This window comes from Tenrec ecaudatus, chromosome 7 (assembly GCF_050624435.1).
Source record: "Tenrec ecaudatus isolate mTenEca1 chromosome 7, mTenEca1.hap1, whole genome shotgun sequence".
NCBI classification, from domain to species: Eukaryota; Metazoa; Chordata; class Mammalia; order Afrosoricida; family Tenrecidae; genus Tenrec; species Tenrec ecaudatus.
Window position 1 is genome coordinate 88,032,405 of NC_134536.1, and position 144,179 is coordinate 88,176,583.

Sequence of the window (144,179 nt, forward strand, 5' to 3'; positions counted from 1 at the left end):
TAATCTCACACACTTTCATAGGTATCAGCCAATTTTGCTTGTGATAGCAAAAGTGTACTTTTCAAGATTTTAAGAAAACTCTGGAAATTACACAAAATTTTATAATTCTACAAAGATTAAGACTTTTCTTTTAAAAATTTAATGTCATATAGTTTGAATTTAAAAGTCCTAGTGATGCAATCACTATGAATCAGAAACTGCTTGATAGCAATGACTTTTGATTTTTTTCTTTTTTGCAGTGGTGCAATGGGTTAAACATTGGGCTGTAACTAACGGTCAGTGGTTTGAAGGCCCCAGCACTCAACAGGAGAAAGACGGGGCTACCTGCTTCCGTCAAGTTTGCAGTCATAGAAACCTACAGGAGCAGTTTTACTCTATCCTGTGTTAGATGGAGATGAATCAGAATCATCTTCGTGGCAGTGAATTCCTTTGGGGTTTTGGGTAAAAGAACTGTAAACACATAATTGTTCTCTGCTTAGAAGAATGAAGTCAGCTTCTCCGGAGAACTTGGACACAGCATCACTGGAAGCTCCCAAACCTCCCCCATGTACACATGCAGGTTACACAGTGTCAACTGCATATGTTGGATGACTTTTGAAGCTAATTAGCCTTTGCTCCTGTTGGGTAATACTGCTTTTTAAATTCAACTGATTTTTCTTTAATTCAACTGATTCAAGAAATGAATGACTTTAACCAAGTAATGATGGTTATGTGCAAGATCCTACAAAGGGTACTCCTGTCTTCCATCACTTTATACAGCACCCTTCTTTTAGGACACTTTGGAATGGGGGTGGAATAAGGAGAAAAGACAAGAGCTTCTTTTAAGTTCAAGTGCCTCCAAGTTTTACTAACTAGGGTTCAAAGAACATGTCTAGGGAAAGAAAGATTTTGTATATTTATATGTGCATATTTCCCAGGAAGAAATTGTATGTTTAATTAGAGTCCCAAAAGAGATTCATAATCTCCAAACTGTTTATAATAGAATTAGAAATTTACATATTATGCATAAGCAAGATAGATTATTGGTGCTTACTCGTTAATCTATAGTGAACAATTTCTTCTTTTTTTCACATCAAAAATTCTGCTTCTTGGTATGGCAGGTATCTATCTCTCTCCCACATCAACACTTTTTTAGAGAATCAAAGTCTCGTTTCAAATTTACCATTCATAGGTTCAGAGTACCTGGTAAGTAAGGTAAACACAAACCTTCTTGTGCTTACTTACAAGTCTATAGTAAAAAAATGTGAAACTTTTCGCTACAGATCAGTAACTAAGCACAAATAGGCTTCTTTTACCTGACATATTGAGAATTCATTTCTGCCAACAATTGTTATTTAACCATTGCTCTAGAGATCCAAATGTGGTCTAATTAGTGAATTTCAAGTCCATAAGGTGTGGTTCTATTTAAGGAAGACTATTATATATAAAAAAAAATACAAGCACAAGCTTGTGACATATGCTTGATCTCAGGAGTGATGGGCTCACCTGCATGCAAGTGACACATATTTCCGTTTCTGAAGATATGAATAATAAAGATATATTAGTTCCATTGTTCCTTGACTTAGCAAAGGAAAGACATCATAGACATGGCCTGGCACCAAAGGGTTCACCAAAAGATTACCTTCTAAGAATTATGACACAACGCTGAGATGCACCAGAGCAATTCCGCTGACTCAATACTTCAAATAGGTAGAAAAGATTTTCTGATTGTCCTTTCCACATGCAATTCTTGGGTTGTTTAAAGAGTTTTGGAAGAAAAAAAAAAGAAAAAAATTTTAAAAAGAAAAAAAAGAGTTTTGGAGGGTGAGATAGTTAAGGTTTATTGTGCCAACCTGGCCAATAAACACATGTGGGATTAATTGAAGGGCAGAGAAATAAATGGCTCGGTGTTCTCAGAGAAATAAATGGCTTTCTAGTTCTCTGGTTTCTTTCTCTCTGATGGTCAGACCTATGTACAGCTGCCTTAGCCAGTTCCCTGCTCCAGCTGGCAAGGCTCACTTCCTGCAAGACATCCCTAAGGAGAAACCACATGGACCTACCCCATGCAGCCCTGAGTGCTGGAGCAGCCACATGGAGGCCCCTGTCAGTGCTGAGATACTTACATGCTCACTGATTTGGCTTTCCTCCTGCAGTTGGTGTCATTGCATGTGTTTTTGTGAGATTGAGGAGGACTTTGTAGATCAGTGTAGGACATATGGTTTAATGTTGGACTTATGGACTTGGGACAGCACTGGGTTGGAATGCTTTCTTAACATACACTTACCCTTTATATAAGACTCTCTCTTATACATATATGAGTTTCTGTGGATTTGTTTCCCTAGTTTACCCAGACTAACCCAGGGGACTTAATGAAGTCATTACTGTGTCATTAGCTGAAAAAGTTGAAGGTGCTAAAGAAATACTCATAATTGCTTCATCAGTCAGAATGTAAATAACTGAGTTTGTGTTGTTAAGAACAAGGCATAAATCCCAGCTGAGTCTCTTTCTACTTGTGTGAACCTGGTCTACATTAAATGTCAGTTCCTTTCTTCAAAATGAGGTTTCTCTGGTGCTACTCTTAGAAGATGGCCCAAATATGCAAATAAGAATACATTTCATTATTGCCCTTCACATAAATTTAATCTTTGCATTGTAGCCAGAAATAGGGAACTCTAATGAGAGATCAAGAAATTGGAAAAGTCCCCTGAATCTGTAGGTTCCATGTGACTGTCCATCAATAAACAATAGAAGCTAGTAGTACTATTGTTTACAGACATTTATGAGTTACATCAAATAAGGAGGGGTTCAATAAGAATTAACTCTCTTTCATAATGTAAATATAATAAATATGTATTTATATAGCATATAAATATATCTATAAGCATTTTACATCATAATACATGGTTTATAATATATTACTTAGTATGTATAATATGTGATATACAATATTTTATAATATTTATGAGTATGTCATTATGTATTTTATATAGATGCATAATTTTCTTATTAGATATATATAATAAATATATGAATATATTTTATTTTTAAGTTCCATACTAATGAATGCATGAACAGAAACAGTATGAGTTTACGTTAATGTTATGAAGTCAGAATGGTTTGTCTAATGGAGATCCAGGTGAGGAATAGGTGAGAAGTTGACTCTCTTCAGTCTCATCTAAGCACATGTGTGTTCAAGTAAAGCTTTTCTCTTACATAGAATCCCTGGTGTTTTAGTGGGTTACCATTTGGGCTACTAACTGTAAAGTCAGCAGTTTCAAAACCAGCAGCTTCTCTACAAGAAAAGGTTAAGGCTTGCTACTCTAGTAATGATTTCTGGTCTCAGAAACTGAGAATGACAGCTCAGCTATGTCCTATAGGGACTGTATGAGTTGAAATTGAATCTATAGCAGTAGATTTAGTTCTTTGGTTTGGCGTGTCTCTCTTAAACAAACACACATGTGCACACACAAAATATTCAGGTCTCATCTTTTGTTTTCAGGGGTCTAAAATGCCATGGGGTATTAAAGAACAATTCTCTCACACAAGATTCATCCACCCCCAAATTATTTTTTGAGCTTCTATTGTATCCCAGCACTATTCTAACTATTTGAGGTACATCTGGGAATTAAGCAGATCTCTCTACATTTGTGGAGCTTGAATTCTGGCAGAGGTAGACATGCATCTGACAACATACCTGTTTGCTTTCTTGGCACTGACAGGTAGAGTCTCCAGACGATCACTGTGTGGCCCACGAGCTGATGTTAGAGAGAAGGACGCATCTGATGCAGACAGAGCTCACGTCCAGATCCTGGTATTGCTCCTGCCTGCACTCCCGCTATGCTGATTCAGACCCTGGTCTTGGCACTCAGAAAAATTTTCCATGGGAAGAAGCTTTGGATTCTTTCCCACAAGAATTTTTTCTCCTATCAATTTCTATACAAGAAGGTCTCACCTTTTTTCTCTTGGCGTGGCTTTTTAAAATTCAAGAGGCAAAATACTGTCTCAGTTTCAGGGTTTTGTTTTCTTTACTGGGTTACTCCATCGTCGGGAGAGTGCTGCACGTTGCAATGAACGAAGGTAAGAAGAGCCATAGCATCAAATATATGCCAAGAACAAACAAAATATCACCTCGATTAGTATTTCTAAAGACCACATTTGCTGCACCTAAACCATTTGTTCAACAAATATTTATCTGCAAACTTTCACCCAATTCACAATAAAAAATTTAAAAGAGCTGGGAGGTTGAGAGAAGTATCTATTGAATATTTCAACAAGCCACAAAATCTGTTAAGTACTAAAGAGTTGGCTATGAATAGAGCTTAGTCTTTAAGCTATCCAGGATCATGCTGACTAATGGAACAGGAATCCAGGGACAATAAATTATGGCAATAGGAACAGGGATTGCAAAATTGAAACACACATAAACAAATTACCCTCATGAGGACAAATTACAATAAGATACACTCATGACCAGTTCTTTCTTTCTTTCCTTCTCTTTCTCTCTTTCTTTCTATTTTAATTACAGGAAGCTGCTAGTGCTGGTCATATGGTCATATGGGTGAAGAGAAAATGAAGAGGCACTCCTAACCAAAAGAGAGAAACACTAGATTCTCAGAGTTGTGTCTGTGACATGAGCAAAGCCTCATTATGGTTTAAATGGAGATTAAAAAAAAATTTAGTGAAACTCTTTCAACAAGTACTTGTCCTATGTGAAGTTCCCTCCTAAAGTGAGGAAGAAATCTAATGGGAGTTGGAAAGCCAGTTAATATTTGGTGAGAAAATACAAAACGCAGGATAAAAATGTCACATGAACATCAGCAGCCTGCTCTGCTCTTCGGAAGCTGAGTCATCATTCTCTCAAAGATCAAGGTTCTAAGTATATACAATTCACCACACATGTTTCTAAATGATGACTTCCCAAGGACACGTGTTGAGTCCAGGAGTCCTTTTCTTTTCCAGCTCTCTGAACAGCAGGTGATAACCCAAAAGTGGGGATCACATCATTGCTCTGGCTCATGCCATTTTTTTTTTTTGCCATTTTTATACTCATATTCTCTACCCAGGAATGCCAGCTTCTTGCCTCAGAGGCCTTCTGAGCAATCCAAAATTCTTTCTTTGGTAGTGCATTTTCCCAAAGTATAATCTTTAAATATGAAAATATTATCAAATGACTTCTTTAGAAGGTTGGTTTATCTGCCCCATAATGCTGCCTTCTGTTCCTAGCAATTCAGGAGTGGTTGTGTGATGCTGCAGCTCTCCACCTTTCAGCATGACTGGTTCTACCATAAGATACCCTGGTGGCATTGCTGGGTAAGTATTGGGCTGTTAACTGCAAGGTCAGTGGTTCAAAGCCAGCAGGTGCCCCCAAAGAGAAACATAAGTCTATTTGCTTCCGTAAATATTTATAGCCTGAGAAACTACCTATAGGGTCCCTGTGAGTTGGCAGTGATGGAAGGACAAGAGGTACAGAGCAGTTTTATCTATCAAACATAACAACAATTATGAGGCTAGTGCAGGATTGGGCATTGTTTCATTCTGTACTGTATATGGTTGCTATCAGTCAGAACTGTCTCCACAGAATCTAACAGCACTCCTTCTTAGCGCTTGACAACTCACACCATAAATAGGGTTTCTCATTCTATGGTGAAGGGAGGAATAGTGCAAAAGAAATATTCGGAATTTAAAAGGAAAGGGACTTCTTCCTGGATTTGAACTAAAAATCCACCCGGTTGCACAGCATGAATGATCTCTCAGGATCTAGGGCCTCACTGGCTCATCATTGTCCCCTACTGAAGTGGCTACATCAAGAAACATGCAGCCTTGTAAAATGCATTACTGAAGAGAAGATAGGGAAGCATTTAAGTCAGTCTGAGAGGACTAGTAAAAGACAGCCAAAGAGATTATTTTTGAGCTGAGTTTTGAGAAAAGGGGTGTATATTCACTGAGAGAAATTGAGACAATATTGATAGTCTGAGCATAAATGTAACCACGATTACTGTAAGAATTCAGTGAGAATTCTGATTTCAAACAAGACACGTGCATTTTACAAAATTGCTATAACTGTGCAGAAGTTTAAATGCCATATTTGTGTCACTTTAAGCACATGTATTGGGAATCCTACATGAGGCCAGTGAGGGGTTACCAAGAAGACAAAAGTCAAGAGTCTTCACCCTTACCTCACCAGGTATAATTTACTTGTTCATGTTAAGATTACACACAAAAAAAAACTATAGGAAAATTACAAAAAGAGTTTTATTATTTTCAAAAGGTGGGGGGCTTAAAATACATAGCAATGGAAAATTCACCATTGGTCTATTTTTAAAAACAGCACAGTGGTAAGTCATGGAGAAACTGGCTTCGAGATTATTCTACTAAACTTTAGGGATGCTTATCTCTGTGCACTGACCTTACTTTGAAGTACCACCATTTTTTGTCTTCCCAGACCTACTCTGTGCAAAAATAAAATTCTTGGACCCAGATGAAAACCTTTAGAGCATGAAGGAGAGAAAAGGAGATCGCTGGAAACTGTAAGACTAACTTGTGTAGGAGAGGGTAGCATTTGGCAGGTTTTCCCAGCTCTATTTCTTCTAACAACAGTAACAGCTGATTGCCCAAATTTTATATTTCTTCTGCTGCTGTCACTTCCTGTTTGGTTTAAATTTTAGGTATAGTGCCAGCCAAAGACCCTACCCTAGTTTAGGCTATATTTGGCACTGTTACAGTGGCTCTGTGGACTATACATAACTGTGATTGTGACCCCCCGAAATGATTTAAACAAAGTTAGCGTGAACTATTACTCTGAAGGCTAAAGTGCATCGGACCCCAGCCATGGTGATTTCGCTTGTCTCATACGCATACAAGAGGTGGAAATTGAACAAGAAAGACTAAAAGAGAACCAATACACTTGACTCGTGGTGCTGGTGAAGAATATTGAAAGTATCATGAGCTGGCAAAAGAACAAATACATCTATCTTGAAGTACAGCCAGAATACTCCTTGGAAACAAGGAGAGTAAGACTTCATCTCACTTACTTTGGACACATTACCAGGAGAGACGTATCTCTAGAGAAGGACATCATGTTTGGTGAAGCACAGAGGCAGCAAGGAAGAAGAAGACCTTCAACAAAGGGATTGACACAGTGACTGCAATGATGGTCTCAAAAATAACAACGGTGAAAGGGCACAGGACTTGGCAGTGTTTATTATACATAGGGACACTGTGAATTGGAACCAACACAATGGCACCTTGTAACAACAAAGGGAACTGATGAAATAATACGATAAAAGACTTGAATGGAAAATGTCAAGGGCAGCTCCACAAGAAAAAGAATGATAATTAACTGTGCAAAGAACTGGCATAAGAACACCAAAATGGGAGAACATACTCAGCATTTTTCAAACTAAACAAACTAAAGAAAAAACTCAAGCTTCAGGTTGAAATATTGAAGGATTCTATGAAGAAAATATTGATTGGTGCAGGAAGCACCAAAAGACGGAGGAATAAAAATACAGAATGACTGTATCAAAAAGAATTGGTTGACATTCAAACATTCCATAGGTAGCATAGAATCAAGAATCATTAATACTGGAGGAAGAAGCTCAAACTGCATTAAAGGAACTAAGGAAATACATGACTCAAGGAATTGATGGAATGCTAATTAAGATGCTTCCACAAATGCATGCAACACTGGAAGCAATCACTAGTCTAGCCTAAGAAATTTGAATGACAACTACCTGACCAACCCCTTGGAAGAGATCCCTTTACAAACTCAATCCAAAGATAGGTGATCCGATGGAATGCAGAAAATATCAAACAATAACATTAATATTACATGCATGTAAATTTTTCTAAAAATAATATTCAAAATTATTTGCCATATATATTAGCAGGGAAAATGCCAGAAATTCAAACAAGACTCAGAGAAGATGGAATGAGTGCTACTGCTAATTTCACGTGGCTCTCCATGAGGAAGAAAAAATAAAGAAGAATTATGATTTGAATTATTATTTTGGTGAAGAATACTGAATATATCATGGATGGTCAGAAGGATTAAATAATCAGAGTTGGAAGAACATTCATTATCACTTCACCTCCTCTAAAGGGACTTATCTCTGGAAAATGATATCATGCTTGGTAAAATAAATAGCTAAAAGAAAAAAAGGAAGGCTCTCAATAAGATGGACTGACTTTGTAGCTGCAACAATAGTTCAAACATAGTAAGGTTTGTGAGGATGGTGGGGACTAGTCAGCATTTTGTCCTGTTATCCATGAAGTCGTTATGAGTTGAATCAAACTTAACAGGATGCAACAACAGATTGCTTAAATGTCTCATTATGAAGTTATGTTCTCACCTCATAAGATGCTTCTTGGTTTTAAAAATATGCATAACTTAGTAGCATCCTTTTTACTCTTAAAATATGCCCAATTAGTGTCATTTCCTAAGTAATAAATTACTTGGGAGTTTTTATATAAACAGATCCTTCTAAAATCCTGAGAGAAACTATTTGTCAATGATAATACTGAAAAATTATATGGCTTTTCTTTCAACATTCCAAAATAATTGCAGGCCATAGGACTTGATCTGGTATAATAAGCTTGTTTACTTTCAGGAATATTAATCAAAATGTTTCCAAATGTCATGCTTAGCAAGTAAATATCAATGCATATAAGGCAATAAATATCTCTTTCAGCTTGTTGAATGTGATTATTTTGTAGTAATGTTAATGCTGGATGTAAAAGCTAATGATATATGTTATGGATTCTGGGAATCAGGACTTTAGTTCAATACAGTTATTCTACGGTTGAGAAATTCAGAAAGAATTTGCAATTCTCCCATTCTCAGAAGAATTTTCTGGCGGCACTTAGACTCAGAATGAGTCAAACCTTGTCAGAGCTGTAACTGGGCAAAGAATATGAGGGTGGAACCCCCCCAAAACTGGATATTTTTCAAAGCTATGTATTTTTTTTTACAAAACAACTTTATCACCTTCAAAGTACTCTCCATTACACTTAATGCATTTGTCAAATCTGCAATTCCATTCTTGGAAACATTTTTCAAACTCATGTTTGGATGGATGGCAGCACCTCCCTCTTTTTTCTTCACCTCTTCTGTGTCGTCATATTGCCGTCCTTTCGTGTCCCTCTTCATGTGTGGAAACAAGAAGAAGTCGTACAGAGTAAGGTCAGGTGAGTCTGTGTGGGGCAGGAAAGGCATGATAATTTTTGCCAAAAACTGGCACACTGAGATGGCTGAATAAGCAGGTGCATTTTTGTGGTGGCAAAAATCAGGCTTTTTTTGTTGCACAATGTTATACTATCTTTTCAAAAGCCCTAAATAAAAAGCTTGATTAACAGTCTTATCTGCTGGAACAAACTCCAAATGCATTACAAGTCGACATTTTCATCTCTTTGGGAAGTTGATAGATGCCCAGAATGAGGTTTGTCATCAGTCAAAATTTCCCTTTTTTTGAAATGAGAAAATCACTCATACACTTGAGTTTTCCCATAGCACTGTCCCTGTAAGCTGTGTTCAACATCACAACAGATTCTGTGGCATTTTTCCTGAGCATGAAACAAAATTTCACAGCCACGCACTGTTCTCTTAAATTAATCATCACAAAAATACAAGGTTCAAATGAAACTGCTTTTACAAAAAATTCCATTGTGACCAAGGAGAACCTTCCCAGACTAGGCCACTGGATCCACTAACTCAAAGCCAGTTGCTGGATGCTCGCCTAGTGGGAAAAACGTGAGCTATGAAAGCTCTACTCCACACAGCACAATTCCAAGTTGGGGGGTGCTGTCCCCTCATATAAGCCTTAGCAGAGCAATAAGAATTCAAGAGGGCACATAAGTATTCAGATTATTTTATTCTTCTGTGTGTATATTTATTCTTCTAGATTTCCCTAGTTATGGACAATGAGATATTTCTTAACTTCCTGTTGGGTGAGAAAAACAAACCCCGATTTTTAAAATTCCTTTTAATAGAGCATTCTCTCAGTTGTAGATGAGAGCCTATATTTCTGTGTGTATATCCTTATTTGTATGCATATATTGTATAATCTAATACAGACTCTCTAAAAAGAACTGAAAAATGTGTTTAACAAGTTCTTATAAGCTAATTTTTATTAGCTTGAATTATAAACCCTAGATTATAAATTGGCACACATGAAAGTGTTAGCTGAACCTAAACAACTATCACAAAATGTTGAAAAGCTCACACATTTTAAGAGGTGATAATTCAATCATTCAACAAATACATGCATTTATCTAGTGCACTCTAGCTGGAGAAGCCGTATGAGGCACCCCAGAGAGACGGCCATCAACAAGTCAGATGAATTTCTTCACTAATGGAGCTTACCTACTGGTGAGATGGTTAATAAATTCACAAATATCATCTATCCGTGTGAGGAACCCTGGTGATTTAGTAGTTATTCACTGGGCTGTGATCTGCATGGTCCACAGTAGAAAACCACCAGCAGTCCTGCAGGAGAAAGACTGGGCTTTCTACTCCTGTAAACAGTTACAGTCTCAGAAACCCACGATAGTTTCACTATGATTCAATATTGACTCGATGGCAGTGAGTTTATTTTTTTTAATATCCATGATGTTATATATTGGCTTGAATATCCCTAAAAGATATGTTGAAGTCCTAAACTTAGTACTTTTTAACATGATTTTGTTTGGAAATAAGGTTTTTAAGATAAAGCAAAGTGAGACCTCATCACATTCAAGTGATTTCCTAGGAAAGAAGAGAACAAACCAGAGTCAGAGGGATAGTGTGCGTGTGATGGCAGAGCAAATGCAGCTGCAAGCCAAGAACACCAGAGTTCATCAGGAGTCCCTGAGAGCAGGAGAGAGGCATGGAACTGTTTCTCTCCCAGAGCTCTCAGGAAAAATCACCATCGTCAAATTGGATTGGATTTCTATTTGGGTCACTCTGATCTGGATTTCTAATCCTCATAACTCTAATACAATACATGTTTGTTCTTATGAGCCACCCTGTTTGTGGTATTTGTTATAGCGGTTCTAGGAAACTAAGACACTGATATAATTGCTCAGTTAATATGAGGTTATATTACAGTATTATGGTCCAATAGTATCCTTTTTATTGCCTTAGAAAAATTTGAGCTACAAGGTTTATAATATAGGTTCAGACTTTTCTGATAAACAAGACAACCATAAACAACAGCCTTGAGTACTCAGATATTATAACCACGATTACTGAAACTTAACCCCAAAATGTAGTAGTATAGTCTCCTTATTTTTAAAAAAAATTGTAAAAGAAATGCAGAGATACAACAGAAGATGGTCATGTGAAGAGATCAGTGCTAGACTACTACAAACCGAGGATAAATAGATTCCAGAAGAAGCTGGAGTAAAATAAACTCGGAATGAATGAGAGTCCTTGGACAGAGCATGAAAATGCAAATTATATGAACTCATTTCTACCCTCCAGAACCTGAAGAAAATAAATTTCTGTTGTTTGAAGCAGCCAGGACGTGGTAATTTAAATATAAACCAGTCCAGTTGCTGTGGATTCAAATGTGATGCATGATGCCTCCATATGTGTCAGAGTAAAACCAGGTTGTTCAATGCCTCTTTTTAGTAGTGGATCGCCAGGCCTTTCTTCAAACATTCAACATTTTGGTCAGCAGTTGAGCATATTAACATTTGTAAATTTAATTAGATTGTTGTTAATAACAAGGTGAAAAATCAAAGCACTCCAGTTACTCCACATTCATTGAAGGTACTCAGTCGGGCTGAGACTTAGGGATGAAAAAAAAACAACAACAACATAGTAGGGTGTCAATCAATTGAAAAGGCTGCTATTTCCAAGAATAGCAATCACCAACCAAACCAAATCACTTTTTCTAAGGTGTGTTAGTCTGGGTCTACTACAGAAACAAATCCAGAGGAAGTCATATGAGTGTAAGAAAGAGTTTTATATAAAAGAGCTATTGTACATTAAGAAAACATGCCAGCTCAGTGCAGGTTAAGTCCATAAATCTGATATTAGCCCATTTGTCCATTACAAGTCTATAACTTATTCTTCAGACTTATGCTGCACATGCAATGAGGCTGAATGCAGGAAGATCCCAGGCTGGTGGGTGAAAAGTCTTATGGATCCAATGGTGGTAGAAGCATTTCCAGGGCTCTGGCTGGCATCAGCGTGGCTCCATGTGGCTTGTCAGCTGGAATGTGAAGCAGAGAGAGAGTGTGTCTCAGGGAAGAGGAGAGGAAATTTCCAGTATCTAATGAGAAGGCCACATCCACAAGGAGGCATCATGCTGTGACCTGACAGGCTAGACTCCACCCCTTCACTCTTAATATTCTCAAGTTGACGTGAGATTATGTAACTACCACGCAAGGTAATTTGGCATACAAGAACGGAACACTACCACACCATTAGAAGTCCTGGTGTAGAGGGTGCATGTAAGTCTTCTAGCCACCAGTCAGCAGTTCAATCCCATCAGCCACTCATTGGGGAAAAAATGAGATTTCCTGCTCCCATAAAGATGTACTGTTTCAGAAACCCGCAGGAGCAATTCTCCTCAGTCCTGTTGGGTCACCAGAAGTCATAATTGACTTGACAACTGTGGGTATGAATTTACCACACCACTGAACTGAATAAACCCAAATATGTCTTTCACAATAATGTTTAGCAAGCTGAAGAGGATAGAACCCTGAAAAGTTTTCTAATTGGAACTGAAAACAAAGATAAAGAAAAACTAAAATCGGCTAGATTCTCAAGATTTCTATTTAGATGCTAAGAGACGTAAGAAAACAGGTGGAAGTCAGCTACCTTCATCAACCAAGTATGGCAGTAGCATTTTTAAAGGAAGAAATAAGTTCACAACGTACACTTAAAGCAAAATTCTAAGAGAATTTCACTTTTAACCAAGGAAAGGGAGCTTAGAAGCAATAAGCAAATGAGATGTCACATCAAAGTGATTCTACTTAACACAGAGGTGAAAGGACCCTTGAAACACTGGCACGTAGTTCTCCGTTATATCAGTGAGGAAAGAGAAGTACAGAAAAGGTATGACTTGTCCAGACACACTGCCAATTAGGAAAAGCCTGAAATCCCATTCCTAGGATTTCCAATCTGGGGCTCTCCCCTTTCACAATACAACGTTTCTTGGCAAACGTCCATTGATAATATAACCCAGTAGTCTTTGGTTTTATTAGAGAATTTGGAGTAGATATATTACCTTTTCTGAGTTGTAAAACGCAGATATTTTAGGTATTTGACTTGAATGGGATAATTTTCCAGAACTAGCAATTAATAAAAGTTGATTTACTAAGGACTGGAATCTTTGTGGTCCTGTGGTGTTTGGGCTGCTAACCGAAAGGTCAACAACAGCTCATACCCAGCAACCACGCTGCAGGAGGAAGATGCTGCTCTCTGCTCTTGTGAAGATATTTGTAGGGGGCCCTGATGGTGTAATGGGATACCAACACGTCAGTAGTTCAAACCTACCAGCTGCTCAATGGGAGAAAGATGAGGTTTCTGTTCCTGCACAGATTTATAGGCTTGCAAACCAAACGGGCCGTGTTCTGGTTTTTTGTAATACAGGTTTCTATGGGTCAGGATTAACTCCACAGCAGTGGAATTTGAAGGTTATATTGCTTAGCATTTTTATAAAAATGTCCACTCTCAGAAGAAAGTGCAGGTAGTTCAATGAACAGCTACCAGACACAGATCCTCTGGTGAGGATCATTTAAGGGCAAAGCAGAGTCTGTGCTCTTAGACTAAAAGCGTGGGACAAAGGACTGTGGAAAAACATTTCAGCTCTTTACAAAGATGGCAGGGAAGATAGAGAAGGAAGCCCCGCCCCTCCAGAGCGGAAGCCAAAGCAAAGGTGTTAAAGGCCAAGAAGGCCGTGCTGCAAGGCATCCATAACTAAAAAAAATAATAATAATATCTGCACCTCGCCCACCTTCCCACAGCCCTAAACCCTGAGGCTAAGAAGGCAGCCCAAATACCCTTGGTAGAGCGCTCCCAGGAGAAATCAGTTGAACCACTAGGCTGTCATCAAGTTCCCCTTGACCATGGAGTCCACCATGAAGATCAAAGATAACCTCACACTGTGTTCATAGTGGATGTCAAGGCTAACAAGCACCAGATCAAACAGGCTGTGAAAAAGCTCTATGATATTGATGTAGCCAAGGTCAACCCCTTAATCAGGCCTGGTGGCTAGAAAAAGGCATATGCTCTATTGGCTCGACTATGATGCTTTAGGATGCCAACAAAATCAGACTCATCTAAACTGAGTCCAAGTGACTGATGCTAAATATAAGCTTTTTCAATACATAAAAAATTAAGCAAAAAGCAAAAATTTCAAAGCCAGTGTACATATATCATATTTTAATTTTCAAAGTTTAGTGACCTATAAGGTGGTATGAAGTATGATCCTCCATCCACCATCCCCAAAGCAGGCAAGCTTTTTCTGTAGGACATTTAGTAAATATTTTAGGGTTTATGAGCCAGATTACCTTTGCTGCAGCTACTCGACTTTATGATGATAGTGTTAAAATATCCATAGACAAAACCCAGATGAATGGTTTTGGCAGTGTTCCCATAGTAACTTATTCACAAAAGCAGATGGTGGGTCAAATTTGGCCCATCGTTATAGTTTGCTCACCCCTGTGTTACTGAGTTTAAGAAAAGTCTTACTGATGTTTTTTTTAGTAAGACTTTCCATCTTAATTCTTTCTCGTCGGGGCCCAGAAGTATTTAGATTTTCCCTCCTGATAAGCCCTTGAAATTTATATTTTCTTCATTCTCTTGATTCTTCCTTTGAGAACTGAACAAATTTTGCACTTGCTTTATTTTTTTTATTATTTTATTGGGGGCTCGTACAATTCTTATCACAATCCATACATACATCCATTGTGTTAAGAACATATGTACTTTTGTTGCCAGCATCATTCTCAAAACATTTGCCTTCTACTTGAGCCCTTAATATCTGCAGCTCATTTTCCCCCTCCCTCCCCACTGCCCCCTACCTCATGAATCTTTCATCATTCATAAATTAATATTATTTTGTCATAGATTACACTGTCTGACATCTCCCCCCACCTCATTCTCTGCTGTCGCTCCCTCCCCCAGGGAGGAGGCTATACATAGATTCCTGTAATCAGTTCCCCCTTTCTACCCCACATTCTCTCCACCCTCCAGGCATTGCCACTCTCACCACTAGTTCTGGAGGAGTCATCTTTCCTGGATTCCCTGTGTTTCCAGTTGCTATCTGTGCCTATGTACATCCTCTGGTCTAGCCAGATTTGTGAGGTAGAATTGGGATTATGATAGTTGTAGGGGGGTGCGGGGAGGAAGTATTTAAGAACAAGAGGAAAGTTATGTTTCATCGTTGCTACCCTGCACCCTGCCTGGTTCATCTCCTCTCCACAACCTTTCAGTAAGGGGTGTCCAGTTGACTACCATTGGGCTTTAAGTCTCCACTCTGCACTCACCCACATTTTCAATGACATAACAGGCTGGTGTTTCTTCCATGTGGCTTCTGAACTAGATAGCCACTTGTTTATCTTCGAACCTTTAAGACCCCAGACCCTATATGTTTTGATAGCTGGGCACCATCAGCTTTTTCACCACATTTGCTTATGCACATGTTTGTCTTCATTGATCATATCAGGGAGGTGGGCACCCATTGATATGATTTTTAGTTCTTTGATGTCTGATAACTGGTCCCTTCTGCACCTTGTGGTCAGAGAGGCTGGTGTGCTTCTTCCATGCGTGCTTTGATGCTTCTCAGCTAGACAGTCACTTGTTTATCCTCAAGGCTTTAAGACTGCAGATGCTATATCTTTTGATAGCCGGGCACCATCAGCTTTCTTCACCACATTTGCTTCTACACACATTTTTCTTCAGCAATCATGTAGGGAAGGTGTGCATCCTGGAATGCCAATTTAATAGAACAAAGTGTTCTTGCATTGAGTAAGTGCTTGAGTGGAGGCCCAATGTCCATCTGCCACCTTAGTACTAAACCTTTAAATATATGCACATAGATCTGTTTCTCTACACTTAAATAAATATATTTATATATGTACATTCCAGTCTTTAGACAGGGCTGTGGGAACACCCCAGTGCCCCCCTCCAAGCCCCTGCTGCAGTGCTATATACCGCACAAGGCAAGTACACCAGCAAACTCCAGCACCCAAGTGACCCCTGGCCACGGGCGCAATCTTGCTTTTGAAGTAATCCCACACAGCATCTGTGGAATCTTACATCAAATGGGTGCACCACTACGTTACCTTGAGTAAGAGTTGAAACTCCTCCAGCCTCACGGACAGGTGATCAATCTCAGTTATCTCCTTACCTACTACTCTATTTTTTCTCTCTTTATTCACTAGCCCTTCTAACTTCCCCACTGCACTGAGTACTCAGTCTCAACGAGCTCAGGTTTGTGTTGGGGTTTTATTTTCTCTCTTTCTTCTTTTTCCCTTCTTTTTTCCCTCTTTTTCCTCTTCTCTCCCACTCTGTCCTATCATATGCCACTACTGGATTCCAGGTCACTACTCTCCACTTAAGGCAAATGAACCCAAATAGCAGGAGGAACTCCAGCCTGCCCTCCGTGGGAGTGCTCTACACCACACAAGGCAGCTGGGACAAACACCTACACTGCGCTGCGCTGCTGAAGAAACCCCTGTCAGACCTCTAAGGCAATCTCGTCAACTAGGGCAATTCTGCCCAGCACCACTGAGTTCCGGCATTAAAGGGCACACCAACCTGCCATTGTGGGGCAGGGTCTAAACCCCTCGGGCCCCACAGTCAAGCAATCAGGGATCAGCTATCTCTTTATTCTTTATTTCCTCCTTCTCTCTCTCCTCCCTCTTTACCATCACAGCCAATCGTAGTGAACTCAGTTGGGTTTATTTCCTTCTTTCCCTTTATTCTCTTTTTCTTTCTTTCCTCTTTCTGTCTTTGTTCTCTTCGCCTCTCTCTCTGCTTGTATGATTCTCTCTGCTCCCTCTCATAACTTTCACATGCCACTGCTGGTTCCCAGACCCTTACACTCAGCCTAGGGCAACCCTGTCCTCCCAGTGGGCAGCCTGACCCCTCAGACAGTGCTGCACACAGGACGAGTCAGTGCTACACACAGCACAGCACAGGGGCAGCTATCTCTTTAACTATTTTTAAAATTCTCTCTCCTTCTCCTTCCTTTTCTCTTTTTTCTTTCATTGTGCTCTTGTGACGAGTTTTCTTCGTTTCTCCTCCCCTTCAAGCTCTTCTCTATTTCCTACCACCGCCTCAACAGATTTAGTTCTCCTTTTTAGTCCTTTTCTTTTCCTTCATTCCCTTTTTTTTTTTTTTTTACTGTTTTCACCTTTGTTTACTCTGTCCATTTTAGTTGTGCGTGGGTGAGTGGGTGTCAGTTTGCTTGGCATTATTGCCCCAGTCTGTGTCTTCCTCTTTCTCTTTTTCTTCTCCTTTCACTCTCTTTCCTGTCACAAGACACTAGCCGCCTCCAGGCCACTCCGCTCTGCATAGGGCAACTCTGAAGGCCCAACTGGGGGAGTTCTACCCGCATTTATTGGTTTGGCAAGCAGCTGGGGAATTCACACTGGTCCTCTCCCACACACCAAGCAGCAGGGGGTTCTCCCCTAAAAAAGTGGGGGCATCCCCAGCCTAAATCCTGAGACCCTACAAGTGACTGGGGGAAACACCTGACCACCACTTGTGGGACTCCACGCTACTGCGGGAACATCCACCCAACCTCCAATCTCTGTCTGTGATAATTCCCCTGCCAGCTACAGAGCTCTATACCAAGGAGGGTATACCCACATGCCCCCCTCAGCACTACAGCTGCAGAGAAAAACACCACAGGACAGCCGAGGTGCTCCAAGAACTGTGAAGCCTACTTAGAGATAGGCCAGAGAAGCAATGCCATCATGGGCCCACAACAACCCGACCAGTGTCACATGAGAGGAATACACAACACACATTCCAAGTAATAGAATTCTGGACAGCTAGGATAAGAGTGAAGCCACAGGAAGATTTAGCGATAGCCTGACCCCCGAAGTGCTCATACAAATCCCCCAAGAGAGAGTCCAGGGATCTTTGACTCAGGAAGATGGCTCCAGGCTCCTCTAAAACAACACGTAAACAGCAACCAGTTCTAACAGTTTCAATGAAAAAGCTCTTGCTTTATTATGATTCTTTTCTAAAAACAACCGAAAATATATGTTATAGTTATAGTGACCATCCTTTACACTAGTGCTATATGATTCACATATATGTTGTGGTAGTTAGGGATTATGCCAACTAGACACTCCTCACTAGTGATAGAGCCAAACCTGTCAATGAAGTCGCAGCCTGATACCTATATGCAAATTATATGTATTTTTGAGGTCTATTTTAAAAATATAGGCCTTGATACTGTAATGGGAACACCAACAAGCCAAGGTGAATGCATATTTTTTTCTTTAAAAAAAGAAAAATATTTGAAAATGGGTCAATTATTATTAAGGACACTTTCACTTGGTTCTCCAGTGTGATGAATCTCTATTCATTCTTGTGCTTCTATGTATCTAGTGGTGAGTCATTTGCTAATTATTTTTTATAATATTACTTAGAACTCTGAGAAGCAGTTATGGCATGACGAATTATGGCTACCAAAGCTTCTGGAAAATAAAAAGAGATTGCTGCCATGTTTGTTGCCAACTAAAAAATAAAACAAACATAAAGATGGAAGCAAACATATTGAGACATATTCTCTTTTCATCATGAATTCAAACCAAAACAAAATAGTTTGGCCCAAATTTTTTAGGGGGCATGCTGACATTTCACATTCCCAGTTCAGCAATTTAGAAAAAATGTATATACTTGGTTCTGATGAAAGCCAGCTCACTTATTTTGGAGGAAGAAACTGAATTGACTCAACAGCAGTGAATGACCACATTAATATTTGGATTCTGTTCAAGATTCTGTTAATTAGCATGGTTCATTACAATTTAATGTTTGATTCAATTCCCTATTTTTCAAATGTTCATTTTATCAATCATGGTTCAAAGAAGAAAAACAGTATTGACCATTGCCAGAGGGAAAATAGTGTCATCTAGATAATGGCTTTTTAAGAAATCATAATCTCATTAGGGAGCAAATTAAGTATAGCCTTTTTTTTGGTAACATTATTGAGAGTACATAAAGCTGCCTGCTTTCAACAAGAACCACTTAGAATAATCACCAGACATCCCTTCAATTAAATATTGGTCCTAATCTTCTTCTTCCAAAACAACTAAATGAAAAATAACTAAACCTCTTCAGAAAATCAGACACTAGAAAATTCTTGCTCTTTGCTCCTTTTTATGAAATAAGATTGTGCATTGTAATATTATATATAAATTTTTAGACATAGTAATACACAAGTGATTTGACAAATTGTGGAAGTTATAAACAATATCATTAGTATCACAAAAAGTTAAAAAAAATTTTAAGGTAATCAAAAGATGGTTGCAACAGAACAAAGGGAACCACCAGAAATCTGAGCTGGATTCAGAATAGAACACAGAATGGGGGTTATCACTGCTGGGGTCAGATAGCTTCGGGCTGAAAGCGAAAAATACAAGGAAGGTGTTTACCTGTGTTTCAATGACTATGTAAGAGCAACCAACTATGTAGATCATAACAAATACTGTATAACATTTGGAAGAATGGGATTCTAGAACACTCACTGTGCTTATGTGGAACACCTACACATAGACAAAGAGGCAGTCCTTGGAAAAGTGTAAGAGACTCCTGTGTGGTGAAAGTCAAGAAAAATGTGCACCAGGGCTATCTCCTTTCACCATACTTCTTCAATCTACATGCCGAACAATTCAAGAAGCTGGACACTAGGAAGTAGAGCATAGCATCCATGTAGGAGACAGACTGCTGTATGCCGACGATATCCTTGTGTGCTGAAAGGTAAGAGGACGTGAAGCACTTACTGATGAAGATAAAATACCCTAACTTTCAGTATGGATTACACCTCAACATAAAGAAAAAAATCTATCTCCTCGGAGTTAAGTTAATAAGCAACATGATAAATGGAGAAAATACTGGAATTGTCAAAGGTTTCACTTTATTAGGATTCAAAATCAATGTCCATGGAAGCAACAGTCAGAAAGAAAACCAAATGACATATTACATGGGGCAATTGTGCTGCAGGAGACTTCTATTTTTAAGGGGTAAGAAGCAAAGCTGTCACTAACATGCACCTGGCCCAACTCACCTCATATCTAGGTGAAGCCCGGATACTACTAGATAAGAGAAACCACAGAAAAATTAAGGCATCTATGACACAGAATATTGAATAAACCATTGAATTCCAAAAGAACAAATCTGTTTTGGAAAAAGTAAAGCCAGAATGTTCCTTAGGAGGAAGATTTGCGAGACTTCCCCTCACAGACATGGATACTTTATCAGGACATTTTTTGTCTCATAGAGTGTCAATGAAAGGAAGACCCTTGATGAGATGGATGACACAAGGGTTACAGCCCTGGGCTCAATCAAACAGTGGTTAGGAGTGTAGTGAAGAAATAGGCAGTGTTTAATGCAATGGTACAACCAGTTGCCATGTATCAGAATTGGCATGACAGTGCCTAGCAACAAACAACAGAAATGTCACCAGAAATATATTCAATTTACACATTTCTAGCAATATCCTATTGATAACACCATATATATTTTCTACCAGAATAGACACTTTCTCTATGACTCTCCTAGCTTCCTTCTGTGCCCTCACAAAAATTGCCTTGGAAGTTCATAATTCTACCAACAATCTTTTTGGAGCAATCTAGTCTGTATGTGCTATCGCCGAGTTGATCCTGACTCCTTTCAGGCAGAGACCTGCCACAGTGCATTTCTGGGATTCCTGTAACTCTTCACAGGAGCACAAAGCCTCATCTTGCTCCCCTGGGGAAGCTGGTGTTTTCCAGTTGCTGACATTGTGGTTAGCAACACAACACGTGACCACGGAGCCACACGTGTTCCTCTCTTGCACACCTTGCACCTCTGCCAGCCTCCACCCACTACCCAATTCCAAAGCTGCTTCCACATTTCACTCCTCCTCCAGGGACTCTTTCAGTTCAAGTACTGTCATAGGTGTCTAATTTTCATGGAATAGAAACTCACAAGTGGGTGACTTTAACAACAGAATTTTACTCTCACATTCTAGGAAGCTAGAAGTCTGAACTCAGGCCACCAGCTCTGGCTTCTCCCTGGCTCCTTGGAGAGCACCACGTGGGTTGGCGTCAATCTTCTTTAATGGCTGCTTCCTAGCCTGCTCCTTTTTACCTCAAAAGATATCAACTAAGAATGTGTCCTGTACTCTAACATGACAAAGACACCCCACACCAAATGTGACTATCACGATTATTAACCACACCATGTTTTAGGAAACTCCTCGGGCGTTCTAGACTTGAACTTCCACACTCTATTCTATTGCACAGAGTAAGGCTAAAAAGATATGGTAAGTAACTGCTGCTTGCCCTATCCACTGGACGCCATCTCCTCGAACACACCGTGTGTTGCCGAGAGAACTACTCATAGCACTCCCTTGGTAGTGATCTCAACAGAGCACATTAGCATGACTTTTAGATACTGTATATGCTCTTGTATAAGCTGAGTTTTTCAGCACAAAAAATGTGCTGCAAAACTGTGGTTCGGCTTATACACAGGTCAGTGGTACCCCAGCGAGGTGTAACATCTCCCTGGGGCCACCAGAGATAACGGAACAAGCACCTGTTATCTCGTGGGTGATTGCCATTTCTCCGCTGTTCATTCAAAACCCCACTGACACTGCAGGGCTTTGAACGGTTGTTTACTCACATCTAACCAATCAGAGCCGTCCTATGAGGTGCACGGCTCCAATTTGTAGAAGCACCCAGAGTGATTCACTTACACCGGCAGCTGAACTGGTAAGGATGTGTCTGTGGCTGCGGAATTGGGGAACAAACAATGAATGTGGGTGGCAGAGAGGGAGCATTAGAATTAGTTACTATGATGTATATACAAATATTATTTAAAGCTATTTAACTGTGGATGTGTATGCTATGTATATATTATCTCAAGAAATTTTAGTAGTAAAATAAAAAAGAAAGGAAATACACTTGACCTATGGTTTCCATAGGTGAAGGGGGGAGAATATTTGCTTATGAGGCATTCAGTTTATGTTAATGGTGGTAAAATAATTTGGAAAAGGAAATCAATAATGGCTGTACAAGAAACTCTATGGAGGCAGTTGTACTTCTATAGGGCAATTCTATTCTGTCCTATAGGGTAGTTTCATTCTGTCCTATACTGTCCTTTGGGGTGGTTCTGTTCAGTCCTAAAGGATTATATCAGTCAGAATAAATTCAACAGCATTGGATAAAGACGTTGGATGGAGCAAGTGGTTTACACTTGGCTACCACCTGAAATGTTGGTGATTCAAATGCACTTACCGTATATACTCGAACATAAGCCCACCCGAGTATAAGCTGAGGTACCTAATTATTACCTGGGAAACCAGAAAAACCGATTGACTAGAGTATAAGCCTAGGGTGGAAAATGCAGAAGCTATTGGTGAGTTTCAATAATCAAAACAAATGAAAATAAAATTACTAAAATTTGAGACAACAGGGGGGTAATGTATTTAAATATTTATTTTAAATAAAAACATAATAAAAGGACAAGTCATTTAACTTAAGTAAACCAGCACAGTAAGTGGAAAATAGGTTAAACAAAACAATAAGGTACCAACAATGATACCTTAAGAGTACTATTCCCTGAGCTCAATCAGCAACCAAGCTAAAATGTAAAGAGTTAAAATTCTTCTAAACTGGGTTCCTCATCATCATCCTTATCCCCATGCAGAGCTTCAGCTGGTGTGAGGTCATCATAGACGCTGTCCTCACTGAGATCGCCATCATCACCATCACTGCTGTCATTTTCATACAAAGCGCAGTCTTCACTGCCATCCACAGCATTACTAATACTACATTTCTGGAAGGCACATCACACCATGGCTTCTGGAATGTCTTCTCATGCATCTCAAACCCACTTTGCTATTAACTCTATGTCAGGCTTCATGAGATTTCCTCCTTTTGTTAGTCAGGCTTGACCAGATGACATCCATTCATGCCACATCCTTTGCACACAGTCTTTAAAAAGGCTTATTCAAAGATACATCCAGAGGCTGCAGTACAGAGGTAAGCACACCTGGAATAACGGCTAAAGTAACTTTACTAGATTTTGCCAATTTTTTTATGTCAACTGATAGGTGGGTTCTGAACATATCCCAGACAAGTAACGATGACTTTTTTTTTAAGGCTGCTCCCGCTCGTCGGTTCCAAATTTCTTCCAGCCATTTTTTTGTTCCGTCTTCATCCATCCAGGCTTTAACATGTGCACACACAGTAATTCTTGGTGGGAAATTGATCTTTTTAGGCAAGGTCTTTCTTTTAAAAATAATGACAGGATGCAGCTTAGTTCCATTAAGCAAACATGATAGAACAACTGTAAAGTGTTCTTTTTTATTTCCTGTGGTTTGGAGAAAAATGTTTTTTTCGCCTGAACTTGCCACAGTTCTGTTGCTTGGAAAATCAAAAGTCATGGCAGTTTCATCCACATTCCCAATATCTGACAAGTCATAATTATAAATCCTTCTTTGTTTTATAATAAATGACTGGAATGACATATGGTAATTTTTTCCTTCAAGGTCTTGTGGCAATTTCTGGGAAATCTTTGTTCTTTGTCTCAAACATACCAGTAGGCCAAACCTATTCATGAAGTGTGTACACCATCCTGCTGATGCAGCAAATTTTTCATTGCCTGGTGCTTTATATTTGTCATCCTTAGCCATTTGTAGAGCACGTATGTGGATTCCCAGGCATGTTATGCAGTAACCATTTTGATGACACTCCATAACTCATTTATGTAATTCACTCTCTAGAGCCCCATAAAACGACACTAAACCACGACGAGCTGTTTTAGCTTTTGGAATTTGTTCCAAACCAGCCTTAATTTTCTGCCACTCCCTCACTTGCTTTCCGTCAACACAGAATTCCCTTGCAATACTGTTATTTCTCTCTTCTGCTCTTGACACAACCTTCATTTTGAAACCAGCCTCATATGACCGGTGTTTTTGTTTTGGTTCAAGAGTATCCATTTCTAATAGGATAAAAAAACAAGACTTTGAAAAAGAACTTTCATGGTAATGCCCCACTCCCCCGCGACGTGTTAGCTGGGAGGATGGGTGGCGGTGGGGGGGGACGGGGGGGGGAGTCCATGCAGGCAGGCGATGCAGGATATTAATTAACACAAAGACCAGAGAGGAGAGACAGAGCGCAGTCGCAGACACATCCTTACCAGTTTAGCTGGCAACATAAGTGAATCACTACAGGTGCTTCTGCGAATTGGAGCCGTCCACGTCATAGGACGGCTCTGATTGGTTAGATGTGAGTAAACAAACACTCAAAGCCCTGCAGTGTCAGCCGGGCTTTGAATGAGCAGAGGAGAAACAGCAATCACCCCTGAGATAAAGGGCGCTTATCCAGTTATCTCGGCGGGGGGGAGGAGGCAGTGAGGTGTTACAACTCACTGGGATATCACAGACCTGTGTATAAGCAGAACCCCAGCTTTTCAGCACATTTTTCACCAGTATATAGGGTAGATACTTTGGAATTGTTGGGGTAGATCAATCCCTGGAGAAGGACATCATGATTGGCAAAGTAGAGGGGCAGCAAAAAACAGGAGGCCCTCAAGGAGATGGATTGACACAGTGGCTGGAACAATGCACTCGAGTATAAGGACAATTGTGAGGTTGGTGCAGGATTGGACAGTGTTTTGTTCTGTTGTGCAGAAGGTTGCTATGGGTCAGAATGGACTGGATGGTACCTATCAACATAACAAACACATTACTGAATGTAGTATATATTACTAACAATTAAAAGTACAAAAATGTTAAGATATTTTAAATTTAAAAATGGAAGTACAACAATAAACAACCAACAAAAACCAAAATAATAAATGATCATAATTCAATCCATAGTAACTCAAATATGTCATCAATTGAGACTACTGGTACTGACTGCTGAACTGACTCTCCAAACTAAAAATGCTAAACCAATGCTATCCAACGGGAGCATTATGCACGCTACAAATGTGAGTTACTGGTGTCCGTTTCAACTTTCTAGTTGCTACCTTTGATAAAAGTATATAGAACCACGGAAATAAATTGTAATAATAGCTTTTCCTAACCCAGTATTTCCAAAATATTATCATTTTAAATGTGTCATCAATATGAAAATTATTCATTATTAATTTTATGCTGCTTTCCATCGAATATGTACCTTACATTTGCAACACATATTAATGTGGACCAGCTACATTCGTAGTTTCTGTGGTAGTTACATAATTTCAGGTCAACCTAATATGTAAAATATGGTTGGAGTCTAGCCTGTCAATCAGGTCACTCATTGTGGACATGGCCCTCTCATAAGAAGGGTCCTGAGGAACTTCCCCTCCTCTCCATCTCTGACTTCACCTTTTTGCTGGAAGGCCACGCTAAGTCCTGCCAGAGCCCTGGAGAGGTGTCTACCATCATGGGATCTACATGACTTTACACCCACCGACCTGTGATCTTCCTGCATTTTACATCATTGCCTTGACTGTGTGTCTGAAGAATGCTTTATCGATGAGCACTGGATATGTGGACTTTAGCTGGACGGAGCTGGGATACCTTATTGATACATAATTACTTCTTGATAAAAGCTCTTTCTTATACATGTATGAGTGTCACTGAATTTGTTTCTCTAGTCAGCCTGGCTTAACACATTATGGTACCTTGGGGGTGGAGTACTAGTGAAATAAATCAGAGTGGATGCTGGTCTGACCTCTACTTTATGATATTTTTTTATTTCTTGGCTAGCCAGAGGCAGTTAGGGACACACTGTTTACTCAATTGTTTTCTGAAAAGGATGTGAGAAGCAAAGGTTTTGATTATTTAAAATTGTCTTTGGTTATGCCTGTCTGAAATGGTGAAAAAAATGTAATAAATATAAATTTTGAGCTCAGGGGGAAAAAATCACCACCTTGAACTTCTCTGAGACCATGCTGCTTATGAGGCCAATGGCTGACCTAAGTCTGACCCTGGCTCGATGCAGTCGGAGACCTCAGGCTATATTGCATATGAGTGGGATAGTTTAGGTAGGAAAGGATTGAATTTGACTGTTTTAAGAATATGTTTAGGATCTGGCTGTACTAGGATTATACCGATATTTTCTATCTATTGCTATTGATTTAAGAAATGATTATTGGGAAGTATGAATAGAGAGTTTGTAATCCCTCTGCCTTCAGTCATTAAATTGGATATGTTAACGGGTTAGAAGAAAATTCCTGCAAAGAAGACTCTGAAAGTGGAGCCCCACTCAGAGCCTTGGGTGGTCAGTACATTTGCATTTGAAGAGACTTGCTGAAAGAGCTGTTGGCAGACTGAAGAAGAAAAAAGAAGCCATTTGGTCTTTTTGAATTTTGAAATAGTTTACATCTGAAGCTGGAAAAATCTGGAGCCATGAAGGAGCTCTCCACCATAGGACTGAAAGTTAAAGGTAGCCTGAAATGCTCAAGAAGTGACCACCTGGATCCACTTATTGAGTGGAAGTGGGAGAAATGCAGCAATCTAGAGACAGGTGGAGTCTGGCCACTGACACCCATAAACCTGGTTCACAGGGAGCAATGGAGACCATAAGAGTGGGTTTGCTGGTCTGAAGTTTAAAGAACTATGTGAAGCCTGAGCCTATAGCATAAACTAGGAGAAGGGGGATAGGGTTCTTGCAAATTTGCGAAGGGACCCACAGTTGAAAGGCAAGGCAGCCAGTGGCCCACATTGAGTTGACCAGAACCCAACCATGTGAAGATAAGATTTTTGAGCCTGTGAATTGATGCCTATTTCTGCTGACTTTATGGGCAGTCTGTCCTTATTTGACTTTGCTTATAGATTTGGACTCACATGTTTCCAAGCAGAATGAAGATTCTCCATATTAAAGAACATGGTTTTCTCAGAACATTAGGTTGATATAAATAGACAGTAAAGTTGATAAGCAAAATGGGAGAATAAGGGGGAGAATAAAGGCATGAAGTGGCTGGCTTTAAACTTTCATAAGTAGGGGAATATGTTCATAGGATTATGGTGTAGGTGTTCACATAACCGCAATTGTTGGGCATAGAATCTTTTTGTTTGTTTACTTATAGAATATTATGTTTAAATGAAGCTGGCACATGTTCTACTTATTTTAGTTTTATTCTGTTAGGCACAAATAGGATTTTACGATTATCCTTATTTCAAAAAATATGTATGGCTAAAGAGCTGTGTACAGGTGTCAAGTTGACAAAGGGTGCTCTGTGGTAATTACATAATTTCATGTCAACTTGATATATAAAAGTTTAAGGGTAGAGTCTAGCCTGTCAATCAGGTCACAGCTTGATGGTGACTCCTTATGGGCATGGTTCCCTCATAAGGAGGCTCCAGGGACCGCACCACCACCCACCCACCCCCACCCTCTCTCTGACTTCACCTTTTTGCTGGTGGGCCACTCTTAGACCTGCCAGAGCCCGGGAGATGCATCCACCATCATGGGATCCACAAGACTTTATACCCACCAGCCTGTGATCTTGCATTCTGCATTCTTGCATATGGCTGCATGAGTCTGAAGAGGAACTGATGGACTAGTGTTGGATGTATGGACTTGAGCTGGACTGAGCTGGGATATTTTATTGATGCATAATTACTTCTTAACATTAAGCTTTTCCTTAAACATATATGAATTTGTTTCTCCAGACATCCCAGCTGAATGCGGTATCCATATGTGGTTAAAGAAACAAAAAATAAATAATGCCATATGTGGCTAAATAAAGACCAAACCATCACATCATAGCAGCCTTTTATGTAGGGTTTCTGAGGCAGTGATCTTTACAGGAGCAATTAACCTCCTCTTTATCCCACGGAGAAACTTGTGGGTTCAAACTGCTGACCTTGTAGTTGTCAGTCCAAAGCTTAACTAATTATGCCACTAGCATTTCTTATGTAGGTAGAGGCTGCCATTCGGACAGTACAGTACAAGACAAATACTACAACAAAGCTGCAGTTTCTTAAGCAAAATGACCTTTGGCACTCTCTCTGTGGAAGGAAAATCAAACTCTTTACTGTACGGGTTCTGAGATTTAATGGCATTTCCTTTTCCTTTCCTGTAATCAAAGGACTCTCAGAGCAGGCAGTTTCACGGGGTTCTATTTTTGGACTCCTGGACATTTCAAAGTTTCAGCATTGAACGTGGAGGAACATTTGCTTACTCAGGACTGCCTGGATTTCCCTCAGCTCATTTCACCTTGTGTTAGTCTGGGTAGACTATGGAAACAAATTCATAGACATTCATGTGTATAGGAAAGAACTTTATATACCAGAGCAATTGAATATTGAGAAAACATCCCAGCCCAGTCCAGATCAAGTCCTTAAGTCTTAGCCCATATGTCTGATACCAACCTACAAAGTCATCTTCAGACTCGTGAAACACGTGCAGTAACACCGAATGCAGGAAATCGCAAGCCAGTGGGTAGGAAATCTTGTGAATCCAGTGGCATTAGCTCCCAGGGCTCTGGCTGCATCAGGGTAGCTCCATGTGGCTTCTCAGTAAGCATGTCTCACAGCACCTCCAAATGAGGTCATCAAGCTGTGACCTGACTGACACCCCTTCACAAGTCTCAAATTGACAACAGATGATGTAACCACCACACACCTCGATTACAAATCCAACAGCTATCCACAGGGCAGAGAGTTAACTGTGTCTGTTGTTCAATCTGTGATGGCACAAAGCTTGCTTCTCCAATTAGTCCTATCTTCCACTGTTAGCTAACTTACTGTGTTAGAAAGGGTTCTCTAGAGAGACAAAACCAGATTGCTAGTAATTTTATATATATTTATAAAGATTCATACATATATAACACAAGAAATGAACTGCTAAATTATATACAGATAGGTAGATATATAATATAAGAAATGAACAGTTAAATTATAAAGCAGTACAAATGGCTCAGTGCAATTCACTCCCGTGAGAGAGTTGTGAGACACTGGCAGTCCTTCAAGTCTTGAGGGCCGCCAGTTAGTCCTCTGTAGAGAGAGCTAGGCTATATAAGCATAGGAAGCAAACAGCAAGGCAGGTCACCAACTGTTAGCCAGGTCACTAACCATCAGTCCCCAGCTCCAGAGATGTACATTCCAATTGTGTGGTCTTAAAGGGACCTCAACTTACAGAGACACAGTCTACAGACTAGGCGTCCCACAGGTAGTGTAGCCTGCAAATTGAGGCACAGAACAAGCAAGGCAGCCGCACACTGGTCTGATGATCAAAGAGCGAGAGACAAGAAAGGCGAGGCTCACCGAGCCATTTATCTCTCCTCCCTTCAATTAATCCCACTTGTGTTTGTCAGCCAGGCTGGTACAATAAACTAACTATTTCACTTACTAATAAAAGCTGTATGTATTATATGTTCAACATGCAAGTTTTAATTTGCTAAGTCATCACTCTAAGATTTAATTAATGATATTATTAGCCTTATTTGATAGATAAGCAAAACAGCACTTTGCTTAGGCACAAAGATTGGGGGTGAAAAACACTGTCATCAAATTGATTTCTATTCAGACTCATCTGTCTCCAAAGGAACAGTCAGTAAGTTTGAACCACCACTAAATTTCGGTTAGCAAGCCAATGCTTAACCTAAAATACCACTAGAAGCAGGGATTCAAGTCCAGATGATCAGATTCAAGAACATTGTATTCTACACATTGTCTTTTGGATTATTCTGTTTGCTGCATGATCCACATCTTGTCCTAATTTTCTGGCCTCAGTTAACTTGGACTCAGACTGGAAAGGCCACTTACCATCAAGCCACCCTCCTCTATGTGGCTTTACACCAACCTTCTAGGAGGTATTGCCCTTTTCACTGCCTAAATCAGGATCTCCCAACATCTGCAGGACTCAGTTCTCACTGGCTCTAAACCCAGTGATGGTTCTCCCTGAAGCATCCATCTACTCATTTTAAAAAGCCAGAATACCTCCAGACAGAGTGCACTGGGATATGGATTGCTTCTGATATAATTGGGGTAAAAGTTAACACCTTACCATTTATTTTTTCCTTTAATTCATTCTCTACTTGTTCTAGTTTTTTATTAGTCTGCTATCTTTTGAATTGAGGTTCTTCTGGGTTTTATTGAGTTGCAATTGCTGGGATTTGTTGTTGTTGTGTCTTTTGTTTTTGTTCTTAACAATTTTATTGGTACTCCATCAGCATACCATACAATTCACTAATTCAATCATATCAGGAAGAGTTGTACAATGTTTATCAATTTTAGAACATTGTTCTCATTGTAATTTTTTCAATTTTGTCAAAAATATACACAACACAACATTCTCCAATTCAACAACTCTACATGTATAATTCAGGGCCATTGATTATACTCTTCGTCTTGTATAACCATTATAAATATCTCTCTCCAAATTGTTCCACAACTATTAAAACAAACTCGATGCCGCCTATGCAAAAACTCTTGTTTTTTGTTTTTTCACTTGGATGGATTGCTTTATATGAAACGCAGGATAGGTAAATCTAAAAAGCCAGCAATTATATTAATAGTCTCTTAGGGTTGTGACAGGGGAGGGAGCTGGGAATTAAACCATGAATGTGAGAAAGAAGAAAATGTTCTAAGATCAGGGTGATGAATGGACAACTCCCTTGAATATTCTTAATAATTTGATTGTATGATAGGTGAATTAGATGTCAATGAAACTATTGAAATAGTTTGGGTAGGTCTTGTCTTTCATTCTTGTATTTTCAATGACTTTTCCTTTTCTTCATATATGATGTCTTTGATGTCAGTCAGTACCTCATCTGGTGTTCAGTCATTAATGTCCAATGTGCCAATCTATTTTAGATGGTCTCTAAATTCAGATAGGAAGTACTCAGACTTGTACTTTGATTTTCATGGACATGTTTTATTATTGTTATTTAATCATTTTATTGGGGACTTGTACAGCTCTTATCACAATCCATACACACATCCATTATGTCAAACACATTTGTAGATATGTTGCCACCATCATTTTCAAAACATTTTATTTCTACTTGAGCCCTGATATCAGCTCATTTCCCCCCTCCCTGTCCTCCCTACCTCATGAATCCCTGATAATTCATAATTTTTTCTTGTCTTACACTGATTGATGTCTCCCTTTACCCATATTTCTGTTGTCTTTCCCCCTGGGAAAGGGTTATATGTAGATCCTTGTGATCGGTTCCCCCTTTCTACCCCACCTTCCCCTTACTCTCCTGGTATGGATACTCTCATTATTGGCCCTGAGGGGTTTATCTGTCCCAGATTCTCTGTGTTTCCAGCTCTTATCTGTACCAGAGTACATGCTCCAGTCTAGCCAGATTTCTAGGGTGGAATTGGGGTCATGATAATGAGGTGGAGGAAGCATTAAAGAATTAGAGGAAAGTCGTATGTTTCAGCAGTGCTATACTGCACCCTGGCTGGCTCCTCTCTTCCTTGTGACCCTTCTGCAAGAGGATGTATGGACAAGCTTTAATTTACTTCAGCTTCAACTTGAACTTACATATGAGCAATTGATGATTTGTTTCAGTCAGCCACTAGCCTTGTTCTAAATAATGATATTGAGCTTCTCAATTGTTTCTTTCCATATATGTAATCGATTTAATTTCTGTGTATACCATCTGGTAAATTCCTCATGCATAATTGCTAGGGGGTGGGGTTCCCCAACGCTTTAAAGGGTCCTCAGGAATGACTTTGCAATTATAGAAAGTAAAAAAGACAGACAGACAATGGGGCACAGGGGCCCCTCATCCATGTCAGGACAGAGAGTGAATGTATTTTCCAATGAGTATATACTGTGGCCTACAGGTCATTCCTAAGGCATGCACATCATACAGCTAACATGTACAAAATCAATGAGTAATAGCATAAGTGGGTAACATAATAAACAAGCAATGAGGTGAGTCACCATCTTGACCTAATGCTAGTTACCCCTAAAGCCCTCCCCAGGGTTAGTAATCTCTGATCAGTATCAGCAAGAGATGTCAAAACTTCATTTGCTACATTTTACGATGAGTTGGCCATAGAACCTGATTTCTCAAATCTATAGATAACCCTCGGACATAGTGGAATAGCCAGACAGACATTATTCACCAAATGTGGTACCTCCTTTAGGACTACTCCTTAATGGGGGCTGTTGCAGGGGGCATATTATTCAGCCTGGAGAATGTGTATTTGAAAATATATCTATCTCAGAACAATGGGGATCTTTCTCAAAATAGGGCTAAATGTCCAAGTCCGTGCTTGTAAGCATAGAAATAAGGTCAAATATTTTCTACCAAGTCCTCAGTTTACCACACATAATTACCATTGATGTTGGAAAATGGTATTTACATTGAATAAGTAAGGGGGCTTGCAAATTCTATCTCACATTCTCCAGCATATTTTAGAACTATTGATCCATCTTTGTTTCTAATATTTGTGTTCCAAAAGCCAAATTCCCCAACACCAAGTCAACTCTGACTCATACCAAGCTTCTAGGATAGGGCAGAACTGCTGTATGGGTTCCTGAGACTGGAAACCTTCCGGGAGCACAAAGCCTTATCTTTCTCTCTCAGAAAGGCTGGTGGTTTCAAACTGCGGCCCTTTTCATTGGCAGCCCGGCAGGTGTGCCTCTATGCCACCAAGCCTCCTTTGTAGTCCAATCACCAGTAATTACCAATAAATCTTGATGACATTGTTGGTCAATGTCAGACTGCAAAAATTGGCAAAACATGTTTTTTATTTATTCATCTTTGAAATAATTTTGAATAATCATGGTATTAACTGCTCTTCTTTGTAAGTGTGTGGATCATGTTCTATCACTAACAGCATTAACTTTGGGATAGGTCTGGAAATATTCTTTTTGGTGATGAATGACATGCCAGTCATTCATGGCATATTCGTAATTCCATCTCTCTGATTTAAACAGTTCATTTCAGCTGACTAGTGGCTATGATATCAATCTTTATGTGCTCCATTTCATTCTAATGACTTCCAATTTTTCTAGGTTCATACTTTGTAGATTGCATGTTTTGATTATTAATGGATCTGTGAAGCTCTTTCTTATTGTGAGTCATGCCCCATCAGGAAATGAATATCCAGAAAGCTCAACTCCATCTATCTCTTGAGATCAGCTCTACTTTGGGGAGGTGGAGCTTTCCTGTACATATTTTGAGTCCCTTCAAACTTGAGGTACTCTCAATACCTGGCACTATAAAAGGTGGTGTCCACTGCTATGCATAAAGTTTTCTGTGGCCTTTTTATTGTGAATTGGGTGAAGGTTTACAGAATAGAGCTTCAGTTTCACAGTCAACAATTCATACACATTTTGTTTCATCTCACTGATTGCAACCCCCTCCATATAGGATCACTCATGCCACTTCTTCCTGGGTTGTCTGTTTTCATTTCTCCTTATTTCCTAACCATTCTGAATCTTGTCTATGGGCAAATGATGCCCTTTTGATCTCAAAATGGTTGATTTTTCTAACATGTGAATACCTCACTACCATTATCACTCCCCTTATAGACCTGTCTGCTGTTTGGCTTTGTCAAGATCACCATTATAAAACATAATTTCTAATCAGAAACACAATGTCAATGAGAAGAATAAGATGTGCTTGGTATTTCCAGAAGTCTTCTCTCCTGCCCCACTGAACCGCTGGAAACGTTTCCTGATGTGATGAGAACGTTGACTCAAATGCAGGATTTAGGCTTTCTACATCATATTGCTAGCTTTCACGTTGACCTATTCAATATATTTTTAAGCCAGTGACTACAAAATCATGATATGTTCTGTAAATCTGGATAATTTATAATGGGATGTATAACCTTGACTTCTCAATATTTCAACAAGCAGATGAAAAGGGTATGTTTTCCTTACTTGATAATCTCTAAGACTGGAACTCCCTAGGGTCTCTCTCAGAAGAGGTAGCAGACTTTGACTTGTTCACATATGGCTTTATCATGAGAAATATATGCAAAGCAGAAGGAATGATGCATATTAGGCTGAGAGTACTGATGATAAGAAAAAACATGCTTAGGGAGCTGGATATTTGGAATTGTTTCATAATAACTCTAACATGAAGCATTTACAAGCAAACTCTGAACTCTAAAATCAATGACAGGATTGAAGTGAATAGGAAAATTACTTTATTAAAATCTTAAAATATTACCTTTTTGAAATAACTTCATTTTTAATGAGTTCTATACATGTATGTGTTTATATCAGTCAGAGTTCACTCACAGATTATCGAATCTATGTAGACAGTTCAAGCAGGAGGGATTTAGAATAAGGTGTGAAATCATTTACAAATTGCTGGAGCGTCTGGCTCCAGAACTCTGTTAAAGTTGCCATCATCACAAAACATTGTCATCAAAAGAGATATTGCTACTAGCTACTGAACTCGATGTGCCCACTAGGAAGCATAGCAGCACAATAGATGCCCACACCTTGATTCTGATACTATAAACCAAAAAAACTCATTGCCATCAAGTCAACACTGATTCACCGTAGAACTGTCTCTGTGGGTTTCTGAGACCGTAACTTTTTACAGGCGTAGAAAGCCCCATCTTCCTTCTGTGGAGCAGCTGGTAGTTTCAAACTGCTGACCTTGTGATTAGCAGCCCAACGCATAGCCACTATACCACCAGGGCTCCTTGGTGAAGTGACATCATTTATTATGACTCTTCTATCTATTGTCTTTGTAAATCCCACAAATAACTAGGTTGCTCATCCAAATAAGATGCAAAAGACTCTAACTTGGATATTGATCAGTTTTGTCACCTCGTTGAATATAAAAGTGAGTCATCTCAGATGCAAGAAGAAAAAGTCCCATGGACATCAAGAAAGATAAAAAATGGGTGCACAAGCAAATGTGGTGAAGAAAACTGATGGTGCTGGGCTATTAAAAGATATAGTGTCTGGGGTCTTTAAAAGCTTGAAGTGAAATAAGCAGTCATCTAGCAGAGGAGCAACAATCCCACATGGAAGAGGCACACTAGCCTGTGCGGTCATGAGGTGTTGACAGGATCATGTAACAGGTATCAGAAGACCACAAACAAACAAACATATTGTTGAGAACAATGGTGGGAAACAAACATTGAGAACAAGGGGGCAAGGGGTGTCAGAGCAGAAACCGCAAACCCATCTGTAGACAATGGGACATCCCCTCACAGAATTGTCGCAGGGAAGGGATGAGTCAACCGGGGTTCAGTAAGGCACCAATGAAACACAATATTCCTCTGGTTCCTTGAGGCTTCCTCACTTTCCACTATCATGACCCCAGTCCTGCCTTTCACTGCTGGCTAGTCCAGAGGATATACACAGGTACAGATAAGAGCTTAGGACCCACGGAATCCAGGTCAGATAACCCCTCAGGAACAGAAATGGGAGTAGCAATACCAGGAGGGGGAGGTGTGGAGAGGACGGGGGAAGAAACCACAGGGGAAGGGAAATTAATAATAATTTATAATTTATCACGGATTCATGAGGGTGGGATGGGGGAAGGGAGGGCAAAAAGGGGAACTGATACCAAGGGTTCAAATAGAATATAAATGTTTAGAAAATAATGATGGCAACATATGTACAAATATACTTGATACAATTGATGTAGGGATTGTTATAAGAGTTGTAAGAGTCTCCAATAAAATTATCTTAACGAAGAAAGAATGAAAGAAAGAAAGAAAGGTCTTCAGCAGACCATAGGTGAGTGGTGTAGGCAGCTGAGACACTGGGGGCCGCAGCACCAAGACCATGAGACAGAGCCGAGGAGTCATTCCAAGATCATAAGATAGGGCAGAGGAGCAGTGCTGAGACTGTGAGGCAGAGCAGTAGGTAGTCTTCCTAATCCAAGAACCCATCCATCCAAGAGGACAAGGACGAGATAGAGGTATGCCTATCAGCGTGGCTGAGACAAGGCATTGTGGACAAAAGAACTTTATTCTTACAATTTTGTAGCTTAGTAGCTTCCCTAACAAACCACACAATCGTGAGTACGGTCTCTGAGTTTTGTGTCATCATTGCAATGATTTTTGACCCACCTGAGAAGCAGAATATTGTACGGGGACAGTTGGCATCCGATTAGGATAAAGAATGATGGAGGGTACAGGCATGGCTGGCCTCTACTTCATAAGACCCACCCTTGGGCAGATATGGAGTTTTATTCTCCTTCTTTGTGTAGCCAGGGGAGGTCAGGCATGGCCCCCAGGTGATTTTATCAGATACCCACACAGGCTAGTGACTAGAGACTAGGACCTCACAACTATGCTTCTGAAACAACTGAATTACCAGAGATAGAACTTCAATCTTACTTCTACTTTCAAACCTTCATCTGATCATCCAAATCAAAATCTTGGGTCTCCTTGCCATTCTACTCACCTGCCCACCAGTCAAAATCTTGGAGTCTCTACCCATAGCCAATCCTCTACATAAGCTGCCTGTATCCCAACTGTGGAACAGTACTTCAAGAGTCTGGGTTTGAGGTACTTACATCATTGCTATTTTTAAGAGCTGCGTTGTCATTCCTATTTTTAGTGACTGTGTGTCACAGAATGAAACATTGCCTGGTCCTGCCCCATCTTCACAATCACTATTATGTTTGAGCACATGGCACCAGTTACTGCATTAATTCATCTCACCAACAATCTTCTTTACCAAGTCGGATGTTCTTCTCCAGGGAATGATTCCTCCTGCTAACATGTTCAACGTTTGTCAAGTGGTCTTGTCATCCTGCTTCTCAGGAGCATTATGACTCTACTTTTTCCAAGCCAGATTTGTTTGTTCTCTGGGGGTCTGTAGTTTATGTAAAGTACCTTATGGTTCCCAGGCTCTGAAATTCAGGAAACACACTAGAAGGGGAGTGGGGTGGATAATAAGCATGCATTTTCTGTTTATAAAGAATTCATTTAGTCTCAAATCTAGAAAGGGCCTTACACATCACCAATCCATTTCCTTTGTTGGTAATTTATAAACTGAGAACTAGCAATGCCCAATGGTTTAATGATTGCATAGTTAATTACTAGCTAAGCCAAAAAGAGAAATCCCATTATGAATTGCTACTCAGTCCTCTCTTCATCCCTGTAGCTCAGGGTTCCTCAAGAAATAACAAGTAAAGAGTGTGACTATAATCTTACAATATTGACTTGACAATCCATTTTCTACACCTAGGCAAATGATATGGTTGATGCATAAAGTGCAAAAAGTGAGACAGATGAGATAACTTTTTCAGGATTTATATGGGATCTTAAACATTTGACATATTTATTGAATGCTTTCTGTATGTTGGGCATTTTATTAATGTGGGTGAAGTTTTAAATCCAGCTTTTCTGGAGCTATGAAATAGTCTTTGAACCCGAAATAATCTCTGAACCTAAACCTTCTAGGTACAACTCTTCTCCTTTAAGTTATCTTTAAATCAAGCAATAGTTGAGCTCAATTGATAAAGAACTTTTGCCAGGATGGCCACCCCAAGACTGTGGAAATGGCTGTCACTGGACCTTGGGAGGGACCCCTGCTTTAGTGACTGCCTAGTGAAAAGGAGCCGTATCCACCATATATTTAGTACCTAGTACCTTAGTGTTCCCCTTGCATTAATAAGCCTAGTTTTAATCTGATGGGTAAGGATCTCCACTTGTAAGAAATGATAAGGGAAAATTTTCCCTAGCATCAACCCCCATGCTTAGTGTAAACGGAGCTCAATCAATTAAGAAATCAATCTGTACAAAGGAACAACTCATGGATTGAAGTTCGCAGTTAGGCTATCCTTGCATAAACCCCTCATATCAACAATACCTTAAATTCTGTATCATTAAATGAATTATTGATGCAATTGGCTTTTACCCCAGAGGAGGGATTGACAATTTTTTGTTTCTTTGTTGTTGTTTTTTTCTGCCTTTTGTTTATTTTTTTCTCTTGTTGTTTGTTTTTATCATAATATGACCACCAAAGTAAACCAGAGTCTTTCATAATCCATGGACAAGCAGATAGTTCTGAGCTCCCCCTTAATTCTATCCCCAGTCCAAGAACAGTAAATTCTTATATCATGGCCCTGTCGATACTTGCCTTCATGAAGAGATCCTGGAGATAAGGGTGCTACAGCAAAGTATTGTGAAGAGAGCAGATGATGCCCAGCTATCATTTGGAATAGTGTCTGGGGTCTTAAACGCCAAACAAGCAGCCATTTAAATGAGGTGATAACCAAGTCCAAAAGGAAGGAGCATAGCAGCCTTGGTGATCCAAAGATGATGATAACAAAATACAAATATAATGAAGGGACAGGCATCAGAGATGAAATTGTGAACACCCAATTTGTAGAGCCAAAATCAATCTGCAGAATATCTAGTCAGATGAAACCTCTGGAATATCCCCTCTAGCCACAGGTAAAGAACTCAAACAGCCTTACTATCAGACAGGGATGATTATTAATTTGATTATGCTGGATCAAACCACAATATAGTATAATACTTGATCAGTTGACCTCCCTTTTGACCCAACCTGAATTTTCTCTCTTTCTTGTTCGTTCCATGAAAGACATTTCTTCTCTGGCTTTTTAAATAGATATGGTAGTCATATGTAGATGCTGTTTTTGTTTTTTATTGTTTCTGTTGAGTTGATGCACTGATTTATCGGGGACATGTGGGTAGGGTGAGGGAGTAGGGAGACATTTGCCACAAACATTGGATTCTTTTAAAGAATTATTCATGTGAAGTGAGTTTCAACCACACTGATTCCAAAGGTCAAACTAGAAGATATGTTTTTAGTTTAATAAGTAATCATTTGAATTTTTCTTCCAAGAAAATCTTGTGTTGCAATCTTGTAATACCAGTCAATGCATCAACAGACACTTGGGCCAAACCAGTGTGTGAAAGAGAGTACAAGTATATCCATGAATACACACATAGGTTTGACAGAAAATATTTGTACAATGTATCAACCTTTGCTACAAGTGTATACACCAATGTGGTGGAGTATGCATGAGGAAAGTTATGAAAAGTTCCTAGGACCATGGTCTCAGAGATACTAAGTTCAATTGGCATTACACAGTACACACACACACACACACACACACACTTCTCTATATCTTACTTTAGTGAATAGCAACTGGACCGTTAAAAGCTAGCGAGCAACCAAATATTGGCCTCACCCTTTCCAGAGGAAAGGAAAATATTTTAAAATTTGAAGATGAACAGAAGCAATGCAATGAACTGGTGGAGCATATGAACATCAATCTCCAGGACCTTCAAACCAGAAAAAGCAGATGATTCCTAGCCACCATTAACTGCAGATTGCTCTGAGATGGGTTACATTAGAAAGTCCTGAATACAGTAGGAGAAAAATGTGAGACAAAACCCAAATTCACAAAAAAGACCAGACTTATTCTGGAGTTCCATCCGTTATATAGAGACTAGTGTAACCCTAGAGAGTAACTTAGTCATCCTCCTGGTCTGGAACTGAATTCACCCCAGTGGCTCAACTTTCAGCCAAATGATAGAAAATTCTATAAGGGTAACAATAACACCAGTAACAATAACACTAATAATTTGAGATAAAAAAGAGTAGCACTTACCCAAGGACTAAGTTCATCCGGTTATGAAAGAAAGATTAATTAAAACAGGAAACACAGGGAAGAAATGGGAAACGTTATCTTATATTGTGGTGATTGCAATCAATGACCTGAAACATTTTGTGTATGAATTGTTAAGTGGAAAACTGATCTTCTCTATGGACCTTCACCCAATTCACAATAAAAAGATGTGTTAAAAAGAAAGAAAAATTTGAATACACTATTCTGGTTCTGTATGCATAGCAATGTATGATGGCAAATGAGTGATATTTCTTTTTTTTAAGTATTTTTATTGGGGGCTCTTACATCTCTTATCACAATCCATACATTCCTCCAGTGCCTCAAGCACATTTGCACATGTGCCGCCATCATCATTTCAAAGAATTCTCTTCTCACTTGAATCCCTGATATCAGCTCCCCATTTCTTCCCCATCTCTCCCTCACCTGCCCTCCCTCACGAACTCTTGATAAGTTATAGATTATTATTTACATATCTTACATCATCCTCCATTGCCCCTCACCCATGTTTCTATTATTCGTCCCCCTGGGAGGGAGTTCTAGAGTGACCCTTGTGATTGATCCTCCCTTTCTCCCCACACCCTCCTCTAATCCTTCTGGGATCTCTACTCTCCTTGTTGGCCCTGAGGGGTTGATCTCTCCTGGATTCCCTGTGTTGCGGGCTCCTATCTGTAGCAGTGTGCATGCTCTGGTCTAATCTGATTTCTAAGGTAGAACTGAGTTCATGAGAGTGGGGTGAAGGAAGCACCAAAGAACTAGAGGAAAGTTGTATGTTTTGTTGGTGCTATACTGCACACTGACTGGCTAAATTAGTGGTATTTCTACAAAGTCATAGCAAGTTTTATTAAAATAAAATATGAGAATGTGAAACTATTGTTCATTGACATATCGCTTATTAAGGATCTATTATTCATCTAGGCCTATACACTTCTCCAGATCCTGTTTCTCTTTTTAAGCCTTCCCCCAAAATTCTATACTCTTCAGCTCACATCATATCAAAACAATGCAAATCATATTCTTTTTTAATGTTCTTTGAGCCTTGGGAATAAAACACATTCTAAGGGACACAGATAAAGAGTCTGCAGAAAATTTCCCATAGGACAACTTTTCCTGCTCTCAGAGAATGAGTAGGTGCATTGTCAGGATGGGGGGAAAAGTCCTCAGCACAAATTTCCTGACCTTTTCTCACCCATAAAATGTTCATTTTTCTTAAAGCACCTTTATAAGAAGCTTCTGTGGGAAATAAATCTGTCAAATTACACCTTAGTCTTCCCAAAAGACAATCTCTATCACCTTTGGAACTGACCTCTCTGCCTTGAATCCGCCTGGCATTGAACCCTTCACTTGAAGGTGATGAAACTAAGACGGATTTCTGAGAGAACAGAGCGGCAGTCATCCATGGACCACAGAAAGCGAGCTCAAATATATTTTTGAATAAACTCAAGTGGTATGAGCTGGAACGTTAGTAGCAATATTATGTTATTTATCTCCAAATAACTATAAGCAATCAGCTAGAGTTTGAGTGAGAAGTATCTCTTCTCTGAAACATTTTTAACTCCCTGGCCAGAAATGGTGCCCCAAATTACAAATCATAGATTTAAATAAACTTCAATCTCTTTCTGTTATGACTTAATATCATTTTTGTTTTAGCACTGCCTAGTGGAGGTGTGGTGGTGAGCAAAACCAATGTCATCCTCTCCTCTCTGACAATTAGTCATCTAGTAATAAAATTGGCATCTACACAATTGGCAGCAACAAAAGACCGTGACTACAATGAAAGACAGACTACAGGGAACTATCAAGAACTAAAGCATGAGCATTCATCTAGCCTGTGTTTGGGGATCTGGCAGTATTTTGTTTCATTAGATATAAGGGGTTGCCCTGCATTGGAACCCACTAAATTCCAAATAACAACCAGGGCCAGATTTGGGGGAGCCCTTCTGGGGAGAGAATCCATTTTGCTGAGATCTGCAGGCTGAGGAGAAGTTAGCAAGGTGAAAAGAGTTAGTCCGTCGTGAAAGCTTAAGAAATGCCATCTTTCAGCTCCTTAAGGAGAAGAAAGCACACTTAGGAACTAAGAGAAGCTCAGTACAGCTGAATCATAAAGCACAAAAGAGAGAATGGCAAGGGGGGCCATCGAAAGAGTCGCCAGGAATCAGGTGAAGATAGTTTTAAATCACGTGGGAAAAAATTGGCTTTATCCTAAGGCAATGTTTCTCCAATTCTAGTCATTCAAGTTCCCTATTAACAATTTTGCTTTGTCTCTATATATCACCTTTGTTATTTAGTCACTTAATACTTATCTCCAAATGAATTCATTTTAAATAAATTCCAAGGCAAGGATGCTGTTGGGTGCTATCAAATTGGTTCCAACCCATAGCAGCACTATGAACAGCAGACGGCAACACCGCCCAGCCCTGCACCATCCTCACGATTGTTCCTGTGCTTGAGCCCACTATTGCAGCCACTGTTCAATCCATCTCCGTGAGCACCTTCTTCTTTTTCACCGCCCCTCTACTTGACGAAGCACGATGTCCTTCTCTAGGGACTGGTCTCTCCTGACAACATGTCCAAAGTACATAAGACAGAGTCCCTTCATCGTTGCCTCTAAGAAGCACATTGGCCATACTTCTTCCAAGACACATTTGTTTGTCTTTTTGTAGTTTCAGAATTCTTAGCCAGAACCACGATTCAAGCACATAGATTCTTCTTCAGTCTTCTTTATTCAATGACCAACTTTCATGTACATAGGAGACAATTAAAAATAGCAGCTGTCTAAAAAGGGGATAAAAATGAATGAAAGGTCACTGGATAATCAGATATTTGCTAAAAATCACCCAAGAAGCTGAATTTTCAATGGGTAATTGGAAATTGACTTAAACATGAATTCTTTTGGAGTCTTGTATTACTGATAGGGTGAGAACTTGAAGAATCAATCTGCTATTGTTTTATGGTGGAAGTATAATGTAGGTAGGACTATATTTTCTTCAGATGTAACAGCTAGAAAATCCTCCGTAGCTGAGACCCGAGCTAAATGCCTCTGTCTTGTCTCACAGAGGATCCTGTGGTAGTATCCACACCTGAATTCTCACCAATGACCCCATTCTAATCTGAGTGCTATGATTCTCTCAATTTAATGGAGACCCAATAAAATGATTTTTTTTAAAGGAAGAAAGAGGACTATTTTTAGATAATTTTGACTTGTGGGTATGTTATTAAGCTAGTGCATTACCTTCTCAGAAAGTAATACACTGAACTAAATCAATTTCCTGAGGTACTTTGGAGATTTAACTATGATCATAGAATTATACAATGAAATCAAAAGTTCCCTGTGGATCATCTATTGATGAAAATGCTTACAGTCTTACTCTAATTTGCTTACATTTAAATCTTTGATAGATTGTTTTAATAACCAATGTATAGGCCACACCATAGTTATTTAAGATGAATACAACAAAGAAAACAAAGCAAGAAATGTAAAGCTTTGTTTATTTGTGTGTGGGGGGAATATCAGAAAGTAAAAGGGAAGAGAATTAATAGTTGAGTGTCTCCCATGTTCTGAGATTTTTTTTAAACAATTTATTAGGGGCTCATACAACTCTTATCATAGTCCATACATAGACATACATCAGTTGCATAAAGCACATCTGTACGTTCTTTGCCCTAATCATTGTTCTGAGATTTTAAGAAATACCACCTCTGTGAACTTTACAAGAAGTCCTTATTTGTTCCTAGATTAAGTTCCCTCGAAAAAAGAGCTTTAAGCAAAGTTTAAAAATTAATTATTTTGAAGAAAGGCAATTTCAGGCCAGTAAAGATGAGTAAAGAGGGCAGTGAGGCAAAAATATCAGAAGCAATGCAAGTTTATAATGAATTGATTTGAATTAATTGTTCAAACAATTGTTTTTCCATGTACTGGGATGATGAAATTATTTTCCTACTTTAATCTGCGTAGGTAATAAAATATATTGGATCAACCTTGAATTCTTGGAATAAACCTGTATTGAACAAAGTGTATTGCATTTACATATGCATTGTTGGATTCAATTTGGCAATTTTATATATATCTATATATGCATATATATTTATGTCTGTTTTCTTGGGGTTTTTGGTTTTGGTTTGTATCAAGAAAATAGTAGCCTATGTGGTAGTCAGGGTGGACTAGAGAAACAAATGCAGGAAGACTCCTATGTGTGTAAGAAAGAGCTTTATATACAAGAGGAATTGGATATTGAGAAAACATCCCAGCCCAGTCCAGATCAAGTCCATAAGTCCGATATTAGTCCATATGTCTAATACCAATCTATAAATTCCTCTTCAGACTCACACAACACATGCAATGACACCGAATTCAGGAGGGTCACAGACCAGTGGGTGGAAAATCGTGTGGATCCAGTGGCAGTGGAAGCATCTCAGCCCTGCCAAGGATCTCCATGTGGCTGCATCAGCATTAACTGCACCAGGCTAATGGTCAGCAATGTCTCTCAAGGAGTGAGCGTGTGTCTTACCTCCAGTGAGATACTTATCTCCTGAATAAAATCTCTGAGTAAAACAAATGCTTAAGTGCTTGGATACTAAGCACCAGATTAGAGACCAGAGTCTACCCAGAGGGACCTCAGAAGAAAGGCTTCTCTGCTTCCAAAAGATCGCAGGTGCTGGAAACTCTGTAGAGCTCAGGTCTGCTCTGAAACGCATCAAGTTGCTGCGAGACAGAATCAGGATTCTGACATACAACAATATTATTAGCTGCATACCCGGATACCCAAAGTAAAAACTATATTCTCCAGCCTTTCTTATAATTCTATTGCCATGTGACTCTTAGGGGAGAACCCCCTTAATTCTCTCCATCTTTTCTCCTTCTGGCTGGAATACAATGTGGCTGTAAGCCTTTTAAAAAGGTACTGGTCGGGATCTACATATAACCTCCTCTATGGGGGATGGGTAACGGAAAAGTGGGTGAAGGGAGACACTAGGCAGTGTAAGATAAGATAAAATAATAATTTATAAGTTATTAAGGGTTCATGAGGGAGGAGGAGGGGGGAGTGGGGAAGGAGGGGGAGGGAAAAAATGAAAATAAGGAGCTGATTCCTGGAACCCAGGCAGAAGGCGAATTTTGGGGAATGATGAGGGCAATGAATTGTGCTTTGCACAATTGATATATTTAAGGATTGTGGTAAGAATTGTATGAGCCCCAATAAAATGATTTATTTTAAAAAGGTACTGGTTTAGGGATGATAGAGCAACAAGATAAAAGAGTCTAGGATTCTGATTACTCCTGTTTTAGCCATACCAACCAAACGAAACTAACGGCCATCAAGTTGATATTGACCCATAACTACCTTATAGGACATGGCATAACTGCCCGTGTGAGTTTCAAAAACTTTAGCTCTTTTGGGGAGTAGAAAACCCTGTCTTTCTCCCCAACAGCAGCTAGTGGTTTTTAGCGGTAACCTTGCACTTAGCAGCCCAAAGGATAGCCACTATACCACCAGGGCTCTTGTTATACACACAAGTAGCTTAAAAAGTAGATCTGTTACATCCATTCTGGCCATGTTACACCATTTGAAATCCCCTCATAAAACCTAATTTTAAGCCATTGTTATTTTGGTTCCTACTGCACATTAAACTTAAATACTAACCAATGTGGTAAATAGTTCCTCCTTTTAATTACTCTCTGAAAGAGAGTGTGGACGGTTGGCATTATCTGCTCCTTTAGTTTTATAGCACTTGTCTGTAAAATCATCCAGACCAGATGCTCTTTCTAGAGATGAATTTTAGCTACTGGATCATTTTATATAATGCTTATTCTTTTATGTCTTTTTGAGTCCTTTTTGGTCATTTATCTTTTCTGTGTTTGCCCATTTTTTACTTAAGCATTCTAAGATAAAATCTAAGACTGCCGTTGAAGCTGGGAAACAGTGCATTTCAGAGATCTGGAAGAAGGCTGCGGAATAAAGAAAACAATCTCCACGGCAGAGCACCAACTGCTGGCCTCAGCCTGGGTCAGTATTTGAAAGCACGAAGTGGCTATTTCACACCATGTCTCCTACAATGCTTGCTTCTTCCTCCAGCTTTGGGTCATTAGCCCACTTCAAGCATCCAGAGATCTATTTGGGAGTAACTCTCACCACAAAATAACGGTGCTCAATTTTGGCTGTACATTAGAACCATGTGGGAAAAGTCTATCTGACCATACCCCAGACCAAGTGTAGTGAAAGTTGAAAGCTACTAACCTATATGTTAATATTTATATATCTCTTGTAAAACTTTACTTTCTTTCCAATAGATGGGATTGTTTAAGTCTTCTTTGTTTACCTTTTGCAGTTTCTCCCCAGCCACTGGAATAATAAAATAGCATCATGTGTCACATACTTTTCACTCACAATTAGGCCAACCCTGCATGTCATTCTAAGTCTGCCTAAAACTGAAAGCGGTGACATTATAGGCAAATTTATTCCAAAATAAAAGCAAGACATAATTGGTTTTTTTATTGTGTTACAGCTGGAAGGCTACAGCCCAATTACTCCTTTACTGAAAAATCTCCCATGAGAAATATTTTGCAGTCTTTCCTTCTTGGTGCTACAAGTAAAAATCTAATTTAATTCCCTCTTTAAAAAAATATACCTCAACATCCACCCGTGGTTGTGTGATTATGCGGCTCCCACATCTTATTTTAAGTTAGTGCCAGCTATACTTCACAATCACCGATTAAGCTTTTCAAAGCTTCTGATATCTGAGCTCCATCCCACATTTTCTGGTTTAATAAAACCAAGCTCATTGCCCTCTAGTCCACTCTGACTCGCAGCAGCCCTGCAGGACAGAGTAGAACTGCCCCTGCGTGTTTCCAAGGCTGTAACTGCTCATGCCACGAGGCTTATGGCAAGAGAAAGCCTCACTTTCTCCCGCAGAGCATTCGTGAGTCCAAACTGCTGACCTTGGGATAGCAGCTCAATGTGTGACCACTAAGCTGTTCGAGGTATTTCATAAGTGACTCTTGGTCTCAGAGATTCAAGGTGAACCTACAATGGAGTCCGGGCTTCTAGTATCGTCCATAAAGTTCTGTCACTTGGGTGTGTAGAATGTAGGCTGTGGTATTATTCCTTCCTGCTGGTTTTGATTTTATTATTCAGAATCTTTGCATTGCCCAGGCTGGTGTCCCATATGGACTTAGCTGGATTCTCACTTAGATTGCTTCTTGTTTTGAGACTAAATCTTGTGTTCAGTGATTGTATTGGGAAGGTGAGCACACAATGGTATGATTTTTTTTTTCTTTGATGCCTGATACCTGATCCCTTGGACACCTCGTGATCGCACAGGCTGGTGTGCTTCTTCCATGTGGGTGTTGTTGCTTCTGAGCTATACGGCCGCTTGTTTACCTTCAAGTCAGTCCTCTTTCAATAGAACATAACACTAATTTTACTAAGCACTTTAATGTTTCTTTAATTTTTTTATATCACAAAATGTGTTTCTACACTCAATTGCCCCCAATGGTTTGATAATTATAGTTTAAAGAAAAGTGCTTTCATTCATTTTCTCCCTAAAATTCTATAATTCCCAAACATTTGTTATTATCACATCTTGCTCATTTGATTTAATAATAATTTGCCCCTTTCCCCAATTTTTGAGCTAAAATAACTTTTCAAAATATGTTTCCTGTGAACATCTTTGAATGAATTAACAAATGTTTTAAAACTAGGATTGGAAATCATACTCATAGTTCTAAATTTAACCCAATCCCTAGTTTTTTTCCCCACATCAACCCATATTTTTCCTCAGATTAAAAGAATAATATCTATTTGTAATTTAATAGTCAAGTTCTAATTTTTACTATTCTTTGATTATTCAGTTATGGCAAGTAAAAGGAAATAGAGGAAAGAACTAGGTGACAAAGGGTATTTATAGAGGTCTAAATACTGGAATGTACATATGTAAATATATTTATATGAGTGTGGGGAAACAGATCTATGTGCATATATTTTTAGGTTTAGTATTAAGGCAGCAGATGGACATTGGGCCTCCATTCAAGCACTTACTCAATGCAAGAACACTTTGTTCTATTAAATTGGCATTCCAGGATGCACACCTTCCTGACACAATTGCTGAAGAAAAATGTGTGCATAAGCAAATGTGGTGAAGAAAGCTTATGGTGCCCAACTATCAAAAGATAAAGCATCTGGAGTCTTAAAGGCTTGAAGATAAACAAGAGGTCATCTAGCTGAGAAGCATCAAAGCCCGCATGGAAAAAGCACACCAGCCTGTCTGACCATGAGGTGTAGAAGGGATGTTATCAGACATCAAAGAACTAAAAACCATATCAATGGATGCCCACCTTCCTGACACGACCACTGAAGACAAACGTGTGCATAAGCAAATGTGGTGAAGAAAGCTAGTGGTGCCCAGCCATCAAAAGATATAGCATCTGGGGTCTTAAAGGCTCAACGATAAACAAGTAGCCATCTAGATCAAAAGCAACAAAGCCCACATGGAAGAAACACACCAGTCTGTGTGACCATGAGCTGTCGAAGGGATCAGGTATCAAGCATCAAGGAACAAATAAGCACATCATTGAAAACGTGGGTGAGTGCAGAGTGGAGACTCAAAGCCCAATGGTAGTTAACTGGACACCCTTACCGAAGGGTTGTGGGGCAGGAGATGAACCAGGCTGGGTGCAGGGTAGTAACAATGACACATATAACTTTCCTCTAGTTCTTAAATACTTCCTTCCCGCCCTCCACTATCATGATCCCAATTCTACCTTACAAATCTCGCTAGACCAGAGGATGTACATAGGCACAGATAGCAACTGGAAACACAGGGAATCCAGGACAGATGACTCCTCCAGAACCAGTGGTGAGAGTGGCAATGCCTGGAGGGTAGAGAGAATGTGGGGTAGAAAGAGGGAGCTGATTACAAGAATCTACTTATAGCCTCCTCCCTAGGGGAGGGACAACAGAGAACAAGGTGGGTGGGGGGACGTTGGACAGTGTAATCTATGACAAAATAATAATAATTTATGAATGATGAAGGATTCATGAGGTAGGGGGAGTGGGGAGGGAGGGCGAAAATGAGCAGCAGATATTAAGGGCTCAAGTAGAAGGCAAATGTTTTGAGAATGATGATGGCAACAAATGTGCATACGTTCTTGACACAATGGATGTATGTATGGATTGTAATAAGAATTGTATGCGCCCCCAATAAAATGATTTAAAAATTCATTTTATGTTAAAATTTTAGATTTATTATGTAGCCAGCCCAGCTGTCCCTGAGTCCACTCAGATTCATGGTGACACTTTGTTCCAGAAAGGCACATGGGGTTTACAGAGGCTGACTTTCATGGAAGTAGATCTCCAGGACTTTTGATTAGGTGCCTTTGGGTGGACTTGAATTTCCAACTTCTAGGTTAGCAGCTGAATGTACTAATTATTTATACCACTCAGAGATCTCCTTTCTGTCACTTTCCTATTTCTACAAACCCAAATCAAACACACTACAATTAAATCTGTTCAAATGCACAGCGAGTTATGTGTACTAGAGGACTTAATTTAAGAATAAATCAAGAGATGTTCAGGTGTATGATGCATGAACTCTGACCTTTAGTCTTTTGCAAAGTAGTCATGGCAAGACAAGCAAGAAAGACCTTGGAACATTCATTGGAGAATCTAAATTTTTAAAAAATTGGATATTAGTGTTAATGTTAGAGTTCACATTCTTCAGAGTTTGGGCTTTTATTTTTAACAAGTGATCACAGGGTAACTCAGAGGGAGTCCTCTGTACTTAGTGTCTGAGGCTTGTTGTACCAAGCAGTGTCTTGGCAGGGATCTCAGTCTTCAGATGTATGAGAGTCAGACAGACTTTTTAAACTGAGATATAATTCACATATCCTACACTTTCATAGTTCAGCTGTATTTTTTAAAAGCAGTATGTGCATAACCACAATCAATTCTACTGTATCCTGCCCCTCCTCTATTCAATATCCCCAATTCCTTTCAAGCCCACCCCCTCACCATCCATTGAAGCTATTACATCAATTATTTTCTATACACCTGCCCCTTCTGCCTCATAAACTGTGAAACATAAAAACAAACAAACCACTCCAAAATAGTGAATATATTTTAAAAAGAGAAATGCCACCAGTAATATTAAAATAAACCAGAAAAAAAAACCTCTATGGAGAAAAAAAGCAAGTAATATTTAAAACTAGAACAAATTCAGAATGGGTCAAAAGGGAGCTCAAATGACCAAGTATACTATACTGTAATTCCGTCCACCATTATCAAGTTTACAACAGTCTCTGAGCGGAAGATTATCCGCATCGCTTGATGTGGTCAGAGGGGATCCACAAGGCACTCGATTCATGTAAGAACCCTGCAGATGGGTTTTCGGCTCCCACTGCCATCCACAGCCTTCTGAAAATTGGGTGTTCACAATTTCAGCTCTGATACATTTAGCCCATGTTTTTTATTTGTCCTCTTTGGATAACACAGGCTGGTGTGCTTCTTCCATATGGGCTTTGTTGACATCTCACTTAGATGGCTGCTTGTTTGAATAAAAGCCTTTTCAGACTGGGCACATCTGCTTTCTTCAATGCACTTTGCTTTAGCACACATATATTAAGTGATCTCTTCATGATGGTGAGTATGAAACAGGGCCATGCCATAAGAATTAAATGTTCTTGGATAGGAGCTAGAATGTACTGGGAGCCCATAATCCATTCACTTGTCCATGGGTTACATATGTCTAACTCTGGGTCCCTTTAGACAGAGGTTTAGAGATACCATTTATTTCTGTCTTCTCTGAAAATGAGCAGGAATCTATGGTTTTACATGAGTATGTCGTATATGCTGCCACATTCAAGTATAATTAGTATTGTTTACTGACAGTAAATAAATATTGACATAGTTATATTTTGTTAACTTATATTCTACTGTCACTTAGGGAATTGTCTATATTCTTATTTACTATACTTTTCAAGACTAAGTTAATTGAAAATTATGGAAATTGTTTAGTGGCATGCTTATATTTGTTAATTTATAGACTTGATTAGTGTTAAATTCCATTATCATATAAAGCAGCACATAGCCTGATGTAAAGAATTTATTTGTGACCTACCTCATCTACTTATATTATATTATTTTTAACATTAGAACACACTTCTAACAACTTATAGTTAAAATTTAAAGGCTATTATAGAACTGGAAACACGGGGAATTCAGGGTGGATGATCCCTTCAGGATCAGTGGTGCAAGTGGTGATACCGGGAGGGTAGAGGGAAGGTGAGGTGGAAAGGGGGGACTGATGAAAAGGATCTACATATAACTCCCTCTCTGGGGGATAGACAACAGAAAAGTAGGTGAAGGGAGACATCGGACAGGGTAAGATATGACAAAATAATAATTTATAAGTTTATCAAGGGTTCATGAGTAAGGGAGTAATGGGGAGGGAGGAGAAAATTGAGGAGCTGATGCCAAGCGCTTAGGTGGAGAGCAAATGTTTTGAGAATTATGAGGGCAATGAGTGAACAAATATGTTTTACACAATTGATGTATGTATGGATTGTGATACGAGTGGTATGAGACCCTAAAAAATGATTTTAAAAAAGAAAAAGAAATATGTTTCTATTTCTAAATTCATCAATTTTCTTTTTCTAACTTCACATTATAAATGACATACAAAGATGCTTAACAGAATGATAAAAACCTCAAACTACTGTGAGAGCATTATAGAAGCATATATAAGTGTCTTACAGGTGTGTGCTTTAAGAACATTACAGGATTAAATTAGCATTGAGAGCATACATCACAGGCCCTATGTAAATGATGTGGGCTATAAAAATTAAAGAATAAGCAAGATGTGCTCTTAAAATAGTGCCCGGTCTGTAATCAATAGTTTTGGTCCTTTAATAGTTATATAGACACAGAATACAAGAACCATACCAGTGTAATTACAGATGGATAACAGCTTACTTATCCACTGCTCCTAGAAATAGCACAATCTGGGGCTTTGAAGAAGATAAATGCATTTCCTCACAGTCTAGGAGGCTGTAAGTCCACCCACAGAGAAAGGCAATGTCTGTCTGCTCTGGGGATGACCCTTGGCCTAACTTCGGTAGCCATTGCTGTCTTGATTCTTGGTGATCTTCACGCAGCATCTATTCTTAACTGGCTGTGCTGGCACCACTGTCTCCTTGGCTCGCTCTTTGGTAAAGCCAGAAGTGCTTAGTCTAGTCTACACCCCACACTGACATTGCTACCAGCAAAGAAACCCTGTTCCCAACTGAGATTAGATCCATTGGTTGGGGCTCAGAACCCAACACCACTGTTGGGGCACACAATTCAATCCATAGCGATGGCTCTGTGAGATATCGGAAGAATAAATGTGCTGCACCTCCCCTATTGTAATAATGTTTTGAGGGAGGGGGGCAACAAGAGGGCCTGCATTTCCGGGTCACTGAAACCAAGTGCATTTGAAAGATTCTAAGATTGATTTTTCACAGTAGGATCCTTGTTCCAAATGTCCCTCTCCTGTCTCTTTTTTTCTCACAGATTATATTTACACGAGCTGAGTGTAAACCCTGCACACCTTTGTTAATTTATAGACTCCCTCTCGTTCATTGAGTGGGAGTTACCAAAAATGTGGACAGAACAGCCATATTGAGCAACTCCCCTTCATCATAATATGTTCAGACACCTAATGTGAAGCCAACTCAGACAACCAAGGTTCCGCTGCCATCCATCCAGATCCCACCCATCTTGTTACCTATGTGCCTTCCTGGCACATGTATGTCTCCAGTGCCTCCCCTTCCTATTGCATGTATATCCCTAGCTCATCCCACTCCTGGTACGTGTATGCCTCTTGTACAACCCCTGCCCTTTATGTATGTGTTTCCCGTGGCTTGATGCCCAAGATTATATAAACTTGTGAGAATACATTGCGCTCTCTCTGCCTGGAGCTGGTTCCTGAAGCTGTCACGGAGGTGAGCCCTTGCATGCTTTATCTTGTCTGGTGTCGCTTTAATTTACCCCTCAATTACACAACTGCCTCTTGAGCCCATTTGGTTGTGGGTAGGCTGGTCCCCCACAATATTCCTCGTTCTTTAGCTGATGACTGGCAGGTAAAAGTATATGGAAGTTCTGTTCTTCTTTCTTAGAAATAAGACAAACTCTGGGTTGAAACTTAGCACACGCATTTTCCTAGAGAATCAGATGGAAGCTGAAACTGTGAGAATTAGCTTAAAATCAAACCATCTCCAGATACTCTTTTTCTTCGCTGTTCTGCTTCTCCACCCCTTTACAAGTTTCTCCAGGGAACAGAAGCTCAGCAAATCAGGTGCACAAGAATCTCCATTTTAGGACCCAAAATAAACAAATGCAGTGCCATTGAGTCAACTGACTTTAGGACCTACTTCTGTGAAATCCAACGTTATACAATCTTTTCTCAAGTGGAATAAGATAATGTGATTTAAATATGCTCATCACTGGTACAGTAGTTATAACTCGTGACTATTAATGGAAAGTCGGGTGGTTTGAACCCACCAGTCACTCCATGAGAAAAATAAATGACAATCTACTATCATAAAGATTTGTGTGTTTGACTGGGTTGACTGGAGAAACAAATCCAGGGACTCTCATATATGTGTAATAAATAGTTTTATATCAAGAAGTAAGATCACAGGTCAGTGGATGCAAAGTCTTGTAGATTCAATGGTGGTAGATGAAACTCCAGGATTCTGGCTACCATGAGTGTGGTTCAAAGTGGCTCGTCAACAGGAAGGTGAAGCAGAGAGAGAGAGTAACCCACCCCCAGAGAGTCATTTATCTTGGTCAACCCTCCAATCAAGGTAATCTGATGGACAGGCTAAACTCCACCCACTTGTTGTTAATGGAGCCATGTTGGCACAAAAAAACCAACTATCACAATTTGAAACTGTGGAAATCTTATGAGGCAGTTCTTCTCTGGCCTACAGGGTCATTGTGAGTCAGAATTCATTTCACAGAAGTGGGTTTTCTTTTGAATCATTGTCATAGCTAATTTTCAATCAAGAACACATTCATCAAATGCATTTTAAGTGTCTATTTTTTAATGTCTCTGTAACTTTAAGAAATAAAGTACACCTGATTCAAGTCCATGTGAAAGAGAATGAATAAGGAAAACCACAGGAGAATTAGCACATTTGAATTATGGTGTTGGCAAAGAATAGCTAATGTATCATAGATTTGCAAAAAAATTTTTTTTAAAACATGTTCTTTAATAAGTTGTCTGCCTATCTCTCCTACTTGGGCATGTTATCAGAAGGAACCAGTCCCTGAAGAAGGATGTCATGTTTGGTAAAGTACAGGTAAACCAAAAAGAGCAAGCTCTCAATGACGTGAATTAACACAGTGCTGAGACAATGGATTCAACTATAACAACAACTATGAAGATGGCACAGGACCAAGTAGTGTATCGTTCTGTTGTACTTAGGGTTGCTATGAGTTGGATACAATTCGACAACAGGTAGCAACATCTGTACAACCACACATACACATTTGATCTTGGCAACATTCAGTATATATATTTTTTGCCTTTAGAGCTTAATTTTTGTGATTATGAAGTGACTATCCAGCTTATGGAAACATGGTCATGTGTAACTGGTCTACTGAATAGCTGAATTGGATGAAATATCATGAGGAAATGACTCTCATCAGTATTTGTAAGCACCCCTGTGGAATCATCGTCCCTACCCATGAATAACATCTCAGGAAGATCCCACAGGTCTTTAGAAAATCTTTGATGTAACAACAAACTCATTTTTAGATATCAGAGAGTCAAGTCCACTCCAAATCAGCATTTCAGTTTCACATCAAATTCAAAGTTTCTCCCTTGCCTCTCCCTAAATCCTGAACCTACCTGGAGTATCTGTAGTGAGGAAGAATGTATGGCCTATTCTTTCCCTGTGACTCCTAACCCATTCACATCTCCTCCCTTTAGTCTACTACTTCTGTCTCCCCAACAGAGTTTAGAGAAAATGGAAGGAGAATTGGAGATGAAAGAGCAAAGTCTTATGTGGCTGGTGCTGTTGTGATCTGGCCATGAATGCCCTTTCTTATGAAAGGGAGCCCAGAGCTAGCTCTTTCTCATGGTCTTCCTATACATTCCTACAGATGTCTGTGAAAGAAACACTGCACGTTTCTTTCAAGAATTATCTACAGAGTATGAAACTTATAACAGCAACTCAAAATATTGGTTATCAAAATTATGAGGCAGCAAGTTCTGGTAATGCAGCAAGGGGAGGGAGGAGTTCTCAGAAAAGCAGGGTAAGAATGGTCACAGAACTTGAAGAATGTAATCCATGTCACTGAATTGTATGCAGAAACCATTGAAGCATTATATAACCTGCTGAATATATTCTCAACAACAAAATTAAATAAAATATTAAAGAAAATAAACCGTATATTTGCCCCATTCTCAGATTTATGCAGTGTACTCAAATCACTTACCTCTCCTCTATCCCCTCCCACACCCTTCACCCCTACTATCCTGACAGAACATCCGAATACTCTTTCAACAAGGAGTCCCCTCACTTTTTGAGGGTAAGATTTTTTCAGGATAATTCAGGTTTATCTGCCTTCCAAGGTATCTACTTGGCCAACAGGAACAAATATAAAATGTGGTAAGAGAAATGGCCCTCCAGCATTTCTTTGACATTGCACGATCCTCTCACTTGCCTCCAGCTTTCAAATCCGCCTTATAGGAAATGTTCACCCCCAATATCTAGGGTGCTTTTTTTCCTCTCTCACTCAAGACTCTTCACAAATCGTGATGGTAGATGTGGGTACAGGGAAAGACCCAACACTATCCACTCCGATCAGTTCCCTTTCCAGATTCCTCATCCATAAATCTCCCCTTTTTTTAGTTTTCTAGAGTTGGCTGGTAGGAAATTTCAATACAAGGACTTATTTGGCCATGATGGAAATGTGTTTAACTAACATATTCAACTTATGTCAGAACCACCTTTTGGCCTAACCATTGAATGGAATCCCACAGTAAATCAGAGAATATATGTTTTTACATGCAGAAAATCAATGAATAGAAATGTCACACAAGAACACAAAATTACCTCACTTCACTTCCCAAACCCTATTTGAATAACAGTAAAATTTTAATGAAAATGCATCAAATCCAAAACAATTTGTGTGATTAATAAGACACTGATTCAGAAAAAAATAATCTTAGAACAGTAAGAGCAGATGCTATTTTAGCAACTGAAAAACTCAAGCAGGTAAAATGACATCTCAGAATCGCCACAAGGAAGGCTGCAGCAGTATTGTGTCATTTGGGAGGTCTAAAACAACAGAAATGCATTCATTCACCATTCTGGAAGCTAGAAGACCAAAACAAGTTATCAGCAGAGTCATGCTTTCTCCTAAGGCTCTAGGAATATCCATCCTCTGCTCTTCCAACTTCTGGTTGCAACAGGCATGCCACTGTTTGTGACAACATAATTCTAATGTCTTTCTCCTTAGGACCATTTTCCCTCTGTCTATCTGCTTTTGAGTCTTTTCTCCTCTTTTGATGGCATCGGTCATATTGAATTAGAGTCCACTCTATTACAGTATGAACTCATGTTAACTGACTGCATCTGCAAAGACTCTTTACCAACATAAAGTCAGATTCAAAGGCACAAAGTCACAGGATGTAATTTGGAGGATAAAATTCAACCCATCATATTATGCTATCATGGGAAAGTAATTAAGTGGGCTCGATTCTTGTCCTTCTAACAAGGGCAATAAGTAGCATATGTGCATGACTTATCCAGTCATGAGTGATTTTTTTTTACACCATGGAAGCTCTAAAACCAGAAGGAAGAAAAAGCATTTGTCGTTAGTGGATAGGACTTGGGTAATGAATGGAGCAAGAGGGTTGAAACACCTCATAAAATCAAAAACGTCCAAACCAAACTCACTGCCGTCAAGTCAACTCTGACTTACAGTGACCTTATTTGTGAGTGTAGAATTGCCCCTGTGGGTTTTCCACACTGTTAACTCTTTACAGGCATAGAAAGCCTCGATTTTTCTGACTAGTGGTTTTGAACTGATGACCCTGCTAGAATCCTCATGTAATCTCTGTGACACCAGGGCCCAGAACTAAGTATTTCTTAAATTAAAATATTCAACTTAAAAATAAATAAATAATGCAAAAAGCTACAACTTAAAATATTCAGACTTTATGATGAAATTGATAGCATAAGGAATGCACATTTAAATATAGTAATTTAAGGTTTTTAAACTTTACAAGTTTTTTAAACTAAAAATAGCTGTAGAAACTATTGACTAAACACATTATTTGTAGTAAAGAACTAGTTGATTTTTAAATCCAGAGAGAGAGAGATTATTTAAAATTATAGTAATAATCACTTCTGAGGAGGGGGACTAACAGTAGGGGTGTGAATAGGGGAGAACTTTACTTTTCCCATAATACTATGCTGTTTGAATTTGCTGTCGTGTGAAGGCAGTGGTTTTATTTTTAAAAGGTAATGTACCCATCCTTAACAAAGATCATGCAGTATTAAACTGAAAATAACATTGTAGTTAGTCTACTTATGGATTGGGAGCCTTTACATGACATTTCCCTATTTCCCAATGGATTTCCTGTTGCTTGGATCCACAATTCAATGCTTATGGAAGCAATAGTTAAGACATCAAAAGACAACTTGCATTAGGTAAATCAGCTACATAAGACGTCTTTAGAGTATTGAAAAGCAAGGATGTTTATTTGTGCCTGAGCCATAGTAAGGCATGCACATAAGAACTCACAATGTTTATTTAAACTAGAGAATCCGAATGAACAATTACAATTATAATGTTAATTCAATAGTTGGAGTTGAAATATTTAAGCTTCTGGCTTTTATCTTTAACAAGAAGTCTCAGGGAAAAGGTTTAAGCACGGGAGGGGGGGGGACTTGGCAAAAGTGCTTGGTAGATATGATCCAAGATCTGTATCAGTGACAGAATCTCAGTACTCTCCCTGCCTGCTCTCAGTGAGTAAGCAGAAATTTTGCATTTACATGTGTATTTGTCACCTTGCCTCAATATGGCAAGAACCAGTGCGATGTCAAAGACGAGTATGTTATGTCTTTTCTCCAGAGTTATAGAATTGCCTATTAATGCATATTTCTTTTAAGGTTCAGATTAGGGAGGCTGTTTACATTTATGTTTCCTTGTGCCACAGTATACCAAAGGGAATGTGAAAGGTTGTTTAAGTTCATTTTATGTATTCCGCAGCTTTTTATGTTTTCATGTCTAAATTCAGAAATTTTCTGAATAACTTTATCATGACTTACAGGCCACACATGATTTATAGCTAATATTTCTAAGTCCTTATTATATGTGTATATTCATATATATTTTGAAAGTATAATACTGTTTAATTCTGTTTGGAGTTAAGAGCATTATATAAACATATAAAAGACCTATGAAGTAATGCACTTCTTAAATTCTAGCAAATATATTTACTGGTCTTATACCAGAGGGTTTCTATAATTTTTCTTTCTTTCTTCTCTAAAGAAATAACCCATGTGGCATTCACTGAAGATAGTAGTATCCTTAGAAGTCTGGGGTTTCCAATTCTACCTTGCGGACCTGGTTATACCAGAGGATGTACAGCGGTGCAGTGGGGATCTGGAGGCACAGGGAATCTAGGACAGACGAACCCCTCAACACCAGCGGTGGGAGTGGCGACACCAGGAGGGAAGGGGATGTAGAAAGGGAGAACCGATCTCGGAGATCTATGTGTAACCTCCTCTCTGGGAGATGGGCAATGGGGAGGCGGGTGAGGGGAGATGCCGGGGAGTGTAAGATAAGATATAATAATTATTTATAAACTATCAAGGGACCAGGGGTGGGATCAGGAAGGGAGGGGGATGGGGGAAACCGAGCTGATTCCAGGAACCCAAGTGGAAGGTGAATTATGAGAATGACGAGTGCAACGAATGTATAAGGTTGCTTTGCTCAATTGATGTATGTACAGACTGTGATAAGAGCCTTATGAGCCCCAATAAAAAGATTTAAAAAAAAAGAAGTCTGGGGTTTTAATCAACTAAACTGTCTCCTTGCAAGATTTCATCAGTCACCCCAGTTTTCACCACAGGAAGACTCACAAAATAGCTTTGTAGAGGAAAATGTAAATACTAGTCAAGAAAAAGTTTGAGTAATGAGATATATGTACTCTTAAATTTTTTTAAAAAAGGAATTATATCACTCCTTGGGAAGAGAGGACCAACAAGAAAAGGAGACAATGATGTGACAAACGATGAAGTTACCTTTGATGGAGTCTTCCTGTGGCTGTTTGTATTTGAAGTAAAAAAAAAAAAAAGCAACTGAGCACTAAGAGGGAGTAATGATGGGAACTTAATGTGTGAGCTTTATTAAGGAGTTAATATTTATAGGTAGCATCATTCACCTATGAAGAGCGACTTCTGCCTGGGTGGAAATTGGATGAACTCAGCATCACAAGACAGCCTATAAGCACATGTGCCAGACTTCACAAGAGCACTGTTCAACAGATACCCTGTGTGGATCTGAAGCACAATGGAAGTAGGGAACTGATCAGAATCTGTGGAAGCTGAATTCACTCCCTTTGGATTTGATTAACCCTGGAGGTTATATGTGACTCTTAGTTTGTGTAACCATTGACTAAAGATTACCTATGGAATAGGAGGCATGTTTGTGACTACCAACCTCCATATTTGTCCAAAAAAATCGAAAGGTCTAACAATACAGGATCCTAGATTATGTTTAATGTCCTTGGTTTGGGTAAAATCATCAAAAAGCCTAGATGATTTAACCAATGTCACATGCTAGTTAATGATAACTAATCAGAATTCCAGAGACAGTAGTAGTTTAGAGGTAGAATTCTCAATTTCAATATGGAAAACCTGAATTTGATTTTTGCCCATTCCACCTCCTACACAACACCTACCATGGGCCGGTGAAGGCTTGCAGGGTTTCTTTAGCAGACTAGAAAGGAAAGCCTGATGATCTATTTCTCAAAATCAGCCCATAAAAACACTGTCATAGTCTGATCATATGTCATTTTGGTCATGATATTGTCTCTTTCTAAATCACAGGGCCCCATCATACCATGGACACAAGATCAGACAGTGCTTTGTTCCATCTGACATGGCATCATCAGGAGTTGGTAACTTATTCCAGGCAAGGCAACAACAAAAACCACAAAAATTCCATTTTTACTGACTCAACACTCAATAGATTTTCTACTTTACCACTTGGTTTCCTTTAAAAGAGAGAATTTGCACAGTAATATACTAACACTGACTCTTACAAAGTGCTTTCTATATGCTAATATTAAGAAACGATCGCTTCAGCCCCATTGCCCAAGTCTTTTCACATGATTTAATGGAAGAAAACACATTTTAATGTCAATCACTTAAAAACTAAAATAGGCACATTCACAGAATACAGAACCAAAGAAGAAAGTGACTATTGGCCCCACACCTATTCCAGCTATGTCTCCATCATTAGCAGAAGACTGACAAAGTCTGGTCATGTGTCTATTTGGGTCATGATATTAATGTTTCATTCTAGATTATGAATAATAAAATCATTTTCAGTTTTTAATCCTGAAAAAATTGAGTGGTACTCATACTCAGAGCCTCGTTCCAGCAGACATGATATGATGACATGCAATAGTACTAATGTGTGTCAGGATCCCCAATTTATAAAGTAGACCATCTAACGTGCATTCATCAAAACAGAACTAGTTAAGAAAAAACAAAAAACTGGTTTCCATGATCCTCAAACTCAATTCCCTTAAAGAAAAGAGTCATTCTTATTGATTTCTTTTTTCTTTAAAATTTACCATTTTTCTATGTACTATTGTTTCCACTGCAAAAGCATGCAATTTTAGTAATGCAGAATATTATTGTCCTGAGTTTTATTAAATGATATAAAGTTGAATCATAAATGCACTTTCAATCTAAACCCCAAACATTAGTAATTGGATTTTGACAAGTGGAAAAGAGACAAAGGATTTTTCTTTCTAGACCTAATTGTGTAAATATTTTGTGCTTGTTCTCAGAATCACCAGTAAGTGACAGACAATAAGAATTTTAATGAGAATCATCAAATCATGGGTCTATTAAATGTCACCTTACTTTCAGTAGCACTGAAAAATGAGAAGGGAATTCAGGATTAGAAAAATAGCTGGTACCACACGGGGGCGAAACACTAAGGGTGTGCAACAGAGCAGCAAGCGGAGCAAAGCAATGAAGTCCCTGGGGAATTCCAAAAATAGACATTGGGGACCAGAAAACACTCCTAAAGATTAACAAACAAACCTAGTACTATTTTTATGCTTTTCTCTATTTTTTGTCATTGTTTCTTGTTGTTGTTTTCTTTTCTTTTGCTGTTGTTGTTTTAGCTCTGTCTTGCTTTTATGCTTATTACTATCTCTGGATGTCTATCTAGATAAAATAGGTGGGATAAACAATTCGGGGGAGAAAACAACGGGACCAATGGTTGGGGAGGGTGGGGCATGGGGGAGGAGGAGGTAGGGGAAAGAAAGGAGAGTGTCAACAAATCCAGGGACAATGGAACAACAAGTGATCTAAAATCAATGGCAAGGAGAGCATGGGATGCCTGATGGGGCTTGATCAAGGGCAATGTAGCCAAGAGCAATCAATGAAACCAAATGAAGGCCAAAAATGATAGTGGGGCGAGAGGAAAGTAAAATGAAATAGAGGAAAGAACTAGGAGGGAAAGGACCTTTATAGAGGTATAAATACAGGCATGTACATATGTAAATATAATTATAAATAACAATAGGGAAATAGATCTAAGTGCATATATTTCTTAGTTTAGTATTAAGGCAGCAGACAGACATTGGGCCTCCACAAAAGTACTCCCACAACACAAGAACACTTTGTTCTAATAATCCAACATTCTGTGATGCTCACCTTGGCTGACACGAGCAATGAAGACAAAATGGATGCATAAGTAACTGTGATGAAGAAAGCTTATGGTGTCTCACTATCCAAAGAGATAGCACCTGACGTCTTAAAGATTTGAAGGTAAACAAGCAGCCATCTGGCTGAGAAACAACAGAGCTCACATGGAAGAAGCACACAAGCCTGTGTGATCATGAGGTGTTGATGGGATCCAGTATCAGGTACCAAAGACCCAGAAAAAAAATCATATTGATGTGAATGAAGGGGAGTGCGGAGTGGAGACCCAAAGACCATCTGTAGGCAATTAGACATCCCTTACAGAAGGGTCACAAGGAAGAGACAAGCCAGTCAGGATGCCGTATAGCACTGATGAAACACCAAACTTTCCTCTAGTTCTTTAATGTTTCCTCCCCCCGCTCCCCTCACTATCATGACCTCAATTCTACCTTACAAATCCAGCTAGACCAAAGCATGTACACTGGTACAGATAAGAGCTCGCAACACAGGGAATCCAGGATAGATAAACCCCTCAGAGTCAACAATGAGAGCAAAGATACCAGGAGGGGAAGGGGAAGGTAGGGGGCATAAAGGGAGAATTGATCACAAGAATCAACATATAACCTCCTCCCAAGGAGCTGAACAACAGAAAAGTGGGTGAAGGGTAACAGGAATAATGTAAGATATGAAAATAATAATCCTTAGCTTATCAAGGGTTCATGAGGGGGGCAGGTGGTGGAGGGAGGGGGAAAATGAGGAGCTGTTATCAAGGGCTCAAGTAGAAAAAAGACGCTTTGAAACTGATGATGGAAGCATGTGTACAAATGTGCTTAACACAACAAGTGATTGTGTGGATTGTGATAAAAGATGCAAGTGCCCCCAATAAAAGTCCTGAATTTAAAAAATGAGAGAATACATTTTAAAAAATACCTGATGGGAGCTTAGGGCATAACACAAGTAACAGCGTACCACTTCCTGGTTGTTTGCCAATTTTTCTCTTTACCTTATAGGTTTATTTACTTAAGTAAGAAATGCAAGGGAATACAAATGTAGTATGTAGTCAAAAGTATAATGAGTTTTATGAAATGGATAAATATTACAAGCATAGTTCCATCTAATTTTTACACCTCTGGATGGACTGAACATTACTATCATTGGTTAGCATATGCTGTTGTACAGATAAACAGTAAAAAAGAGTAAGGAATGTAAAAAGAGTTATAGTCTGGGAAACCCACAGGGGCAGTGCTACCCTGCCCTACAGGATTGTGAGTTGGAATCAACTCGATAGCAGCGACTTTAATTTTTGGTTTTCTGTTCAAATAAAATTTCAAAAGTGATCAATCAATTCTTACACTTCAATTTTTGTGTTTAAAAAAGTATTATAATAAAGTTTTTCTTTCCACCAGAGTGGCTGGTGTTTTTGAATGGTTGACCTAGTTTTTAAACGACCAATGGGAAACCCAGCCATCAGGGCTCCCAGTAGCAACAATAACTGCTAGTATTTCATTGATGTGACATACAAGAAGGTGCTTCAAAGAATTCATAGAGAAATTCCATGTTCTACAAACATTTTAAAGCACCTTCATATATACTTCAAAGGTTGTGTTTAGTCCTTTTACATCCAACAATTAAAATTAAGAGTATCACACATTCTTGTGGGAAAAAATAAAAATAAGTGGTTGTGTTTTAATGGAGAGAGAGTAAAAGAGAAGGAAGGAAAGAAGGAACAAATAAAAACTTCATGTTTTCAGTAGATAACTGACCATAGTACTAAATTTTCAAATACAGTAATATTAGCCATATAAAGAAGCCTTTATGGTAGTACACATGAGGTGTTGGGCTGATGATCACTGTGATTTAGGTCCAAACGCATGAGCCAGTTCCATGGAAGGAAGATGACAGGCACCATTCTCTGGAAACAAAATACATTGTGTGTGGAACTAAAATTCCTACCTTAGTGTCTTGTTTGTTTCTTTGTTATACTGAATGCAACTAAATCAAAGGTGACTTAAACAGCACCTGACCCATTAAGAGTATTCATACATACACACATACATGTATATATATATATATATATACACACACACATATATATATATTTATATATATAGAGAGAGAGACTGAGTGACCAATGGTTTTTGAAAAGTAAACATATTATTTGTGCTGATTTCCATATGATGATTTTTTTTTAGTGTTGATGTGTGGTATTGATATAATGGCTTTTCAACTCTTTGTCAGGGGGTTAAACTCAATTATAAACATGGACCATTTAGTGCAACAGGCAAGATTCACGCGACCACATCACATTTACAAATGTTGTTAAATTTATATTTTGAAGTGAGGTTCAGGAATATGGATAGGATCATTAAAACACTATATAATTGCTTTTTTAAAAACATTGATTTTATTTAATGTATTTATAAAACTATTCTTTTTTTATCTGAAACTTGCCAGTGCTTAATTCCTACTAGTTTCCACTTATCTCTTATGTTGTGACCAGAAAATATAACAAAGTAACTAATAAAAAACAAAATGTTGGTCAGTTGACAAACGTGATGCACAATCGTCATGGCTTCTCTCTAAAATGTTAACTAGCGCTGCCGCTAGGTATGATTCATGACAGCACAACCCAGAGTGCTCTTTTTAACCTTTTCGCTATTAGGATCTGTGTACATTACGTGACACTGAGAGTGGCAGACATATCGCTTCCAAACATCCGGAACTGACATGTCCACAGGCCCCCAGGAAAGGCACTGGGCCACATGTACACTTGTCTTCAGTAACTAAAGAGTTAATGAGGGAATTGTATGTACGGTATTGCCTCTATCTCCCCTAAGCGCTATTTTCTTCTTAACAATTTTTTCTATTTTCATTTTATTTCAGAGCATCGCGGGCCACAAAAAAATTACCTCTGGGCTTGCATGCGGCCTGCGGGCCACCAGTTTGACACCCCTGGTCTACAGAAATCAAGGTATTGAGTAAGTTATTGGTATTTATCCGATAAGATAAACCAGTTTATTCAAAGATTCCGTAGAAGAATCCTGGTCGAAACAGGAGAAATGCAGAGCTGAATCGCAATGTTTCATGGACTATAGATTTCTGGAGCTAAACAAGATAAATTAATTCTGAAACTGTTTCTGTGAGAGAATTTTTATACATAAAACCAAAGATATCCCCGGAAATCTTAAGATTTACCAATAGCTTAGCTTGACTTGTATAGAATGTCTGCCTTATGCATTGTGCTCCTTCACGATCCAGTTACATGAGATCTGACAATACCAACTGGGAAGTGTACATAGAAATTTTAGGGTAGTGCGTTTATGTTAATGAGTAGGAACCATTCAGAAAAGAAGGATGAAAATGGTTGAACCCCTCAAAGAATGCCATCCATGTCCCTGGTTCGTACATGTGGACACCACTGAAGTGCTGTGCACTTCACTACACATATTATTAAACAAAGTCAGTCAAATGAAAAATAATTAATATTTTCAAGTTATCTCTGTGTGTTCAGTGATTTTTTATTAAACAAACCTCTAAAATGCTAAATTTTAAAATATGTATAAATTAAAACATGCATTAATCTATTTTTGTGGAACATGTTTTCATAGATAAGGCAAAGAATATTTGAAAGAACACTTAGATTTTTAAATTCTATTTATCATCCACAAAGCAATCCTCATAAACAACATCTTGTACTAACACAAGGTCAAAAAAGACAGTGCCATAATTAGTTTTTAGTGCCTTGTGATTAGACCGGTTTCTAATGGTTACTTTTTTAATTTGAAAAGGGTAAACACGGACCTCAGAAAATTCATCTCATATTTCTCAAAGGTACTGAATCCCCCCAATACTTATTTTCTGTCAGCTCACTTTTCTTCATGTTAAATTCTGCATCTAAGTTTAAGCTTTAATCAAACTGTAAAATATTTTTTATACATAGGCACTTCCCCTCAAACAGATTTTTATCTTCCCACAGAGAAGTGGTCATTGTAATATTTTTATCCCCTGCTTTTTAAATGTTGTTAGTAGCTACAACTCAAATAATTTTGCTAATGAATAAGAACTAATTACATAATATTAAAATACGGTACACAGGTAATTCCTAAGTATATTTTTAACTGTCGGTTTTTACTTTTATTTTCTTACTCTCCAATATTCCAATCAAGTTTTAACTGGCGACAGTGAACACTTTAAAATAGGCTGGTTTTAATTCCTTATTCTTTTTTACTTCTCATCCCTGGCCTCCAGTGGTTGTTAACAGAAAAACAAAAAGAAACATATACACCCCCAACCACACACAGTGGTTGGGGGGCGGGGAGAGGATACATGATTCCAGAGCATAATTTCCCTGTAGAGCATCCAAAGCCATAAAACAGTGTCACACCATGTAGGTTTGAACTGTTGGCTCTGGTTCGTAGCCAAGTACTTAACCACAGTGCCATCAGGACTTCTTCACCGGCATTCAGTCTTCATCAAAAAGTCTAGTGGTCTGATGACACAGATTGGAGCCAATTATATTCAAGTCACCATGATGAAAATTCATGTGTAACCCCAGAGAATTTTCTTTCTCTCTTTGATGGGTCTGGCAAAAGATTATTACTTCTTTATTTTTCCACTAAAGATAAAAACTTGAAAGCAACAACCACCTAAACTCAATATCATTTAAAATTTAACCTAGCAAAAAAAATAGAAATTTGCCTTAAGCTAATTAAAGTTTTGTTTTGTTTAATCCTAGCTAGCCCACTGCCATTAAACCAATTCAACTCATCTCACTCACTTCCACTGAATGGATCCTGATTCATAGAGACCCTATAGAGCAGGATAGAACTGCCAAAGTTAGTTTCTGAGACAAACTCTTTACCAGAGTAGAGCAACCACTGACCTTATTGATCACAGGCCACCTCATAACTAGTATGCCACCATGAACCCTCTAATTCAACTCACAGTGGCCCTACATAGGATATCTGAGGCTGTAAATCATTATTGGAGTAGACAACCTCCTCTTTCTCCCAAAGAGCAGATAGTGGGTTTGAACGAAAGACCTTGTGGTTAACAGGTGTTTACCCATCAGTGCCACCTTATTTTTTTAAATATTACTCTAAGAAATTACAGTTACTGAGAATTCCAGGAATATGGTGACTAACACATACCAGAGGGACTCCACAGAAATCAACACAGGAGAGTTACTAAGAGGGAAATTTCACACTGCTGGGTTGCATGCAGGAGGAGCATATCATAAAGATAAGTAGGCACAGATCGACTAGATTTGGGGGAGCTAGGGGCTTTGGGATTACCACAGTGGAGGCCGACTAAGGTTTAACCTTAACCCTACCACTGTTTCAGCCAGAGCCAGGATCATTTGGAGCCAGAGCAGGGACTTTATCTCAACACAGCCATGGCTTGCTGCTGCCTTGTGGCAGAGATTAAACCCATTCAGTCCCAGGGTCAGGGATCGGCCTCACTACCTTGTCACTTTTTTTTCCCTCTCTTCTTTCTGTCCCCCCACAGTCTCAACGGGCTTAGTTTATTGTTTGTTTGTTTGTTTGCTTGCTTATTTCTCTTTTTCTTTTTTCTATTTTTCTCTTCTCCTTTCTCTCACATATCACTGCTTACCTCCAAACCACTCCCCTTAGCCTAAGGCATTGATGCCTGACCCCAACCCACCTGTGAAAGCCCAAACTTCTATGGCATAACCTGAGGCTGGGGAAAGCCTGCCCACCCTCTACCAAGAGATATCCCTCCCAACTTCTTCCAGGGGGAAATCCAACCCATCTTCATCCCATGAAAATTCTGCCCGCCCACCCTCTGCAGTGCTTAACACGTGCCTGGGGAAAACTGCCCACCTTCTTCCTGGGGAAATCCTGTCTGTGTAGCTAGGGGAGCTCCTCCCCGTAATCTGTGGTCCCACATGACTGAGAGAACTTCCTCTTGCTTGCCATAGTGCCTCACAAGACCTAAGGCAGTTCAACCAACATTCTGTCCTGATGCAGGAAACTCTGCCCAACCTTCACACCTGACCAGGGCAATTCCGCCCACCATTTGTGGTGCTCTACGCCAAAAAGGGCAGCCCACCAGCCTTCTGTGGCACTCCGATTGCAGCAGGCAACCACAAATGCCCTCTACGAAGCCCCAAGTTGCCATGAACCACACCATATGGCTTCTTGTGAGATTACCCAGTACAGCACCATCCTCATGGGTCCACAACAACCCAACCAGCATCCCCTGAAAGGACCCTCCAACTTGCCCTCCAAATAACAGAATACTGGTTGACTAGGGAAAGAGTGAAGTCACAGGAGAATAAAGTGATAGGCCAATTCCATTGTGAAATTAATTGCAGGCAGTTAGAATAAGCATTCCCCCATTCTCCCCCTACGCGTCTCCCAGAAATATCCAGTCCTATTTGACTCCCTGGAAAATGGTACCTGGCTTCTCTAAAACGCAAACAGCAATCAGCCCAAATGACCTCAATGAAAAAAACAGGAGAAACAAAAGGCAATGGCAGAAGATGTCCTGAACCTAAAGACGTGCATAGAAGATGCAGACATGGATCTGCTACATAAAAAAATATTCAGAATGAAGCTGGGAGTTATACAGGATATGAAGGAAACAATACAGAAAAAAGATAAAATGATAGAGGAGATAAAGACAATGCACCAAAGGGAAATACAGAGCTTAAGGAAAAGATAACAAAAACCAATAGCAGACTCACAGACTTCGCCAATTGACCAGAGAACCACATCAGTGGCCTAAAGGACAGCCAAGCAGACTTTATCAAATGATGGGGGGCGGGGGGGGGATATAATAGGGCCATCAGAGAAGCTGAAGAAAACCTAACAGCTATGTCTGATGTTATGAATAATAGCATCAGAATCATTGGATTATAGGAGGAAGAAGTCATCTGCAACAATAGTGAGAGAATTCTTGGAGAAAAACTTCTACAGCTTAATGAATGATAAACAGGCAACCACTCTGGAGGCTGAAAGAACACCAGCTGCACTAGATTCTAAGAAGAAGTCACCAAGGCACATAATAGTTAAACTATCCAACTTTGAGGAAAAGGAGAAAATAATGAGACCAACTAGGAAAAGACAATCAATCATATATAAAGTTTCTCTAATAAGAATATGCTCACACCTATCAGAGGACATTATGAAGAAGAGGAGAGGGTAGGATAACATATTCCACAATATTGAAGGAAAATAACACAAATCCAAGAATACTGTGTCCAGCTAAATTATCTATCAAGATAGTTGGAGAAGTAAGAGTCTTCCCGGACAAGGAAAAACTCAAAGAATATGTTAGAAGAAACTAAGCCCTACCAAGATCTTTCCCAACCCAGTATGGGCAGAAGAATAGCACTCACAGAACACAAAGAAGAGACTACCACATAGAACAACCCCACCCAGAGGGCAACAAAGAGAAAACATCCCCCAAGAGAGCATTGGCTTAAGGGTTGAAAGAGTCAAGAATGAACCACACACACATACACACACACACACGCACACACAATTCCACCGATAAGAAAGGGAGGTAAGAAAACAACCAAAACAAAAGGTATAAGATGACATCACACAGTCCGCAGATGGAGGTAATACCCTTAATATCAATGGCATTAAAACACTGAGGCTAGCAGACTGACTTAGAAAACACAACCCAGCAATCTGATCTCTACAGGAGACACATCTCAAGACTAAAGACAAAAAATAGGCTGAGAATCAAAGGCTAGAGAAACACACACCAAGCAAAGAGTAATTCAAAAAAACAGGGATTGCAATCCTAATCGCGGAAAAAAAATTAACCTCAAACTGCAAACCATAAAAAAGAGATAAGGAGGGACACTATATAATGCTCAAGGAAACAGTAAACAAAGAACTAATATGCATTTTAAACATATATGCCGCAAACGAGAGACCCACTGAATACGTCAACCAAACACTCCAAAAAAATGAAAAAAAGCAATCACAGCTTTGACAATTATAGGTGACTTCAAAACACCAGTCTCTGAGAAAGATAGATCATAGGGAAAGAAACTCAACAAGGAGTCTAGAGATCTAAACGCTACAATTAGATAATTTGATCTGATACATATTTACAGAGCTCTTCATCCAGATACAAAAAAATTGCATTCTTTTCAAGCCCTCATGTCACATATTTGAAGACAGACCACATGCTGGGACATAAGGCAAATCTGAATAAATTTAACCACATTGACATCATACAGACCTCTCTCTCTGACCACCGTGCCATAAGAACTGGAGGAGATTATGCTAAGTGAAATAAGACAAGCACAAAAGGAAGAGTACAACATGAGTTTTAAATGCAAAAGGGGCATAGGGAAAAACTACTGTATACAAACATTCCTGGGGTGAGGTCCAGGTAGTATGGCAGGGGCCAGACCAAATTCAGGGGTACATAAGGTATCCAATGAAAAAGGAGGGGGGAAAAGAATAAAAGAGAGAGAAATGGATAGCAGGGGAACAGAGCACTAACCCACACAAGGGGAGGATATTGTTTATATCTCCACAGGTAAAGGGATACCAGACTTCAACCCAGTGCTCCAAGGTGTGAATGCAACATACTGACATGAAGCAGGGAACCAGTAGAGATGTCTGAGGGGCCCCAATCCCAACTACATAGAAAACTGCCCCTACACCCCCCAGAAGAATTTTTATTAGAGGTCAGCACTGAAGCTATAGCTCAGGAAAAGGGACATGTCTGATCAGAGCACATGGGAGCAAATGAAGGGGGAAGAAGAGATAGTGGAGCACATCCTGGCCTACCAAGCCTTGAGGACAATATCCCTGCTCAGAGCAGCCAATGCACAGAGAGGACAATATGGCCAGCCCCACTACAAGACACGCATCCCTCACTGACCCATAGCCCGACATGGGACAACACTGGAGACACAGTGTGGGAATTGCACCAATCTGACCCCACCACACCGAGGCAAACACTAAGGGCGTGCAACAGAACAGCAAGGGGAGCAGAGAAAGGAAGTCTTGAGGGAATACCAAAAGTGGACTTCGGGGGCCATAGTATGCCACCACATCAGACTCAACCTGAAAACACTCTTAAAGGTCAACAAACAGACCTTGAACTATTTACAGGCTTTTTTTTTGGTCATTGGTTTTGTGTTGAGGTAGTGGTTGTTTTGTTTGCTTTTATCACTTTGTGTTGTTCTGTCTTGTTTTGTGCAGATTACGATCTCTACATGTCTTTGTAGATAAGATAGACTAGATAAACAATCTGGAGGAGAAGATAACAGGACCAACAGTTCCAGGTGGACATGGGAGAGGGGGAGGTGGGGAAAGGAAGTGGTGTTAACAAACCCAGGGACAAGGGAACAACAACTGGTCCAAAATTGGTAGTGAGGATTGTGTAGAAGGCCTGGTAAGGCTTGATCAAAGGCAATATAACCAAGAGGAATTACTGAAACCCAAATGAAGGCTGAGCATGATAGTGGGACAAGAGGAAAATAAAGGAAAAAGAGGAAAGAACTAGGAGGCAAAGGGCATTTATAGAGGTCTAAATATAGTCATGTACATATGTATATATATATTTACATATGATTATGGAGAAATAAATCTATGTGTATATATTTATAGGTTTAATATTAAGGTAGCAAATGGACATTGGGCCTCCACTCAAATACTCCCTCAATGCAAGAACATTTTGTTCTATTTAACTGGCATTCCATGATGCTCACCTTCCCAGCACAATCACTGAAAACAAAGCAGGTGCATAAGCAAATGTGGTGAAGAAAGCTGATGGTGCCCAGATATCAAAAGATATAGCATTTGGGGTCTTAAAGGTTTGAGGGTAAACTAGTGGCCATCTAGCAACAAAGCCTACATGGAAGAAGCACACCAGCCTGTGTGATCATGAGGTGTTGATAGGACCCAGTATCAGGCATCAACAACCCAGAACAAAAAAATCATATTGATGTGAAGGAGGGGGGTAAGGAGTAGGGACCCAAACCCATCTGTAGTTAACTGGAAATCCTCTTTAAAAAGGGTCATGGGGAGTAGACGAGCCAGTCAGTGCAGTGTAGCAACGATGAAACATACAACTTTCCTCTAGTTCTTAAATGCCTCCTCCTCACAATTGTCATGATCCCAATTCTACCTTACAAATCTGGTTAGATGAGAGGATGTACACTGGTACAGATAGGAACTGGAAATCTAGGACAGATGAACCCCTCAGGACCAGTGGTGTGAGTGGTAGTACCTGGAGGATGGAAGGAAGGTGGGGTAGAAAGGGGGAAAGGATCTACATATAATTACAAGGATTTACATATAACCCCCTCCCTGGGGGATGAACAACAAAAATGTGGGTGAAGGGAGATGTTGCACAGTGTAAGACATGACAAAATAATAATAATTTATAAATTATCAAGGGTTCGTGAGGAAGGCAGACAGGGAGGAAGGGGGAAAACAAGGAGCTGATACCAAGGGCTCAAGAAGAAAGAAAATGTTTTGGGAATGATGTTGGCAACAAATGTACAAATTTGCTTGACACAGCAGGTGTATGTATGGATTGTGATAAGAGTGTACTAGCCCCCAATAAAATGATCTTGAAAAAAATAGAAAGGACAACTACTAAATTCTCTATCTTTAGACTTAACAAAAGCAATATTTGGCTCTATTTTATCCACTTAACTAAAGACTTGAAAAAGTTTTGGCTGGTTGGTTTTTGCCTCCAGATCTCCTGAAGAACCCTGGTTTATGGGATAAAAATATAAATGATAGAGTCCCTGTTGGTAGGAAATTTAGAACCTGGCAGGAGGAATGAAAGTGATCCACAGAAAGATTAAATGGAGTTAAAAGTTGTAAATAATGAGAACTGAAAACAAGAAGGGCAAAAAAATGTAATATTTTTTGCAGCCTTAAAACATGCTAATTGATTGCTAAGGTGAATCTGTAAGGTAGATGCTGTTACAGTGCGGAGTCCAACGAGGAGATTAAGGTTGAGGAAAGGTAAATCACACCATTTGTAATAGACTGAGCTTCTAAATTCTTTGAAACTCCATGGCTTCAAGCAAAAGTTCGATAGTCACCTCTTTGCAATGGCCTAGGAGGGAAGTTTACTTTGGGAAGAAGATTCAAGTAAAAGATCCCTCAGAACCCTTCCATTTCTAGGAATCTATGTCCAACAGAAGGGGTCCTAATGGCACAGTGGGTTAAACATTAGGCAGATGAACACAAGATTGATGGTTAGACTCCAAGTGCTTCACAGGAGAATGATGAGGAAGTCTGCATTCATAAATATTTAATAGTCTTTTGACTTCAAACTTAATATAAGCCATACTCTAAGAACAATTAGCTCTATGACAAGGCCCTATTCAAGTTTCACCTCATAAAGAGATCACTAAAGATATGGGTGCTGTGTTAGGCTGAGCTGTCTAGAAAAACAAATCCTGTGACAAGCAGGTTTATATCAAGAAGGCATCCCAGCCTAGTCCAACTCCAGTCGGTAAGTCTGATACAAGCTGGGGCCTCTTCAGACTCACGCAGATGCTGGTTGATGTTGCAGAAAGGTGAGGCAGGATGTAGGAAATCACAGACTGGTGGGTGCCCACTCACATGTATTCAATTTAGTGGAAACATGACAGTATACTAACAGCTCTCAGGGTCAGGCGGCCCACATGGGACCCCCACAGAAAGCAGGTCGTCCAAGCATGTAGAAGGAACAGAAATAGGGAGGGAAGTTCCCAGTTTCTCCCTTTTAATAAGGGCACACCCCAAAGAGGCAGGTTGGATACCGCCCTACACTTTCATATAAATTCAAGTTGACATAAAATCTAACTGCCACAGGTGCTACAGCAAAAAATGTTGAAGAAATTAGATGGTGTTTATCAAAATGACCAGTGCCTAAACATTTGTTTCAAAACAAGCAGATATCTCAGCAAGGCACCAACTAAGTCTACTTGGAAGATACACATGAGCTTATATGATCTGGATTATAAATAATAAAATCTAAATAGGGAGGACGAATTGTATCAGAGCTTAAATTCTAAGCACCCAGTTTGCAGAAGGCTATGGAGGACAGTGGAAGCCCAAAATTCGTTTGCAAGGTCCCCATAAGGAGTTAGCCTCTGACGATAGCCCAGAAATACGAATAGCATTGTTATCAGACAGAGTGTTGTAAAGTCTAGAATGGCAGGCACAGGTTAAGAAGAAACACCTTGTCATTTGACCTCCCTTTTGATCTCTTCTGAATTTGTTCCAGTTTTTAATACTTTATGCTTTCTCTTCAACGGAGGTTTTTCTCTGTTTTAGTTTGTCGCTGTTGTTAGAGTTTTTCTGTTCATTCATTTGTTTCTTTCCTGATTTTGTTTAGCTCCATTTCTTCAATATATGAAATGTAGGATAGGTAAGTCCTAAAGAGTTCGTAACTGGATTAACCAGTACCTAGGCAAATGGCATGGGAGGTGAGGGGAAATGGACGAACAACAAGTGTGAGAAAGAAGACAATGTTCTGAAATCGATTGTACTCACGATCGCACAGCCCTCCTTAGTGTGACTGAACTGTTGGATTGTATTGATGCGCACTACATCCCAATTTAATCAATTAATTTAAAATGAGGGTGCTAATAAAGCAAAGATCCTGTAATTTAGGCACTTCATAACTCCTAAAGAGAATATTATAACTTAAATTTGAGGGGGGAAATGTGACTCAATTTTCTACAAATGCATATTAATTTACTGTTCCTTTGAACTTCCTTCCAATTCATGAAAACTTGTTACTCACTTAAGAACCTGAATCACTCTTCTTTGTATAAGTAAAATAAAGCCACAGTTATCAATTTTTAAAAGCTTTAAAAACATCTGAATGACTGTTCTAAGTGATAACTATAGGGTCATTATGAGTCATAATGGACCCAACACCAGGAAGCTTGGTTTGCTTATTTATGGCTCAACAGGGACTTGAAAATGGTGTGTCTTGCCTATATCAAGGGGAGAGTTGCAGAGCGTTCTCCTGAATGAGGTTTTCACTGCACCACATGGAAAGAAAATAGCAGATTATTTAGAGCCAAATTTTGTGAAATGTTTCCATTTAGGGGGAAGGAAGATAAAATAGCACTGGTCAAGGGAGCATAAGCGTAATCAATGTAACAGAAGAAATAAAAGTTTTGGCTAAACAATCCATATAAAAGTATAGGTAACATGGGTCACTGCACACACATTGAAATATCAGACTAACTTAAGAAGTGTTTCTGCTTCATTAGCTAACTAAGTTACATTTGTCTACATGTTCAACAAAAGTCTCACCACGTGTACAATTATAAAGCAAAATAAATCTCTGATTCTGTTCTCTGCAGTCTGGCACTTTCAGAGGGAGATTCCCATTGGAAGGTTTCAAATTTTTTCTGTTACTTCCTTTTTTACATGAGAACTCTGAACATACAAAACAGAAGCAGCCTGCCCTTAGAAGGTAATTGTTTTCATTTTGTGGTTGATTGAGGATAGAATTTGAAATGTGTAGTCTCTGAGCAAATGTGTCTCTCTGCCTCTGATGCACTGTGTCCTTCTGAATATCTCTAGAACCTGTAAGTAAATTTTAAATCTTCTATTCATTTTGAACCTCTATAATTCCCCCAATAAATGCTTTTACTCGTGAACTACTATAACTCTGAATATTATTATACAATTTCCCCAAGTGTAAAATACAGGATTGGGTTGTTAGATAGGCTCTCAGGGTTTAAGGAATTTAAGAAAACCCCATGAATGACATGATGTAGTACTGGGTTGGATTCAGCATTTCCACAATGAAAGGATAAAATATCTGGAAAGCTTTCTTCTTGGTTCATTTGCATTCTCTAGGAAAGACTTCTCAGAACTACCTACTTAAGGGATTCAGGTTTATCAGTTTTTCAATGTTTTCTGAGACAAGGTTTACTGTGTTTGCTGATTAGCATTTCTGAATAATAAAAGGATAGAAATTTAGATGTCTTAATACCCTTCTAATGAAAAAGAAGTCAGAAAGTTATGATTTTTCTCAAAGTAGTATTGCTATATAATTCCATCTCCATATAGCCAACTAAAGTTTATTCCTTTAGGCAAGCTTTATTTTCGTCATTATTATGAAAAATTCTTTTTAAAATGATACTATATATTCTTTTGATACTGTATATTCCTGAACAGAAAACATTGGGAAAAGAAAAAGTAAAAGATTACTTTTCTTGATGATTTGAGTATTCACATTGTAAGCATCAGTTAATGTTATATATAACATATGCTGTGGAGGTGCCTTTATACACTACTAGGGAATGTACAGCCATCTTCCTGTGGCTTAGTGGCTGTCATAGTTCTTCTAACTTCACTATCAGTCATCATAGATGCTACTGCATCTCTGCCCTTCCTATTTCCAATTAATTTTATAACTGGTTATCTAAAATTCTGAGACTTGAAGAATGAAGGCCTATTCTTTATTGAGAATGAGGACACTTAATATAGTTGTCTTTTCTCTTTACTGGATGACAGTTTACCACTAAGATTTGTTTGGTTTATTTCTGAGACCGTGTCTGTGATCCAAAGAAATGTAAGGAAATGTTACCAGATAGCCAGGCTCTCGGTATCAGTAATAACCCCAACATTTTCTTTTTCTTAACATATCTTTTCTGCTACCACTTGTCATTGAAACCTGATAAATTGTTAGAACAAAATATAGCAATGAAACACCTGGTACATGGATATATACCCTGAGATGACCTTTCGTGAATGACTAAACTCTCATTAAGTAGCCAATCTATGCCAAGCATCCAAGGGTGGTACAAAAGGTTAACACACTCACTGATAACCAAAGGCTGGAGGCTTGAATCCACTCTGAGACACCCCAGAATAATTAAATGACTAGGATTATACTTCTGAAAAATCAGCCTGATGAAGCACAGGTCTACTCTGACCTATCTGAGGTCATCGTGAGTCATCAACTCAACAGTGATTATTACTGGGAACGTGGAAAGTCCCTGCAAGATAAGACAAGAACTGAAAAAATGCTTCAAGGAAGAGAAGGCACCTGAAGGAAGAAGTCAATGTCCTTCTCCCTTTGCTCTTCCTGCCCTCTGGCTTCTGTCCAATTCAAGTTGGTAATCAATACGTCATCTGACAAACAGAAGTATGAGAAAAGAGAAGCATCCAAGTTTTACACAGAGTGGATGAGAAAATGCCAGAGGGTTATGAAAAGAAGTGACACTTGGGTTTGTGGTGAGATATCTTGATCATTCTCCAAGGCCAGTGGGGTCAGTGGAAATGTTTTGATACGTCTGCTCAAAGACATCCATCGTTTCACCACTGATCTTTCCAACTCTTCCAAGGGTCACTGAAATGAACTCTCAGTTGCTAAAGACGACATATACCTTTTCAGTCACCTCACTTTAGTTCTCAGCATCATTCAATCTAGGACCACACCTTGCTTCTTAAATGTCTCCCTTCTTCGATTTCCATCTTACAAAATACCCTTATTTGTCTCTTACCTCGCTGGCTGCTCCTTCTTTGTCTCCTTTGCAAGTTTATCCATCGCATAGTCAGAATCTGGCATATTAAAAAAAAGAAAAGTTAACTGAATGCTTATTTACAATTGTGGGAAAGGTAAAGGTGAGGGACCCAGGAACCAAGAATCAGGAAGGTATTACTCTCCTATTACCAATCCTTATTATTCAGTCTTGATGCCAGGCTGTGATCATTGGGTTTGTTTGTTTGTTTGTTTGCTTGTCAACTTGGCTGGACCTAGTAATCCTTCAGACATTCAGTAGTTGAGTCCTAATAATCCCCCACATTGTAACCTAATATAATGTAATCAATCCACGATGGATCTGTTGTTATCAGTCCCCACAACTAAATAATTCAGAGAAGTATCAAACTTGATATCTTACCCATGGACTTGCTACCTGGCCAGGTTTGAACTTGACTGCTTCTACAACTGAATAAGCCATTTTTAATATAAATTTATATCAGGCTTATATGTGATATATCAGGTATACACATACATACATGTATACATACATATGTACCCCCAAAATTGAATTTGTTCTGTATTAGAACTAATATTTGTTAATACAGTTTTATGACAAAACAAAAATTATACTTGCATGTATGTGGATATAGAGGAGAAGGAAATATTTTATCCTTATTTTGCTGAGATTTTCATCAGCAGTTGGAAGCCCTGACAGTCTTAATACTAGTATCAGAATTTCATTGATTAGCACCAAGGGGAATGTAAAGATTAACCTGAGAAGCTCAAAATTTACACAATGAGAATGGGAAAAGCAAATAAGACTAGTAACAAATGAAAATTGGGACATGAAATGTTTTGCATTCTCATTGAGCAACTCAGTAACATTACAATTAGAAAAATAGTAATTGCTCTTATAAAAGGGGCTTCATTGCATGGGAATAGTGATCATTTGCATGGATACTTTAAGTTTCAGAAGTTTGATTTAATCATAAAATTTTAAGTTCACATGTGAATTTAGAAATTTCTTCATAAAACATATATTTGGTAAAAATACATATAATGTTCTCATCTGAAATATAACTGCATATTTTTAATCATCTTATTGGGGCTCTTAGAACTCATAACATTCCATACATCAATTGTATCAAGCATATTTGTACATATGTTGCTATCTTCATTTTCTAAACATTTACGTTCTATTTGAGCCCTTGGCATCCAGAATTTGTTTTTCAAAGCAATGTATTCTACACACACACACACACACACACACACACACACACACAAAATACCTTATCATACACTGGGATGGCTGCATGAGCAGGTACATTGCTGTGGTGGCAAAACCAATTCCTCATCTGCCACGAATCAGGCCTTTTGTCACACACTATTGTGCAATCTTTTGAGAGCCTGTAACTAGAAAGCTTGATTAAGCGTCTGACCTGGTGGAACAAACTCCAAATGCACTATCCCCCTCACATCAAAAAAACAAATGAGCATCATCTTGATCTTTGATTTCACTTGACAAAAATTTTGGGCGGGCAAGGTGACGATGGCATCTCCCACTGGCTTGATTGATGTTTGCTTTTGGGGTCATAAGAACAGCACCATGTCTCGTCACCAGTAATGACCTTGGAAAAACTTCTGGGTCACTTCAGAGCTGATCTTTAAAGCACAGAATGTTTCCACTCAATCTCCTGGTCAGTCAGAACCCAAGGCACAAATTTCGAAGTTGGTCTTCAAAAACAAGTGCATACATTTTGTTGAAATTTTCGTCCATTTGGTAAGTTGAAGGATGTCCAGAATGAGGTTTGTCATCAATCATAATATCACCTTTTTTGAAATGAGAAAACCACTCGTACACTTGAGTTTTTCCCATAGCGCTGTGTTTATAAGCTGTGTTTAAAATCACAACAGTTTCTGAGGCATTTTTCCCAAGCAGGAAACAAAATTTCACAGCCGCACACTGTTTTCTTAAATTGGCCATCACAATAAAACAAGGTTCAAGTGAAAATGCTTTCATGAAAAAATTAATTGTGACCAGAGAGAACCTTCCCAGGAGATGCCTCTGGGTGCACTAACTCAGAGCGAGTTGCTCGATGCTCAACTAGCAGGAAAACTGCATACTATGAAAGCTCCACCCAGGAGAGTTTTTTCCCATTTTTCTTTGGGAGGGGATACATAACCTAATACATCTACAATCAACACATGGTCATAATGACTTTTTGCTATGCAAATGCACTCATGTTAACATCAGCTTTACTCTAAGCCTGTTGCTGTTAGTTTCCACCAAGTCAGTTCCAACTCACAGCAACCCAGAAATACAGAGTAAAGCCGCCCTCCATTAAGTTTCACCTTTGCACCTTTCGAAGCACATCATCATACCTTACTTGAAAGACACTTCTGAGTAGGTTGGAGCTGTCAACCTTTTTGTCAGTAGCTCTTATCCATTCATACCAACCAGGGACCCTATGTCAGCCTAAATTTTTCTCATTGCTCCTTTGATAAAAGGCAAAAATATTAGTCTGGTCTACGAGATGTAGTCCCCTGCCTTTTCCTCATCCTCACCCCTCTAGTCTAACTGTTTTTCTTCCAGGCCTTGAATAAACTACCTTTTCCATACCACAGTGTCATTGCACATGCTCTTTACACTTTCTAGAATGTTTCCCCGTATTTTTCCTATTAACTTTAACTCCATTTCAGATGTTAGCATAAATATTACTCCTCAGTGAAATCTTCCCTACTTGTTAAACTGAATCAATTTCTCTTTTATACACATCACATTTCTTTCCCTTTTAGTGCACATTTGATTTGTAATATAAAGTACATGATTATTTAACTAACTATAATCTTCCCCTACATCAATTATTCATTCCTGAAAATGGAATGGTTTTTAAAAATTAGTATAATTTCTCATGATTTTGTGATTTGTCTGTCAGGTAATTTAAGGATGCTGCTTAGCTGGGCCATCTGCTCTCTTTTCATGTGCTTCTCTATTTTCAAGAACAATAAACCTGATGCAGTACAGTGAATTATTGAATGTGGCCCTTCCAATCATAATCTCTGTAACCCCCACAAAGCAACCTTTGCCTGATGAGTCTGAATAAGAGAATATGGGGAAGACACTGAGAGGGATTCCATTGTGAGTGGTTGTTCACAGAATTAATTGTGATTATCATCCTACCAAGTATAAAATGATGCATTTCCAATAGCAAGTAGGGATCTCACTAACAAAAGAAAAGAGACAGAAATAGATGCATTCTTTGACTCTGAGATCCATGCACAGTGAACCTGCTTGATTCAGGAGACAGCTTTGACACCAAAGGAGAGGCAAAGAAGCAGCAGCAACAGAACTAGAAACCAGAGCATGACACAGAGAGATGGGCTTCCCATCCCACAGAGCAGATAAAGTTAAGTGTTTGGGGGGCGGATGCTGGATTGCGGAGTGGGATGCCTCTAAGCACTTGTGTTAGTCTGGGTAGACTAGAGAAACAAATCCATAGACACTCATATGTGTATAAACAAAGCGCTTTATATACAAGAGCAATTGAATATTGAGAAAACATCCCAGCCTAGTCCAGAGCAAATCCATAAGTCCAATATTCACCCAAATGTCTGATACCAATCTGTAAAGTCCTCTTCAGACTCATGCAATACGTGCAATGACGCCTAATGCAGAAAGATCACAGGCCAGTGAGTAGAAAGGATCCAGTGGCAGTGGAAGCATCTCAGCCCTGGCAGGGGTCTCCATGTGCCTCCTTCAGCTCCAGGGCTCTAGTGTAGCTCCACGTGTCTTCTCAACAGGAATGTCTTGCAGGGATGCGTGTGTGTGTGTGTGTGTGTGTGCGTGCGTGCGTGCGTGTGTGTGTGTCCCACCTCCAGCGGACTATTTATCTCCTTAGCGGTTCCAAACGAGGTCAATAGCCTGATTGACAGGCTCAACTCCACCCCTTTACTCTTAAATCTCCAATTTAACAACAGGTTATGTAACTACCATAGCACATAATTGGGGGAATTGGATTTGTTAACCCATGAAGATGAAGATGAATGCCCTCAGACTGAGGCTTACCGCTGAGTGATATATCCTTTGGGCATCTCCTGGAAGACTTAAAACATTGCCCAAACACGGTAGAGTCCAGGCCAAATGGCTGCGTGCTAAAGAAAAGTCTGCCTGCAGACATAGCAGAGCAGAAACTGCCCAGACAGAAAAATTGTATTCTGATTATTTCTCACGATGGGAGGAAAGTTGGCATCACAACAGGGTGAAGAAGAATGGCAGGTGGAAGCATGCCAGACCCTACCTTGTGGCAATCTGCCTTGGGAGCTGCAGTAGATGAGATGGGTCCCCCACACTATTTCCAGTTCTTCACAAGGTGGTAAAAACTTCTCAAGGGGATAAAAGCAGAAATTTTAAGCAAATCTTATAAGACGACATAGAGTCCATTCTGTTTGTCAAAGCAAGCACAATGTCAACTCAAATTCCAGAAGTAGGAAAATAGACACCCCACCAGCCACCCTCTAATTTGTGGCCACATTCAACATCTATCTCTAAAATGTAAATTTCACAAGGGCAGGAAATGTCTCTCTGGATCACTGGTTGTGTTAAACTGGCTTTTCTAGTGAAATAAAACCAGTAACACAGATGTATAAGAAATAACTTTATATTAAGACATAATCTTATATCAAGAAGTCATCCTAGCCCAGTCCAACTTAAGTCCAATACTAGCCACCAGAGCCCTCTTCAGATTTATGTAAACTCAAGCCAATGATGAAGAAGCTGAAGTGGGATTCAGGAGGATCACCGGCCAGTGGGTCAAGAGTCACATAGATCCAAGACCAGTTGAAACATGGCAGGGCACGAATAACAGCTCATGGAAACAGCACTGAAGAGATCACAGGGCACATTGCTTTGGGTAAATCTGCTTCAAAGTCCTCTTTCAAGTGCTGGAAAGCAAAAATGTCATTTTTAGGACTAAGGTGTACCTGCCCCAAGCCATATTATTTTCAGTTACCTTATATGCATGTGAAAGCTAGACATTGAATATGGAAGATCAAAGAACTGATGTATTTGGATTATGGGTATGGCGGAAGAATATTGAGAGTACCATGGACTACCAAAAGAACAAACAAGTCTGTCTTGGAAGAAGTATAACAAGAATGCTTCTTAGAAGCAAAGATGGCAAGACTTCATCTCACATACTTTGGACATGTTATCAGGCGAGACCAGGGCCTGGAAAAGGACATCATGTTTGGTGGACAGCAGTAAAGAGGAAGACCTTTGGTAAGATGGATTGACACAGTGGCTGCATCTATAGGCTCAAACATGATTGTGAGGATGGTGCAGGACCAGGTAGTGTTTTGATCTGTTTTATACACAGTCACTGTGAGTCAGAACTGACTTTTTTTTTTCAAGAACTGGCTTGAAAGCACCTAATAACAATGTTTTTACTGCCAGGGGCGATTATTATTTTACTATAAATTATGACCCTATTATTATAAAGGACAGTAGAAAGCGATGATTTTTTTTCATCTGTCCATCCATCATCCATCTATTCATCCATATTTTCAAAGAAATATTTATTGTGGAGCTGCTAACCCAAGATTCAGCAGTTTAAAACCTGCTTCTGCTTTCAGGGAGGAAGATGAGGCTTTCTACTCGCACAGAGTTACAGCCTCAGAAACCCACAGGGGCAGAATTGATACAATGGCAGTGGGTTTGTAGGCTTCCTTTATTCCCAGTAAGAAATATACATATTCCTGATATATAATCAACAAAAAACAAACAAACTCCAAGTGATATGAAATCCTTGACAACGTCAAACTTTTCTCCATTTATCATGCTGTGACCTATTGGTTCAGCTGTGAGGATTTTGGTTTTCTTTACATTGAGTTGTAAAGGCTGCAATTCTTGATCTTTGTCAGCAGTTCTCCAAGTCCTCCTCACTTTCAGTAAGCAAAGTGGGTCGTCTGCATATCACAGGTTGTTAATAACCCTTCAACCAATCCCAATGCCATCCAAACAATCTTTGAATATTGCAAATCAATACTTGAATGTTTGCTTTAGTTCTTTCCATTTAAGATTTGTTTTGCATGTTCTTCCTTTTTGGTTAGCTAAAACTAGGCCACTGGACACTTCATTATATTTCACTTTATCTTCTCAAGCTGCCCTCTAAAAATTTCTGTTCACCCCTTTTACTTCACCATTTCTCCCATTTGTCTTAGCTACTGTACAGTCAAGAGCAAGATTAAGATACCCTTCTTCTTTTTAATCATTTTATTGGGGGATCATACAGCTCTTATCACAATCCATACACCCATCCAATATGTCAAGCACATTTGTACATTTGTTGCCATCATCATTTCAAAACATTTTTTTTCTACTCAAATCCTTGGTATCAGCTCCCCGGTTTTTCCCCCTCCTTCCCCCACCCTCCCTCCATCCCTCACAAATCCTTGATAATATAATTTTTTTCATGTCTTACATTGATTGATGTCTCCCTTCACCAACTTTTCTGTTGTCCGTCCCCCAGGGAGGGGGTTATATGAAGATCATTGTGATTGCTTCCTCCATTCTCCACCCCAACTTCTCCTTACCTTCCTGGTATCACTATTCTCATTTTTGGTGCTGAGGGGTTTATCTGTCCTGGATTCCCTGTATTTAAAGCTCTTACCTATACCAGTGTACATGCTCTGATCTAGCTGGATTTGTAAGGTACATTGGGATCATGATAGTGGGTGGGGAGGAAGCATTAAAGAACTAGAGGAAAGTTGTATTTCATCATTGCTACACTGCACCCTGACTGGCTTGTCTCTTCCTTGTGGTCTTTCTGTAAGGGGATGTCCAATTGTCTACAGAAGGGCTTTGGGTCTCCACTCTGCACTCCCCCTCATTCACAGTGATGTGATTTTTTGTTCTGGGTTTTGATACCTGATCCTTTCGACACCTCGTGATCACAGAGGCTTTGTGTGGGCTTTGTTGCTTCTCAGCCAGATGACTGCTTGTTTACCTTCAAGCCTTTAAGACCCCCAGATGCTATATCTTTTGATAGCTGGGCACCATCAGCTTTATTCGCCACATTTGTTTATGCACCCACTTGGTCTTCAGCAATCATATCAGGAAGGTGAGCATCAAGGAATGCCAGTTTAATAGAACAAAGTATTCTTGCATTGAAGGAGTACTTGGGCAGAAGTCCAATGTCCATCTGCTATCTTGATACTTAACATATAAATATATGTTCATAGATCTATTTCCCTAAAGTTATATATCATGATATTTACATATGTACATGCCTGCATTTGGACCTCCTAGTTCTTTCCTCTATTTTCTTTAACTTTTCTCTTGTCCCACTATCATGTTCGGCCTTCATTCCCATGTCAGTAATCCCTCTCGGTTACATTGCCCTTGATTTAGAGACGCTTCTGACATCCACGTTGACCTTTTCTCTTTCCTGTCCTTTTAAATGACTTTTGCTTTCTTCAACCCTATTTACTTCTGTAATAAAAAATACAAAGTTATTAAACCCCTGTTTCTCAAGTTGAAAAAGCAAAGATTTTTACTGTAACTAGATAACCTGAATACCAGTCTTAATGTTTTAAAATTATTTTGAAAACCAAAACAGGTGTCTTTGCATAGAAGAAACAATTATCTATGCCACATTGTATAATAGATACAATCTCAGTGATATATAAGAAGACAAGGGGGAAGGTGGCTGACTGTAGAATTTGGGGTCTTAAATAGGAAGAGACTACAGGATGTCAACTCAGAGGTTAAGGATGAGACAGGATGAAGTTTTTAAGGGAGGGGGGGTGATAAATCTGGTGATGGAGGTGGGGGAAGGGCTGGGAGCTATGGCAGCAGCAGCTGAGAATGTTCAGAAGTAACCTACCACTCAATACCTGCTGCTTCAAGAAGAAATTCCACTCCTGGACTGTGAATCTACCTTTGACCCTTCTGATCATGCTGTGATCCTGAAATGGGGGTGAGAGCGGAGATCAATAAATAAGGATCAATCAATCAATCAATAAATCCTATAAATAAAGAATTTCTAAAAATCTGCTGTTACAGTGACCAAAACTATCCATGTGTTGGGGGATTTTAAAATTGAGATTGCATCTTGTGGCCATTTTGAGTTATTGTCCAATTTGCACTGAGGCCAGACCTGGTTATATCAGAAAATCAGCTGTTTTTGTTTAATAACCGGGTTCCGTCTCAGGGGTTTAAGATTAGTGAGTAGGAGACCCAGTGGTAAACTCTGGGATGGCTTGGATTGATTACTTCCCATGTTAAGAGGGATGAATGAGTAAAATATGAACTCCTGAGAAGTGTGACAGATGCAGGAGGCATTCTCAATGAATCTGCTCGGTTTTGGATAATAGTAGTGGAATGGCAAATTGAGAAGGCATCCCCTGCTAAACACCACCCAAGCCCCAAGGCTTCAGAGTCATCTGACCTGGTACCAGGGTTTTTGAAACAAACCTTTCTGAAAGGTCTTAAAGACTGGCAGAAGGCTTAGAAAAGGGGACTCAAAAACACTCACCCCAAATCAATTGGTTTTTATCTGTAGTAGCAGATGCTGAATGTCCCTTGAAGATACTTGTTCCCAAGGTCTCCATCATCATTTGAAAATGATGATGGAAACATATAAAAATGTGTTTTATACAACTGATTTGTGGATTGCTATGAGAGTTGTAAGAGTCCAATAAAATGATTCATTAAAAAAAAGATACTTTCTCCATCTGGTCTGGGAGGGGCAGCAGAGAGCTTATTGACTCAAGGGAGAGTCGCTGCAATCCTGATCTAAGCTCCCTCCCAAGTTTCTGCACCACATGATAGATAAGGAGAGGAGTGGAATGAGAGTATTGGTTAACAAGCTTTATTGAGAAATACAAACTGCAGAATTTTTAGACTAGGAAGGAGAGCAGAGAAGCAGAGTAAAGGGAGATCAGAGAAACAGATGTATTAGAATAGCAGCAGGCAAGAGAGTAAGCCCGAGCAAGACAAGAAGCAAGAGACCAAGAGAGTCGATGAGAGTGAAGCCAAGAAACCATGTGCTAACATATCCTCAGGGGCCATGGTTAATAATTAATACCTCTTGGTTGGGAAGTTTGAATGAGGCGGGAGTGGCATAATCTCTGACATGCACAGCAGGTACCTCTGGCACACTCATGGAGGTGTGGAAGTGGAGAGAATCATGGGAAGGAGAAGCTCATAATGGTCAGGGGCTGTTTTAGCTTAGTCAGACCCATTACTCAGCAGGGCTCTGGTAAGGATAATATTTTGGTCAAGGCAGAGAGTAAGTTCTTTGAATATCATTTTCTCTATCCCAGTCACACAGGCAAAAACTCCACATCATCATTTTACAGGTTGCTCTTACTATCTGTTTTGTTCAAAAGTAGCAGTTACAAAGTTTGCCTAGGCCTTACAAAACTACGAATAACAAACAGCTCTAATAAGTATAACTGCTTCTCATGCATTCTTCTTCATAGATAGTACTGTTATATGACATCAGTTCTCCCAGAGATGAAGGGAATCATTACATTATCAACAAAAGTAGTAAGTTCTCCCCAAAGAAAGGATGGCCAACCAGAGTCCTTGGAGAAGGAGAGGAGATCTTTGGTTTATATGACTGGAACATTGCTGCAACTTTACCTCCTGCCGCAGCTGGCAAGGTCGAGCTATTAGTTAGCATTGCTCAACACCCAGTATCATGCACCAGAAGCTGACCCTAGTAAGGGTCAAACTGTGAATCTTTGCTTCAGATCTTTTTCTTGGCACAGAGATCCCAGTGCAAAAGCCATAACCTATCTGTGGCCTTGAATGGGTGTATTAAGTAGATGTTGGGCAGCTTGCAGAAACAGAAGCATGATTTTTGTTCTGACTTTTGATGCAGGAAAATGAATACCTTATTTGGTTGTTGCTGTTTTGAGTTAGTAAGTAATAGATAATATCTGTCAATACCACTAGATGCATGCTGAACCCCTACCTGAATTACGATAGACTTTTACTTTCTACTTTATTTTTGTTCAGTTGATGCTTTTAATGATTATATATGTCTTTATACCACTCATCTGTCAGTGTGTCATGGGGTGGTGACTCATGTGATATTGTGATGCTGAGAGTTATGCCATCGGTATTTCAAATGCCAGCAGGGTGACATCTCAGCACAGAGTCCAGACTAAGGACAGACTATGAAGAAGGAATAAGCTGTCCTTATGGAAAGCATCAAAACATCCTCAGATACTAAAAATATCACGGAAAAGAGCAAAACATTGTCAGAGATAGTGCCAGAAGATGAGCCCCTCAGGCGAGAAGGCACTCAAAATATGACTGAGGAAGAGCTGCTTCTCAAAGTAGAGTTGACTGTCATGATGTATATGCAGTAAAGCGCGCAGGAGTAAAGCTTTTGGAACCTTCATTGGCTGGTGAGGCATCACTGAAAATGAGATGAAGTCGCTGAAACCATCCATTAACAATCAGAACTTGAAATGTATGAAGTATGATTCTAGGATAATTGGAAGTTATAAAAATGGAATTCAATGCATAAGGATTAACGTTTTAGGCATAGATGAGCTGAAATAGACTGGTATTCACCATTTTGAATCAGACTGTTATATGGTTACTATGCTGGGAATGACAAAATTAAGAGGAATGGTATCACGTTCATCTTCAAAAAGGACATTTCAATATTTATCTTGAAGTGCATTGCTGTCTATGATGCAATTCAATACAACTATTATTAAAATCCAACCAAGGATTTGAAGAATTCTACCAACATCTTCACTCTGAAACTGATTAAGCATGCAATCAAGATGCAATGATAATTACTGGTGATTAGAAGGCAAAAGTTGGAAACAAAGAGGAAGGGCAATAGTTGGAAATTATGGTCTTGGTAATGGAAATGACGCCAAGGTCATTTGATAGAATTTTGCAAGACAAAAAACTTCATGACAAATGTTTTATTCCAAAAACACAAAAGGCAACAATATACATGGACTTATCCAGATGGAATATGCAGAAATCAAATTGACTACATTTGTAGGAAGAGATGATGAAAAAGCCCAATACCTGCAGTTAAACAAGCCAGGGGCTGACTGTGGCACATACTATAACCATGTAAGTTCAGGTTGATGCTGAAGAAAATTAAAACAAGTCCACCAGAGCCAAAATATGACCTTACGTCTATCCCTCCTGAATTTCAAGATCAGATTTAACACACTGAATACTAATGACAGGAGACCTGATGAGCTGTGGAATGACATCAAGCACATCACACTCAAGGAAAGCAGAAGATCATTAAAGAGGTAAGAAAGAAGGAAAACATCAAGCTGATGCTAGAAGAGACTTTGAACCATGTTCTTTAGCATAAATTACATTATGAAGAGGGATTACATTACTACCACACTATATGTTAAGAAAACCTTTTTCAATTGATTAAATTGTGAAAGCTACTGTTCCCTTCAAGGCCAAGAGATTTAATTACATTTTACTACTTCATGACAACAACTAGACTAGTGTTTGGTCAAACTACTTGGAATAATAGCCTACCTAAATTAACACACTAAATTAACTATAAAAATAAATGAATTAATTTACTTTAATGAAAAATTAACTATCACAGAGTCTAATATGCCCCTGTAAGAGAATAAATCAACCATCTGAGATTCTCTGCTTCAGTTTTTCAACCAAATATAACTGTTTTATTATTAATTAGGTACATATACAAGTAATTCTAAATTAAATACCATTGAAGGTAACCACAGAATGTTCAGGAGAAATCTCAGAATGTGAGACATACAAATGAATTTTCAAAGAGTAAATAGAGACTCTGTAGGATGACAGATGGCAACAGAAACCTTTTTGTGTTTAGCAAATCTGGTGATTTTATGAACTCTGATCTGATATACTTTGGAGTGAGAAAGTGTCTGACCCCACCCCACCCTGCCTCATGAATGGACTTGACAATGAGCTGTGACTTGGATATAAAGTGAAGAGATCCAGGACTTGGTATTTTGAAAAGTTGAAAATGCAAGGATTTGTTAAAAATCCAGAGCTTCCAAGTAGCTATATCAAAGCAAAATTAGGTCATTTAAGTTAACCAGTGCCCTCCGAGATAGTGCACTATCACTGCATGTAGGAGGCCTTGGAGCACCTCGTGTTTACTCAATTAATAGTGACTATCAAAATCATTTTTCTTCACTTATTCAATTCTAATTCCTTGTATACAACCACAAACACAAAAAATCAACAGATATTTGCTGAGCATCTACCATGCCTCCAGGGCTAAATCAACACGTGAAGATACAAAGCGGAGCTATCATCAGTTCATGCAGCTGCCTACCCATTTTCCTGGAGCCTCCCACAAACTGACCCAGCACCAGGAAAATTCTGCCAAGACTGGCGTAGGGAATGCGTGAATCAGCCTGGAATGCTTTGTTTGAACTCCAGCTCATTTATTATTGTGCTTTTATTCATACCCACAGCTGCTGTTAGAGTCATTATTTTTAGAATCTGAAACACAAGAACTTTGGAGAAAGAAAAGTGCTTTACACTACTGAATTTTTCAATAATTAATGAACAACCAAATTATAAAATTCAGTGGGAGAGGTCATTTAGAGCCTAGAGCAGATAGTAAAGACCAGGATAGTTTAGAATAGCATTTTGCATCTAGTGCATTGCAGAATAGTTTTAAGAAGTTGGAAAATGCGATGCATAAACCTGAAGGTAATTAAAAAGCTGAGGGAAAAATCACATGTCAAATACCCCCAAAATTCCTAAAGAGCTAGAGGATGTGGTTCAGGGAAGCAAAGGTACTTTTATGTTTGCAACAATGATTCAGATCTGTGCAGGTATTTGGTAAAGATGAGATACGGCTTTACATCACACATGGGGACCAATTTGTTATAGAGAAAAGCATACTTGCCTCCAAACTAATTAAAGCCTTTCTAGATCCAAACTTTTGCCTCTGCCTCAAAGGGTTGAGAAATTTATAATATTCTTCGTACTGAATGCATCAGGAAAAGTTAAGAAAAACTTCTTGTTCAGGAAACCATATGTATTTGAACCTTCGAGTATGGATGCAGGAGTCCCTGAGTGGCACAAATGGTTGAGCACTGGACTACTCATAGAAAGAGTGGTGGTTGGAAGTAAGGCTGGGTGATGTGCTTCAGCAAGGCTGCACAGCCTTGCCAACATTGTGGAGAAATTTATTTCCTCACATTGATTCACAATGAGTCAGAATAGACTCACAGGCAACTGAGAACAGCCACATCGCTGAGTATAAACCGGCACTCGCTTTTAGAATTGGTGACGGTTGGGAAGAGCTTCAGGAGAGTATCAGACCCTAAGGGGAGGCCGGCAGGAGACCTGGAGAAAAACTAAAACACTGACAGCGTTCTGATTTCAAAGCACATGATATGAGTAGTAACTGGGTGGCGTCGAGGGTAGGGATCAATCCAAATGTTGTGGAGCAAGAAACTTACTTATACAATTGAGAGTAGGGAGGCACTTAAAAAATAGTTTTAAATTACAAATAATAAAATTAGTTCCAAAACTTTGGAAGGGGACCATGCAAGAAAGTGGCAGGAAGTTTAAGCTTCCTTAGCTTCAAATGAGTAAACTTGACTATGTAGCAGGTTAGGCGTCGGGCACCTAACAGCGAGGTCAGCAGTCCAGAATTAGCAGGCACTGCAAGGGAGACAGATGAGGCTTTCTACTCCCAGTAAGTTTTCCAGTCTGGGAAACATGCAGGGCCAGTTCTACTCTGTCCTATAGAGTCCCTAGGAGACAGAATTTACTCAATGGCAGTTTGTTGTTGCTGTTTAACTTCACAATAAATCCTTCATGAATTAAAAGCAGAGAGCTATCCCTGGACCAGAGTTTAAAAACTCTCAGTTCTAAACTCATCTCTCCCATCAGTAGTTCATACCAATGAAAGGCCTATTTACTCCCACCCATTGTACCTCCATTTCTTACCTGGCAAATGGTGCTTGTGATATCTGAAACAATCCAGAAGAAAATGGCTCAAAATTACCATGAAAAATGCTTGATAGCACTTGGAGCTTGAGACAAACCTCTGCATCAATAGCAGAACAACGAAGAAAAGCGCTACAATGCAAGCCAAGAGTACATGTCTCTATGAAAGCTATAGATCAAGGCCTTCAAAAGAAGCAAGAAAAAGAAGAAGAGTTTACCAGGAATTGGCATCTGAGTTGAGATTCTAAGACTGGGCAGGTTTTAGCCAGATAACTATAAAAGTGGGAAGTAAGCTAGGGAAAGTGCATGGATTTGAAATTGTCTTATAGAGACCCTTTCGTTATGCCTTGTCGAGGGCATCCAAAGGAAGTCATTGGATGTAAGGATGTTTCAAATCCACTCAATTGTGTTTTTCTACTAATTCAGGTTTACTGAGGAAAGAACACACTAAATCCATTATAACTTGTAATTGCCTCAATAAACCAGGGGTTTTGCTAGAAATATGGAACACAAAACCCAAATATAGTTAGAAAAGTAAATAAAAATTAACAGGGCAAGCAAAGGTAGATAGGTGGATAAGTAAAGGCCAATTGATTGAAGGTTGGGAAAAGCCTCAGTATGACATACAATGATATTTACATTGGTCTCAAGCCAGCAAATACAGTGAGGAGGCCAGCATTCATGTTCTGGAGCCAGTCACTCAGAGGCAAGACTCGGTATAAAGTGGAAAGAAGTGTGAAGGTAAACTCTGGACAAGCAGCTACTGCTGACTGCTTCTCTCATCTCAATGCCCAACTTGACTGCTACTATACGTGACTCGACTTCCAAAGGCATACAGTGTTCAGACAGGTCGTCACTGTTGCTTAGTCTGGGCCTGAGCACTGGCTGCAGTATTATTTTTATCATTCTCTACTGGAGTTTCACTCGTGTCAACTCAAGTAGATGTTGCATCGTAAGGTTCTGGATCCATCTAGAGATATCAGCAAAGAGCATTCTTGTCACTCCCTCACAGTGTGTCCATCACTGTCCGTGTGTATTTTCTCTGAGTGAATAGTCCTTATTTAAGGAAAGAGTCTTGCTTGGTGAAAGTCTTGCTCCATATAGCCTTACACAGGAAAAAGACAAAAATAGAGATGATCCTTCAAATGGGGGAAGCTGCTAGCCTGTACTCAGTGTTGTAGGGGATACAAGAAATCATAAATACATGCTTATCAAGTTTTAAACAGGACAAAAACAAGACAAAGGCAATTCATCCAGATGGAGGGAGACCGTTGACAAGAGGCCATTACGGCATCCTAGGATTTACAGAGAACCATCAGCTTAAATAGGACGTGGGAATACAAAGGAAACTATCGCAAAAGCATGACTGGGAACATTTCAATAGATCACAGTTGCAGGCCAGACTGCAGAAATGGGAATGAGATCATAAGTGGGACATGACATATATTATGCCACACAGAAGAGCTTCCAAGATTGCTTTAAGGGCCTCTGACCAAGACAGGCAAAGGTATGACAGACAATGCCACTCAGTGCCTCCGAGTTCCATCAAGGGCATAGCCAAGCAAGACTAAGGGTTGGGCTATATTCTAGTAAACCTACATTCTGTCACATTCGTTCTGAGGGTAAGCTGGCTGGACCTGCCTGGATTTATCTAAACATAGTCCTATTGCTGACTTAATGATAAGAAAGCATTGAGAAGTAACAAACTCTCAAATGGCATCTGAATTTATATCAAGATTCAAAATGGAATTAGGACCCAGCTGTAAATTGTAGTTTTCCACAAACCAAGTGAATTTAGATTTTAGACTCTTATACAAATCAACACTTCATTCCACATGAATAGCTGAGATGCTAAAGTATTTAGAATTTGGTGAGATAGTACAACTAGTTAGAATTAACCTTTTTCAAGCCCAATTAAAGTATTTTAACATTTTTTATTTTTGTTTTCAGAAGGTCATGTGCATATTTCATGCAGTGCTGTCATGAGAAAACTCACTTGTTACAGTGCATTTGTATTTGTTGTTCAAGTAGTAGTTATGTAAATATGCATCAGCATTACATTTCCTTAAATGTGACTTAGCCATAGCAGCTTGCTAATTGAGTTGCAGTATATCAACACATTGAAAACTGCTTCCACTAATGTTAGACGCTCATTTGCATTGCTAAATAACATTAATGTTATTTATTGAGAGGTTGTTAAAGGTTTGATCCAAAAGGATTGCCTGAAATCCGAAATATGGGCAAGAGTTCAGAAATTAGGGTTCTACTTTCTTTTCTTACATTCACAGAGAATTATTTTGTAAACATCACTTTAGAGATCACTTAAGATGCAGTCCCAAGGAAACAGACAACAAGATACCATGTAGTGGGTAAAAAAAAAAATGCATGTCATGTACTTAAGTACAATATTGAGTTATTCTTCTATCAACCCATGTCCTAGTCTTGATTAAAGACCTCACTCCCACTTGGCACCCTTGAAATTCATGTGTGGGGCTGCCATAAATCTGAATAAACTCAGTTAAAAGTAACAATACTATAGAACATTGAACTAGAACGAAAGACACTCTCAAGAACAAGAACAGATGCTCTCATGCTGGTGCTTAATCTTTCTCTCTTTCCCCATTCCCTTGACCTACCCCATCTTTAACTTCCAAATTTCTTTTTGCTTGCAATATCCTCCCACCTGCAGATTTCGTCCCTTGCCTCCATAGTTCCTCTGGATACCCATAAGAAGATCCCATCGCAAAGTACCATATATACTCGTGTATAAGCCAAGTTTTTCAGCACATTTTAATGCATTTTTGTGGTAAAATTAGGTACCTTGGCTTATATTTAGGTTGCTTATACTCGAGTATATTTGGTAGGCCCGTGATTCAAGCTCTTGAGATAAAGAAGCTTTGGAGCACTTAATCCACAAGAATACAGCTTGATGTGCTTGAACTATGGAAACATGTAATATCTGTTGTAGCTCCCAATAAAATAGTTTTGAAAAATAAATAATAGAAATAAAAATAAAATGCACATAATAGAAACAGATAAGGTCCACCCAAAGCAAATGTCTAGCACAATCCAAATTGCATGGCCAGGGGAAAAAGGAACATGGGTGCACAGCTCATCCTCACAGCAGAAGCTATAGAGGGTATAGCTCCCAGAGAAAGTAAGATACCTGGATAAGCCCCAGTATTCTTTCAAAGATGTACTTGGATTTCTGCAGGAACATGATAGTATGACTAACACCTAAACTACAATCCTGAAATGGCCAAAGCTAGGAGAACTGAGGGTTTGGCAACATTGGGCACACTGACCCAGCTTCCTACCTCTGCCACACCTCAGCCCCAAGAGACACCTTCTGAGTTATCCAATGTTTTCGAAAACAAAAATGTCTAGTTTATGACATGTATGTGTATTCTATCATATATTTATTTGTCACATAGCAAAAGAAAAGACATAATAAAAATCTGGCAGAGTTAAATTTGTGGGAAGGCAAGAGAACAATGCAACAAATCAATGCAGCTAAAAGCTGTTTCTTTGAAAGGATCTATAGAATTGGCAAACCTAACCAAGGAAAGGAAGGAGCAAACATCAAGAGACAGAATGAAAGATGAAACTAGGGAAATTACAACAGTCCCCATGAGATTATAAGGATAATCACAAAGTACTATTAAAGTCTGTATTCTAATGAATTCACCAATGTGGAAGACATGGACATATACTTGGAAAAACAATCCCTCCCTAGATTATCTCAGATCGAGGTCAAGAACCTCAACAGACCCATATCAAAAGAAGAAATAGATATGGTTATCAAGAAACTACCAACAACAAAAAGCTCCTGGACCAGATGGCTTTACAGGAGACTTCTATCAAGCATTCAAGGAAGAGCTGATACTGTTCTTCCACAAATTATTCCAGAGCATAGAAAAAGACAGCAAACTCCCAAACTTATTCTGTGAGGCCAGTATAAATTTAATACTCAAACAGGGCAAGGATCCCACAGGAATAGAGAACTACAGACCGTTATCTCTAATAAATATAAATGCAAAAGTCCTTAATAAAATATTGGCCAGTAGAATGCAAAAGTATATAAAACATGTCATCTACCATGATCAGGTGGGATTCATTCCAGGGATTCAGGGATGGTTCAACATCAGAAAGTCCATCACCATTATTCGCCATATTGATAAGAAAAAGGATAAGACTCACGATAATATCAATAGATGCAGAAAAAGCATTTGACAGCCTCAAACACCCATTCCTTATTAAGACTATAGAAGATAGAAATGGAAGAAAAATTATGCAAGTTAATACAAGCTATTTATGAAAAGCCAACATCATAGCAGAGAAAAGACAAAAACAATCCCACTGAAAAGGGGGACCAGACAAGGATGTCCCTTGTCCCCACTTCTATTCAACATCGTCTGGAGGTCCTAGCTAACAGTATAGGACAGTGGAAGGACATTACAGGTATTTATTTGTCTGGGAGAGGAGGAGGTAAAACTATCGCTATTTGCAGACCACATGATTCTATACATTGAAAACCCCAAAAGCTCCACAATAGGAGTACTAGCAGTGATAGAGGAATACAGAAGAGTTGCAGGATATAAGATCAACAAACAGAAGTCTGTTGGTTTGCTGCATATATTGGACAAGGCCACAGCAGAGGAGATCAAGAAGGCAGTACCCTTCACAATAGCCAAGAACAAATTGAAAAATCTAGGGATATATGTAACCAAAAAAACCAAAGACTTATACAAGGAACATTACAGAACCCTACGACAGGAAAGCTAAAACAACCCCCACAAATGGAAGAACGTCCCATGCTCGTGGATCATAAGATTCAATACACTGAAGTTGTCACTCTTACCCAAGGCACCACATGAGGTTAACACTATCCCAATGCAAATACCAACAACCTTCTTTAAATAATTAGAAAAACTAACCATTGACTTCTTATGGAAAAGGAAGAAGCCCAGAATTAGCAGAGAACTCCTCAAGAAGAAGGACAAAGTCGGAGGGCTTACCTTACCTGACTTTTAACACCTACTCTGCAGCCACAGCGGTCAAACAGCATGGTACTAGAATAATGACAGATACTCAGACCAATGGAAAAGACCAGAAAGCCCAGAAATGAAACCATCAGCATATAGGCAAATGATCATCGACAAGGACCCAAAACACATCAAGTGGGAGGTAGATGCCTATTTAATAAATGGTGCTGGAAACAATGGATTTCCCCCTATAGAAAAATGAAACAAGACGGGTTAGGGTTAGGGTTAGGGTTAGGGTGGAAAAAAAGAAGAAAAAATTTAAAAAGAAAAAAAAATGAAACAAGACTCTTACCTCACCCCATACAAAAGAACAAACTCATGGTGGATCACAGACCTAGAAGTAAAAACCCCAAACTATCATGATTATCAATCAAGGGATTGGACAAACCTAAGAACCTTGGTGCAGGGAATACATAAGCTACCTGTAATAGTGAAAGGTACACATAGAGATGAAGCTGGAATTGACCAATGGGATATATGTACTAAAAATAAAACACCTGTGTGCATTGAAGGACTACTCCAGGAGAGTAACAAGAGAACCCACTGGGAGACTGAAAGAGGATATTTAGCAATGACACAACAGACAAAGGGCTTATTGCTAAAATCTAAAATACCCTCCTAGCCTGCAAAAAGAAGAAAACAGTTAAGCCCCTGAGGAAGTGGACAAAAGACCCGGAAAGAAGTTTCACTAGGGAAGAGAGCTAAATGGCTAATAAACATATAAAAAATGCTCCCAATCATTAGTCATCAGGGAAATGCAAATTAAAACAACCACAAGATACCACCTATCACCCTTGAGGATAGCCCAAATTAGAAAATAGAGAGTAACAAATGTTGGAAGGGATGTGGTGAGATAGGAACTCACCTTCACTGCTGGTGGTCTTGTAGATACACACAGTCACTGTGGAAAACCATCTGGCAATAATTAAAGCAAATGGAAATAGAGTTACCTTACAACCCAGCAATCCCTCTATTGCGCATATATCCAGAAGAGGTCATAAAAAGACCACAACCAGTCATCTGCACTCCAATATTTATTCGACACAATTCACAATCTCAAAGAATTGGGAACAACCTAAATTTCTATTGATAGACGAGTGGATTAGAAAACTGACATATACATACAATGGAATAATATGCATCACTAAAAAGCAGTGATGACCACATGAAGCACATCATCTCATAGGAAGAATTGGAGGAAATTATGTTAAGCGAAGTTAGTCAATCACAAAAGGACAAGTACAACATGAGTCCACTGAGGTAAGTATAATCAGCACAGTAGGTATAAAAGAAAAGTCACTTATCTCACATTTTACACTTGAGGTACAGGGAATTGGGCAGGTGACAGATCAAACCCAAGGATGTACATAACATTCCAATACAAAGAAGGGGAAAGGTTGGGGGGTGGTGAGATAAGGGAGGGAAAAGAGGGAGCTGATGGCACTGGGGGAGCAGGGCAATAATCCACCCAAGGGGAGGGTATTGTTTGTGTCTCTACAGAAATGCCCCACCTTGGCAATGTAATCACATGGAGCGACACATGAACAGAGAGGTCTATAGGGTCAGCCCCAATCAGAGTCAAATTGATCCTCTCCATAGAAGCATGTTCTATAGAGGACAACACTTAACCTACAGGTTGGGGAGAGGGGCCAGCCTGTCACACCCACATAGAAGCAAACTAACAAGGAAGAAGAGAAAACGAGAGACTAGACCCCATACTGGCACACCAAGCCCGGAGAGTGACATCCCTGCATGGAGCTGCTAAGGCACAGGGAGGACCATATGGCCGACCCCACTACGAGACATGACATCCTTCACTGCCCCATATCCTTACAGGGGACAACACTGGAGACACAGTGTGGGAACTGTGCCCAATCTGACCCCACCGCACCAAGGCAAAGCACTAAGAGAGTACAATAGAACAACAAGGGGAGCAGAGCAAGGAAGTCCCGGGGAATACCAAAAATAGACTTTGGGGCCAGGGTGGGTTCTCCCATCAGACTTGACCAGAAAACACTCTTAAAGGTCAACAAACAGATCTTGAACTATTTACAGGCCTTTCTGTTTTTCTCACTGGTTTCTTGTTATTTTATTTTGTTTTATTTGGTTGCTTTGTTTTGCTCTGTCTTGTTTTTGTGCATATTATTATCTCTGTAGGTCTATCTAGATAAGATAGGAGGCAAAAACAATCTGAAGGAGAAAACAAGGGGACCGATGATAACAGGGGTATATGGAAGAGGGAGAGGTGGGGGAAAGAAAGTGGTGATAACCAACCCAGGATCAAAGGAACAACAAGTGATCTAAAATGAGTGGTGAGGAGGGTGTAAGAAGCCTGGTAGGGCTTGATAAAGGACAAGGTAACCAAGAGGAATTGCTGAAACACAAATGAAGGTTGACCATGATAGTGGGACAAGAGGAAAGTAAAATGAAACAGAAGAAAGAACTAGGAGGCAAAAGGCATTTACAAAGGTCTAAATACAGGCATGTACACACACACATATATATATATATATAAATATATATATAATTATATATGATGATGGGGAAATATGTCTATGTCCATATATTTATAGGTTTAGTATTAAGGTAGCAGATGGACATTGGGCCTCCACTCAAGTACACCCTCAATGAAAGAACACTTTGTTCTATTAAACTGACATTCCGTGGTGCTCAGCTTTCCATCACAGTCACTGAAGACAAAACAGGTGCATAAATAAATGTGGTGAAGAAAGCTGATTATGCCCAGCTATCAAAAGATAGAGTGCCGGGGGTCTTAAAGGATTGAAGATAGACAAGCGACCATCTAGCTGAGGAGCAACAAAGTGCACATGCAAGAAGCACACCAGCCTGTGTGATCACGAGGTGTTGACAGGATCAGGCATCAAAGAACAAAAAATTCTTATCATTGTAAATGAGGGGGTGTGAGGAATGGGAACCCAAAGCCCATCTGTAGGCAACTGGACATCCCCTTATAGAAGGGTCATAGGGAGGAGATGAGCCAGTCAGGATGCAGTGTGGGAATGATGAAACATACAACTTTCCTCTAGTTCTTAAATGCTTCCTCCGTCCCCACTCTCATGATCCCAATTCTACCTTACAAATCCGGCTAGACCAGAGGATGCACACTGGTACAGATAGGAACCGGAAACACAAGGAATCCAGGACAGATGAACCCCTCAGGACCAGTGGTGAGAGTGGCAATACCAGGAGGGTGGAGGAAAGGTGTGATGGAAAGGGGGGACCACTTACAAGGGTCTACATATAACCCCCTCCCTGGGGCACGGACAACAGAAAAGTGGGTGAAGGGAGACATGTAAGACATAAACAAATAATAATAATTTATAAATTAACAAGGGTTCATGAGGGAGGGGCACAGGGAGAGAGGGGGGAAATGAGGAGATAATACCAAGGGCTCAACTAGAAAGCAAATGTTTTGAGAATGAAGATGGCAACGAATGTACAAATGTGCTTGACACAATGGATGGATGGATTATGATAAGAGTTGTATGAGACCCAATAAAATGATTTTTTAAATAAGAATGAGGGATGAAACAGGGGACATTACAATGGACCCTAATGAAATCAAAAGGATAATTACACAGTACTATGAAGGTCTGTACTTTAATGAACTCAACAACTTGGAAGACATGGACAAATACTTGGAAAAACAATCCCTTCCTAAACAATCCCAGATGGATGTCAAGAATCTCAACGGGCCCATAGCAATAGAAGAAATAGACAAGGTTATCAAGGGATTATGAACAAAAAAATCCCCAGGACCAGATGGCTTCACAGGAGAATTCTACCAAGTAGTCAGGGAAGAACAGACACCAATTCTACACAAACTCTTCAAGAACATTAAAAAAAGATGGAAAACTCCCAAATTCTTTCTATGAAGCTAGTATAACTCTGAAACCTAAGCAAGGATCACTCAAGATTTGAGAACTACAGACCAATATCCCTACTAAATATTGATGCAAAAATCCTTAACAAAATACTAGCCAATAGAATACTAAAGCATATAAAACAAGTAATTCACCATGCCCAGGTGGGATTCATACAAGGGATGTAGGTATGGTCCAACATATGAAAGATCATGAGTATCATTAATCACATTGACATGAAAAATTATAAGAACAACATAATAATATCGATAGATGCAGAAAAAGCATTTGACAACATCCAAAACCCATTCCTCTTTAGGACGCTCAAGAAGATATGAATGGAAGGAAAAATCCTCAATATTAAGCAAGCTATATATGAAAGACCAACAGCCAACCTGGTAGTCAAAGGAGAAAAGATTAACACAATCCCACTGAAAAGGGAGACCAGACAATGATGCCCCATTCCCATTCCTATTTAACATCATACTGTAGGTCTAAGCTAACAACATAAGGGGGGAGGGGGGAAGACATCAAAGGTATTCATCCGGGGAAGGAAGAGACAAAACTATTGGTATTCACAGACAATATGATTTTATATATTGAAAATCCCCAAAACTCCACAAGTAGGGTATTGGAAGTGATAGAGAAATATGGCAGAGGGGCAGGATACAAAAGCAACAAGCAGAAGTCTGTCGGACAGCTATACACATCAGAGAAGATAACAGAAGAAGCAATTAAAAAGGTTTACAATTGCCAAGCACAAATTGAAATATTTAGGGATATACTTGACTAAAAAAACAAAATATCCGTATGAAGAAAACTACAGAACACTATTACAAGAAACCAAGGGTGACCTCAACAAATGGAAAAATATCCCATGCTCGTGGATTGGAAGACTCAATATAGTAAACATGTAAGTTCTGCCTAAGGCACTATATAAGTATAATGCTAGCCTGACACAAATACCATCATCATTCTTCAAAGAATTGGAAAAACTGATTACCAACTTTATATGGAGAGGAAAGAAGCCCATAATTAGCAGAGAACTTAAGAAAAAGGACAAAGTTGGAGGGTTTTCACTACCTGACTTTAGCACCTATTATATAGACACAGTGGTTAAAACAATGTAGTACTGGTAAAACGACAGATATCCAGACCAGTAGAAAAGAGCTGAAAACCAGAAATAAAGACATCAGCATACATACAATTGATATTTGATAAGGACAAAAAAAAATAAAATGGGAAGCAGACGCCCTCTTCAATGAGTGGTGCTGGGTAAAATGGAAATCTACTTGCAGAAAAATGAAGCAAGACCCATCCCTCACTCCATGCACAGGAATAAACTCAAGGTTGGTCACAGACCTTGAGGTAAAACCCTAAACTGTTAGGGCCTTAATGATGGCATTAAGACAAACCTGAGAACCTTGTTGCAGAGAATATATAGGTTATCGGAAATAGGGAAGGATACAAATACAGAGGAGTCACAAATTGATATGTGGGATGTACTGAAGATAAAACACCTGGGTACATCAAAAGAATTCACCAGAAGAGTAATAAGATAGTCCACAGACTGGGAAAATATCTTTAGCGATGGCACATCAGACAAAGGCCTGATGACTAAAATCTACAAAACTTTGCTAGCTACCAATAAGAAAAAAACTAATTGCCCACTAAGGCGGTGGGCAAAGGACCTGAAGAGAAGTTTCATCAGGGCAGAAATCCAGATGGCCAATAAACATACAATAAAATGTTCCCTAACATTAGCCATAAGAGAAATTCAAATTAAAACAACTATGAAATGTCACCTAACAACCTCAAACATAGCCCAATTCAAAAAGTCAGAAAGCAATAAGTATTGGAGAGGCTGTGGTGAGATAGGAACTCTAGTCCACTGCTGGTGGACCTGGAGGTATGTACAGTCATTATGGAAATCAATTTGGGGATATCTAAAACAGATGGAACTTGAACTATCATACAACCCAGCAATCCCCCCACCGGGCATATATGCAGAGAAGGCAAGAAACAAACGCCAGACATCTGTGCTCCAATGTTCATCGCAGCACAGTTCACAATTGCTAGGAGTTGAAGAATGAATCAAAAACCTGTGGTACATACATACAATGGAGTACTAAGCATCCCTAAAAAACAGCGATGAATGCATAAAGGACATCGCCTCATGGGAAAAACTGGAGGAAATTATGCTAAGTGAAGTATGCCAAGCACAAAAAGACAAGTATAATATTAGTCCACTGAGGTAAACTTAAGAAATGGGGCAAATGGGAAAAGCTTGGGAAAAGCTTATCTATCTATCTATTCATCCATCTATCTAAAACATTCCAGGAGTGAGGTCCAGGTACCATGGCAGGGGCCAAACCCAATCCAGGGACACATATGACAGCCAACTAAATAGGATGGGGCATAGAAAGAGAGGGGGGGAAAAGACCATGGGTAGGCAGGGAGCAGGGCACTAACCCACCCAAGAGGAGGATATTGTGTGTGTGTGTGTATATATATATATATATATATATATATCCACAGGAGGACCAGGGAGACCAGGCCTCAACCCGGCGTATGAATACAACATACTGGCATGTACCAGGGAACCAATAGAGAGGTCTGCAGAGCCGGCTCCAATCCCAACTAGGTGGATAACCCTGTCCCACCCCTGCCCCAGAGGAATGCACTTACTTCAGAGAACAACACTGAAGCTACAGCTTGGTTAGAGGGGCACATCTGATCAGAGCACACAGGAGAAGCAAAGAGGGATGGAGAGTAAGGGGAACATATCCTGGCCCACCAAGCCCCAAGGACGATATTCCTAATCAGAGCAGGCAATGCACAGAGGGGACCATAGGGCTGGCCCCATCATGAGACATGATATCCCTCACTGAACTTCAGCACTACCGGGTACAAGACTGGAGACACAGTGCAGGAATTGTGCCCGATCTGACCCATCACACTTGGGTGAAACACTACGGGCATGCAATAGAGCAGCAAGTGGAGCAAAGTGATAAAATTCCCAGGAAATACCAAAAATAGACTTTGGACACAGAATGTGACACCCCCTCACACTCAACTGGAAAACACTCCTACATGTCAAAAACAGACCTGAAACTATTTATAGACTTTTAGTTCTTTGTCATTGGCTTTCTTTTTGTTTTTATTTTTTGTTGTTGATTTTTTGGTTTTATCTTCCTTTGTTGTTTTGTCTGGCTTTGCCTAATTTTTGCACTTATTAAAGTCTCTGCATGTCTATCTAGATAAGATAGTCAGGATAAACAATTCTTCGGAAATGAAAACAATGGAACTGACAGTTCTGGGGGGATGGGGGGACACGGGAGAAGGGGAGGTGAGAAAAGGAAGGTGGTGGGTGTCAACCAACTCAGGGAAAAAGGAACTAAAATGAATGGAAAGTTGGGTTTAGGATGCCTAGTGGGGCTTAATCAAGGGTAATGTAACAGCGAGGAATTTCTAAACCCAAATGAAGGCAGAACATGATAGTTGGAAAAGAGGAAAGTAAAAGGAAATAGAGGAAAGAACTAGAGGCAGAGGACATTTACAGAGGTCTAAATATAGGCATGCACATATGTAAATATGCTTATATAATGATAGGGAAATAGAAATATGTACATACATATATGCTAAGAATTAAGGTAGCAGATGGACATGGGGCCTTGACTCATGTACTCCCCCAACACAAGAACACTTTGTTCAAATAACCTGGCATTCTGGAAAGAATACATATTTACTGAATAAAAGACATAAAGAATTTATCAATATTCAACTACTTCAAGATGTACCATATGATCAAGAAAATGGAGGCTATGAAGGAAGAAATCCAAGCTGCATTGAAGGCATTGTCAAAAAATTTCAAGGTTCCAGAAATTGGTGGAATAACAATCAAAATCCTCTCTGTGATGCCTTCCAAAGAGGTGGTGGTTGGAAATTACATTCTGAAGTGCCTGGTTAAGCTGTCTGCTGGGAGGTGTTTTGCTGTGAAATTCCCTTGGAAGATTGCTCACAGGGTTGACCCACTAGAAAGCCACCTTCCAGGGCTGGGAAATACTGACTATGGGAAAGTAAGCCTTCGTCTGTTGTCCTGTGTGCTGCTGGCTGTTATACACTGCAGAGGAGCAGAGAAGAGCATTCCAGAAACTATTAAGGGAAACTCCTTCTTCCTCCAGTGTCCCTCCACTGCCCAACAGAGGCACAATATTGTGCCAGGTGGCAAGGGGAAAATGCTCCAGGCAAACAAACACAAAGTGAGGCGCAATAAATAAATAACTGGCACAAACCACAATTTAAAAGGGTGGGAAGAGGGTAGGGCTTTGAAATTTATGGTACTGGGAAAAATCATAGACTTAGATTATATACAATTTTAAGTGCCTCAACCTGAGCTAGAAATGACAACTAAGAGTCCTGGTGTTGTAGTAGTTACACAGTGAGCTGAGATCCATATAGTTACCAGTTTGCAACCACCAGCTGCTCCTCGGGAGCAAGACTGGGCTTTCTACTTCCATAAACCATTACAGCCTCAGAAACCCACCGGGACTCACTATCAGTCAATATTGACTCTAACAGTGAAATTAGTTTGGAAGAGTCCTTGAACATTTACTTGTGTTATGTCAGGCATTCTGTTATTTTATTTAATGTAGTATTTCAAGCTCTTATTTGTTCTTCTATCTTAGAAAAGAAACTGGACTGAAAATGAAAGGTCACACAAAGAAGCCCTAGTGGTGCACTCTCCTGCTATCCAAAAAGTTAGGTGTTCAAACCTACTCAAGTGGTTCCGATAGAGAAAGACCTGGAGATTTGTCCCACAAAAAGTACAGCCTAGAAAACGCTATGGGGCAGTTCTACTGTGTCACATGGAGCCTTTTAAGAAGAAATCGATAAAACAGTGCCTATCAAGAACCATAAAGTCACACAATCGTGATAAAACCCAACTTGAATGCAGAACTCTAACTTCAAAGCTTCCTGGCACCACACTGGTAATACAAGAGCAAGCCAAGGCCTTGGTGGAAAGCCAAGATTCTAGTCCCCAGTAATTGCTTTCTACTTCTTGTATCCAAGTCCCTATCATTATATACAAAATCCTACAGAACTGATTTCTGGTGGGCCTGCAATTCATAATCTTACTGCAGATCTGGAAAGAGCTCTTTCACCTAAGCATGACATGTGGAATGAACTTAATGAGTTGCTGCTACAGACAATAAAAAGAATAAACTGATGAAGAGGAGAAACAAAAAGTCTAGGACAGCTTTTCAGTATACCTGTTTTAATTCTGAGGACAAGGAGGACGAACACTGCCTCTGTTCTAGTTTTGATAGCTGATATACTTCTGCACATGCTGGCCATATCTCATAGCTTCTCCATAAGCCACGGAACTGTGAATAATTAAAAAATCTATCATAATTCTTCCCTTATAAAGCTAAAAACTGGTCATTGCTATAGTTACAGTTACTATGATCATTATCTGCTGTCATTAAATCCCTACTCTGAGAGTCGAAGAGGTAAAGTGTGGGGAGCATGCTGTTATGTAGTCAACAAGTTACTCATGAGTATATGATCACTAAAATATGTGATAATCTAGCATCCTGTATTTAATTATATGCCACAACTGAATAATAATGCTGATTTACTTTATCCTTGGATGATGATTCTATCCAGTTTCTAGGCTGTATATATCATCTGTATGATGACAAAATTCAAATTCATATCATCAGCATTAAATTCTCGGTTGAGATTAAGATTTTTACATCTAATTGACTAGTTGGATGTCAAATAAGATTCTTGAATTTAATTACAAAGTAGAATTTATAAGCTGCTTCCAGCTAGTCTTTTAAAGCTCAGCAAATAGCATTATAATTTCCCTAGTTTTCCAAGCCAAAAACCTAAGACCCATTCTTCAATCTTTCTTTCCTTATCACCTATGTCAGTTCATCAGTCACTCATATTGGCATTACCTCCTAAATGTATTGAACCTAGTTAATTGTTTCCATCCATGCTAATTTCCTTTCAAGTTCAAATTATCACAATTTCTTACCTGGACTATTTCAATAATCTTTTAACTTCTTGCCTTCAAATTAGTTTTCAACAGAATCAGCTGCTTAACTCCACAAGATTCTCAACACATTTAGAATAAAATCCACACAACATTCCAAAGACTTTTAAAGCTAACATGAACTGTCTCTCAACATTGATTAGGATTCAATCAGAGTAGGATCTAGAATAAGATTTATCATGGGTTGTTAATATTAAGCAATTGTAAGACTTGGTTGTGGTAGTTATATAATTAAGAGCTTAAGGATTAAGAGTGAATGGGGTGGAATCTAGTCTGTCAATCAGATCATATCCAATGAGGCCTCTGTGTAGCTATGGCATTCTCCTGAAGATTCTGGGAAATCCTGGATTTCCTCCTTGGAGGCAGGAGACACTCTCTCTCTGTTCACTCCCTTGGATACTCTCTACTGACAAGGCTCACTCCCTGCTAGACATTTCTGAGGAGCAATCACATGAAGCTCCCTGAGGCACTCTCACTTTCAGCGCTGAAGAAACCACGTGGAGGCCCCTGCCAGCACTGAGATGCTTACAACGCCACTGGACCCACAAGACTTTCCACCCACTGGAAAGTCTTGACACCTGCATTCGGCATCACTGCATGTGTTGTATGAGCCTGAAGAGGACTTTATAGGTTGGTAACGGACATATGGGCTAATATCAGACTTATGGACTTGACCTGGACTAGGCTGGGATATTTCCTCAATATTCAATTGCTCTTGTATATAAACTCTTTCCTATACACGTATGAGTGTCAATGAATTTGTTTCTCTAGTCTACCCAGACTAACACATTGGTAAAACCTTGCATGTAAGGATTTTGCTTCTGTAGCTGATGCTAGACCTGAAAGAATAGATAAGTGACAAGTAGGGAGAAAGCAAGAATTAACTGAAACTGCAAGGATGAGCTAGAACCCAATAGAATGTACAGAGATTCCTGTGTCTTTCACTACTCCAAGGCTCCATTTACAGCATATGGGCGAGCTACAGGACAAGCTTGAACTCCTCATGATGAATTTTCACACAGACTTGGTCTAGTATGAAAAGAAGCTGAAGAAGATAGAACAGCAGTTGGAATAGCTGCAAGCTTCGCTTCTGCCCCATGCCACTATCAATGTGAGGTAGCACATTGGAGAGCATTTGAAATCTGAGTTTACTCAGGCCTTCTGGGCATTAAATGGGGCTACTGCTTTAATTCTCCCTTCCAAATCTTAGGCAAAATTTTTTTTGATGATCTTTAAGAACCATACAGGAAAGGGAGCTCTCAGAAATTTAGTTCCAGCTCAGCTAGGTTGACATGGTATAAAGCACTACAAGACACCTCTTATCAATCTGGTCCAAACACAAATCTTTTGACCATGTATAACTTCCAAATAAAAAGACAACAGAAAATAAACATGCCTTTGACTAATAAGCTACAGCTCTTATTTATAACATATTAGTTTTTCTCTATTTGGGGATGATCTTCTAATAGACTCACATTTTCTCTTTGATGGCCTGTAACTTAAATACTGGGAAATAAACAATGGATTTCTGGTAAACCTTTGACATCCTCTGATGGGGCAGAGGATAGAGGGAACCTTAATACATGGTGTTTGCCAATTTCCAAATTTATATGATACAAGTACTCCCACTATAGTCAATTTTTAAGTTAAAATTTTTAATTTATTAGGAAATTTATTTAATAGGAAAATCTATTAAGCAGTATGGCACTGCCTCAAATAATTAGGACTAGAAATACCATATGACCCAGCAATCCTTCCACTCAATATATTCCCTAAAGCAGGGTGTCAAACTCAATTAAAACGCGGGCCACTTGGTGCAACAGGCAAGATTCACAAGGCCACATCACATTTACAAATTTTGTTAAATTTATATTTTGAAGTGAGGACTCAGGAATGTGGATAGGATAATTAGAACACTATATAATTGCTTTTATTTAAACATTTATTTTATTTAACATATTCATAAAACTAAAATTATTCTTTTTTACTCGAAACTTGCCAGCGCTTAACTCCTACTAGTTTCCACTTATCTCTTATGTTGTGACCAGAAAATATAACAAAGTAACTAATAAAACACACAAAATGTTGGACAGCTGACAAACGTGATGCGCAATCGTCATGGCTTCCCTCTAAAAATGTTAACTAGTGCTGCCGCTAGGTATGATTCGTAACAGCACAACCCAGCGAGCTCTCTTTACCCTTTCCGCTGTTGGGATCTGTTTACATTATGTGACACTGAGAGTAGCAGACATATCGCTTCCAAATGTCCAGGACTGAGTCTGCACATTTATACACATTCACAGGCCCCCAGGAAAGGCACTGGGCCACGTGTCTACTCGTCTTCAGTAGCTAAAAGGGTTAACGAGGGAACTGTGTGCACGGTATTGTCCTTATCTCCCCTGAGTGCTATTTTCTTCAAAACAATTTTTTTCTATTTTCATTTTATTTCAGAGCATCACGGGCCACAAAAAATTACCTCGGGGGCCTCATGCAGCCCCCTGGCCGCCAGTTTGACGCCCCTGCCCTAAAGACAGGAACACAGCTGGAAAAATAGATATACACACAGCCAGGTTCATTGCAACTCAGCTCACAATAGCAAGAAGATGGAAACAACGAAAATGCCCATTGCTGGAAGAACAAATAAACAAATTTTGGTATATACACACAATGTAATCCTACACATCATTAAAGAATAATGATAAAACTGGGACATACTTCATGACACAGATAGATCTGGGAAGCCTTATGTTCAGTGAGGTTAGTCAAGTACAAAAGGATACATATTGTATGGGATCACTATTATTTTAAAATCAAGAAAAAGTTTCCATAACTAAAGAAACCGTGTTGGGAGGGGAAAGGAGGGAAGGAGAAGCAATAGGCTAGAAGGTAGGCAGGTGTGAACTTGGGTGAAGGGGAAGATTCTCTGAGAGAGATAAGGATTCTTCTGGTGGGGTGGGGGCTGTCCACTTAGTTGGTAATGGGCCAGCCCCTCAGGCCTCTCTATTGGTTCCTTGCTTCATGCCAGTGTGTGGCGTCCTTGTCTTGGAGCACTGAATTGAAGTCTGCTCTCTTTCCCTGTGGAGATAGAAACAACACCCTCCCCTTGGGTACGTTAGTGCCCTGTTCCCCTGCTCTCCATGTCTCTTTTTTCCGCTTCTTTTTAGTTGGCTGCCATGTGTATCCCTGGGTTTAGTCTAGTCCCTGCCATATTACCTGGACCTCACCCCAGGAATGTTTGTATAGACGCTTCTTCCCTGTGCGCCTTTTGGGTTTTTTGAGATTACCTCAGCGGACTCATTTTGTACTTGTCCTTTTGTGTCTGGCTTACTTTGCTTAGCATAATTTCCTCCAGTTCTTCCCATGCTGCAATGTGCTCCCATGCGTTCATAACTGCTTTTTAGGGTTGTATAATACGCCATTGTATGTACCACAGCTTTTTTTTTTAACAATTTATTGGAGCTCATACAATTCTTATCACAGTTCATACATATACATACATCAATTGTATAAAGCACATCTGTACAGTCTTTGCCCTAATCATTTTTTCTCCTCTTTTCTTTTTTTACATTTTATTAGGGACTCATACAACTCTTATCACAATCCATACATATACATACATCAATTATATAAAGCACATCCATACATTCCCTGCCCCAATCATTCTCAAGGCATTTGCTCTCCACTTAAGCCCCTTGCATCAGGTCCTCTTTTTTTTTTCCCCTCCCTCCCCTTTCCCCCCTCCCTCATGTGCCCTTGGTAATTTATACATCGTTATTTTGTCATATCTTGCCCTATCCGGAGTCTCCCTTCTCCCCCTTCTCTGCTGTCCCTCTCCCAGGGAAGAGGTCACATGGTACCACAGCTTTTTAATCCATTCGTCTGTTGATAGAAATTTGGGTTGTTTTCAACACCTAGCAATTGTGAACTGTGCTGCGATGAACATTGGAACACAGATGTCTGGCCGTGGTTTGTTTCTTGCCTCTTCTGGGTATATGCCCAGTAGGGGAATTGGTGGGTCATATGATAGCTCAATTACCATCTGTTTTAGATATCACCAAATCAATTTCCATAATAACTGTACATACATAACTACAGGTCCACCAGCAGTGGAAAAGAGTTCCTATCTCTTGACAGCCCCTCTAACACTTGTTGCTTTCTGATTTTTTTAATTGGGCTATCTTTGTGGGTGTTAGGTGATATTTCAAATGTGTTTTAATTTGCATTTCACTTATGGCTAGAGATCAGGAACATTTTTTCATATATTTATTGGCCATTTGGATTTCTGCCCTTGAGAAACTTCTGTTCACATCCTTTGCCCACCTTCTCGGTGGCAATTGTTTGGTTTTTTTTCTTGCTGTAAGTTAGCAGAGTATTGTAGATTTTAGTCATCAAGCCTTTGTCTGATGTGTCATTGATAAAGATGGTTTCCCATTCTGTGGTCTCTCTTATTACTCTCTTAGCGAATTCTTTCGATGTACACAGTTTTATCTTCAGTATATCCAACTTGTCAATTTGTGCCTCCTCTGTTTGTGTCATTTCCTATTTCCAATAGCCTATGTATTCCCTGGGGACAACACTAAAGTTACAGCTCAAGGACATGTCTGATCAGAGCACACAGAAGCAAACAAGGGGGGAGGAAAAAAGAGTGAAGCACATCCTGGCCCACCAAGCCCTGAGAACAATATTTCTGCTCAGAGTAGCCAATGCACAGAGAGGACAATAGGGTCAGCCCCACCACGAGAAACAATGTTCTTCACTGACTCACAGCGCCACAGGGGACAACACTGGAGACACACAGTGGGAATTCTGCCCACCCTGACCCCACCACACCGAGACAAGATGCTGGGGCGTGCAACAGAGCAGCAAGGGGCACAGAGCACCAAAAATAGACTGTGGGGTCAGGGCGTGGTGCCCCATCATACTCGAGTGGAAAACATGCATAAAGGTCAACAAATAGACCTTGAACTGTTTAAAGGCTTTTCTTTTTTTTTAATCGTTGGTGTTTTGTTGTTGTTGTAGCTATTGTTTTATTTTCTATTGTTGCTTTGCTCTGCTCCAGCTTGTGTTGTTGTCTCTGCATGTCTATCTGGATAAAATAGGTGGGATAAACAAGCCAGAAGAGATAACAATGGGACAGCATTTCTGGGGGGACATGGGAGAGGAGGATGCCGGGGAAATGAAGTGGGTGTTAACAAACCCAGGGACAAGGGAACAACAAGTGACTGAAAATTGATGGTGAGGAGGGTGTAGGAGATCTAGCAGGGCTTGATCAAAGGTAATGTAACCAAGAGGAATTACTGAAACCTAAATAAAGGCTGAACATGATAGTGGGACAACAGAAAAAGTTAAAGGAAATAGAGGAAAGAACTAGGAGGCAAAGGGCATTTATAGATGTTTAAATATAGGCATGTACATATGTAATTATATTTATATATGATGATTGGGAAATAGACCTATGTACATATATTGATAGGTTTAGTATTAAGGAAGCAGATGGACATTGGACCTCTACTCAAGTACTCCCTCAACACAGAACACTTCGTTCTAATAATCTGGCACTCTGAGATGCTCACCTCCCTGACACAATCGCATAAGACAAAGCGGGTGCATAAGCAAATGTGGTGAAGAAAGCTGATGATGCCTGACTATCAAAAGATATAGTATGTGGGGTCTTAAAGGCTTGAAGATAAATAAGCGGCCATCTAGCTGAGAAGCAACAAAGTCCACATGGAAGATGCACACCAGCCTGGGTGATCGTGAAGTGTCGATGAGATTAGATTTCAAAGACCCAGAGTAAAATATCATAATTTAATGGTGGGGGAGAGGAGTGCGGAGTGGAGGCCCAAAGCCAATCTGTAAGCAATTGGACATCCCCTTGCAGAAGGGTCATGGGGAGAAGACAGGCCAGTCAGGGTGCAGTATAGCATCAATGAAACATACAGCTTTCCTCTGGTTCCTTAATACTCCCCCCTACACACACACACATCATGACCCTAATTCTACCTTACAAATCTGGCTAGACAAGAGCATGTACATGGGTACAGATAAGAGCTGGAAACACAGGGGATACAGGAAAGATAAGCCCCTCAGGACCAATAATGAGAGCAGTGATACTAGGTGGGGAAGGGGAAGGTGGGGGGAGAAAGGGAGAACCGATCACAATGACCTACCTATAACCCCCTCCCAGGAGATGGACAACAGACAAGGAGCTGAAGGGAGACATTGGCCAGTGAAAGACATGGCAAAATAGTAATAATTTATAAGTTATCAAGGATTCATGAGGGAGGGAGGGGAGTAGAAAACAGGGCAAGCCATTGGAAGGCTCGATAAGTTAGGGTGCTGAATGCAATCAGACTATGGTCTTATATATTAACCCTCATCTAATGCTCAATTAAAATTGGTGGGGGGTGGAATTCCCTACAATGTAATAGCTAGGTTATGAGTTTGGGTTATTTTGCCATTCTTAATATAATGTGTTTAGTTATAAGTTGTTTTGGGCTGGCTTCTCTAAATATTCACTTCTATCAACTAAGTTCCAACTCATAGAACAGAGTACAAACTGTCCTTGTGGGTTTCTGAGACTATAACTCTTTACAGGAGTAAAAGATCTCATTTTTCTCCCATCTAAATTTTTGTAGGCACAGTGGTTATTTCCTATCTACTGTCATACCATGTCTTCCTTCCTGTTCCTTCCTGTTCCACATGTCCAATCACTGTGATGTTGTTAATCAACTAGTAAGTGAGGTAATCAAGGTCCCTACAGACTAGATGATGACATTGGGCTGGAAAGTTTTTGTTTCTTTTAAATCATTTTATTAGGAGCTCATACAACTCCTATCACAATCCATACACACATCAATTGTGTAAAGCACATCTGTACATTCATTGCCCTCATCATTCTCAAAACATTTGCTCTCCACTTAAGCCCCTGGCATCAGCTCCTCATTTTCCCCCTCCCTCCCCGCTCCCTCCTCTCGTATGCACCCTTAATAATTTATACATTATTTTGTCATATCTTACACTTTCCGACGTCTCCCTTCACCCACTTTTCTGTTGTCTGTCCCCCAGGGAGGAGGTTAGATGTAGATACTAGTAATCGGTTCCTGCTTTCCACCCTACCCTCCCCCCACCCTCCCAGTATCACCACTCTCACCACTGGTTCTGAAGAGAGATCATCTGCCCTGGATTCCCTGTATTTCCAGTTCCCATTTGTCTAGCCAGATTTGCAAGGTAGAATTGGGATCATGATAGTGGGGGGAAGGAAGCATTTGAAAGTTGTATGTTTCATCGTTACTACACTACACCCTGTCTGGCTGGTCTTCTCCCTGTGACCCTTCCGTAATGGGATGGTCATTTGCCTACAGATGGGCTTTGGGTCTCCACTCTGCCCTTCCCCTCATTCACAATGATTTGGTTTTTTGTTCTGATTTTGCCTGATACCTGATCCCTTCGACACCTGATGATCACAGAGGCTGGTGTGCTTCTTCCATGTGGCTTTGTTGCTTCTGAGCTAAATGGCCGCTTGTTTACCATCAAGCCTTTAAGACCCCATATGCTATATCTTTTGATAGCCGGGCACAATCAGCTTTCTTCACCACATTTGCTTATGCACCTGCTTTGTCTTCAGCGATTGTGTCGGGAAGGTGAGTATCATGGAATGCCAGTTTAATAGAACAAAGTATTCTTGCATTGAGGGAGTAATTGAGTGGAGGTGGGCTGCAAAGTTGATACAGTCCTGAGATATGAGAGTAAACGAGTATTGCTTATGACAATACTTTCATGAAAATTGCTTTACTAAGAGATGTAAAGAAAGGGGCATTTACTAGATCAATTGGTGGAATGTATTGATTTGCATCTCCCAGGAGATACATCTTTCATGTTTCTGGATGTCTGTTATCAGCTTTTGTTCTGATCATCTTCTCAAGAATATTTTTTTAGCAAGCAGCCTTGGAAGAATAAAAACAATGTTTCCCTCTGGGGCAGAGGACCGATTTGTTTACTGTTCAGGGTAATAAAAATAATGTCTCCCTCCCAGGAAAAATGTGCAGTCTTTTTAAAAGATTGGGGCCCATGAACTCAGGGTTCCAAAGCTTTAACACAAAAATGCAAGGTGCATCGGATTCCATTCAGGCCTTACCACACTGCCCCGAGAGACATAAGAAGCAAGGATAAATAAATCAAACAAGCAAACTCATGCTGCTTACTGTGCCATTAAAAATACAGTCATTTATCTTTGACCCTGATGTCTCCTATCTTCTTCCAGCATGCAGGAAACGGTGACAGACTAACTTGTTACATTGCAAGAAAAGTAACATCTCAAACCCTTCAGAGTGCTTGACAGGTACAGCCATAAAAATCGCTTCAGCTGAAGTTTGAGTTGCCATCTAATTCCATTCAAAATAATCAAGCAGCATTCTCCAAAATCCACCAATATTTTGTTCTAGCCAAGTAGGAGAGTTGGACAGATATTTGGTGGGAATCCCACAAGTCCTTGATTATGGAACTGATATAATTAACTCCCGCAGATATGTAATATTACTTTTTATTTACTGTTAGTAGGTAGAGGTGGTTCTAATGGTTTCTACCTAGACTTGTCAATCATAGCGCCCCGATGCCCAGGGGTCAGAAAGCCAATACAGGGATTCTGCCAAGTCATGACTATATCATTTGATCTCCCTTTTGACCTATTTTTAAGCTGTTTCAAACTTTTTAAAAAGGTGGGGGGGGGGACACATGTGGATTAAGCCCCCAAGGAATCCCCATGGACCAGGGATGTAAACAGCCTTGCTAACATACAGAATGCATCGAAAAATGGATTGTTGATGATGCATTTAGGTTAAAATTTGCTACCTACCATTTGATCTCCCTTATGATCCATTAAAATTTGGTCTAGTTCTCAATATTTTCTGCTTTCTTTTCAATTGAGGGTTTTAATCTGTTTAACTTTGTTATTCTTGTTAGTTTTTTGTTAGCTGTTTGTTTTGTTTTGTAATATTCCTCTATATATGAAATCCAAGATAGATAAACCTAATATAGACAGTAACTGGATTAATGGTTCCTTTAAGGGCAGGGGAGATTGGGGGCAAGCGGGGAGGTATTAATGAATGCAAGAATGAAGAAAATGTTCTAAATTTGATTGTGGTAATGATTGCAAAGCACTTCTTGATCTAATTGACCTATTGCACTGTATGATATGTGAACTGTGTGCCAATAAAGCTGCTGGGGTGTGGGGGTGGAAGGAACTGAGGGAATAGCTACAGGCGGATTCTGAATCCTACTAGGCCCACTGTGAGGCGGACCTGAGTTAAAACAGATCGCTGCTCTAGCTAGGGAACCTAGGAGTACTTTTAAGTCTTCGGAAATTAGAGTCAGCTCAGACCACATTTCCAGAAATTCACAAAAAGTTTCAATAGTTCAAAGTTGCAGGTCTCTTTAAAAGGAGCACTGGTGGTGACGCAGTTACAAGTCAGACTACTAGCTGCTAGCTCAGCAGTTCAAAACTACCAGCCGCTCTGCAGAAGACTGATGGAATTTTCTATTCCAGTAAAGAGTTCCAGCCTCAGAAACTCGCATGAGCAATTCTACCCTGTCCTATCAGCATTGACTTGATAGCAATCAGTCCGGTTTTCTTACAGACCTCTTTGGAAAAGCCTAGCAAGAAGATTGGCAGTACAGAATTTTGGCATGTAATAGGGTGCTTTCTCAGGAAACCAAACTGGCTTTTCATTCAGGGGACTTTGTGTCTATGAGTTGACTCAGAACTGGGAATTGTTTGAGGGCTGTGACTTTCCATTGTGGTAATTCACATCACATTTCTGTTCACCAGATCTTTCTCTTTATATAAATCCAGAAAGATTTTAGCTTTAGGTGATCCATGATTAACTACTTAACACCGAAAAATCTCTATAGCTCTCTGGGACCTAGTATGGTAACTACACTCGCCTTCATGTCTGTGATTTAGTGCCATAACTTGGCTCCTGCCACTCTAGAATCCCATTATCTTCATTAAATTAGGGAGCTCGGGGTAATGGCAGTTTCTTCTGTATTCCTGGTTATAGAAAACAGCCACCAAAGTACTCTTCAAGGATGTTGGGGCTTTCTTCTAGAGGGAATTTCTCACTTCCTCCAGGAAGGGAGTATCCTCTGCACCTCTTGGGGCACACGTGTAAGGGATGAATGGAAAGGTATTGCATGATACAGCATAACAAGGAAGTTCACTTTTACCCACGCATTTAAGGTGTGGCTACCTTTGACTTCAGGTGTGGGTCAACCAACCAAATCAACTGTTAGAGCCACTCACAACTATTCAGAATAATACACTAATTTCAGAGCTTCGGCTTAAATATGAAGTCCATACCAAGGAATTCATCCCAGTCCAACATTTCTATGATTCTTCTACTCCATCCATCACCTTTAAGATCCACTCCTGTGCATACCTTCCATGTTTCTGCTAATTTCCTTCACAAAATATTACATCTATTTTGGCAAGGTGGACCTTATGATGCATAACATGTTATTTTAACCTTTATTAATAGAGCTAGAAGAACTTAATAAAACTTACTCTTGTAAGACTAGTAACTTGAGATCAGCAGAGTCTAAACTCAGACACAAGAGAAAGAGCTGCTTCCACTGGCAAAGACATCAAAATAAAATCAAAGTGAACAGTTAAGACCTTCATTCTTGCTGCATCTGCCCATATACTCTCATCCCAATTTTAAGGGTCCCACTACACAATTAATGTCCTAATATTACCACAATTCTGAAAAGATTGAATTTCCAAATTCAATTTATCCACTAGCAAGCTTAGATTTTGTTTTCAGAAATATTAGTGCTGAAACTATAAGAGATAAGTATTTCTCTTTTTAAGATCATTATATTAGTGGTTCTTACAACTCTTACAACAATCCATACATCAATTGGATCAACATATTTGTACATATATTGCCATCATTATTTTCTAAATATATACTTTCTATTTGAGTCCTTGGTATCAGCTTTTTTTCCATCCCTCCCTCCCTTCCTCTCCCCTCCCCTCATTACCCCTTGATAAATTATAGATTATTATTATTTTCATATCTTACACTGACTACTGTCTCCCTTCCCCTGTGGTTTCTTCACCCTTCCTCTCACACCTGCCCTATACCCACCTGGTATCACTATTGCCATTTCTGTTCCTCAGGAGTTTATCTGACCTGGATTCCGTGTGAGGTGAGCCCTTATCTGTACCAGTGAACATGTTCCGGTCTAGCCAGAACTGAAAGGCAGGACTGGGATCATGATAGTAGAGGGTGAGGAAGCCTCAAAGAACCAGAGAGATATTATGTGTTTCATTGGTGCTATACTGCACCCTGGTTGACTCATCCCTTCCTTGTGGCCCTTCCATGAAGGGATGTCCCATTGTCTACAGATGGGATTTGGGTCTCTGCTCTGACCCCCCTTGTTCTCAACAATATGTTTGTTTGTTTGTTTGTTTGTGGTCTTCTGATGTCTGATTCCATAGACACCTCATGATCACACAAGCTGGTGTGCTTCTTCCATGTGGGTTTGTGGCTTCTCTGATAGATGGCCACTTGTTTAACTTCAAGCCTTTAAGAAACCAGACACTACATCTTTTGATAGCCAGGCACCATCAGCTTTCTCCACCACATTTGCTTGTACACCCATTTTGTCTTCAATAATCGTGCTGTAAGGGTGAGCATCACAGAATGCCAGGTTGTTGGAACAAAGTGTTCTTGCATAGAGGCAGGGCATGAGCAGAGGCCCAAATTCTGTCCACTTCCTCAATGTATTGCCATATAAAGCTATATAGTTATGCCAATACCTCTATTTCTATGAGTTAATATAGTTACATAAGTGTACACCTATGTTCATACCTCTGCCTTAACTTTGCTTCCTAAATCTTTTTGTTTCCTTTTACCTTGCTCCTTTCCCACCATCACACTTGCCCTTCTGCCTCTTAGTAATTCCTCTCAGCTAGATTGCTGTTGCTCCAACACCCCAGGATCTCTACATCCTCATTGCTGATTTTGATTCCCTAGTTGTTCCCCTGTCTATGGCATTGTTTGCTAACCGCTTCCCCACCTGCTCCTCCCCCTAAGTCCCTCCTGAACCTTCAGTCCCGTTGCTTTCTCTCAGGCTTGCTTCCCATGCCTATCTTATATAGATAGGCAAACCAACAATAACATAGACAATACAAAAAGAAATTCCATAATGTTTATGGAGCTTCAGATGCTGAACCATCTCTGCATCCCTGTAATGAATCCCACCTGTGCAGTGCTGTCCTCCAGAGAAGGGGACCGGAATAGTGGAGTGGGTTTAGGGATGACTGGAACTGAATTCTCCCCCTACTGCACTCCTTTTTACTGTCATTTCTATCCTGCTCAGCTCTGGGAGACTGTGCTCTGTCACAGGTAAATATCCCACCAATTCTTCAATTGCTGCAAATGATTATGTAATGATTTCCTGTTACCCACACTGGCAAGGCATGGAGCTGCAGAGAGAGGGAAAGTAGGTAGGCAACGTTGTCACTCTGTTCCTGAGCTGTGGGAGCAGGGAGGATAGCAGAGAGCAGAACTCCGGTGTGAGGTCTTGTGGCTAGTGCCTGGAGGCTCTTCATGAGCCTGGGATTATAACCACGTTTAGACAGCAGCCTGGGGAGATTACTGCTTGATGCCAGTATCATATTTTGGGCACAGGAAGAGATGACTGACACTGTCCTACTGGACCTGGAAATGGGTTAATAGAGCCTGAGGATGGACGCAGTGAGCTTAGAGCATTTCAGAAAGACCTTGAGTTGTTTAGTGGGTGAAAAACAAAGGGGGAGGTCTGAACCAGACCCTAGTACACTGAATCTATTTTTAGCACCCAGCCTCCAAGTATTAGCCTCCTTACCTCTAAATTTTCTGGTCTGGCAACATGAGCACCAGACAGATGATTCTACCTGAATGCCATCTTGACTGTGAACTCATAGAAATATTCCTTTCAAAGAAATTATAGAAGTTTTCTGGGGATTTAAAACCTTGTTCTATTGTAATGCCTATAGGAACAATCACCCAATCCCATTATACTCTTTATTTACATTTTTTAAATTTTAGACAAATTCGTATAAATAAGAAGGCTCCATTTCTTTTTTTAAAAGCTCACAGCCATCAAGTTGATTCTGACTCATAGCAACCCTATAGGATAGAGTAGAATTAGCCTTGTGGATTTCCAAAGTTGTCCATCTTTATGGGAGTAGAGAGCTCCGTCTTTCTTCCTCAGAAAAGGTGGTGGGTTTGAACTGTTGAACTTGCATTTAGTAGCCCAATGAGTAACCCACTAGTGACCAGGGCTCCCTCTAATTTTTATTTGGTACAGGTGTTTGCATGTGGTGGTTTAAGTTAACTGTCTCACTTTTATGGATCATGAAATACCAAGGCCACAGTTACCACTGGACAGAACCACTGCAGCTCTAAATCTAATCAGATTAGAGAATCAATTCCAGAGAATCCAGAACCAAATCAGAGAACCCCGTGCCAATTCAGAGAGCCCCTCCTCAAGTTTCTGTTTCTCTTAAATTACTTCCAATACCAAAATGTGTGTCAATTAAGTTTTGACCAAAATTTATATAATGGCTTGACCTTAATCAGTTGTGGTCCAGTTATTAAACAGTTTATACAAGACTGTTGCTTGTATAACCATCCAGTGGTAAACTAAATATTAACAAGGCATGTAATGTGGAGGGGAAAACGGAGAAGTAAAGGAGAGAAGAGAAGAGACTAACAGAATCCAAAGGAACAACATCCCACAAAGATGGACTGGAACATACATTTCTTTCTTTCTTGATATTATCTCATTTTGTCTTTTATTTTTTAAAGATAAATGAAGGCCTAAAAACAATTTTGTTATAAAATTCTGGCTTGGATAACAAAGTTGCTGAAGTATCTCAAGATGAGTAGCAAAAATATAAGATAAGAAAAATTAGGAGAGAAATGCAAGTGTCTGGTGAGAATATTTTGTTTATTTTATTTACTTTTTGAATCATATTTTTATTGACATATCTTCCTCATTCCAATATGTCCCTTCCCTTCCCATACAGTCCTGTTGTTCAATCCCATCAGGTAGGACTATACAATCATCAATGCTATCAACTCCCCTCTCCCTACCTTTCTCCCCACCCCTTACTTCCCATACCTTCGGGGAACCCTTACTCCTGCCAGTGTCTCTGGTGGGGCATCTATCTGGACTAACATGTACTGAGCAATCTTAAATGTACAAATGAACATACACAAGTCTAACATGACCAGTGGAGGTATATCACACATGGACCATAATATTAAGGGGAGGAAATCTTAAAGAACGAGTGAGGATAGATGTGTGGTTCATCAGTGCCATACCACACCCTGGATTTATCCTCTGTGGAACACATCTGGATGATATGGGTGAACAACAGGAGAACCTGATACCCTTCTCCACATACTCACAGACCCGGATTCTGGAAGAGCTACAAACATGGCTGCCACCTCCCGCCACCACCAAAATGAGCCTGCAGATCAGCAACAAGTGTGTCCAAGATGCAGCACTGCTTGATACTATGCCTACACTAACCTTGTAGAAGTAAAATGGCATCTAGTTTACTTTCAATTTTCAACTATCACAGAAATGTTGCATGTGATGAACTCTGATCTGGAACCAGACAGTCAAAAGAATGCTGGAATTCTGGAAAGTTTCGCTAAATAAGTAGTACTAAGTAAATCACAAATTCATCCCACCTCTCTGACATTTGCAATCCACTCTAGCGTTCTATAGCCTGAGTATTCCTTAGAGGCAAGGACAGAAAGACTGTGTCTTACATACTTTGAACATATTTTCAGGAGAGAACTGTCCATGGAGGATGGACGTCACATTTGGTAAAGAAGAGGAGCATCACTGCTCCTCATGGCTGCAACAATGAGCTAAAGCGCAGGAACAATTGTAAGGATGGCTCAGGACCAGGCAGTGTTTCATTCTGTTGTGCATAAGGACACTGTGGGTTGAAACCAACTCCATGTCACCTAACAACACCCAACATCCTTTGGTCCTAAGAATATACTAATTCACTCCCACCTGAAGCCCTGTACATCATCTTTGATCTGGCTGAGATGTTCAAATACTTATATATATATATATCCAGCTTTTTCTCATCATTCAATTTTCTTACCACCTATTGTGTCTTTTCCTATATAAAATATCATATATATAGTTATAGTTATTTGGCCAGCTTCCCTTCCCCCCTCTCCTTTTACTAACAGCAGATAAATATATCTGCCTACATCCACCCTCCCACATGCATTTCAGTCTGCTCATGCTTCCAAGAATGGACTCAGGTTGGCTTAGTCAGCAGATTCAATTTCCACCTTCAGCCATTGTGCAAGAGATTCAGGGATGTGACAACATCTAAGCTGATATTTCTCCATACCTTTCACACAAATGCTGTGATAGAGGCCTTGCTGCCTATGAATAAGGAAGCATGCCATCTTGACTCCTGCTGGCAGACATCTCCCACCCTGGGAGGGACCCAAGGGACCCAACCTAAAACAGAGTTATCATTGTGGGCTACAGAATAGAAACAGCTGTGCTGTCTAGTGAACATAAGCTGGGGCAATGTTAGCACTGCTCATCTCCTGGGTCAACTAAACCAAAACCTTTGCATTTTTGTATCTTACACTTACATGAACCAATAGATTCTGATATTTCTTAAGACATTCTTATTATGGTTTGGTTTGAGTTTGTTGTTATTGCTGTCATTTTGCTTTTCAACAAGAAAATCATCTTTAATGATTTATCCCAATCACATCACAGTTTTATTTTCTTCAAAGCAAACATCACTATTTGTAATTATCTTGGAGGTTTGTTTCTTTTCATATTTCTTTTTAATAATCTACTTTGTAAACTCTATGCAAGTTGATGTGTTAGTCCAGGTTGACTAGAGAAATAAATCCAGGGACACTCATATGTATAGGAAAGAGCTTTATATCAGAGGCTAATTGTATATTAAGAAAACATCTTAACCCAGTCCAAGTCAAGTCCATAAGTCTGATATTAGCCCATAAATTCCTCTGCAGACTCACACCCACAATGATGCCAAATGCAGGAAAATCACAGGCTGGTGGGTAGAAAATCTTGTGGATCCAATACCGGTGGAAGCATCTCCACATGGTTCCTTCAGCTCCTGAGTGCGTCTCCTCAGCAACAGGAAAGTGAAGCAGACAGTGTGTGACCCACCTCCCAGGGGAAAGAGAGGAAGTTCCTAGAATCCTCATGAGAAGGCCACGCCCACACGGAAGCATCATCAGGCTGTGACCTGATTGACAGGCTAGACTCCACCCCTTCACTCTTAATATCCTCTAGCTGACAGGAAATTATGTAGCTTTCACAATTGAGTATTTTATTCCAAACTTCTAGAATAACATCGAGCACACATAAGAACTCAAAAACAAACACCAAAACACACTACCAGTTTATTGGAGTGGATCTAGATCAAGTCTTCTCTTTTAATAGAACATAAGAAATAGTGTCAGTACTAATGCTGCTCCAAATTAATGTCATGTTTTACTTCAATTGGGCCCCCAATCTCAAATTTGCTTTTCTTTTGTCTTGCCTTGATCTTCTTGCTTAAAACTGAGTTCTATAAGGGATAATTGTGAGAATAGTTTACTTGCAAAAGGGTTAGTATGTCTGGCATAAAATATCATGAATGTCCAATTGACATTTTCCAGCTGATGACTAAGCTTACTATGGCATGAAATAGCTATATTTTTAAATATTTTCCTTTTAATATTATAATTTAATAAAATATTTAATTTTAATGTTTAATATTCTAATTTTAATATTTTTACTATTTCTCAATTCCATAGCCAGAAAGATGATTTCCCACTCAAGCATCCTTGAGAACCATAGCCATTGTTGTCCATTAACAGGTTTTTAAAGATACTCTATGAATGCCATCAGCTAGCTATACAAGTGTTCCAATTTGGGAAAAGAAAGCAACAACAGGGACCAGACTAATCCTTAAGAAAATAAAGAAATAAACCTATTCAACCACCCTCAGGTTTTATTTTTAATTTTCATCACTTGGACTTTTTTTGGTAGTTTAGAAAAATCCGCAATACAAAAGGCCATGCTTTCCCATGCAATTTGTAATTCTCCAGGAGCTTCAGCAACTAGACCAGAAAGCTGGTTCTATCCAACTGTGTGGCTCTGCAGCAGGCCCTTTAGGCAGGAAGTCTTTGCTAATCTTGGTTTTTCTCTCCTGTTTCACGAAGCCCTAAGGCACTGTGAGATTTGATAAACACTAACAATACTAATCATATTTATCTGAAGGTACCTGCATTGAAATAATTTCCTCTTAAAATCATATGCCCCTATGATTTTCTCTTTTAGCCATAGTTTAAATAAATTCCCTCTGAATCCTACATGTAACAGACTAGAGAAAATAAGATGAATGGGGGGTTACTGAAATCTTCACTTCCTCTGACTCCAGATAAGGCTACACAAAACCATACCACACAGATGGGTGTCGTTACTATTTCTAAAGTCCTCTAAACAAAGTCTAGTTTAAACCTATTATCTATCTTTATGGGGTGGGGATCTTAAATTGCTTGTCATTCTACTTGTGAGAGCAGTTTTTAGAATTAAATGAAGTGAATAAAAAGTGTCTAGCTCAGCACCTGTGCTGAGTCCCCCATTAAAATAAGTCAAAAGAAAAATTATGTGGGTCCCTGTTTTTCTTATGCAGTTGGTCATTTCCTCTTGTTTTGTGCTTGTGAAGAATGAGGTGGGCTTCTATTGTGCCTAGAAATCCTTTTCTCAATATAACCTGTTTTTATTTTCTTATTTAGGATTTGTAGTCTACCTAGACTATTGTTAGGTGCTATGAATTCTACCCTGGCACAGAGGGACCCTGTGCACAACAGAACAAAACACTGCCCAGTCTTGTGCCATCGTGACAATTGTTGGTATTTGGAGCCCAGTGTTGCAGGCACCGTATCAATCAATCTTATTGGGGGTCTTCCCCTATTCCACTAACTATCTGCCAAAGATGATGTTCTACCTATACAGATTAAGCTAGTAGATTTGAAAAAAAACTTATTTAAAAGAATAAGTGGAAAAGTGGAAGGTAATATTCATCTTATTTAAAATAAGTAAACTTGTCCAATTGTGAAATTTCTTCTCTTCCCTCAATAGTGACTGTATTTTTAGATACATACCTTATAAAAGTTGTCACTAATGGGTGAGTGCCTTGGTGCCTCTTGATTTACTTGATGCCTCTTGGTGCTTCACAATTTACATCTTGAAGGACATAAATTTTGGCACTGCAGAAAAACCATCCGTGTAAACTAAAATTACCCTTCCAATATGAGCAATGGTATTCAAATTTACTGCTAATTCCATCCCTAAACGACTTAGCCATTGTCTAGACAGTCATACAATGAGGCTGTGAAGTTCGGAATGCGTGTTTCACCTGGTATAGAAACGTTGAAGGCTTACCAGGTAGACTTGACAGAGATGATGTCATTTCCGTTTCTGTAGCACTAGCCATGCTATTTGAGAACAGTTTGTAGAATTCAGAATAGCAAGCGCTTGGTCAGAGTTGCAGTGAGGAGCAAGTCAGATCGTGTGTGACACCAACTAGAAAGTGCTCTGCAATTAAAGTTACTGATTCTTTGAGGACTTGATCAGCAAAAATGGGCTTCCCTGTGCACCGCAGCGAGGGTGACACATTCCTACTCCCATGCAAAACAATAATGACTGACATTTGTTGATCGCTTACTATAAACTGGGCACTCTGTTAAGTGTATTGACATTTAATTCCCACAACTTTGAAGTAGGTGACATAATTATCCTTATTTTAGGAATTTAATGGCTAATGCACAGAAAGATTAATTAGAAAGCAGAAGTTAATACAGAAGCTAGGTAACTTGCTAAGTCAGGGTCATAGTTGCAGAAATAAAAGTAAAATGATATTACAAGACACTGGGCTGGAAGGGCCAGTCAGAGTGCTACTATTCTCATCTTTGGACTGTAGCGTATATTGCTGTTCCTCGCGTCATGTCACCCCTGACCACCGCTGAGCTCACTGGCAGATGTGAGAAGCATGAGAGGTGTAGACTCAGTCCTAATGCCAAGGCCCCACCTGAAGCCTCAACTTCTCATGGGTCCACATCGCGCTGGGTCAGAGACTCACTTAGGCCTCTCCCAGGGGACTGGGGAGTAAATGCCCCCATGAGACAACTTTCAATCTATGGAGGCCAAAAAGCAAAGAACTGATGTCTTCGCCTCAATCATTCAGGAGAACTGAGCCTTACAGTCCATTACAGAGGCAGGAAAATCATCTGTCATAGACTTTTCCTCCGCCTTTGCCTCTCTCCCACCTGAGGATCTCTCTCCGAGGTCTTTATCCCAAGCTCTGCTTAGGGGACACAAATGAAGATATAGTGCACATCTGGCCCTTTTAATTAACTAAAGGGTCTGTGTTGTGAGGTGCCATCAGGTTGGCTGTAACAGAACAAAATGTTGTCCTAAAAATATAGGCTTGCTCCAATCACTTTTCAATTTTGATAATTTGTGGTTTTAATCTTATAAACCGGTAAGAAATTGGGGTACAGTTCGATTGTGGGGTTTTGAAAAGCAACTATTTTTAGTACTTACTGAAATGTTTCATACTAAAGGCAAAATTCTTTCACTCAATAAGACACTGATTAGTTCTTTAGGTAACTGTTTCTATAGCAACATGCCACTCTGCAATATTCTATTATGTTACAAACCCACGTCAGCAGCCAGAAACAAGAGTTCATTAGGTGTGGCCAACCTTTCCTGCTTTGCCACTCAATGATATTTTCCCAAGTTTTTAGCTTAATATCACCATTTCTTTTATTTTATTTCACTTTTACTGCAGTGGAGTACTATGATTAATTAGGAATAGTTTACTGAAGCTACTCTATATATATTAGTCAAGATGGTTCACAATATAAGAAGAGCAATTCTTTAATATCTTAATATTCTAAAACAGGAATTCTAAAAATGTTGCCAACCTAGGTTTATAGTAATAAGCAAAAAACAAAACAAAACCACTGCCATGAAATCAATTGTGATTCAGAGCAACTCTGTAGGAAAGACTAGTTAGTACTGTCCCTTTGGGTTTCTGAGACTATAATTATTTATAGGGGCTAATAACTTTAACTTTCTCCCATGGAGCAGCTTGTAGGTTTAAGTAGCCCAACATATAACCTACTATGCCACAAGGGATCCTTTTTTGTAAGTTAAAAGGTATAAAATATGACAAGTCACAGGAGTGTAAAGTCCTCCATCCAGATTCATTCATTCCATAAACATGAGCATCATCTGTGTCCCATGACTATGTTTGATGCTAGCAACAAAATGCAGTCATGGTCCCTGACTCATGGATCTTACAAGCAAGCCATTAACCAGGGTACAATGAGTGTTTTAATGGTGAACACAGAGAGTTATGGAAGTGCTCTTCAGAAAGGATGATTGTTGTCAAAGGAAAAGGAATATCTTTCAGAGAAAATGACATTTACGCTGCCTCAAAGCATGGGGGCATTTAGCCATGGTATAGAGGAAGAGAGAGAGAATTGGCATGCTAGTCAAGATCGACAATATGCAAAAGACTTGGAGGTAGAAGCCATGAAAGAAATTAGATATGAAAAGAACAAAGAGTGTGAGAAAGAATGGAGACAAACTGTGTCAAAGACCATCATATAAAGAGTCTTGTGAACCATCTATATATCAATGAGGGAACTTCCAGGTTGTAAAATATAAATCCCAATATTTGGATGGATTAACGCAATCAAAGTCCATTTTTCGTTCATGCACTATTCTGCACAGAGATTCCTGGCTGGATGGGGGCCGACAGGTGGGAGAGGAGCAGTCTTCCTAGATGCGTTTAAGGAATCAGTACTCCTCCATCGTTTGTCTTAAACATACCTGGATTCTGAGGCACTGAAAACAAGTAAAAACTGAGATTATAGAAGATCACATGAAAGGCTTCCTATAGGCGAGAGCTAGAAGGCTTGGTGGTATAGTGGTTAAGAATTGGGCTGTTCCATCTAAAGTGGTGCGCCAACTAAGTCTACATCAAAGAAGCCCATCGGTCTGTGTGATCCAAAGATGACAATAACAAAATCCAAAGATGATGAGGGGGAAAGTATCAGAGCTCAAATTTTGAACACTCTATTTGAAGAAGGCTGCTCAGAACAATGTGAGCCCAAAATCCATCTGCAAAAGAGCTAGTCAGATTCATCCTCTGGCAAATCCCCTCTAGCCACAGGCGTGGGACTCAAACTGCTTTAATATCAGATAGAGATTATTATAAACTTGATTATGCTGGATCAAACTATGGCTTAATGTGATGCTTGGTCAGTTGACCTTCCTCTTGACCTGACCTAAGTTTACTCTGGGCTCCAATATTTTTTGCTTGTTCTACAACAGAAATTTTTTCTCTGCCTTTTTAAATCTCATTGGTGGTTGTGTTAGCCTGAGAAAACTAGGGAAACAAATTCATAGACACTCACATGTGTATAAGAAAGAGTTTTATACACAAGAGCAATTGAATACTGAGCAAACATCCCAGCCACGTCCAGATTAAGTCCATAAGTGCGATATTAACCCATATGTCCGATACCAATCTATAAAGTCCTCTTAATACTCATGAAGCACATGCAATGATGCTGAATGCAGGATAATCACAGGTCAGCGGGTGGAAGTCTTGTGGATCCAGTGGTGTTGTAAGCATCTCAGCACTGGCAGAAGTCTCCACGTGCTTCTCCAGCTTCAGAGCTCTGGCTCCCATCAGCCTCTCTCCATGTGTCTTCTCAACAGGCATGTCTCACAGGGAGTGAGCAGAGAGAGTGTGTGTCTCCAGCCTCCAAGGAGGAATACCAGAGTTCCCACAATTCTCAGGAGGTCATAAGAGGCCTTATTAACTATGACCTGATTGACAGGCTAGAATCACCCCTTTACTTTTTTTATTTTTTAATAATAAAATCATTTTATTGGGGGCTTGTACAACTTTTATCACAATCCACAATACATCCATTGTGTCGAGCACGTTTGTACATTTGTTGCCATCATCATTCTCATTTGCTTTCTACTTGAGCCCTTGTGTATCTACTTGAGCCCTTGAGTATCAGCTTCTCATTTTCCCCTCCCACCCTGCTCCCCGCCCATGAATCCTTGATAACTTATAAATTATCATTATTTTGTCATATCTTACAACGTTCGATGTCTCCCTTTACCCACTTCTCTGCTGTTCATCCCCCAGGGAGGAGGTTATATGTAGATCATTGTAATCGGTTCCCCCTTTCTCCCTCACCTTCTGTCCACCCTCCCGGTATCGCCACTCTCACCACTGGTCCTGAAGGGATCATCCGCCCTGGATTCCATATGTTTCCAGTACCTATCTGTACCTGTGTACATCATCCAGGCCAGCTGGATATGTAAGGTAGAATTGGGATCATGAGAGTAGTGGGGAGGAAGCATTTAGGAACTATAGGAAAGTTGTATGCTTCATCATTGCTATACTGCACCCTGAATGGTTCGTCTCCTCCCTGTGGCCCTTTTACAAGGGGTCCACTCCTTCACTTTTAATCCTCTCAAATTGACCAACAATTATATAACTACCACAGTAGTCTTTTCTTCCTTATTCTTGATTTTTATTTTCATCTTTATATTTTATTATTTTCCTCTTTGAGCTTTGCTTTTTATTGTTTCTGTTAGGTTGCCTAGTTTTGAAGCACAGGAGTGGATGTATATACAACTCTTTTTAAAAGCACCATAACTGTGGAAATGCATGGTATATGAATATTGTATGAAGAAAACTCCTGGAACAACAGCAACAACAAAAGTTGATCATCCGCTACCATAGGTGAAGGATGAAGAGTTTGGGTTCTTTGGGAAAAGATAGTAATCATGATAGCACAACATGAAGAGTATAAACAATATCACTGAATTATACACATAAAAGTTGTTGAATTGGAGAATGTTTTTTGTGTATATGATTGCCACAATTTAAAAATAATTACATAAATAACAATGAAAACAAGGAAGAAGAAAATATTCTAAAATTGATTATGGTAATGAGTGTACAACTCTTCTTGTCATGATTAAACTATTTAAGTGTATGATATGTGGATGAAGTGCCAATAAAACTGTTTTAAAAAAAGAAAGAAAGAGTTGGCCTGCTAATCTCACACAGAGTCAAGAGTCAGCAGTTTGAATCCACCAGTCACTAATTTGGAGAAAGACAAAGACTTCTCCTCTGGTAAAGAGTTACAATGTTCCTCAACACAAGAACACTTTATTCTAATCACCCAGCATTCTGTGATGCTCACCTTCCAGACATGATCACTGAAAACAAAATGGGTGCAAAAGCAAATGTGAAGAAAGCTGATGGTGACCGGCTATTAAAAAATAAAGCAACTGGGGTCTGAAAGGCTTAAAGATAAACAAGTGGCCAACTAGCTGAGAAGCAACTAAGCCCACATGGAAGAAGCACACCAGTCTGTGTGATCATGAGGTGTCGATTGGATCAGGTATCAGGCATCAAAGATCCAGAACAAAAAGTAGTATCAATGAGAATGAGGGGGAGGGTGGAGTGGAGACCCAAAGCCCATCTGTAGACAATTGGACATCCCCTTACAGAAGGGTCACAAGGAAGAGACTAGCCAGTCAGAGTGTAATATAGCACCAATCAAACATACAGCTTTCCTCTAGTTTGTTAATGCTTCCTCCCTGCCACTATCATGACCCCAATACTACCTTACAAATATGGCTAGACCAGAACATGTACACTGGTACAGAAAAGAGCTGGAAACACAGGGAATCCAGAACAGATAATCCCCTCAGGACCAATAATGAGAGTAGCAATACCAGGAGGGTAGGGGGAAGGTCAAGAAAGAGGGGGAACCAATCACAATGATCAACATATAACAACAACCACCCACCCCCAGGAGGATTAACAACAGAAAAGTGTGTGAAGGGAGACAGCGGACAATGTAAGATATTAAAATAATAATAATTTATAAATTATCAAGGGCTCATGATAGAGGGAAGGAGGGAGGTAAAAAAATTGAAGAGCTGATACCAAGGGCTCAAGTAGAGAGAAAATATTTAGAAAGTAATGATGGCAACATATGTATAAAAGTGCTTGACACAATGGATGGATGGATGGATGGATGGATGGATGGATGGATGGATGGATGGATGGATGGTGATAAGAGCCCCCAATAAAATGATTAAAAAGAAAAAATATTGCAATGTTGAAAACCTACAGGGGCAGTTCTACCCTGTCCTATAGGGTCTCCGTGAGTAGAAATCTACTCAGTGTCAGTGAGCTTGGTTTTGGAACACTGGAAGTGGCACCCTTCACCCCTTTTTCATTTCATAGTCATATTTAACTAAAAGGAGGCCAGAAAATATAGTCACTGGCCAGGCAAGCTTTACTTATCAGCAACACAGCACTATGAAAAGAATATCATGAATTTTTCATGGACAGCTATAAATTTGGATTATATTTTAAGGGAAATAAAAGGTTATTAAATAGTTTTAAGTAGGGTCATAGCGTTATCACATTTGCATTTATTAAAAGATCAATCTGAATTTGGAATAAAAAAGACTAGAGTCAGTTAAAAAGCAACTGAAGCAATCCAGGAAGAGACCTTATGGCATAAAGTAGAATGAGGTCACGGAGAAAGGTCTGCAGAATATCAAAAATGTTCCAGAAGTTAGTGACTGGAATGTGGGAAAAAGGAATTCAGAATGAATCCCAAGCTTTCTTCCTAAAAAAAAAAAAAAAAAGGAGTCTAAAATGGAGGATAAGCAGGTTAGCCATATAAGGTATCAACTTTAAGTAAAGTTATGTTAAATTTTAAAGTGCTCTGGTAGCACAGTGGTTAAGCAGCCTGTTAGTTGAAAGGTCTGCAGCTGGACCCCAGCAGGCACCCTGCTGGGGAAGAAGATGTAACAGTCCACTTCCATAAAGATTACAGCCTTGTGAATCATATGAAGCAATTCTACTCTGTCCTATAGGGTCTCTCAGAGTCAGAATTCCCTCAATGACAGTGAACACTGGGTTAAGTTGAATTTCAGTCCCTATAGGGCAGTGATTCTCAACCTTCCTAATGCTGCGGCCCTTTAATACAGTTCCTCGTGTTGTGGTGACCACCAACCATAAAATTATTTTTGTTGCTACTTCATAACTGTAATTTTGCTACTGTTATGAATCAGGCAACCCCTGTGAAAGGGTCGTTTAACCCCCAAAGGTGTCGCGGCCCACAGGTTGAGAACCACTGCTATATGGCAGTTTGTTTTCAGCTGCTCACCTAAAGACTGGCAGCTCAAACCACTAGGTATTACTGGGGAAGAAAAGGCCTGAGCGTCTGCTCCTGCAAACAGTCCAGCCAAGAACGCCCTATGGAATAAGTGTGCTGTGTAGCTCGTCAGGTCTCCATGAATCAGAATCAGCTTGACCACAATAAAAAACAGCACCAGTAGGCTGATTCAAGATGGCTTTGAGACTTCCTGGCAATATTTAGTACAAAGCCAAATATGTAAGCAAGGAGCTCAAAAGAGGAATCAGGACCAAAGAGCATAGAGATGCTAATCGAAGTCATGAGAGTGAGTGGCAATTTCAAGAGAAAGTGTATAATCTGAGACAAGATATACCCTCCAGAAAAAGAGTCTTCGTATTATTTATAGATTCTATATTTGTGGATCTGCCTGCTCTGTATAGTTATTTGAAACTCCACAATCAATGTCTCTGGTAGTTTAACACAGTCACTCTCTGACTGTGCAGAGTGGCAAAAAAAAAAAATGAGTCACCCAACAAACATTCCCAGCTGGGTTTCAAAAATGGCCTTGTGGCTTCAACTCTTATACTGTAAACAAGTGTTCTTTGGTTTATTTAGTGCCATGTTCTTCACATTGTTTCCTTTTTGTTGAATATTCTGTTTCAAATAGCCTTCAAGGATGGTGTTAAGTATTGTGTCAGTCCAGGTTGACTAAAGAAACAAATTCAGAGACACTCATGTGTATAAAAGAGAGCTTTATATAAAGAATAATTGTATATTAAGAAAACATCCCATCCCAGTGCAGATCAAGTCCCTAAGTCCAATATTAGTGCATATGTCCAATACCAGTCTGTAAATTCCTCTTGAAACTCAAGCAACACATTCAATGATGCCAAATGCAGGAAGATCACAGGCCAGTGGGTAGAAAGTCTTGTGGAACCAGTAACAGTGGAAGTATCTCCAGGGCTCTGGCTGCCATCATTGTGGCTCCGTGTGGTTTGTCAACAAGAAGGTGAAGCAGAGCGAGAGAGAATATCCTGCCTCCAGGAAGGAAGAAGTTCCCAGAATCCTGATGACCACAAGGAAGGATCAATCAGGCTGTTTCCTGATAGACAGGCTAGACAACACCCCTTCATTCTTTTTTCAAGTTTTTTCCAAGTTGGCATAAAATTGTGTAACCACAAGTGTTGTTTAATGTTCCTAAGTGTGAGAAGGCTATAATGTGCCCTCTGGAGAAAATATAGGTGTTGAATAAGCTTCATTTAAGCATGAATTTAAATGTTATTAGCTATGATTCACTGTTAATGAAGCAATAAAACATATATTAAATAAAATGTTGTTACATCAAAATCTATACAAAATGATTGTAAATTGGTCAATTGACAAAGGTATTGTGACTGGAAGATCACAGAACCTAATCTTATCTATCTCCTAGAAGTAATTATTCAGGTTTCATTAATTCAGCACTCACAGTTACTTTAGGAAACATCAGTACATCGAATAATAAGCATCAATTGCCTTTAAGTCACTGGAAACTATTCATCTCTCTACGTATTAGTTTCCTCATTTACAAAATGGAGGAAAACATCCCTAATGTAGAAAGTATTCTATGGATTAGATGGAAGGATTCATGCAAAACGTCTAGCACATCACCTAGCAGAAAGGTGAATATTAGCTATTGTTAGTAGACTTTTGGCTAAAAACAATGTTATGACACAAGAACTAAGACAGGAGAAATTGTGGAGAAAATATGTATGACTAACAGTGCCAAATCCTACCCAGAATTCCTAAATCCTTTTGAAGTCCATAGGGACTTCAAGGAATCAAATCCCCTCTCCCTAATGTCCTTCTTTGGCCCTATTTCAATGCTGGACGCTAAACTGGAGAGTGGATGATTCCAATTTGTTCCTGGGTAGAGTTGTCCTCTGTGCGTGAGGAAACAGCCTCAGAATATTTGAGTGGCATGTCTTCCTAGTTTGCAATGATTTCCCTTTTCTTATACATGCCTTTTTCTCAATTGAATGTTATAGGGTATTAGAATGCATTTCAGCACTCTATTCCTCCCTTAGGCCTGTGAGTCGAGCCAAGAATAAACCACTACATCCTAGTTTGACCAGTGAAGATCAATTGTTAACAAGAAATAGTATAGTTGCCCATTTTGGAGGTAACAGACGAGCAATATGACATAAACTTGAGTGTTATCAATTCTCATATGTTCTGCCCTTTTAGACTAGCCAAGTAGGAGTATAATGGTAACAGTATAAATGAACAATACCAGAAAAAATTGGGCAAGAGTTAACCAAAAAATAGAAATTTAAGCAGACAGTAATTGTCAAACTTTGATTTATGGACCAGATTATTAATCATCAAATATTTATTAGGCAATTTCTAAGTATTCAGACATTTTGACTTAAAAAACAGTTACTCCATGCCATTTCTCAGGAAGTTACAAACAAGGTGTTATTTTTGCCCATAGCAGTATGTATTTGGAAGTAGATTACACCGCCCTGCACGAACCCTGGGAGAGACTTGCCTGAACGTGGTGTTATTGGAAATTGGCGTACCAGGGTTACATGGTCGCGAGCTATACTATGACCAACATGGTGGGGAGAGGGCCAGAATCCGTTGTGTAAGCTTTTTTTCACACTAGTCTGAAATAATGTATGTATCCCAAATTATGATCTCTTCAACACCTCTGTCATTCTGCCTGAGACAGTGATTAATTGATCTGCCATCAATCATGCTTTTGTGATGAATTCATTTGCTTACTATGTTCTGTAACTAGCATCATGGCCATGAACCTTTTAGTCACCATTACGGCTTTGTGCTAATGGCCTTCCTCATATGGACAATTTACCTTTGTTTTGTCTTTCTTTGTCCTATTTAAGAGTTAATAAAAGGGTTTCAGTAAAATAAAAAAATAATGGAAAAGGAATGGAAACAGAAATATGGAGGAAGAGTGGCATTAATGATATTACATGTGGGAAGCAAGGTATATGAATGGTTGAATGAAAAACTGTTATACTCTATATATTTTTACTGAGTGTATAATAATGATTTTAAAACAATAACCCTAGGCTCACTCCAAACTTGAACTTAATCCCACCCCTAGATCTAGGCTTAGCTATATCCCTAACCCCAACACACACACACACACACACACACACACACACCAAACCCTAAACTTAATCCTAGCCCTAGCATTATTCTGATCCTAACACCAACACACACACCAAAAATATGTCCTGGAGAGGGGAAGAAAAATGTGGAACAAAACCAGAAATTATTTTTAAAAATTTTAAAGACTAAGTTTACTGTTGGATAGAAACTGGTGGAACTCCTGAGACTTGGAGTTCTCAGGCATCCTTCAGGCCTAGAACAACTACACTCACTCCCTGGCTCAATTTTCAAGTAAACAATAAGAAAAATATACATATATATATACATACATACAACAAGGAATCATATAATACTCACTTTCCTGATATGATCACTGAAGATAAAATTGGCGCATAAGTAAATGTTTTGAAGAAAGCTGATGGTGCCCAGCTATTAAAGGATATAGTGGGAGATGGGGGGAGGGAAAAATAGGAGCTGATAGTAAGGGCTCATTAGAAATTAAATGTTTAGGAAATAATGATGGAAACATATGTACAAATATGCTTGATACAATTGATGTGTGGATTGTTAAAACACTGTCAGAGCCCCCCAATAAATGATCTTTTAATTTTAAAAAAAAATTAAAACTGTGGACCTTTATAATAAAAGAGATTCTGTCTGAAGTCTTAAAAGCTTGCAGTTAAACAAGCAGCCATCTAGCAGGAAAGCAAAAAAATCCACATGGAGGAAGCACACTAGCCTGTGTGATCATGAGGTGTTGGAGAGAATAGGTATCAGACGTTCAAAAACAAGCAATCAAATTGACGTGAAGGACATAATTGAACAGTCCCTCACAGAAGGGCCACACAGAAGGAATGTTATAACCAGGATGCAATATAGCACTGATGAAATACCTAACTAGCCTCTAATTCTTTAATATTTCCTCCACTTACCATTTTGGTCTTTGCTCTACCTCATTAATCTTGCTAGACATGCATACGTTCATATGTATAATGAAGATGATTCAATGAATGAAAACCAAGATAGATAACCCTTCTGAAACAGTAGGGATTAGTGATTCCCTGAAGGGAACTGACAGCAATGATGACTGAATAACCCCACTCTAGGGGAAAAGATGACACAATTGTAGGTAAGCAGATACATTGGATGGTATGGTGGTTATATAATCTGTTGTCAGCCTGAGACTATTATAAGTGAAGAGGTGGAGTTGAGCCTATTAATCAGGTCATACTTAATGACCTCATTTGCAGGCACTGAGGAGATAAATAGGTCGCTGGAGTCAGGACACACACTCTCTCCCTGAAAGACATTCCTGCTAGCAAGCCCCATGGAGCTACGCTGAGAGAGCCAAAGCCCTGGAGTTGGAGAAGCCACATTCAGAACTACACCAGGGCTGAGGGGCTTCTACCACCACTGGACCCACAAGACCCACTGGCCTATGATCTTCCTGTACTCAGCATCATTGCATGTGTTGCATGAATCTGAAGAGTACTTTATAGATTGGTATCACACACATGGGCAATATCAGATTTATGGACTTAATCTGGACTCGGCTGGTATGTTTACTTAATATGCAATTACTCTTTAAATAAAGCTCTTTCTTATGCACACGTATGAGTGTCTGTAGATTTGTTTCTCTATTCTACCTGGACTAACACAGATAGTATAAAATATGGCAATAATAATTTTCAAAAATAATATATAATATAATAATATGGTGTATTGGACAGGGTTCTCTAGAGAGACAAACCAGATTGCTAGTAATTATATATAAATATATTTATAAAGATAGATATATAATTCAAGAAATAAACCGTTAAATTATATAGAGATAGATAATACAAGAAATTAACAGTTAAATTATAAAGCAGTGAGACACTAGCAGTCCTTCAAGGCTTGAGAGCTGCCAGTTGCCAGTCCCCTTCTGTAGAGAGAGCTGGGCTATATATACCCAGGCAGCAAACAACAAGGCAGGTCCCCAACTGTCATCAACTGTCAGTCGCCAGCTCCAGAGATGAACATTCCAATCATGTGGGCTTAAAGGGACCTCAACTTACAGCGACACAGTCCACAGGCTAGGCATCCCACAGGTAGTGTACCCCTTTAAACTGAGGCACAGAACAACCAAGGTGAGGCTCACCGAGCCATTTATGCCTCTGCCCTTCAGTTAATCCTACTTGTGTTTATCGGCCAGGCTGGCACAATAAACTATAGCAATCCACCCCTTGCCAGCCTGGCACCTGTACACAATTCTTTACCAATACATACTTATATAATTTCCAGATATTAATGAAATCACACTTATACTTATCATCAATCATCTATCATACATATAAATGAAAACACACTAAGTCTAATTATATCTGATATAACATACTTGAACAAAGGAAATATACGCAATAATCACATACAAAGAAAATACATTGACAGTTACAAGCCTCGCTTTTGCAATTGATCACGTGGTCGTAATTGATTGGTAGAACTACCTTCTACTGCTACCCATTCTGTATTACCTTTGCCCTCAGCAAGCACCTCAGCTGGCTGTGGTTTGTGGCCTGGCAGGGTGACCCAGACCTTCATTCCTGAGGGGTCTGGGTCATTATAAGTCCTGTTATTAGGTTGCTGCAACTTACCATTTACTTTAATAACAGGGCATGGTAACACTAAGAGTCAGCCTATGGGATCTCCTGGATTCCAGACATATTCTTCTTTACCTCCATTATGTAGTTCCAATTTCTCCTTGGTAATCAGGATCAATCACACCACTTAGTACGGTGACACTCTTCCTGACCTGTTGATCCAAAGGCATGAGAAGTCCAAAGTGCCCAGGTGGCATCCTCAGCTGCCAGTTCAGTGGAATCCGTGCTGTGTTTCCAGGTGGGAGAGTTCCTTTCTTCAGGGCCAGGACCTCCAGGCCTGCGGAACACAGGGTTGCTGGGACAGGAAGCAAAAATCCTGCAAGGGGATCACTAGGAGTAATAGTGGTGCCACTCCAGCCTCCACCCCTTGGTTCCTGGACCCATGAGTTCTGGCTATTGGAGACACAGCACCATATATTGGCCGCTGGTTTAGAGCGTATACAGCTTCCTGGAGAACATTGCCCCAGCCCCGCAAGTTGTTGCCACCTAGTTGGAGCTGTAATTGTGTCTTTAGGAGCCCACTCCTTCATTCTATCAAGCCGGCAGCTTCAGGATGATGAGGAACATGATACGACCAGTGGATTCCATGAGAATGGGCCCATTGCCACACTGTATTTGCTGTAAAGTGAGTTCCTTGATCTGAAGCAATGCTATGTGGGATGCCATGCCGATGAATGAGGCATTCTGTGAGTCCACAAATAGTAGTTTTGGCAGAAGCATCACGTGCAGGGAAGGCAAATCCATATCCAGAGTAGGTATCTATTCCAGTAAGAACAAAACGCTGTCCCCTCCATGATGGAAGTGGTCCTATGTAATCAACCTGCCACCAAGTTGCTGGTTGATCTCCCCGAGGAATTGTCCCATATCTTGAACTTAATGTTGGTTTCTGTTACTGGCAAATGGGACACTCAGCAGTGGCAGTGGCCAAGTCAGCCTTGGTGAGTGGAAGTCCATGTTGCTGTGCCCATGCATAACCTCCTTCCCTGCCGCCATGTCCACTTTGTTCATGTGCCCATTGGGCAATAACAGGGGTGGCAGAGGAAAGAGGAGGATCAGTCTCCACAGCGCGTGTCATCTTATCCACTTGATTATTAAAGTCCTCCTCTTCAGAGGTAATCCTTTGGTGAGCGTTCACGTGAGATACAATTACCTTTACTTTCTTGGCCCAGTCAGAGAGGTCTATCCACATACCTCTTCCCCACACCTCCTTGTCACCAATTTTCCAATCATGGTCCTTCCAATTCCCTGACCATCCAGCCAAGCCATTAGCCACAGCCCATGAATCAGTATATAATCTCACATCTGGCCATTTTTCCTTATATGCAAACTGAACGGCCAGGGGCACTGCTCGAAGTTCTGCCCATTGGGAAGATTTCCCTTCACCACTGTCCTTTAGGGAGATCCCAGAAAGGGGCTGTAGTGCTGCTGCTGTCCACTTACGAGTGGCACCTGCATGTCGTGCAGAGCCGTCCGTAAACCAAGCATGACTTTTTTGGTCTTCACTTAAAGTATGGTAAGGAACTCCCCAGGAGGCCATAGGTGCAGACTGGGAGAAAGGAGGCAATGTGACAGGAGTGGAGACTGTTGGCATTTGGGTCACTTCTTCATGCAGCTTACTTGTTCTTTCAGGTCCTGCTTTGACCCGATCTCGTATATACCACTTCCATTTAACAATGGAATGTTGCTGCGCACGTCCAACTTTATGATTACGTGGGTCAGACAATACCCAGTTCATGATAGGTAATTCAGGCCTCATGGTGACTTGGGGGCCCATGGTAGTGTAGCTCACAGATTGAGGCAGAGAACTAGCTAAGGTAGCTGTACACTAGTCCAATCTTCAGAGAGCAGGAGGCTGAAAGGCAAGATTCACCAAGCTATTTCTCTCTTTTCCTTTCAATTAAACTGCAACCTTATTAATCCCCACGCGTGTTTTTTTGGCCAGGTTGGCACACTCAACCTACCTATCACAGCTGTCTTTGAGGGTGTTAGGTGGTATTTCATAGTTGTTTTAATTTGCACTTCTCTTTCTGGCTAATAACATAGACAAGCATTTTAAAACTCCTTTGTAGACATAGATGGGAAAGTGAGTTAGGAAGTCACATTTAATCTGCATCTGAGAAATCAATAGAAATTTCTAAAAACTGGAAAATAAAAATGTAACAGTACACATATATTATTTAAATATATGACAAAGTGGTAATAAAATTCTTCGAAAAAACTATATGGACATAAATAGTAAAATAATAATCAGCTAATAGAATTGAGAGAGGAATAGAGAAGAGGGACATGCTTGCTAATAGTCATAAAAATGTAACTATTTGACTCTTGCAACTAGGAAGATTAATACCTTTGGTAAAAAGAAATTTTTAATAACTAGAAATAGATGGTGTGTTAGGGCTCTCTAGAGAAGTAAAACCAGGACACTAATAATTTTATAGATAGATAGATAACATAAGAAGTAAACAGTTAATTAATCTAGAAAGCAGTATAACTGGCTCAATACAACTCACTTCCGTGAGATAGCTAGTACACTGGCAGTCCTTCAAATCTTGAGGGCCTCCGGGTAGTCCTCTGTAGAGCAATTCAGGCTATCCAGCCACAGCAAACAGCAAGGCAGGTCACCAACAGTCTGCCAGATGTTAGGGTCCTACAGTCCCCAGCTCAAGATATGCACATTCCAATAGCATGGCAAAGCAAGGCAGCCACACACTGGTCCAATGATCAAAGTGCAAGAGAAAGAGAGGTGAGGCTCACGGAGCCATTTATCTCTTCACCCTTCAATTGATCTCACATGTGTTCATTGGTCATGTTGGCACAACAAACCTACCTATCACAGATGGCTCTTTTTCTACCTTGAGACATGAAGTCTGGAGGTCTATATGTGTGACCTTGAACTACTGTATCCATCCCTTTGAGGAATGCAAGTCCACACACTAAGAATGGTGAACCAGAATTCTCAGAAGACCTAAATCCTGGATCAATAAAATATTGAACTTAAAAATCTGAAAAGAACTATCCTTGGATTTCTGGCTTTGTGTGATATTATTTAGAACTGTTGAACCTTTATTTTTCCCTTTAACACTGAGCCAAGCTTACTCACGAGTATGTAAGATTAATACAACATAGCCGTGATTAGATTAGGCAAAAATAGCTATACATCTCAAATTTAAATTTTCCATGAAATATTTTCTTTTGTTTCTTTTTCTTAATGTTTTAGTTCATTTATTTAACAGTTAAAATCAACAACACTAATGAGATTTTAATAGGAGTGCTGTAGAAGCAATATTTTCTAATGATTGAAAATAATAGAAAATATATTGCAAAATTCTAGACATGAGTGCCAAATGTACATTCAAGGACTGAAATGGGTAGTCTAAACTATAGGATTCTGCATGCAATTATACCATAAGATAAGTATTCTTTTTATATTGATTCTTCTCTTTCTACATTTTTTTCAGGTGACATTGGTGCATTGAGCTAAAATTTGGGGTCTGCATGAATGAAAGATTTGGTCATTTCTCTCAAGAAGTTCCCAGTATATGAGAAGACAATCAGGGAAAGATTTTCAAGTAAGTAGTGTTTCTGATCCAGATCTTTAAAGTAATGGAAAAACTAATCATGCACTCTATGGACAGGGGAGAGACCCACGATAAGTAAAGGATTTCTTTTTTAAAAAGAACAAAATAGGAAACCTCTCATTACCCGAACTCAAAACCTGCTACACAACCACGCGACTCAAAACAGCCTGGTACGCTCACAATAATGGATACATTGACCAATGTAATAGAATAGAGAACTCAGAAATAAACCTGTCCACCGACAGACAACTCATTTTCAAGAGAGGATCAAAAAGTATTAAATGAAAAAGAGATCATGGCTCAGCAAACAGTGCTGGGAAAATTGGATCTCTGTCTGCAAAAGATTGAAATGAGACCAGTATCTTGTTTAAAACAAACTCAGGATGGCTCAAAGACCTAAATGTAAATCCCAGAGCAATAAAAACCATCAATGAGAAAACAAGACAAACTTAAGGGCCCTATTACAGGGCAGTCATACTACTAGGCATATCAAAGGGAGCACACACAGCAGAATCAAAAGAGATGAGTGAGCCCTACTGAAAACAAAGCACGTGCATCAGAGGTCTTCATCTAGAATGTAAAACGAGGACCCATGGACTGGGATAAAATCTTTGGCAATGACACAGCAACAAGGGGTTAATCTCTAAAATCTATGGAAAACTGCAATACCTCAACAAGAAAAAACCTAATAACTCAATGTAAAAGCAAGCAAAGGACATGAGCATACAGTTCTCCAAAAATGACATCAAAAAAGGATAACAAAACATGAAAAAATGCTTATATTGGCCATCTGGGAGATGTAAATCAAAGCAACAATGAAATATCACCTTGCACTGACAATAACAATCTAATTCCTCCCCAAAAAAGATGACAATAAATGCTGGAAGGATGCTGAGACTGGAGTGCTCATACACTGCTGATGGGTCTAGAAATGTGTACAACCATTGTGGAAAGCTATAAGATGCTACTTCAAACAACTGAGAAGAGAAACTGCATACAATCCAGTAACACCTCCATTGAGTATACCCTAAAGAAATAAGAGACACAGCACTAACACACATATGAACTCGCATGTTCATGGCAGCATTGTTCATAATAACAAAAAGTTGGAAACAAATGTCTATCAGGAGAAGAAAGGATAAAGAAAAGTTGGTGCATTCACACAATGAAATACTATACATTGCTAAAAACACATGTGTGTTAGACAGGGTTCTCTAGAGAAACAAAACCAGGACACTTATGATTTTATATACATATATAATACATATCATATATATGGATAAATATATACAGCACACAGGAATACAACGGCTAATTAGTCCACACAGTAGTAGAAAGGGCTCAGTTCAACTCACTTCAGTGAGACAGTTAATATACTGGCAGTCCTTTAACTCGTGAGAGCTGCTGGGTCCAAGGTTAAGGAAGCAGACAGCTGAGTCTTTCGTGAGTAATTCAGGCAGTCGGGACAGAAGCAGCAAACAGCAGGGCATGTCACCAGCAGTCAACCAGATGACAGAATCCAACAGTCCCAAGTTCAAGAGATGTATACACCAGTCGCATGGCAAAGCAGGTCTCAAAGGAATCTCAAGCTCTAGCAACGTAATCCACAGGTTGCGTCCACAGGTAGTGTAACTTGCAAGTTGAGGCAGAGAACTGACTAAGGCAGCCACACACTGGTCTAACCACAAGTGAGCAAGAGAGAGACAGGCAGGGCTTGCCAAATATTTATCTCTTTGCCCTCAACTCAAACTGTGACCTTATTAATCCCACATGTTCTTTTTTTTTTTAGTAATTTTTTTTAAAAAACATTTTATTAGGGACTCATACAACTCTTATCACAATCCTTACATACATCAATTGTGTAAAGCACATCTGTACATTCTTTGCCCTCATCATTTTCAAAGCATTTGCTCTCCACTTAAGCCCTTGGTATCATGTCCTCTTTTCTTCCTCCTCCCTCCCCGCTCCCCCCTCCCTCATGAGCCCTTGATAATTTATAAATTATTATTTTGTCATATCTTGCCCTGTCCGACATCTCCCTTCACCCCCTTTTCTGGTGTCCATCCCCCAGGGAGGAGGTTACATGTAGATCCTTGTAATAGGTTCCCTCTTTCCAACTCACTCTCCCTCTACCATCCAAGTATCGCCCCTCACACCCCTGGTCCTGAAGGTATCATCTACCCTGGATTCCCTGTGCCTCCAGCTCCTATCTGCACCAGTGTACATCCTCTGCTCTATCCAACTTGCAAGGGAGAATTCGGATCATGATAGCTGCGGGGAAGGAAGCATTTAGGAACTGGAGGAAAGCTGTATTCTTCATCGGTGCTACATCGCACCCTGATTGACTCATCTCCTCCCCTAGACCCCTCTGCATGGGGATCTCCGGTGGTCGACAAATGGGCTTTGGGTATCCACTCGGCACTTCCCCTTTCATTCACTATGGTAAGATTTTTTTTCTGATGATGCCTTATTCCTGATCCCTTCGACACCTGGAGTTTTCTTTTCCCAGAATGCTGATGGGATGGAGACTTGATACTAGCGTAGTAAGGAAAGAAGACAAAATCATTTGAAACCATCTTGTCAAAGGGCCTGTTGTTCAGCAGATAGCCGTGTCAAGCTATTTGTCCCGAGAGGAATAGAAGTCTATTCAAATGTGCAATTATGACTGTATACCAAACAACTCTGTTTTAGAAAAATCAAGGGATTTGAATATGATCAATTTAACGATTGTTACATTTTTTATCATGGATAATCTGTCTATCTAAGGGTGTCATTTAAATATTCTTAAGATCAGCTACAGTGGTCAAAACAGTATGGTACTGGCACAATGACAGGCACTCAGACTAGTGGAAAAGAATAGAAAGGCCAGGAATAAAATCTTAAGCATATAGACAACTGATCTTTGACAAGGGTCCCAAAACCATCAACTGGGAAGTGGATGCCCTTTTTAAAAAGTGGTGCTGGAAACAATGGATATGCACATGTAGAAAGATGAAACAAGACGTTTACCTCACCCCATGCACAAGAATAAATTCAAGGTGGATCACGGACCTATAAGCTAAACCCCAAACAATCAGGACCATCAAGGAGGGAATTGGGACTAACCTCAGAGCACTAGTCCAGGGAACTTATAGGCTCACTGCAATAGGAAGGATACACACACAGGTGAACTGGAAACCGACAAATGGGATTTAATAAGAATAAAGCACCTGTGTACCTCGAAAGATTCCACCAAGAGAGTGACAAGACAACCCACAGACTGGGAGAGGAATTTTAGTAATGACACATCAGATAAAGGGCTCATAACTAAAATCTGTAACACCTTCATGGTCTGCAAAAAGAGGAAAACAGTTAACCCCCTGAGGAAGTGGGCAAAAGAACTGAAAAGAATTTTCACTAGGGAGGAGACCCATATGGCCAACAAGCATATGAGAAAGTTCTCCCCATCGTTAGCCATAAGAGAAATGAAAATTAATA

The 144,179-nt window shown here is 39.6% G+C and overlaps 1 long non-coding RNA gene across 1 annotated transcript; it reads right to left on the bottom strand.

Annotated features, from left to right (window-relative positions):
* Positions 1-11,918: 11,918 nt before the first annotated feature.
* Positions 11,919-78,475, bottom strand: LOC142452842 (uncharacterized). Its single transcript, XR_012785347.1, has 3 exons — positions 78,368-78,475; positions 77,098-77,155; positions 11,919-12,173 (listed from the first exon to the last, which is right to left on the bottom strand). It is a non-coding gene; the product is annotated as an uncharacterized LOC142452842 (long non-coding RNA).
* Between the last annotated feature and the right edge of the window lie 65,704 nt (positions 78,476-144,179).